The 111690-nt window shown below is 39.8% G+C and overlaps 3 protein-coding genes and 1 long non-coding RNA gene across 7 annotated transcripts; 2 read left to right on the forward strand and 2 right to left on the reverse strand.

Moving 5' to 3' along the window:
* Positions 1–2337: 2337 nt before the first annotated feature.
* Positions 2338–33594, reverse strand: IQCB1 (IQ motif containing B1). Of its 3 annotated transcripts, XM_084802524.1 has the most exons (16): positions 33475–33594; positions 32849–32925; positions 32475–32613; positions 30043–30155; positions 29681–29843; positions 26866–26995; positions 24689–24782; positions 23745–23844; positions 20579–20757; positions 19374–19483; positions 17764–17873; positions 13120–13262; positions 10681–10829; positions 7514–7645; positions 4489–4645; positions 2338–3713 (listed from the first exon to the last, which is right to left on the reverse strand). In XM_084802524.1, the coding sequence occupies exons 4-16, from the start codon at positions 30140–30142 to the stop codon at positions 3484–3486; spliced, it is 1797 nt and encodes a 598-aa protein (XP_084658650.1). In that variant the 5' UTR covers positions 30143–30155; positions 32475–32613; positions 32849–32925; positions 33475–33594; the 3' UTR covers positions 2338–3483. The 3 variants fall into 3 exon arrangements, with proteins under 3 accessions (XP_084658650.1, XP_084658649.1, XP_084658651.1); XM_084802523.1 differs by lacking the exon at positions 32475–32613; XM_084802525.1 differs by lacking the exon at positions 32475–32613 and having other exon boundaries at positions 33470–33581.
* Positions 33595–33702: 108 nt separating this feature from the next.
* EAF2 (ELL associated factor 2) lies at positions 33703–64840 on the forward strand. Its single transcript, XM_084800505.1, has 6 exons — positions 33703–33966; positions 37121–37215; positions 53858–53994; positions 56535–56680; positions 61524–61781; positions 64655–64840. Exons 1-6 carry the CDS (start codon positions 33861–33863, stop codon positions 64699–64701), a joined length of 789 nt encoding a protein of 262 aa, XP_084656631.1. The 5' UTR covers positions 33703–33860; the 3' UTR covers positions 64702–64840.
* On the reverse strand, positions 49130–56582 carry LOC311608172. The gene is made up of 3 exons (XR_014782863.1): positions 56504–56582; positions 53572–53636; positions 49130–49201 (listed from the first exon to the last, which is right to left on the reverse strand). It is a non-coding gene; the product is annotated as an uncharacterized lncRNA (long non-coding RNA).
* A 10006-nt stretch (positions 64841–74846) lies between the features above and the next one.
* Positions 74847–107309, forward strand: SLC15A2 (solute carrier family 15 member 2; the record flags this gene model as incomplete). Of its 2 annotated transcripts, none has more annotated exons than XM_084800495.1 (22): positions 74847–74984; positions 77143–77230; positions 77902–78043; positions 83930–84022; positions 85067–85166; positions 87441–87531; positions 87772–87849; positions 92755–92837; positions 93229–93315; positions 93486–93575; positions 93667–93711; positions 95139–95171; positions 95940–96028; positions 97665–97746; positions 98273–98407; positions 99160–99324; positions 99472–99518; positions 101290–101400; positions 102042–102138; positions 104196–104342; positions 104949–105053; positions 105356–107309. In XM_084800495.1, 22 exons carry the CDS (start codon positions 74847–74849, stop codon positions 105533–105535), a joined length of 2226 nt encoding a protein of 741 aa, XP_084656621.1. In that variant the 3' UTR covers positions 105536–107309. The 2 variants fall into 2 exon arrangements, with proteins under 2 accessions (XP_084656621.1, XP_084656622.1); XM_084800496.1 differs by lacking the exon at positions 74847–74984 and adding an exon at positions 74991–75173.
* Between the last annotated feature and the right edge of the window lie 4381 nt (positions 107310–111690).

The raw sequence follows: 111690 nt of genomic DNA on the forward strand, positions 1-111690 counted from the left end.
CCAGATATGGTGGCATATTACTTTAACCCCAACAAGCCTTTAATCCCAACACTTGGGAGACAGAGGAAGGCAGATCTCTGAGTTTGAGACCAGTTTGGTCTATACATGGCCATTCCATATCAGCCAGACCTGCTGAGTGAGTCAGGCTGTCTCTGTGTCACTCTCAAAAGCAAATAATTAAGGAATTGACACAGAAAATGAGAGTAAAGAGTAATGAGCATCATTTGTGGACTGACAAGAGTAATATGAACCGATAGGCAAAAAGCGTGTTGTCTATATAAAATTGCATTTTATGCAAAGATATTTGGATATTGTGCTGAAGCTACAGATGTTTGCACCACTCAGGCATCTCTTGGGAAAGTGACACTGAGATGGGCGCATGAGATGGTTTCATAGGTAAACCTTTTCCCATATAAACATGATGATCCACGTTTGAACCAGCCCCAGAATCTATGTGAAGGTGAAAGGAAAGAGACAAACTAAAGTTGTCTTCTGACCCCACATGTGCCATGGAAGTCATATATGCAAATCATACTCACACAGTGATAATAACTATTCCAAAAAGAATGATCATTTACCCAATTAAAAGTATAACAAGGCAAAGTTGTGGGTGGGAAAGCTTTATCTTGCAGCACACATGCAATATTAAGATAGAGAAGGAATATTGGGGACGGGAAAGCTTTAGGTTCAAGGTTAGAGATGTACGTGGAGAACAGTGCAGAAGAGTCTGAGTGGAGAAGGGTATGGGACTGGAGATGTTAGGAAAGGGTAAGAGGACAGCTAACAAAAACTAAGGATTATGGGAAGCCTTATAGAAACCCACTACTCTGTAAGCTAGTTGTAAAATGAAACAGCTTTCTAAAATGAAGTTCGAGCCGAGGTCCCTTACATGGGTGGATAATGCTGTTTCCACACCCATGGGTTATTCAATAAGATGCCAGTGCTAGTATGTGATATCTCCCTATGAGTTATTTAGTCAAGAAGGGCCCAGCAACGCAGAAGATAGAAGCTACTCTAATTGCTCTTGGTTGTCCACCAGAGCTAGAGGGTAAAACCATATTGTAGATCATTACAGTTTCATTACAGGACATGGAGAACTGAAATTGGGACTGACCTCAAAACCATTTAGCTTCGTAGTGCTAGAAATATGATTTGACTGCTGGGACAGAAAAGTTATCATTGGTCTTAGCCCACAGTGGATGCTGCATTTTACAGTATTGGCCTGCCACACAGTAATGGAATGAACGTTTCAAAGAGGGGTTGCCAACTCCTTTCTGGTTGGATTTAAGGCATGCTCTAGAAAAGGGAATTCATACCTGGCAAGTCTGTTCAAAAGCCCTTAGTTGGGAAGGCCGTAGACACTAAGAGGAACTTCTTACTGTGGTTCTGCTGAATGGACATATTTTCACATTGCTTCCTAAATATGTGCATACTCACTGATTAGTGATGCTTCTTTTTGCAGTGAACAAAGGTGAGTACAGAAATTTGTAACTAGCCAAAGGCCTAAAAATAAGGGACCGTCAAGAACTCGGCTTTGAAAAGGACATCTGTTTCACTCCCCACACCCATGGCTTAGAGAACATGACAGAAGAGGCAGAAAGAACTTAAAAACTGGAGGATGGGGTAGAGTTCTTTGAAATGCTGTCTTCTGGACATGGCATGGCTGTTACTCTCATGAATTAACCAGTAGCGTTGGTAACTTGCATAAAATTGCACAAGATGAAGCCTGTCCATATTCCAGCATGGGTGGAGAGGGGGCACATGAGACTCTACTCCTAGCTAACTAGCTACTTGCAATTAATGCCTGTTAGGAAAGGGAGTTATTCTTTTTCAATGATGTTTCCACTAGTAAACTGCCCATGATTCAGTAAATAATCCCTCACATATGCACATACAAGCAACCCTAATTAAACTCAGGGTTTTTTGTTTGTTGTTTTTTAAGGCATGAAGGTAGGAAGGGGATGCTGGGAGAGTCTTCTAGAGGGGCTGGGAGATAAGAGTGTTCCTGATCAAAATGTATTGCCTACATGTATAAGCTATCAAATAAAACAATGTAAAAAAAGAAATGGTCTGTCTTCTGATTAACTGTTACCCAATTCTTTCTCCCCTTATTTTCTCAAGGCCCTCCTTCATCCTCAATGTCAAATACATATGTCCCAAAAACTTTCCTACATGCTTTTATCTTCCAAGTAAAATATTTTTATTTTCAACTTAACATTTGTCATGTAAGTTGCATGTAAGTATATCATATATCTACACACACACACACACATATATATATGAAGATGTATACCATATATACCACAAGTATACTCTACACCAATGAATCACTCAGAGTTAGAAAAAGAAGTAGCCAATTGAGGCTATTTCATTGAAAAGTAGTATTTGGGGGCTGGAGAGATGACTCAGCACTTAAGAATACTGGCTCTTGCAGAGGACCTGTTGGGCTCCAAGTACCAATGTCTAGTGACTCACAGCTGCCTGTAACTCAAGCTCTGAAGACTCGCTTCCTCAGAAAAATACAAAGCAAACAGTATTTGAATGCATTTTCCATTTCATTATTTCTAAAAGGCAATACATAGATTCAATGGCCAGGCATGGTGACACTGGCATCTCAGTACTGGAAAGAAAAAGCTGGTAGACCTCTGAGTTGTAGTGAATTCCAGGCCAGCTAGAGCTACACAGTAAGAACCTTTCTTTTAAAAATGCATTATTATTTTTTTTACTACAGTATAAGAGCTATAACCAGCGTTTCCTTCTTTGTATCTTCTCCCATTTTTCAAATAATGAAATGTCCTTTAATTGACCAGTTCTTTTTCTAGATTTTGTCATGGTCAAAAACATAAAGGTAGTTTCTGTGGTGGCTGTGGCAGTGCATGTCTTTAATCCCAGTGCTCTGGAGGCAGAGGCAGGCTTGAACTCTTGAGTTCAAGGCCAGCCTGGTCTATAGAGGGAGTTCCAGGGCAGCCAGAGCTACACACAGAAACCCTGTCTCAAAAAAACCCAATGTTATTACATATATATTATGTACAAGTGCATATATTATTACATATGTATATATGTAATAAATACATATATGTCAATAGTAATAATGAAAATTCTGAAAAACAAATATAAAAATGGAAATAATCCTGACAAGTTTTTCAGAAACACAATATTTATTAAACTGACAACAGTAACAACAAAAAAACAGCCTTTAGTTAGAAAACAAATGAAAGAAGTTTCTTATTTCGTGTCAACAACAGAATTTCACATTGAGTTCTGTCTCACAATAAAGGCCTACAGACCTGTTTGTGGCTAAAGACAGGGTATAGAGAAAGGGAAAAAAATGAGAGTGAGGTAGGCAATGTTCTGCTTTTTGCTTTCAAGTGTTGCATGAAGATCCTCTGGAAAGCCACTGGCATAGCCCTAGTCTTCCAGCATGCCAGGGGCAAAACTAACAATTTCCTAAAATGTAAGATTGTCAGCTTTCATGGGAACTCTCTAGGGGGGTTTGAGTCCTCCAATAAATAAAGTTCCTAATCCTATACTAAGCTCATCCTTCGGAACATCAATCTCATCGCCTGGTTCTTCTCCAAGCTTCTTCCACCAGGGTGCTTGTATGTGCTTCAGAGTGCTGAGATGGGCCTGTTTGGCCTTGGCTGCCACAGGCTTAGATCTACTTAGGAAGTGCTCAGGTTCCTTTCCCTCTGCCTCCTTCAGACTTGGAGCCTCTGCAGCAAACAGAAAACAAATGGGTTAGAGATGGTACATGAGCAAGCAGCAACTTGGAAACAGCAGACCTGGAGTCCAGCACAGGCAGGACAGGACAGGGTTCCGACTCTAAATGTGCTATCACTGCTTAACCACAAAGGTAGATGTCTAGTCAAAAGTTACCATTACTGTTGTAAGTTGTGTATCTTGGTGCACACCTTTAATCCCAGCATTTGGGGGAGAGAGGCAGGTGGATCTCCAAGTTCGAGGCTAGCCTGGTCTACAAATTAAGTTCTAGGACTGCCAGCCTGTCTCAAAAAACCAGTCCTCTCCTCCCCAAAAAAATTGCAGTTGTGGCTGTCAGCAATAACCTCAACTCCTCAGCAACGTACAGGCTTAAAAGAAAAGAATAAAAGACAATGAGCTATGTTTGATAGCTTATAGACAGAAACTCTGGTAAAACCATGTCATTGAAAGTTATGTTTTGCAAGCGCATTTCACTCTAACTACTGTCATCATCTACTTCTAAAATATGAAAAAAATTTAAAAAGGCTTTGGGCAGAATGTGGCTAGAAGGGTACAACATCTTTGAAATTAGTGATTTTGCTGGAGCTGAACTATTTGAATTGATAACAAATACAAACAGAAGCTACATAGTCTGTATCATTGAAAACTGGGATGACAAGATTCCTGAGGAGTGGGATATTTGTGGCATTTCCTTCTAAAGATTTTGGATGCCATATCTCTTGCATGGGGTTACTCCTTTCATGAAGCAAAGATGAAAGCAGAGCATACTCATCAACTGTTCAATGTTGGTGCTGATCTGAGCCATCAAAGCCTCTCTGTGCTGCTCGGCTCTGTCCTCTATGGCCCTTCCCATGAAATAGTGCTGAAGTCGTTCTTGTGCTTGTGCATGGAGCTCTCTGCTGGCCACATCTGACATCTGAGATCCCTGAAAGCACAGGACAGAAAACTTGTCATTAGGACATATTATCAAATATGCTTTACCTAACCACCGTAGTAGAGCAGTAGAACTCTTAGCAACCTCTCATTTTATCAATAGAATCGTAAAACTCTTATCTACCTGCACTCTAGTGCAAGTATTAAGTTAAATATAGGTATAGTCATTCCTATAATCTCAATACAGGAGCAGAGGCAGGACAACTGGGAGTTCAGAGCCAGTCTGGATTATATAGTGACACTTTGTCTCATAGAACCTAAAAGACAAGCAAGCAAGCAAACAAACCCATTAACAGAAACAAAAAAGTAACCATCAAACCAACCAATCAGAATTTAAACAATAATAGTGTCCCGTACCCTAACTTTATATAACTATGTAAGTTGGTAAGTTTCTTTTTAAAATTACTTTTTAGATTTTATTTTGTATGTGTGAGTTTTGCTTGCATGTATGAATGTGCACCTCATGTGTATCTTGTGCTCTCAGAGGCTAGAAAAGGGTATCAGATCCTCTGGAACTGGAGTTACAGACAGTTATGAATCACCACGTTGGTGCTGGGAACTGAACGAGGAACCTCTGCAAGAGCAACAGGTGTTCTAAAGCACGGAGCTCTCTCTCAAGGCCCCAGGTTTCTTTTTGGTATGCTTCTGCACATCACTCCACACATGGTAAGTAATGAGACCCTGAGATTAGGAGACCACAATGAAAATTAAAAATGGTTTAGTAAAGTCACTAAAAGAGAAAAGCCAACTCAAATTTTTTTGTGGCCTCATTTAAAATACCATTTTATTCCTTATCCCATCCCTACTCCAAATGCATCTATACTACAATGTTATAACTGGCTCTGGTTTCACAGAATGCAGGACAAAATTCAGCTAAAAGATCCTATCCTATAAAATACTCATGGAATTTAAGGGAGTAAGATAGTGACTAATTTGGGTAAAAATAAAATTATCTTATATCTGATAAAATTTCTGGCGCCACAGCCCTCTCAAATATTGATATAGTCCTGTTCCTGTTGTTAAGTTACATTTCAGCCATAGATCTTATCAAAGTGTACTAGAATCTGGCCAAAGCAACACTTAAAAAAAATAACAAACTAGGGTATTCATCACAATTACATTTATCCTTCCATATCTATATTTAACGGAAAAATAAAAGTATTAGAAAATATTGTATACATGCTAAATCCATACAAACTTTTCCTAAACACAAACAAAATTTAAACAGTCTTTCCCTTTAGGGAGTGTAAGTAACCTAAGAGGTAGTTTAGAGTATAGTCAAGGATGTGCAAAGATTATATGGAACAACTGCCATTTGGTAAATGGAACTTGAGCACCTGTGAATTTTGGTATAGAGAGGTCCAACAACAGTTCCTAGAGCATCCTATAGGACTACTACAGCTCACAGGTTAGTTTTTTAAAGGAGAGGTCAAAACACTAAAAATAAAGATATAAAACTGTAATAAAAGGCAAAGTGAAATTTACAAAAATAAAGGATTTTTGTTTTTTTGAGACAGGGTTTCTCTGTGTAACAAAGTTCTGGCTATCCTGGACTCACTTGGTACACCAGGCTGACCTTGAACTCACAGAGATTTGCTTTCCTCTGCCTCTTAAGTGCTGGGATGAAAGGCTTATGCTATCAAGCCTGGCTAAAAATAAAGATTTTTTTGTGTGTGTATTGAAGGATATTGTGGAAGGGCAGTCCACAGAACAGAAAACAAACAAACAAACAAACAAAAAACAGTTCCAAATAACTTATCAGATTAGGAATAGTATACAGAGAATTAATTCAGCTCATCAACAAAAAAGCAACCTGATTTGAAAATGGGCAAACGTGTTGACTATGTTTCTGCAAATGGTAAATACATGGGAATGTACTGAAAATAATTGATCATAATACAATGTAACTCTAAAACACAATGAGATACAAGTCATATTTTAAGCTACACTTAAAACAAATAAACATAGGCTGAACACAAAGCTCAGCCAGTAGAGTGTTTGTCTCACATGCAGAAATTCCCTGGCTTAATCTCCAACATGACATAAAACTGAACAGTATAACAATGCATGCCTGTAACCTCAGCACTTGGGAGTTGAAGGCAGGAGGACTAGACATTTAAGGTCATCCTCAATGCTAAGGAATGGTCTCTAGCCCAGCTTGGGCTTCACGAGCCCCTGTCTCATGTCAAAAAGGAAAACTAAGAAACACAGCCCCCTTCAAAACAAAACAAAACAAAGACCAAGCAGAAAATAAAACCTTTGAATACTATTGTTGAAGTAATAAATATGCAGCACAGCTACAATGGAATGTTATCTAAAAATCATTAATTTTGTGGGACAGTGTCTCCAGAATATACACTGTACTCATACAAAGTCAGAAATATGGATGTTTTTGTTGGGAAAAAGATGTTAGCAGCTTCACAATAATAAAATCAAAGGGGCAGGTCATCAAGTTTTACATTTTACTGTCTTGGAAGTTAATTAACAGACTAGTATTTATAAATTCTTATGCATGTGTTGAGCATATGGAAGTAAGAATGAATGTTCATTGATTGACAGTTAATACATATTATTAGAAGAGTCAAGACAACAAGATTTTACTGTACTATTATTTTTAAAAATATATATACAAGTTTTGTTGACATAGCACAAGAAATAACAGATTTTTAAGTCAAGTTACCATTTACCACAAACTATGGTAAACTTTGGATCCTATAACTGTAAGAAGAGTTCAAGTCTACTAATTCTATGGAACTGATATACAAAGTAAATGTGAATATACATATGGGGCACTACTTTGGTGGTAAATACCATGCAATGGATTAATATACTGTGTATTTCAGCACCGAAACCTACATACCGGATGTCTTTTGAGATAGTCATCAACCTGTTGTTTTAGTTCAGCTCTGCGTGCATCAGTGAGTTCTTGGAGTCCGTGCCAAGAGGCAAATTGTTTTTTCTTCTTACGGCACTTTGCTAGGAATTTAAGGACCTGAGTGAGGAAAAGAGAAAACAAATAGCTTTTGATTCTGGTCCCTTAATAGAACTATCTTTTTCTTCCAATCTAAGTCAGTAATCCCATTGTTGCATTAGGTAACTGAGTATGTATGAGGAAGGGAATGAGACTGTGACAAAGTAAAGAAATATAGTGACTTTTAACTATACAGACCCACCCCTACTTCTAATAGAGCTATGTCCCAATAAATCCATTTTAAGTTGAAAAACTAGTAAGTTACAAATATGCTTAATACCTCTACTATCATAATCTGGTTTCTACTAAGCATATATCACTTTCCCAGTGTGCTAGGGTAGGGGTAGCTATATATTCTTCTACTTTAATTATTTTTTTTAAAGAATATACCCAAAGAAGCGGGCATGGTGGCGCATGCCTTTAATCCCAGTGCTCGGGAGGCAGAGGCAGGTGGATCACTGTGAGTTCGAGGCCAACCTGATCCACAAAGGGAGTCCAGGATAGCCAAGGTTACATAGAGAAACCCTGTCTCAAAAAACCAAACCAAACCAACAAACAAACACACACACACACACACACCCAAACCCAAACCCAAACAAAAAACAGAACAGAAAAAGAGAATATACCCAAATGTTATTATTACTATTGTTTTTTGTTTGCGAGGCCTCACATAGGTTAGCCAAGCATGAAGTGAGCACATAATTTTCATTAGAAATCATTTCTCTCAAAGATGTCACTGTTTTAATTCAAGATTTTGGGGTTTTTTTTTGATTTGTTTTTGTTTTTTAGTTCAAGATTTCTTAAGTTCCAATGCTGCTGCTGAGTTCTATGAATTCAATGTATTTCATAGAATTGTGAAATAAGTGTGTTTCTGTTACTGAATTGGATACTTATCAATGCTATAAATCCAGCATTTATAACATTCAGTTTTAGAAAATTTTAAATTTAATTTCTTCTCCTCTGTATTTTCTGTTCTTGACTTCAAATGTTTATACATTTGATTTCCCAGACTGATATTTTCTTTTGTCCTATCTTCTAGTAGATTTTAACTTTTCCACCCAGGCCTACCCCTGCCCTTCTGTTATCCCTTTAAAATATCATGTTGATTTTGTTTCATGTATTCTCTTATCTGAGAAAATGACAGATCAAAATACATCTTGTTTTCTAATTCCTGCAACATCTCTCTGTATATATTTTGTCCACCCCCTTCACCCCACCCATATCAGGACTGAATCTAGATCTCACATATGCTAGTCAGGCACTCTACTGTGAAGTACACACCTAAGCATTACATTCTCTATTTCTATCAAGCAGCTTTCCTCATGCTCAATAAACCTTGCCTTTACCTAATAGGTTGAGCACTAAAAAGGTATTTAGAAATTCTGAGCTGCTATATAGGACTTATCTACCGTGCATTTCAACACGAGGTTAATGAACACTGTTGTTTTGTTCAGACACTTCACTATTAGTAAACTCTGACTTTCCTCATAGACTATTCAGATTTCCTAAAGAAAATGCTTCCCTCAGTCCCGATGTGACTTGATGTGCTGGGGGGGTGGTGGGGCAGGCTCCCCTTTTTCTGAGGAGTAGGGATGGGGGAAGAAGTGGGGGGGCTATGATTGGGATGTAAAGGGAATATAAATTAATAAAAAAGAAGCAAAAAGAAAATGCTTTCACTTTGCTATCTGCAGTTATAAGCCTGAAAGTGGAGAAGAAAAGGGGTTGGGTATATGTTTTGAATATTAAAATGTCACTTAATACTCATTTTTAGTATGGTATTTGACCTCTCAGAACAGAGACTCTTTCCCCTTCAGCCTTCTGTTTGGAGAATCTGTTATCCATCCTTCTCTCTTCCACACTTAGTACCACCCTGGGCTTCAGATGTCCCAATGAGACCATTTGTCTACTCCTCAACTAGAAAAAACCTTCTTAATATTTTTATCTTATCTTTCTTATTTACTTTATTATTTTATTATTCTCAGTCACTGTTTGTGACTTTTTAAAATGCCAATGGTTTGTTGTGCTTGTTCTTTTTATGTCTGCTTAGTAACAGATAAGCATGTAACATTGTGAATTACACAGTATTCTGTAATCACGCCACCACTCTTATTCTAGAGAGCAATCTACTCTTTCTGAGCTACTGCTGCTGAAACATCTAAGAACATTTAAATAGAAAAGGCAGCTAAATTCAAATTTAGTTCTAACATTGCAACACTATGAAGAACTCTTAATTTGCCTATGAGAATAAAAATGTCTACTTATTGAAGTGCTTTTTATGCTCCTTTATTTTGGCGTATGTCTTGCTCTATAACTCAGGAAGGCCTGGGACTTGCTATGTAGTCTAGGTTGATCTTGAATAGAAGATCCTGATCCGCTCTCTTGAGTGTATGGATTATACTCAAGAACACCATTCCACAAGTCAAGCATCACACTGTTCTAATTATAGCTACTCCTTTCCCTGTAACTTGATTTTTAAAAGAACCAAATAAAATAATACATTTTTGCGTAGATAGGACTTTGCAATCTACAGACTTCAGAATCCTATATATCCTCTGATGTATATAATAGAACAAAAAAGCTAGAAGAAATATCCATTCCCATCAAGTCTGTTGAGAGCTGATACCAACATAAAAGGCTTAGTTCCCTATCCTTGAGGAACTTGCAGTCCAAATAATAGAGAAAAATAAACAATAAAAAGAATGCATAATGGCATACAGGATTCTAAGGCAGTACTAAGGACTTAGTGTCTAAATCATCTTGAACAAAGGTAGTAGTTTGTTATTACTAAGAGAGAGAGAGAGAGAGAGAGAGAGAGAGAGAGAGAGAGAGAGAGAGAGAAAGAGAGTGTGTATTTTAAATTTATGCTGCTAGGGACTGAGCCTAGGGTCTTATACATGCTAGAAAAGTACTCAATCAATGAGCTACACTTCTAGCCCTATGTTCTTATTTTATAAAGGAAGAAAAATGAACATGGATTTGTATTTGATAAATAGCAGTCAATTTTGAACAGTCGTTTGCCTTCTTATGTAGAGCTGTGTATACTACAGAAGACTCACTGCTCTTTGAAGTGTGACAGCTGCTTTATACTCAGTGAGGGAAGGCCTCTGTTGGCGAAACTTCTTCCTGTCCCTGTACCCTCTCCAATGTTTCTGGATGGTCAGTGCTGATTTCTCTTCCATTTCCCTATTGTACTTCTCCACTTGACCTAAAGAGATGACAGACATTATTAAAACATACTCACAGCTATGTTTTTTTCAGGTTCCAAAATTAGGTCAATTGTAATAATAATGATTTTACAGTTTAATTTTTTCAGTACTGTTCACTAATCTGCCCAACTCTTTTATTTTATAATAGTTCTAAGACTGTAGAAACTAAAGCTTTCCTAGAGGATGCAGTTTCTTTCCAAAAGGACTCATAATATTTTTGTCCCAGAATAATGAGAAAAGGAATGAAAGGCCAATACCAAAACAGTGTGACAAAAGAATCATGAACTCATATAGAAAATTAATTTGGTATGACCAGGGGAGAAGGACAAATTATATTTATGTGCTTGTTCTTTAATCCACTCTGTTGTTTCCCAACTTCTCTTTGATTGGTTATACAAATGACCTCCCTTTTTTTGTTGTTGTTTTTTTTTGAAGGTGGTCAGCATACATCTCATGGTTCACAGTAGTTAAACGAAAGCCATAGGACATAGTACCAATGGTTAATACAAAGAAGTATCTTGGAGAGTATTAAAAACCTAGTAGGATTGATTCACTGGCTGACCTTATGTAGAGGGATGACAAAGAGAAAGTAAGGATGCTAAATGGGAAAATGAAAGGATTTTTGATGCCATTACCTGAAATGAGGAATCAATATGGAGGAAATATGAGAGCTATGACTTTTGGAAACACCTGTGGAAAGCAAAGAAAAGTAGCCAACAGGCAAACTGGTCACAGCAACAGCCACTCATGTGGCTACTAAGTAGACATAAATAAAGCAAAATTAAACATTCAAGTGCAGAAGCACATTTTGAATACTCAATGGCTACTTCTAGCTGTTGCTATGTATTGGCTGATGCAGACAGAACTTTTCTCTAGTAACATAAAATTGTTTTATTGGGCAGTGCTACTTAGGAACTTAAGGAAGTAGGACAGAGAGAAAGGTATGATGAGAGTGCTACAAATTTTGCTGATAGCTGACATCGTAGTTATGGATGATACATCAGGAAGATAGTAACTGGGAAAGGACAAATTTTGGAAAATATAAAGTAAAAGGAAGGAGGGAACTGATGAAGGTTCTCGAGAGTAAGTAATAAAAAGGGAAGTAAGTGAACGACGAGAACCTGCGAGTGGCTGGGCGTGATCCTCAGGTGCTGAGAGTGCCTGCCTGGCATGCATGAGGTTCTAGGTTCAATCGTCAGCATGGCATAAAATCAGAAGTGGTGGCCTACACTGCAATCTAAGCACTTGAGAGGCAGAAGCAGGAGGAGGACAAGTTCAAGATCATCTTTAGCTACTTATTAAGTCATCCCGGGCTATATGAGATCCTCACAAAAACCAAAATAAAACAAAACTCTAGGGAGATAGGGAAGTTGATAGAGTGCTTACTATGCACGCGTGAGAACCAGAGCTTCGATTACTAGGACTAATGTAAAAATCTGAGCATGATGCCGTGGCTGTGACCCAGTGCTGGGGGAAGACAGAACATGCCTGAGGCAGGCAGGACTGGAGGTTTGCTAGCCAGCGAGGCTAGCCAATCACTGAGTCAGTGAGAGACCCTGTCTCAAAAACTAAGTGGAGAGGGATAGAGAAAGATACCTGACATTAATCTTTGGCCATCAATACATGTGTACCTACTGCATGTGCACACAGATACACTACCATGCCACAGCATGTTCTTATTAATTCAGCTTCATCTGTCACAGTGATGAGAAGATGTCACAGGCTTTATACTAAGGAATGAATGACATTTAGATTACAGACTATGATCCTTTCAAGAATGTCTTCTGTCATTGGCAACTATCTTTAATTATAAATGTTTATGTTTAACATATATATCTGGAAGTAAATAAAAAAATTAAGATTAATATGTATTGATTAGAAAAGCTAACTTTAAAAAAATAATTTATTTCTTTTTATTTTATATGCATTGGTGTTTAGCTTGCATGTGTGTCTGTGTGAGGGTGTCAGATCTTGGAGCTACAGGAAGTTGCGAGCTGCCATGTGGTTGCTGGGAATTGAACCCAGGTCCTCTGGAAGAGCAGACAGTGCTCTTAACCACTGAGCCATCTCTCCAGCCCCAAAAAAGCTAACTTTTAAGTACAGAGCTTTAGTATGATTTCTCTAGGAAAAAAGAGGGAAAGGCAGAAAGTTCTAAATTAAAAAAAAAGAAAAGAAAAGAAAAACAAAAGGGAAAAGAAAAAAGAAAGAAAAAAATTATCAGGTAGCCAGAAAACTTGGTTTAAGATATGCTAACATTCTTACATTTATAAAGTTGATACTATTGCTCACCTGGATGAATTATTTCAAGCATACTCAAGCGTGACTCTCGGGAAAGCCTCATGGCTCTCTGTCTTTCAAGTTGCAATCTTAATCTGAGGTCCTCTTCTTCCTTCTGCCTATTTAGCTCCAACAATGTCTTTGCTCGTTTAGATCTGTGAAAGAAAGAGTATGTTCCTTACAATTTTATAAATCATGGCCAGCAAGAAATGCATGAAATACTTGATCTCATGAGTAATCAAATAGTGACAAAAATGTTTGGAAGGTAATTTCTGGTGTTTGTAGGGCATAATGAAAGACACAGTTCTTATGTATAAATTTCTCTAGAGATATCTGGAGAAATACATCAAAAGTCTGAAGAAATACTTTAAATACATATAAAAGGCTAAAACATGCAGATCTACCAATTCCACTACTAATAACTTTCTTACTAAAGTAATCAAATATACAAAGACTTTCAAGGATTTTCTAACATAGTGTTATAGTGGTAACAAGCTAAAAAGTATCCCATAATAATGGATCGAATAAATAAAACTATTTGAGTCATTTAACTGACAGAATTTCACTAATTTTGAAAATAGAAAACTTGCAAAACTATTTGGTGAAATGTACTGTTAGGTGAAAATAAAATCAATATATAGAATATGCCAGAGAGTGGCAGTGCATGTCTTTAATCCCAGCACTTGGGAGGCAGAGGCAGGTGGATCTCTTGAGTTCAAGGGCAGTCTGATCCACAGAGCAAGTTTCAGGACAGCTAGGACTAAACAGAGAAACCTTGTCTCAAAAAACAAAACAAAAGTATAGAATAATACAAATTATATTAAGAAATGTATTTATTTACATAGAAATATAAATTATTTTAAAATGTTAACATTTCAATAGTGACTTTTCACTGTATGGTATAATTATGTCTAACTTTTAACTTCTTGTTTTTTTTTTATTTCTTTCTTTTTCACTTTAAAGTTTTGGGGGGCCTAGAGGGGTGGTTCCATAGTTAAGAGCACTAGCTGTTCTTCTGGAGTTCCCAGGTTGTATTCTAGAATCCACATAGTGATTCACAACTATCTGTAACTCCAGGCCCAGAAAATAGTATTCTGGTCCCTGAATGCACCAGGAATACATGTGGTACACAGACATACATTCAGAGAAAACAATTATACATTTAAAAAATTAAAAATAAATGTTTATTTTTTACATGTGTTCTGTCTGCATGTCTGTATGTGTAACACATGCAGGCCTGACGTCTATGGCGGCCAGCTGGGGGAACTGGAGTTAGAAATGGTTATGAGCTACGGTATGAGTGCTAAGTATTAAACTCAGGATCTCTACAAGAGTAGCAAATGCTCTTAGCCACTATTTTTTCCTTTTGTTAAATTTAACTTTTTATTACATTTATTCTCTCTCTCTGTGCATGCATTGTATTTGTATATACACAGTAGCCATGGAGCATGTGTGATCAGAGGGTAACCTGTAGGAGTCAGTTTTCTCCCCTAAAAGTCCTCAGGCTGAATGACAGACATCCTCACCTCACTGAGCCATCTAATCTATCCCCAGGTTTAAGTATTTTTCAACTGTTGACTAAATATGCAGTATTTTATAACTGGCTATAATTTTTTCTATATTCTACTGTTATTTATCAAAGTGCTTAACTCATGTAACTCAGTCTTTGTTCTTTTCTATACATCAGTATGTAAAGCATCACAAAAATATATACAGTATATATACTCAAAAATTTTTAGGTACCCATAAAGGAAAACCAGAAAAATATGGAAAGAGAAGCAGCAGGATATACTACTTATTTAGTAGTATCTAAGTAATCTAAGTAATCTAAATTACTTAGATTAATTTGCAAGGCTCCCTCAAGAGTATGTGTCCCTCCCCCCACCAGCAGCAACAACAAAATAAATACTTCAAAAAACAAAAAAGGAGTTTGAACCCAGAGGGGACTACATAGGGAGACCATATCTCAACAAAGCAAAGCAATAGTACCCTCAAGTAAACAGCCTCCAAACCAAATGAGTAAGTTAGGATACCATAGACATATTTACCTATCTACGTTAACTGATGCATTATTCACAATGGCTAAGAAAGAGTGGCACCTAGATGTCTACCAATAGATGAAATGATAAAGAAAATGTGGTACATGTATAGACATACGAAAAACAAATCTATGGCATTTGCATAATGAAGAGAAATGGAAATCGTTAAGTAAAGTAAGCCAGACTCAGACAAATATGCAGAAGCTGTATTAAAAATTTTACAGATCCTTAATGAAACTGGAAAGAAAATTATGAGGGGAGAATGATGCCTGAAGGAGGGGTAAAGAAAGTCTATCTGGGGCAGGGAAGGGAGTCAGCCAGAGGTGGAGGCAAGGAGTGTGGTGAGGACAATGAAGGAGAGAGTGAATTAAAACAAAGTGTAAGAGCATGTATGTGCGAAAATGTCCAAGGAAACTCATTACTCTGCTAACTTAAAAACAAAAATTTTAGTGCTGGAGAGAGGGCTCAGTGGTTAAGAGCACTGTCTGCTCTCCCAAAGGACCTGGGTTCAATTCCCAGCACCCACATGGCAGCTCACAGCTGTCTGTAGTTCCAGTTCCAGAGATTTTGACACCTTCATACCAATGCACATAGAATATAATTAAATTATTAAAAATAATTTTAAATAAGAATATTAATTAGATTCTCTATATACATTTCTAGATAGACAAACTCATAATCCTGAGGTACTTTTTTTTCAATGCAGTGCTTAGATTGTATTCTAACTACGCATTTTAGCACTGAGCTAAATCCTGATCTAGAATTGTAAATGTTAAGGGCAGAAAATGTGTGTGTGTCTGTGTGTGTGTGTCTGTGTGTGTGTGTAATGTGTATTATCTCTTATTATTTTTAAGTGTTATATACTGAAACATTTATTTATTTATTATGTACACAGTGCTCTGCCTGCATGTACACCTGCATGCCAGAAGAGGGCATAAGATCTCATTATAGATGGGTGTGAGCCACCATGTGGTTGCTGAGGATTGAACTCAGGACCTCTGGAAGAGCAGTCAGTGTTCTTAACTGCTTAGCCATCTCTCTAGCCCCCCTAAAACCTTTTAAATTATCTCAAATGTATTATTTCAACCTTGAGGTACATAAACTTTAGTCATTCATTCTTTAATTTTTGCACTGCTGAGGAGTCAACCTAATGTCTGTGCAAGCTAGGCAAACACTCCACCAAGTCCTCTTTTTAGTCTTAGAGACAGGGTCTCTGCTAAGTTGTCCAGTAGTTTTGGTAGTAGCCTTGAACTCACTCTGTAGTCCAGGCTGGGTTTAAATTTATGCTCCTCCTGCCTTAGTTTCCTAAGTAGCTGACATTACTAGCCTGTGATACAAAATTATCTCTATTTTCTAGATTTGAAATTTGAGGTTAAGAGTTTGATAACTTGCCGAAGGTCACTCAGCCAATAAGTTGCTGAAGTCAGATACAAACTCAAGCTTGTTAGTTTCTCTCTCTCCATATATGCATGTACACACGTACACACACACACACACACACACACACACACACACACACACACAATTCTGGATACTTTCATATAATTACATATATAAAACAATACACGCACATATCTCCACCCCATTAAAATATATCTACTTGATGAATGTTTGAAAACTTAATACTTTTCTTTGCTAACACTACTCATGCTCAATAGTATTTATATCCTGACTTTAAATTTCTCTAGAAGAAAATTTTCATAGGATATCCACTAGGTAATGCAGCCACAGTGACTGGGTGACAGTGTAATATTTTGAGCACAGAGGTATTTTTAAATGTTTTTATAACAGAAATGCAGCTGCAGTTATTTAAAGATTGGTTTCAGTTTTTAGTTTATTTCTGTAATATGTCAGTTTCATTTTGGTGAGTTAAATTTGGCTTTAAGTAATGATAAATAAAAATAAAATCACCTCTGAGATGGTTCTACTTTATAATCAATGTTAAATATTTTTTAAATTTATGTTCACCATGGTTCATTCTGTAACCTTTAAGAATGTGGCCAGGTTAGTAGTCATATCAGAACGTGACCTATATCTTCAGTATTTCATCTTTCCGTACAACTGAGGAAAAGATCAATAGTTGTGTCGTAGCTAAAGGACCACATCTACCCATGCCATGTTAAATCTTGGTTGACATCTTGAATCTTTATATATATACAAATATTATAATTACATATGAGCATTTATGAGAACTGTTGGTTTTGATACTTTAATAATATAACTGCCATTGGTTCCCTCTTCAGGATTGGCCCACAAACCTGGACAGGAAGTGGACAGGACTGAGTATTGGATTCCCATCAGATTTGTCTTATTATTCCCTTTGTTCTGAAAGGGAACCTGGCTACTTGAACACTGGTACTCAGTAACACTATGGAGCAGAATAAAGACATAAAACAAAGCACATTAGGAAAGTAAGAAAATACACACACACACACAGAGCAGTACCCCTTCCCCAACTACATTCAACTGTTTTCTGGTAAATTCTCATATCACTGTTTCTTTTCTTCTTCTCCCTTTCCTTTTTTGGGGGGTGGGGTGAGGTGAGGTGGGGAATACAGATTTACATGCAAAGCCAGATCCTCATTTCAATCAACATCGGTTGGTCTGGGTTTTCTACCTGAAACTCCTCTGCAAAGCAATCACAGCAGATGGAAGCTTCTTTAATCTCTTTCTGGTCTGGAAACCTTTCCAATAGGCTTGAATCAAGCAAGCTGCTTTATGTAGTTTCTGAAATTATATACCAGAGATAATGTTGATACAACTCTAGAAAAGATTTTTTGAAGTTTATTTATTAAAATACCAGGCCAGGGAGACAGATGGGTAGCAGGCAACATGAAGTTCATCAGGCCCAGAATGCTCAAGTATTCTGTTCCTCATTTCCCAGATAGGGTATGCTAAACTCGGGTAATATTTAGAACATACTCAAGATAAGTCTAGTCAGCTCCAAATTTGCTCTCTGATCTCACTTCCTTCTCAGGGACTTCACAGTTCTGCCTAATCTTTCATAATCTATTTTGAGTTCATGTCTTTTGTTTCATTGGTTTTGGTTTTTTGAAACTCAATCTTGTTAGGTAGCCCATACTGACCTAAAATTATGATCCTTCTGCTCTAGTCTCTGAAGCACTGGGATTAAAGATGTGCGCCTTCATACCCAGGGAGCTGACTTATTAATGTTTTTATTTAGTACTTTTTTAAGATTTATTTTTATTAGTTTTAATTATGTGTGTATGTGAGTATGTTTTTGTGGATACATGCACACCTGCAGAAGCCAGAGCCTTCAAATTCCCCTGGGACTCCATGGAGGTACAGGTTATTTGTGAGCCATCACAGCTTTGACAACAGAACTCAGGTCCTTTGCAAGAACAGTACACACTCTTAACAGCTGAGATACTGCTCCAGTCTATTTAGAATTAATCACCTTGTTAAGTTTAGGCTATATTAGCTATGTTGACTATTTGTGGACAGTTATGTAAATCCTGTAAGCTTTTAGGATGCTGTTTTGAGTCTGCTCACTACATGTATAATATTGAATATGGTCCATGGAAGCAAAATTCTTTTCCTTTGCTCTCTTTTTTCCAAATTTCTCCCTTTATCCTCCACCTAAACTGGACTTCCTTTTGGTTTAGGATTTTAGGTATATAATAATCTAATTTTCTTTTACTCTAAAAATATCTTTAATTATTTTAGACTCTATTTTCCATATTTATTTTAAGGCCTCACATGAAAAAATGATAAGAGTGTGTCTCTTGGTACAGAAATAAGTTACCTGGAGCCTCCATTTTGAGTACATGTTGAGGAAGTATGACAAAATAAAACTTGTCACATAATTTTTATTAATATAACTTTATAAAAAGAACATTATTTTGCATCAATGAATAAGAAAGCTCACCACAGGTGGCCATATACACAGTTTGCTACAATGAAACTTTTTTTTTTTTAATGAAAATGAAGTTTAAACAGCTTACAGATAAAGAGTTTTTAAAAAGGGGGATTTCATGAGACAGTCTGAAAAAAAATTAGCCTACTCAAATCTATAAATAGATATAAAATGGAGACTGAAATTGTGTTTATGGGTAGACTGAATAAGCCAATGAAAATCTTAGATTTTCTATTGTCTGGGGATAATGTTTCACGTAAAGTGCTAAGAGAATGAACATGAAGCATAGTTAAGGAGAACAGAGGTTCAGTACAGTCACCAAATACCATAAAAGTTATTTTTTATAATACCTGCTCTTCTACTTCCTGATGGATCTTAGGGGTTAAAAGATCAACGAGCTGTCTAAGTTCTTGACTAAATTCTGTCACAGTTTCCTGTTTATTTAGCAGACCTCTAAGTCCTGAAATATAATAATAAAACAGAACAATTATTAATAAAGTAAGATTATGTTATTGAAGTATTAATGAAGCTAAAGTCTAGTTTAGAAATATATAAATATAACAAGATAATTAAGTATATGATTTTTCTTTTTCTCAAATACTTCTATATTGAGGTCTTCACAATCTTCCTCTGTTCTGAGAATTTTTAGGTCCCTCACTTGTGAGATCTGAATGCAAAAATATGTCTAAATAATCTATTCCTAAAAAGGGCAGTAAGCCAAAAAAAGAGAATTTGTTTTCTTTTCAACACAAACACCTTAAACTGAGACATGTTTAAGAAGACAAATTATTATAAGCACTTAAGCACTATTAGTAAGAGAAAACTTTCATTAAACAGTTTTAATTACACTAACATCTATAATGTGGAGGTAAGCCAAGAGGTTTCTGAGCAAATATGGAAGTTCTAAAACACTAATACACAAGTGTTTGGCATTTTAATTCCCAAATAATATAGAAGTCATAATATATCTTACATCAAACTCAAACACGTTGATTAAAAAGTCACAAATCTTGAGAGTAAATGAACTCATTGTTAACTACCATTCTTGTGTGAGAGTATTTACTTAATTGAATACTTACTGATTCTAAGACTATTCTCCATACTTAATTTAACTTCATGTTTATATATTTATAAATTATATGTATGTATATTTATAAATTATACATATATATGCATATTCTTTTGAGTAAAGGCAGTAAAAAGGTAAGGGATTAATTATTAACTGGTAATAATGCACAGTTCTATTTTCTTTTCTAGAGTAAGTTCTAATAAGGTCACAGAAATCTTTGGTCATAATTTTATTATACTATTTGGAATATTCAATATAAAAATTGTTGTCAGAGAGGGAATAGACATTTATCATAATCCACTAACAAAATATGCATGCTATCTGTTGGTTGTATAGTGACATCTATTTTCAAATGGTGTATGTTTTAATAGGTTTGTCTACACAGTTTAGCTAGTAACTTTTCAAAATATAAGAAGTTTATCATTTATAAACTGTAAATACATTTGTCTTTGAGAATACCAAGAAAAGAAAATATGTATGCCCTACCTTTGCAGCAGGCACTTAGTCTCAGTACAACCAAAATTTCCTGATGGGATTCGGCCAGCCCTAGCAAGAGCTTTGTAGCAGTAGTTCTTATGACTGGACTAGGAGTTGATAAAAGCTTGAAAAGAATTTCATCTAAAATAGAATGCAGGGTTTTTCCATCTACTTTGAGTAAATCACCACTAATAGGACAGAATAAAAAAGTATAATTACTAATTCATACACGGTTATCAGAAAAATTTAGAACAAAAGATTTATAACATAAGTGCCTGTGTGTGGCCTGATCCATGAAGATAGCCACTTTTTAAAGCACATAACTTGGTTCTAAGAATTTAGACTATAACATATTAAGCCAACTAATATTTCTGATTTCCCATTGTGGGCAGGGGATCATATTAGGTCCAAGAGAGAATACAAAGTAGATGGAGATCTCCTCTTTCCTCTCAGAGAAACTTGTTATCAAATTGAATTTAAAAAACACTGCAAGATTAAACTAGGGTTTCAGAAGCCTCAAGGTGACAAACCACATGATTGCAATTAAGATTCAACAATTAAATGACATACAAGACCATGTACTTAATTTATAAAGAGCATTTTATTTCCTTTGGCACTTTTTAAAATTATCACTTTGTTTTGTTTGCTCTTTTGTTTGCTCTTCCTTGTTTGTTTTGATGTTCATTTCTGTGTTTTAGTGGGGCTTTGTGTTTCTTCTTTTCCGTTTTTTTGTTTTTTGTTTTTGTTTTTAGGAGAGAGAAAAACAACATAAAGTTTGGTGAGTTAGGAGAGGTGGAGAAGATCTAAGAGGAACTGGGAGAGCAGAAGAAAAACTTGATCAAGGCAGGCAGGTGGTTGTGGTGCACGACTTTAATGCTAGCTCTTGGGAAGAAGCAAGTGAATCTCTGAGTTTGAGGACAACACAGTCTACACACTGAGTTCCAAAACAGCCAGGTTACACAGAGAAACCCTGTCTTGAGAAGGGAAATAAAAAATCAAAATTTATGTTAGGTTTCAAACCTGAGACAAATGGCTAGGTGCCTACTTAACAATATCAAAGCAGATGCTGCCTGTTAGGTTTTCCTTGATCCCTCAGTAGCTACCTGTTACAGGGCTCTCCTGGCTGGCATACCCTGCCCCCTACCCTAAACTCCAGCCCAGAGGGCTGGGCGGCCCTTCTTTATAAAATCCAACTATTTTGTTACCTAGCCTTTTTGTCTACTTTGGGCCTTCTAGCTGCTGCACCTGGTTCCCCTCTCTCCTTCACGGCTGTGGGCCAGGTTCACTCTGAATTATCTCAGATGTCTTTGCCTATGGCTATGCTCTCCCAGCGTTATCTATAATAAACTTTCTCCTCCACCACACCTAGGAGCAGTCACATTCCTTTACTTTCTATTTCTTTTTTTTCATTCAGTACTATATGAAAAAATTAGAAAAACATACTAAAAAACAGAACTTGTCTATATCCTCTAACTTGTTGAGTTTATGAGCATAAAGTAGTTCATATTATTCCTTTGTGACTTTTAAATGACAGTAAATGATGTTATTCCTCTAAATTTTTATATTAGTTGCTAGCAATTCTATCTTCTTTCCTGATCACTTTTGCTGTAGGTTCATTTCACTCACTTTCTTAGATTCTGCTTATTGTCTCACTTCTGTTGTTGTTTTCATGGATTTTATTGATATTGATTACTGCTTTCACACTTACTTTGTTTTTGTTTTTTCGAGACTGGGTTTCTCTGTGTAGCCTTGCCTGTCCTGGACTTGCTCTGTAGACGAGGCTGCCCTCAAATTCACAGCAATCCATCTGCCTCTGCCTCCCAAGTGCTGAGATTACAGGTGTGCGCCACCATGCCTGGCTCACGTTTATTATTTTCTTTGTCTTAGAGTTGTCTTAGAGTTCTTTGTCTTTCTTTCCTAGTTTATTTAAAGCAGAACTGCTGTCATGATTTGAGATTTTTTTTCCCCAATGTAGATATTAGTAATATAAAATTTCTCCTGACTATTGTTTCAATTAAGATGTGCCTCAGAAATTCTCATTTGTTATTTTTACGTCTGTTTACTTAAACATAATTTCTTCCAATTTCTGTCTTGTAAGTTACTTTAGGTATGTATTATTTATTGAATTTTGGAACTTTTCAAGTCTGCTCATTTTTACTCACTGTTCATTATCACTCATTTCTAACCTGATTCCACTTATAGCACAACTTTTTGTTACTTAAATCCTTTTAAATTTATTAAAAGTGTTTAAAGGCTCTGGGTATACCTTTAAAAATGTTCTCTTGTGTTAAAAGAAATGAGCAGCTTTATATATATATATGAGCTGATTGCTACTCTACTGCATTAAAAAGAGAGAGAGAGAGAGAACCCTTTGCAAATCTCTTATGCAGCTTTTTTCTAGTATTACTTTTCCAAGATGCATCTTCACTCAGTTTGGATTAGAAGCAACTTTTTTTTTTTTTTTTCTGAGACAGGGCTTTTTGTGTAGCCTTGGCTGTCCTGGGCTCACTTTGTGGACCAGGCTGGCCTCAAACTCACAGCGATCTACTTGCCTCTGCCTCCCAAGTGCTGGGATTAAAGATGTGTGCCACCACACCCAGCTAGAAGCAACTTTTAATACTTGTGGATAACCTTAACACTGCAAATTAATATACAAAAATATAGTCATGTCTGTCTCAATACTAAACTGTTACTCACTGAAGATAAGATTTATAGCTGAATGGACATTATAAATACTATGAGAAACACAGTAATTATGGCACAAGGTAGCTGATTAAAAAAAAACATACTCAAGTGAAATAATTAATGATTTCAGTAAGTATACTTTGTTATGACCTCAAGAATTACCTATTACTTCTTTTATGCCACTTTTAGCACATACTATGATATTTAGTTTACTGCTTATTAAATACATAAGTAAATATTTTTTACTGTGATTCTAATTATTTATCTTAGGTGTCACAACAGTTCTTTTTCTAAGCTTGAGATTTTTCTAGAGATCTGCGATAACAATTTGATAATGAATTTCTAATCTTTTGTGGTATTTTATAATAACTTTTCCTAAAAGTCAATCATAATAGGACAAATTCATGTACATATTATATGTAGGAGATTTTTTACAAATTTTAATAAAGTTAGTAATGCTTCTGATTAAAAATTGTATAAATTAAGTTACCTGTTGATCTGTAGCATATTCTGTAGCAGAGTTATGATTGTAGTTCCTATTTGAACATTGTCAGTTTGCAATAAGTGTAAGAAATGATCACTCTGCAGTACTAAAAGAACAGAAAGAAAAAGAAATGTTAAAGATTCTATAATAACCTGAGGTTATTCATGAGAGGTTACAAAACAGATGCTACTCTCTTATGACTTCTTCATCTATTATCTGGAATACTTTCACATACAGAAAATTTTCATTGATGTATATTGCAGTGTAAAAGCTAGATTTAAATTAATTTTACAATTTAAAAACAATGCATTCTCTAGCTGGCTCCAACAGTAACATTTGGTGTGTTTAAGTTTACCTTAGTTACTTTTGTTATTGTAGCTCAACTTTTCACATCCAAGGAATGTGCTTTTTAAACTCTATGACTCTTTATATGCATGAATTATTTTGAAAGGAAAAAAGTAGAATTAAAGACTCAAGTGTTACTATCTGGGAAAAAACAGTGGTGTTTTATATAATGTGAAAAATTTCAAGAGTAAGAATTATGCCAATAGTATCATGAAGGATTACGTTTTTAGTCTTATGAAAACATAAAATTAATACAGATTTATAATTTTCAATGTACAACAAAATATCCAATAAAATAACTTGGAAGCTTAGTAAGATTTTTATAATAGGCTATCCTTACCTAAATAACCAGATTATGAGTGTATTTACTCTGTAAATGGGGATTTTTCTAGAAAGTTAAAGCTAAAGTTAAATTATAAAACTAATTATATTTTTAAAATTACTTTCCTAGACTGTTCAAAATTATTAGTCAATAACTCGGATTTCCTAAATAGAAAAGTTAAGGAGAAAGTTACATTTTGGCAAAAGTTCCTTTAATTTGGCACTTATATAGCCAACACTGTACGCTTATTGGTTATATTAAACAGGTTTTTTTTTTGTCTTACCATTTTGTATGAGTTGAATATGACCTCCCAATAGCCAGAAGAGAGAATCAGTCACAATTTGGAAAAATTGTAGTAATTTATCTTTCTCTTCACCCTTAAAATAAACAACAAAGCCAATATACTTCTCTATAGTTTACTTTATATAAGAAAATAAACAAGAAAAGATCTCCCTGATAGTAGTTGGCACACTTTACTTCCAAATTCAATCGCTACATATAAAGTACCTGAAATTCTATACTTTGTTTCTTCATTTGTAAAACCTGTGGTAAATACTCTACTATTTACAGTAAATGTGCCATTAATGCACATTAAATACATAAATAGTGTGTTGTGCTGAATCTATAAATATGAAAAGATAACAGCTTCACCACAGGAAACAAAACAGATTCCATTGACTATGTCTGTCATTTACTGACCATATAACTTCCATGTAAAGTTGTATAAACCTATCCAGATCCTGAATGTTTCTACTGCAGCACAAAACTGATAACAGTAAAACAAACAAAGCATTGACTTAATTAACTCGTCTTCCTATATACGCATCACACATAAAAACATGTCACATTAGACATAATTCCATTTAGTCTAGTGAACTTCCTTTTCTAATTCTATCAAAACACACAATGAAAAGGGAGTCATAATTCTTGTTGCCAATCTCAAAGGAAGATGCTGTATTCTAGATGTCCAAACTTTACTTGAAAGGCCTGTTAGATAATATCAACCATTAATTTATAACTCCTGACACAGGTAACAAAACTTTCCCTTAAGTCATTTCCAAGTTACTGAGTAGTGTTTTTCTCTTCTGATACAGATGGATATAAAAAATTAGCATATACCTTGGGCCAGAACATCTAATATATGTCCTACCATCTAATATATGTACTACCCACATACTATCAAATTCTTAAAATTTGCTTGAGAGCTCCTAAGTAGGCTAATGTCCCTCAAAATTCCAGATATAGACTATATGGCCACTGAGTTGAATCCTCTGCCAACAGTATGTCTTATATTTGAACTTGCATATTGCCCATATTGTTAAATTTCTCATATTTTATTCTTTTTGTTTTTAATATGTATGAATGTTTTTCCATGCATGTATGTATGTGTACTACATCTAAGCACTGCCTAAGGAGGACAGAAAAGGGCATCATATTCTCTGGATCTCAAGTAACAGAAGGTTGTGCACTACCACGCAGGTGCTGGGAATCCAAGCCAGGTCCTCTGGAAAAACAGCCAGTTCTCTTAACCACTAAGAGATCTCTCTACCTCCTTAATTCCACTTTTGTAAGTTTTTACTTAGTGTTTTTGAAATAAAAATATATTAGTCTTCAGTTTTCCATAATAGCTAAGATCTTATTTTTCTTAACCTGACAATTGTTTACGTACAAGGCAATATCTATTCTTCATAAAACTCAAAGGTCTAAAATGGAACTTAATATAAATGTGGTGACTATTAACTTTTTACTGCTTGCTCTGCAGCAGAATGATTTGTAGGGCGATGGCATGAACCTAGGAACCTTGATATTAATTACACTTCTTTTAAATATGTGTCCAACAATGTAACTACTGTATATGAATATTGTTGAACTACCACACAGGGTTCCATAATTTTTGTGACACTTTAAATATTAAAATACATATGTTGATGCCTTAACCCCAATGTTATATTTGTACAAGCATTAAATCATGAAAACAGTGCCCTCTTTTTGTTTTGTTTTTTCAGACAGGGTTTCTCTGTGTAGCCCTGGCTGTCCTGGACTCGCTTTGTAGACCAGCCTGGCCTCCAACTCAGAGATCCACCTGCCTCTGCCTCCCGAGTGCTGGGATTAAAGGCGTGCACCACCATGCCCAGCTCATACAGTATTCTTTAGCTAGCATATACAAATTTTCTTATGTTGTTATTAAGTTCTTGGTTATACTTTTAAGCTAAAGATATTTAAATTCATTTCTTTACTTGCATGTTCAGCCAGATACAGCATATTTGAAAACTTACAGGGGACAATTTAGGAAGGGCTAGCATGGTGAGCACCCTTGTAACCCCAGTACTCAGGAGGCTAAGGGAAAAGGACGGAGACTCTGAGACCTGCAACGCTCTACAGTGAAGCTGGCCTGGGTTATATAGTAAAACTTTGTTTCAGGAAAAAATTTTGGCTATACCACACTAAATAAACACATGCCTTAGCTGCATTGATGAAACATGTTTGCAATCGTCTCCCCAAGACAAGAAAAATTTCGGCAGCTGATGGAAGTAATTCCTTGTAAAACTCCTCTCCATCTTCTCCTGGCTCTAAGCCCACACAGCAATGGCTGAAATAAGAGTACAAGTTTGTGTTAATAATAAGTATCACTTGAATACTCACACTTCCACAGGCCTTGCGCCTTAACGAGAACCTTAAGTGTCAATCATTCTTTTGTTGACAAGCCAATTAAAAACTTGGTGGAAATTTTCAACTTTCAGAGAATTAAACTGTGATATGGATCTTGCTCACATTTAGTTCTGGGGTTCACTTATCCTTAAAACAAATATGATGGCTCTTTAAGAAATAAAAGATATGCCTAGGTAATGGTGAATGCCTTTAATCACAGCATCCTGGAAAGCAGACACAGGAAGATCTCTGTGAGTTCAAGGCTAGCCTAGTTTACAAAGTCAAGTTTATACAGTGAGACCCTGTCTCAAAACAAACAAGCGAACAAACAAACAAAAACAAAAACAAAACAATGAAAAAAAAGGGGTGGGGGAAAGAAAGAACATGAAAGACACTTGGTTTATAATAAAGAAAAATGAGAAAAGTTTTCAGTGACTTGGCTACAATCACCCTAAGTCCAAAGAATATTTTAAGTGTTTATAATTTATGTTAATTTCTATTTTAGAAATCTAATAGCTAAAAAATATCTAGGGTGAGGTTAATCCTCAAGGAACAAAGATAAAACAAACGAACACTCTAGTTTCATAGCAATTCTTTCCAACAGACCATTTTCTTAAGATCCACAAATTATCTGCCTGTCTATTCCTTACATCAGAAGGGAAAACAGTAAGAGCATTATCCTACCTGTAGTAGGAACATTTTATAACACACAGTAAAGAAGAAAAAGCCCTTTATGGAAATATATCTTCTTTAAATTACATTAAAACTAATCTTTAAATACTAATTGAATATATTCAGAAATATCAATAATAAAAGTACTAATATAGGAGTCTTATACCAAAAGAGCCTTCAACCCAAAAGCAGGCAGTAGTATGATAAGTAAGCACCACTGTCTAAGTCTTTACAACAAAATGTGCACACCTTGGAAAACAATGACAATTACAGGTTGGCCATGCTAAAAACCTAATTGGCTAATGCTTGCTATCAAGATTTTACTTTCTCTTTATTTCTATTTGTTTGTTTGTTTGAGACAGGGTTTCTCTTGGCTGTCCTGGACTTGCTTTGTAGACGAGGCTGGCCTTGAATTAACAGAGATCCACCTGCCTCTGCCTCCCTGAGTGCTGGGATTCAGGCATGCACCACCACCACCTGGTTCTTAATTACTCAGCATATCTATGTCACAGGCAGCATTAATAAAAGAAATTATATTCAACCAATACTGTCATGAGCTAGCACATCTGATCGAAACAAAAATAAAAGCACTTATTTACTACGTTCAATCAATATTGAAAAAATATTAAATATTGCAAATTAAAGTATAAGAGTATTAGCCGGGCATGGTGGCGCATGCCTTTAATCCCAGCACTCGGGAGGCAGAGGCGGGCGGATCACTGTGAGTTCGAGGCCAGCCTGGTCGACAAAGTGAGTCCAGGACAGCCAAGGCTACAGAGAGACCCTGTCTCGAAAAACCAAAAAAAAAAAAAAAAAAAAAGAGTATTGCATAAATTAGTTCGCTTTTTCTGTAACTACATACTTTGAACTAGGCCTTTATGTAATAACAAAGAAGAATTCAGCAGTTTAAAAAGTTAGCGTAGTTGGGCGCAGTGGTGTACACCTGTCATCCCAGCACTCCGGGATTCAAAGGCAAGCAGAACTCTGTGAGTTCGAGGCCAGCCTGGTCTACACACCAAGTCCAGGACAGTGAGGCTACACAGAGAAACCCTGTCTCAAAAAAACCAAAACCAAACTAAACCAAACCAAACAAAAATATCAAAAAAGAAACAAAGAAAAAAACCAGGAAAAAAAAGTTAGAATCTAAGCCAGAATAGTGTAGATATGAAAAATATCTCTCCTGTGAGGATAGTTCATTTAAAATCAAATGGGATGGGGCTGGAGAGATGACTCAGTAGTTAAGAGCACTTGATGCTCTTACAAAGTACCCGACCTCAAATTACAGCACCCATGCACTCTTCTGGCCTCTGTGTGTGGGTATTATACTCACGTGCACACATATATATACACACAATTAAAAAATACTAAATTTCTTAAAATCAAAAGAGAGTGGAAAGAAGATTAACTCAGGCACTGAGAACACTTTATTGTTTAGCTCATTTTTTTTTAAATCATTTTGATCTTTCAATTTTTAACATGCCAGTAGAAAAGTAAGTGCTACTTCTAGATTTCATGGGAGGACCTGGGCTCCTAATCCACTGTCTAAATAGCTGTATCACTACAGCCTGAAATGAAGACTCTATACTTGTTCTTTCACAGCACTGTGCTATATGCTCTCACTTCTAGCTCCTGATTCATTGTGTTCGTGTCAAGGATCACTGCTACTCAATCTCCACTGTTAGTTTTTCAAGTACAGAGTTGTAATTTATTCATTTCTTCAAATATTTCTGAGTCAATAAAGAATACATTAGACAATCAGGATGCAAGTGTGAAACAAAGGCATGATCATCTTGGAAAGAAATCTTAATTACAACTGGAGTTCCAAACAATAGCATACAGTGTGAAAGAAAAATACAACCAAAATTACCATAGGAGGCTCCAATTCTTTTAGAATGACAAATAAAAAAAGAATTATTGAAAATTAGAACAAACTATCCTATTTGCTTCTTTTTACCTTAGTATCTGTGTAAGCTGGGAAATTGTATTCCAACCACCCTGGATTCGAGAACAATCTTGACTGAGGACCAATAGACAATACTGAATGAGGTCATAACAGTATATATCTTGTTTGATTTTCTTCAACTCTGAGCCTCCCAAAGGGGTGTTGCTTATTATTTCTAAGGAAAAAGAAAATAAAATATAGCTATTTTTTTGCTCAATACATCTAAGACATACTTTCCTTAAAAATATGGAAAAAAGGAAAATGCTATTCCACAGTGTTAGAACTTCTCTAAACAAATTAGAACACTAGCTCTGTATCATGATAGAACCAGTAGTTACTCAATGTCTTTTCTAACTAGAAAAGTATTTTCTTACCTTTTAACTTCAACAAGATAACAGGAACATTTTGTTCAGGACTTTTCGCTACTTCAGCAGCTAAAGACAAAATCCTTGGGTCTGTACCTGTTGGCTTCATTTTTTTCTACCACCTATGTTTAAACATTAAAAAGAAAAAAAGAAAAGGGTCAAATGTACTAAGAATCAGAAATTGTACTAGCTTTATATTCTCTCTCTACACAATTCTGGATAAAATTCATAGAGGAGAAACAGACTGTACAAGAGTTGATATGGAAGGATTAATAAGGCTATTTCCTCAAAGGTCATCTTACAAAGCTGGCCCTTGGCTAGCATCTAGAATGTGGACTTCAGAAGGACTTTTATTATTCTTTTTTGAACCTGGATCACTATGCCTAAACTGTTATGAGAAGAATGGTTGTGGCAAACATCTCCTTTCCTTTCAGAGTCCAAGAATTATGATATATGCTTTGTCTGACTTTCAATACTTAATGAAATATCTGAGGCCAAGTACTTATAAAGAGTTTATTTGGCTCACAGTTCTGGAAGTTCCAGGGCCTTATGGCAGGGCACTGGCTTAGCTCTGGTGAGAGCTATCTTGGCTTTGTCTTATGAGAGATGGTATCAAGAGCATGACCAGAAGATATCACATAGCACAAGATACCCAAGGAAGACTGAGGAGAAGGTAGGCTGACTATTTTCCCAATGGCTCTCTTAAAGACTATCAAAACTCTTACAAAAACTGTATCAATTCTTTTGAGGGTGGTGACCCCAATGATGTAATTGGTACCCACCGTGCCTCACTTCTTCAAGGTTCTACCAGCTTTTATCATTGCCATAAAGGACCAATCTTTCAACACAAACCAGTAAAAATTCTGATCACTGAGTGTCTAATAAGCTTCCCCAGTAGAAGACATGTCACAGGTGTGGTCACAAGTATTCTGCCCGAAAAATTATGTTGTGTCCTAGAATTCCACTGGAATTCCACTGGAGACTGAAGACTGTGCCTGGTTTCCTCTATGTGCTCTTTCACTTTGATGACTTTGTTTACATATCTTCACTATAAATTATAGCTATAAATAAGACTATATATACATATATATATATATATATATATATTTGAGTCCTGTGAGCCTTTTCTCTAATCATTGAATCTAGAGATGGTTTGGGAAGCCCTAATATACTAGGCCTCAGAAATGTTATGCAATTATAAAATTAAAAATTATTTGTAATGAATCAATTTTAAAATTTAAAAAGTCCATATCTCAATTTTCTTACCAAAACTTTTCTATATTAAGTCCTAATTTATTTGAAGATCAATAGTATCATTTAATATAAAACATTTTTACTTAATAAGGAATAACATAGTATTTATTATGAGCTAAGAACTGTGCTACATGGGTCTTAATACATTATTTTATTGGGACTATGAAGGAGTGCCCATAATCATCTCCAACGTGCAGTTAAGAAAAATAAAACTTAACCTGATGTGGTTGCGCACACCTTTAGTCCTAGCGGTCGAGAAAGGAGAGGCAGATAGATTTCTGTGAATTTAAGGCCAGCCTGATCTACAAAGAGAATTCCAGGACAGCCAGGGCAGTTACACAAAGAAATCCTGTCTCATTAGAAAGAAAGAAAGAAAGAAAGAAAGAAAGAAAGAAAGAAAGAAAGAAAGAAAGAAAGAAAGAAAGAAAGAAGAAAAAAAGAAAGGAAAAAGAAAAAGAAAGCGAAAACGAAAACTTAACTGGTCATAGTTGGCACATGCCTTTTAATCCCAGCACTTGGGAGGCAGAGGCAGGTGGATCATATTGAATTCCAGGACAACTTAACAGTGAGACCCTCTTCTTGAGTAAAATATAAATCATTAACAGACAAGTTCACTAAAGCCATTTTAAAGGAAGCCCAATAAAATTCCTAGCACATCGACGATGCAAAGCTTTCCTATAGAGTGCATGTTAATTACCTTACTCTTTCTAGTGTCTACATGATTCTGTCCATTCTTTGTAAGAGTGCATCAAAACCTATTTAAACATTCCCTTTACGGGAGGTCATTCAGGTTGCAAATTCTTTTATCCATTATGGCAATAAAAACCAATGTCCAAGTACCTATGCGCTCATTTGTCCCACAGTACAAATCCCCTTTGACGTTAGAATAAACGACCTGATCGGTGCTTCTCTAAACCAATACTTTCATCTGTGAACAAAGTAGCCATTTCTAGTACACAGAATTCAAAATTTAGAAGGCAGTCACCAATTATAAGTCTTAAAATATAAAAGTACCTGAGCCCTAAAAAATCCGAGAGCTGTATACGAATGACTCGTTCTACTTGCTTGCATGCATTAACTCATTTAACCATCTCAACAATTCTAAGCGATGAGTATTATTTTTTTACATAGCTATTATCATTATTCCCCCAATTCTATTGATAAATACATGTGTTGGATTTGCTTACACCGAAATCACACTGATAGAATGAAGCTGGAGTACAAGCCAGGAGGATCCTGGCTCCAGAACCTTCGTGCATAAACATCATGTAACATAGTCTTCACGCACCCTTAAAGGGTAGAAGGCGAACATAATCACTCACCCACCTGGAAAAATAAATTAACAAATCTGCTTAAGGTAGAAACGGAAGGTTAGTGGGGGGGGGTAGGGGGTCACACAAACGGCTTGAAAAAAAATCACGCGCTGGAGCAACTCGTCGCATTCTTTTTCTGAATTCTCTTCTAAAACAATGAATGGTTTTCCCCACTTTATAATGATGCTGTGAAGTGTCAAGAGGAAAGGAAAAGGAAAGGACAATTCCTGATCAGTTACTGCTCTTACCCTGTTGCTAGCCTGATCCCTGGGGTATCAAGAGTCCCAGGCCGCGTGCGCGCGCCCTTCACTGCCTCCAGGAACCACTGCGATGGAAACAAATGCCAGAAACCTAAAGCAGTCAGTTACCCCTAACCCTAAACTTCGGCCCGCCCCCCGCCCCCCAGAAAAGCCCCCTCCCCAGGCCTTAACCCGGGCGGGAAAGGCTTGAGGTAGTTAAAGGTTTGGTTTGGTTTGTTTGTTTGTTTGTTGTTTTTTTAAACGCCCCTCAAAGGTAACAGCGTCGCTCCCAGAGGCTTCCAGAAGGGTCACGGCACCTGGGGGGGCGGGCGCGGCTGGGGTTCCAGAACAGGCCCCGGGGCTACTAGGCCTCAGGAAGCCACAGGCCTGGGCCCAGCCGTGGGCCGGGCGCGGAGGAGGCCCACGCTCCGGTCAGCAGGCCCCGCCAGCCCGTCTCCCCCTCCCCCCCAGGTTTAAAAGCCTGGCGTTCCAGCTTCCCCGCCCCCCCACCCCTCCCCCTCCCCAGCCCCACCCATCCCTCACCCTTCCCACTCCCCCACCCCCCCCACCCCCCCACCCCCCCCACCCCCGGCCTTCACCCATGCCCAGTCGCCCTCTCAGGTGTGTTACCTCACCTCTGCCCGGCGTTCGTCCCCCTCAGCGCCCGACCCGCACAGCACACCGAAGCGTGGCGGCCACGGTGTTCGCCTGAGCTGTGTGCGTCGCGACGCGGGAATGGGGCTAAGGGGGCGGGGGGGAGGGGGAGGGGGAGGGGGAGGGGGGGGGAAGAGGGCCAGGGGCGGGGCGGGGCTCCAGGCGAGGGGCGGGGCATATGTCTCCAGACAGCCAATCAGGACTCGGGGCGCTCCAAGGGGCGGCCAGGAGCCCTAGGGACAAGAACCCAGGCTTGCCCCGCAGGGGAGCTCCTGTCCCCGCGGGTCATTCAGTGCAGCTGCTTCTGAAGGCGCCTGCGGCAGCGGCGGAGGCTGAAGGCGAAGTGTCTGCCCCGCAGAGGACGAGGATGAATGGGCCAGCCGGACTCGCGTACCTGGACCGCCGCGAGCGGGTTCTCAAATTAGGCGAAAGTTTCGAGAAGCAGCCACGCTGTGCTTTCCACACCGTGCGCTGTGAGTGCGGGCTGTCCGGGGTACCCCGGGCACCTTCCTGGGATGTGAGGGGATGGTGTGGAGACAGACTCCTCGGGATTCTGTCATTCTGTCCCCGCGGCCCTTCGCTCCCCGGGAGACCCGGTGGGTGGCAGCGCGATGTACTACCGTGCTCCTAGCCTTGTACAAGGCACCTGGCAGGTCCGGCAGGTCGTTGGAGAACCCTGAGAGAATTTAAGAGAGACTGGCAGACAGGAGCGGAAGTTTTGTGGAGAGGATCTGCAGGGGTGGCTGTGGAGACTAGCGTGACAGGTGGATGATGCAGAAGTGGAAAGGTGACAGATGGGGCAAAGGACGGAATGCAGGGCAAAAGTGATGCTTAGTGGCCGCAGGGATGTTTCTTCCCCAGTTTCCCTTGTCCTCGCTCTTGCCCATGAGGGTTCTCCTTTAGTTTGTTCATAGGAAGAGACTGTCAGCTAGCTCAACGGTCTGTTATCTCTTTTGGATCTCGGACTTCATGGTCAGCTAAGTAATTACTGATTATCAAATTTTGAAAAGTGTTGTTTTTTCCACTCCTAATTACTTTAAAATTGTACCTTCCAAAGACTTCTACCCTTTGGTTTTCTTTTTGTTCTCTAGAGTTTATTTTAATAAGTTGTCTTTAATATTGTTGGAAAAGAGGCTATAATGAGCCTTTTCGTTTTAGTAATTGAGTGATATGCCAGTATGAAAAATATAGCTTAATTTTGTATGTGAAACTTCTTTTGCATAATAGGCCTCAGAATTCTAGAGCATAAAGGAAGCATCACTGAGTCGTGACCTCTTTGTGTATGTGCATATGTGTGTGAGTGTGTGTGTATGTGATAAATTGTAAAGTATAAATTGTAGATTTTTTTCACATCCTTTCTCCAGCCCAGCTCTTTTTTTTTTTTTTTTACTGTTTCATTGTTCTACGTTCCTCAATTAATCTGTCCTTTTTCTTACATTCTAAAAACACTCAGTTAAAACTCAATCATCAAAGTTAAAGTTGTAGACAATCTAGTTATAATAACTTAGAGTAAATGTAGGAAGAAGGCTTTAACCTTCTAGTGATACATTTAAAGTTTATTTTAAAAGGTTTTATTAAGCAAAAATAGCATATTTTGGTGGAATAAATGGGCGGTATTTACTAACAGAAGAACTCCAATGGTGTCCTGTTTTATTTTGCCTTGGATTACCATCCAGAGTTTTCTACAATGAAACAGTGAGTGCTGTGCAAGCCCTGTACACTCTTCTCTCTCTCTCTCTCTCTCTCTCTCTCTCTCTCTCTCTCTCTCTCTCTCTCCTCTCTCTCCTCTCTCTCTCTCCCTCCCTCCCTCTCTCTCTCTCCTCTCTCTCTCCCTCCCTCCCTCTCTCTCTCTTTCTCTCTCTCTCTCTCTCTCTCTCTCTCTCTCTCTCCTCTCTCTCTCCCTCCTCTCTCTCTCTCTCTCTCTCTCTCTCTCTCTCTCTCTCTCCTCTCTCTCTCCCTCCTCTCTGTCTCTCTCTCTCTCTCTCTCTCTCTCTCTCTCTCTCTCTCTCGTAAAAACAAGATACTGTTCTTATCTGATCTCTTGATATGCCCTTTTCCCATGGAGCATGTCTTTCTCCTCTTCCTTCTTGGCTGTGCAGTAATATTTTGTCTTTCAAGCTACAAGGTTTAAGATTGCAAAGAAGTTATATAGAGATAGATCTCTTTTGGAAATGTTTACATGTATATGTGTGTGCCTGAGTGTATATACTTACATTATGCAGGTGCCCTCAGAGGCCACAAGACAGTTTCAAGTCTTCTGTAGCAGCAGTTATCAGTGACCTGATGTTGGTATTGAGAATGACCCAAGTTCTCTGCAAGAACAGCAAAGGCTCCTAAGTGCTGAGCTTAACTGCTCAGCCATCTCTCCAGCTCCTCAATTGCATGTTTTTTTTTTAAATAACAGGCATATACATTCTCTTCTTGCAGATACAAATCCAAAATTAAATGAATGAAATACAGCTTTTGAAAAGTGCCTTGCAGGCATTTCAAAGACTTTTATTTATCGTTTCTTTGATTAATTGATTGATAAATTATAGTGTTAGAAATTAGACTCGGAGCCCTTCATATACTAGGCAAGTGCTCTTTCACTGAACTACACCCCTAGATTTACAAAAGTTCTTAAAATGTTAAAAGCGTATTTTCCAAGTCAGGGTCAAATCCAGCCACAAGAATGACAATAAGAATATGCCAAGGGCAATGATAGTATCAAGTGCAGAGTAAGCAAACTTAGAGTCCACACTTAGTCCTGCAGGACGCATTACACATGTTCTCAGCCTTTTTTTTTTTCTTTCCTTATTGATTTAAGTATAATATCAAACAATCTTTTTAGGTTTATTTAAACAAAACCTGCCATTATCCTTGAGAACAGGTTCGCCGGGTGGTAGTGGCACATGCCTTTAATGCCAGCACTTGGGATACAGAGGTGGGTGGATCTCCGTGAGTTCAAAGCCAGCCTGGACTAGAGAAAACAGGCTCATTTCCAGTGGGACCCTCAGTCTTAATAACTCAGTGAGGAACGGAACTATACAATAGAGAACTGGCCATTTATACAGAGCAGATGAACCCGATTTATAACCAACGCTCAAGCCGCTGCTATTTGAAAGAAAGTACTATTTTGTCTCATGTACAGGGTACGTTTTGCCTGTATTTTATACCAATGTTTCACATAAGCCTGGCTGTGAACCCTTGATCTTCACCAAATGTATATACAAGGTGACTCTGAGAGCATTCTCTAAGCTCTCAGGCACAGTCTTCATATGTGAAAATGGTAATATCAGTGTTTTAGACTCTTTTCTTGAGGGGCTGTGGTAGCATTAAAATCCTGGCACAGTATTTAGAACATGGTAAAGAATAACTAATATCCACCATTAGTTTTTATGAGTCATAGTCATAGATTATGACTCAGGGTCTGGTTCCCAGTATCCACATGGCAGCTTACAACTATCTCTACCTCCAAACCAGAGGATCACCCTTAGGCTCCTGCACACAGGTGCACATACACACACGGAAGGAAAACATTCACACACATAAAACAATCCTCCCTTAGTTGTTTCTGTCAGTATCTGTCAGTCACAAATAATACAGTGTTCTATCTTACAAAAAATTGGTATTTGTATCTATTTTTAGATGACTTCAAACCTGCTTCTATTGATACTTCTTGTGAAGGAGATCTTGAGGTTGGCAAAGGTGAACAGGTGACAATAACTCTACCAAATATAGAAGTAAGTAGTTCTATATGTTAAGATGAAGAGACCTATTTTTACAGGATTTCCACTAAATTTCAATTGGAAAGTTTGTACAATTCATATAATGATGGTTGGCTAAAGTGATGAATGAACATAAAAAGCAAAATCAACACATTTCAATCGCTTTTGGCTGAAACAATTTTTAAAATACTTTAATTCATTTAATAGTCTCAATGAATATCAAAACAAATGAGTTGAAAGTGATAGCAGGAGTAATATTCCTATTATGTCAGATTCTATATTCTGAACTAGATATAGTAAAAATGTTTCTTGCCTTATAGTCGTAACTTGTCACTGTAGATGTATATGTAAACAAATAGCTAATTTTTAAGTTAGAACATATATAAGATTCAGTGTACACACTTAAATGGAGCAAAATACTCTGTCCAATGAAATCTTGAAAGGCTTCACAAAACAATCAGCAATTGAGCTGAGGTTTTAAAATACGAGTGATAGATAGGCAGGAAGTACAATTCTCTAGTCACACAGCATTATGTAAAAGGCTCTAATGCTGAAAAGAATGAGTCTATGAAGCAAGTGACTTGTATACAGTAAATTAAAGCATAGTGAAAATAGAGTAAAGGACTAGAAACTGAAACAAGACTGGGGTCAAATTGCAAAGTATATTTTATGTTGAAATTTAAAATTTGTACATCATCCTATTGATACTTGTAATAATTTTAAACAGAGAAGAATATGGGTAGATTTATGGTTTGGTGTGGGAGAGACTCTGGCAGTACATACGTTGAGCATCTTTTATGCAAATCTCTTGGGACAATAAGTAATTTTGGAATATTTGCAAATATATAATCAGATATTTTTGTAGATAGGACCTAAATCTAAAATACAAAATTTGTTTATCTTCTTATACACTTAGTGTAAAAATAATTTCTACAATACTAATTTATAACTTTGCACATGCAATGGTATTGTGGTGTAGACTTTTCCCCTTGAGGGGTCACATGTGAGCTGAAACAATTTGCGTTTTGGGACATTTCAGATTTTGGAATTTTTGAATTAGGAACACCAGCCTAGGGCCTGGGCTGAAGCTGGTAGGTTCTGGATCCCTTACCCCAGCATTTTCCCTGTTTCAAAGATTTTCCAAATGTGTTCAAGTAATGCAGCCAATGCTACTTGCATAAAATACAAGTTTTCTTTGTTCAGTTCTTGAGTTAGAAATTTTGTACTATTTAGGTTTTCTTTTCTTTAGTATAACTTTGCATTATATATAGATATATTTAACTGGACTTTTTGAGAGATCTTGCCTTTAATTTTATAATGGAATAGTGTGGGTTGGCCAGTCCTCATCGTCTTACACAGATCTGTGAGCTGGTTTGTCATGGTTAGAGCCACAGCGAGTTTTACCTTCTAGTCTGCTGCCTTTTTCTTACTTTTATAACTCAGTATCACTTACCGAGAGCTCACAACTCTATCAGACGGAGTCTGCAGCTTCTGAAGCTTTTCTTAGGCTTCTTAAGCATGTATATGGCAGCCCTTACTGAATATTTCTCATTAGTTTCCCTAGGAACTGAAGAAAATGAAAAATCAATTCACTATGAAACTAAGTTAAGATACGTTAGCTTTTGAAATCCTCTATTATGAAACACCAGATTCTGGTGTTTCGATACCATTTGGAAATGTACCCAGCAGTGTCAAGCCTTATTCGCTTTACGGTGCTTATTAAGGAACAACCTGAATGAGCCATTCAATTTTATTTTCATCTTTCTACGCTTTTTAAAAAATGTGTTTTTAGTAGAAAGAATTATACTTTCCATCCTCCCTTTCCTGCCTCCAGCCCCTCCCAGCTGCCTTCTCTCAATCCCCTCTCCTGTCTTCCCCATCCCCAGCCACTCAAAGGAAAAGAAGCCATTTCATTTTAAAAGTGACTGAAAAGCATAAAGATCGGAGTGGGAACTGCTGCCTGCTGTTACAGCCTGCAGAAGTACCAGCCAGTGATAACTGGCTTGCAGCAGAACTCCAGCTGGCTCCTCTTTGCCATACAGAATGCTGGGTTTGCAAATCACCACCCTTCTATCCTCATCCCTTACATTGCTTCTCTCTGGCGATTCCGCTAGGTACTAATAAACACTATTTTGTCCATGCGTATCCTGCTTGGGGAAGACTTGTGATCCTCCACGCTTGATTATGGCCTCAATAGGAAGCCAAAAATTTAAGCTAACGACTGTTGGACTAGGCTAAGTTTTCAAACCTATGGCTTATAAATGTCTGGAACGTAAAACAACAGTGGAATGAAGTAAACACCACCCTCCAGTCTGCTAGAGACACCTCCACAGGCATCGCTACCTAACACAAATATAATTAAAAAATAAAAAAATCTTAAAGCAAGAATAACTTCAGGTTCTGATGGGTTTTTTGATAAGGTAGATTTTTAAATCCCTTTCTGTTTTTTTTTTTGTATTACCAAATAGACTATACAAATAAAAATGAAGACTGTAAGCCAGCTATATACTGTGCATTTATAAGGTTTATAAGCATTTTTGAAAAGAATAAATTATAATGATGGCAAACGTTGGATGCGGCATAGATGGTCTCATACACTGTGCTTAGTGGTTTTTATATATTACCCACTTAATTTTAATCCCTACAACACAGTACAAAGAGTTTGCTCTTGTTTTATGGAGAAGGAAACTAAGGCTTAAAGGGAGTAAATAATTTACAGAAAAGTATAAAGCTAATAGGTGACAGTCAGGACTACTCCTGTGGGGTGTGTGGCTCACCATATGATCCAATAGTACTGGCTCAAGGACTTTAATGTTCACAGTCTGGAAAAAGTAGGTATTACTATTCCAGTTTGAACTAGGAGGAAGGGGCCCAGAGAGGGAGCACTTTCTCTCCTATAAGTAGCTGGCAGGACAGGCCCTCTGAGTTCTAAAACCTATTGCTTGACTCTGTCCATTCATCATTCTGTCCCAGGGAATCATATCTGCTCACTCCCGTTTGCAGTAAAGTGACCTCGCAAGCAGTTGTGATGGCCATTGCTTGCTCCAAAAACGATCTGACACTTTCTATATCTGACCTTGCTGGGGTAGCTCAGGCAGGGGGTGGCGGTGGGGAGCTGTTAGCCTGTTGGGGTCTGCTCTTCTCCTGTGGGACATGCCTCCAGCTCTCAGTGAGTCTCCCTCCAAGTAGAAAGGAGGGGCTGGGAGGACATAGAGGAGTCCGGATGTCTAAGGGGCCCCCTGAGCTCTTTCCTGTCCAGCCAGTTTCAGACAGCTTTATTTAAGGGCAGCGCACATAGTGCCTGTACAAATACAGATATCACTGATGTCAAACAGAGTAACAAACAAATTGCTCCTTCCGATACGGTGTAGAAGATGAAGTTGAACTACAAATAACATTTAAGAAAAGATTTAATAAAGGAAAAGAGAGATGTCCCTGAGTCCAACCTAGTTTTCTCTGTGTATAAAACCAATAATAATTTATAGCCAACTCCTGATGAAAATAAGCATCTGTACACCAAGAGAGAAAACAGAAACCTACCCAACTCCCTTAGAGGAAATGAGATGTTGTTCTCTTAAGGTTTCTTCAGACTGATTTAGGGCAAATAATACCTTTGAAGGCCCTGCCCCCAAAATTGGGGAAAATGGTTAATTAAGCCAGGGATAGCATTGCTGGTCCATTTGAATTTGTCTCTTTCTGGAAGGGGAAGAAGAAACTCCTCAGTGAGCGCTGCTGCCTTCTGTAGTGTGGCGAGCAGGTGTGGGTGAGCTATTCCTGAGACAGGGATAACTTAATCATAGGATGCGACTCAACATTTGGGAAACTGCTGCACAGATAAGTGAATGCGTGAGACTTGGAGTAATGGCTGTATGTCTGATGTGGCAGAGCAGCTGAGGGACCAGACATCACACAGGCTAAGGAGGGTAACCATAGCTACCACCAAAGCAGAGATGCTTGCTTAAGCAACTAGGTGAAGGGGCATATAGAGAGCAGAAGGATGGATAAGTGAGATTTTATTTCTTCTAATCCAGATTCCTTCTTATTCCAAGAAATAGTCCCTCAAATAAGAGATACCAATTTACAATGTTTGCTCTTAAGTCCCCATCTTGATGAAAAGGGAGAGTATTCTGGATCCAAAACAGCAGCTAATTCTACTTAGCCCTGCTTTATTGTTTGTATGTAACCATGGGTATATGCTTCATATAAATACTGATTGTTCAATTATAAGTAATCTTTGCCCAACATATCACAATATTATAAAGTTCTCTCTCTCTCTCTCTCTCTCTCTCTCTCTCTCTCTCTCTCTCTCTCTCTCATATATATATATATAATGTAACCTGTGTTCTACGGGGAAAAAAATTCAATATTATCTCAGATCATTTGAGCATTCTTAAAAATGGGCTTTGCTATCCTCATTCCAAATCTTTGTTCATGACTGTGACACAGGCTGATGGAATAAGACACGGGAGTTAGGATCAGGATTCCAGCGGTAAAACCCTTGCTCTGTTCTGTGTGACTGTGGGCAGAGATATCTTCCCTCACAATGCAGCAGACTAAGCGTCTCAAGGGGCTCTGGTAAAGCATGCATGACACATAAAAAAAAAAATACAAAAAAAAAAGCCTTTGTAAAGATGGAGTCAGATAATGGAGTTGACCCATGGGTCCGTTAGAGAATTGGCGCGTTGTCTTCTGTATCATAGGGAATCACAGCAGTGTATGTAGAGAGGGAATTGAAGTTATTTTCTTGGCTCCTCCCAAAGTTTCCTTCCCCATCTGAATCTACCTAGTTCCTAGTGCTTTAGTCTCCTGTCCGCTGTGCCGCACCTACTAGTTTTTAGAAGTAGAACAAGGAAGCTGTTGACAAGTAGCTACAGATACTCCTCAGAGCTCAGATACTCCTTAGGTTGGCCTGGAGAGACAAACACTTGACTATTTGTTCCTTTTGCATGACAAGTCATCTCTCCATTTCAAAGAAGTTAAGAGTCGTGGCTCTGGAGTCAGACTTTCTGTGTTTTAATCTCCCTCTGACACTCACTAACGGTATACAAATTATCAAGCCTTTTGTGCCTCATTTTTCCTCATGTAAAGATAACAATTGTCTCTTAAGGATGTTATAAAGATGAAATGAGTTAGTGTGAGTAAAGTGCATAGCACAGAGCATAGTCCACAGCTACATAATAATGTTAGGCTTATGGCCATTTTTAAAAACTATTTTTGCTGTTGTTTCCATATTGGCTCGGGGGTGGCTTAGAAGACACTGGGAGCAGCCATGGCTGTGTGGCTTGGAGGGTGAAAGGTGCGTGCTATGTAGCCTGGCAACCTGATTCAAGCCTTGGAACCCGCAAAAAGGAAGGAGAGAAAAGACACAACAAAGTTGTCCTCTGACCACAGATTACCATGGCATATTCTCTCTCTCTCTCTCTCTCTCTCTCTCTCTCTCTCTCTCTCTCTCTCTCTCTCTCTCCCTCTCCCTCTCCCTCTCTCTCCCTCCCTCCCTCCCTCCCTCCCTCCCTCTCTCCCTCTCTCTCTATCTCTCTATCTCTCTCTCTCTGGCTCTCGCGCTCTCTCTCTCTTCTCTCTCCTCTTTCTCTTCTCTCTTCACTCTCACTTCTCTCCTCTCTCTCCTCTTTTTCTTCTCATCTGCCTTCCTTCTCTTCTCTCTCTTCTCTCCTTTCTCTTTCCTCTTTCTCATCTCTCCTCTCTCTTTTCTCTCTCCTCTCTGTCCACCCCCAACACTAATTTTAAAAAAAGACACTCGAGGAGACTCTCAGAGGACAGGTTCTTCCCAGGCAACAGCTGCCACTACCACCGATGATGAAGCTTGTGCTCAGATACTCCTCACTTCCCTCTTTGTTCTTGTCTTTTCTGTGTTTCTTATGTCCATCCCCGCAGTTTTTAAAGCCTCATGTGGTACCTTCTGAGGCACGGCACCTTTCCCAGTGTCAGTTCTCTGTAGTGCAGGCTCTGTATTTCAGCTGTTATAGAAAGTGGAGGCATGGGCTCTTGTCCTCAACTGAGCCTCTGTCAGAGATGGCCTTGGACTGTTCCTGTCCTCAGTCTGTTTTCTGTGGCTAATAATACAACATCACAGCCTAGAAATGTGATGAAGAAAATGTGTTTGTTTTGGCTTACCATCTAGAACTGGGATTACCATATCATAAGGTAAATCTATGTATATTTTTTGTGGAACCTCCAAACTGCTTTCTGTATAGTTATAATCATCACATTTTACAAGCTGTTTCTAGGGCTAATGATGCTAAACATGTCTTCATGTGCTTATTGGCTAATTGTATTTCTTCTTTTGATAAATGGCTATGTGAAGCTATTGCTCATTTTTAATTGATTTATTACTATTGAGTTTTTGGCATTCTTTCTGTAATCTATGTCAATTTCTTATCAGTCATGAGCACTGCAGTTATTTTCTTCTGTTCCACACATTATCTCTCTACTCTATCAATCATTTCAGTTGTTATGCAGAGTGCCTTTAGCTTAAGAAATCCCATTTATCTATTTGGTTTCTGTTTTATGTGCTTTGTCCAAACGTGTCTTAGTAAGTACAATATCCAGAAACATTCTCCCTATGTTTCCTTCAAGGCATTTTATAATTTTAAGTCTTACACTTAAGTCTTCAATCCATTTTGAGTTGATTTCTATAACTGGTGAGAGGTTCGGATCTAGTTTCATTGTTCTGCCCATGTAGATCTAATCTTTTAAATAGTATTTCCTTAAGCTATTTTGTAATGCATATTTTTAGTAACTTTGGTTTAAAAAAAGGGGGAGCTCTAATGTGTAGGCTTATTTATTTTAGTCCTATAATACATATTTTCTATCATACAAGTAGGCTTATTTCTAAACTGTCTTAATCCATTAGTTTTATTTATGCACTACTATGCTGCTTTGACTAGTTCAGCTTTTAGCATTTTAAAAACTCAAATATGTAGTGCCCTGTGTTTTATTCAAAATTATTGACTATTCTGGGATATTTTTGGTTCTCTACAATTTCGGTTGTAGGATGGATATCATTTATGTTTTGAGAGGAATTGCACTAAATCTATAAATCACTTTGGGTAGTATAGCCATTTTAACAATATCAGTTTTTCTAACCTCTGGAAGTGGAGTTATAGATGGTCATGAGTCACCATGTGGGTGCTGGGAACCAAACACAGGTCCTCTGAGAAAGCAACAGTGCTGTCAATCACAGATTAAAGTAATGCTAGTTTTTTTTATCTTGACCCTTTGAGTAGTGTGGGCATTTTAATAATATTAATTTTTAAAATCTATGGGTGCAGGGTATCTCTGCTTTCTGTATACTCTCCAATATCTTTTATCAATGTTTCATACTTTTAGCCAATTACCTATCTGTTTTCTTTTCTTTCTTTCTTTCTTTCTTTCTTTCTTTCTTTCTTTCTTTCTTTCTTTTCAAGACAGAGTTTCTCTGTGTAGCCTTGGTGTCCTGGACTCACTTTGTAGCCCAGGTTGGTCTTGAACTCACAGTGATGCCCCTGCCTCTGTCTCTGCCTCCCAAGTGCTGGGATTAAAGGCGTGTGCCACCACCACCTGGCCATTTCTGGAACTTTGAGTTATTAGTACCCATGGATCCATGACAGTTGGTGCTGCTTGTACTGTGCGAAGTCATCAAGGCACTAAAGCGTTGTTACCTGTTTCACTTCCTAATTTGACATCCTTCAGCTACCTCCAGAAGTTGTCGGCAGGTTTTCCCTCAGCCCGTGTTCAGTCCCACCATTTCGACACTAGGTGGTGCCCAAGTCCAGATTTTCCCAGAAGCAGGCTGTTGGTGAGTTGTTCTGTTTCAATAAGAAAGGGCTGGAGAGATGGCTCAGCAGTTAAGAGCACTGATTGCTCTTCCAGACGTCATGAGTTCAATTCCCAGCAACCACATGGTGGCTCACAACCATCTATAATGAGATCTGATGCCCACTTCTGGCCTGTAGGTGTGCATGCAGGCAGAGCACTGTGTACGTAATAAATAAATAAATAAATCTTAAAAAAAAAAAAAAAAAAGAAAGGGCGAGGTAAGCCCAGATTATACTACATACATCGTGGCGCTCGGTTCAGAGAGAAAGACTTATCTGTTCCAACAAATATGTCCCTCGTCCAGGGTGGGCCTGGTGCTTCACGTAGACTGAGGTCAGATGGAAGATTTTGCCTAACTAGATACTGTGTATAGACTCAGCCTAGATCTCTATGTCATACCTGTAAATACCGATACCACACAGTCAGCTCTTAGCCCATGCTTCACCAGCGCAGTACCATGGCCTAGGCTGCTATGAGCTGCTTACTGCAAGTGGACTTGTAATGCAGAACTACTATAAGTGACCTCAGCTGCTGTTGGCTGAAAGTGAAGTCACGCAGAATGGGCCTGCATGCTTTCCCTTGGAACTGTGGCTATTCACAGATAGGCCTGGAGATGGCACTATTAGTATCTGCCTACTATCAAGTGTCACCAGCACTGCCAAGAAAAAAAAAAATCTTATGCTTGTTGTTATGTCCTACTCCTGCTGAGAAAAGACGTACAGTATGCTTTGCAGCTTGAGGCTGGGGTAGTGTTGGGGAAGGTAGGCTGTGGGCCGCCTACGTTGATGTTATTAAGTTAGATCACATGAGTCACACAGCTACAAGGACTTGTGCAGCCTTAAGGAGTGGTGGTGGAGCTGATGATTATGCAGATCAAAACACAAGTCTATCCCACCAGGACACAAATCTCAATCACACACGAGGTTTGATAGTCTTGTCTATGAGCCTTGTGATAGCAATAATATGTGTGCTGCCTGAGGGTTGAGAAGGTGGGAGAAACAGTCTGTTAGCTATGAAGGCTATTGTTCAGCTGGGTTGCAGTTGTAGGATACTGCACCCTAGGAGGAGATGAATGTACCCCAAGTTCACACCATGCCCACAACCGATTGTTTGAGCCCAGAACTGATGTATTCAAAACCTTCTGAGCCTACAACACAGGTCTAGATGCTAGACATAATCTAGAGTTTCTGTGAGTTCAAGGCCTTCGGTTTTTACTGGGTCTCAATGTGGTGAGTCTGGCACTGTGCTACAAAACAAAGCCTTTGTTTTGTTTTCTATCATTTTTTATTTAAATAATCTATTCAGATTATATCTCAATTGTTGTCTCCCCTCACTTGTATCTTCCTGTCCCCCCTCCCTCCCTCTTTCACTCTATTCCCCTCCCCAGGCGTGTGACAGAAGGGGACCTCTTCCCCCGCCAGATAATCATGGCCTATCAGGTCTCATCTGGATAGCCTGCTTCCATTTCCTCTGGGTGCCACCAGACCTCCCCACCAAGTGGTGAAATAGGGGCCACCAGAGTTGATGTCAGAGGCAGTCCTCACTCTCCACACATCTGTGGTGAGTGCGCTGTCCATTGACTAGACCTGAATATAGGGGGTCTAGGTTTACTGCATGCATTGTCCTTGGTTGGTACAGTATTTTGTGTATGCCCCCCTGGGTCCAGATCTGCCAGCCTTGATGGTCTTCCTGTAGGGTTTCAGGACCCACTGGGTCTTTCTATTTCCCCATTCTCCCTTACCTCTCTCTCGTGGAGTCCCAGTATTAAGTCCCAGCATCTGTCTCAATCCCCTGCTGAGGGAAGACTCTCAGAGGACATCCATGGTGGGCTAGTGTCCAATTATAAGCGAATATATACCATGTGTGTCTTTCTGGGTTTGGGTTAATTTACTCAGGATGATTGTTTCTAGTTCCATCCATTTGCCTGCAAATTTTAAGATTTTCTTGTTTTTAATAGCTGAGTAGTATTCCATAGTATAAAATGTTTATCCATTCTTCGACAGAGGGACATCTAGGTTGTTTCCAGATTCTGGCTATCACGAATAAGGTTGCTATAAACATAGTTGAATAAATGTCCTTGTTGTAGGACAATACAGGCGGTAAACCTTAAGCCCCTACCCAGATCTAGCCAATGGACAGAACACTCTCCACAGTAGAGTGGAGAGTGGGATATTACTTTCTCACATACTCTGGTGCCACACCTTTGACCATGTCCCCTGGACGGGGAGACCTGGTGGCAATCAGAGGAAGGACAGCAGGTTACCAAGAAGAGACTTGATACCCTATGATCATATAGAGGGGGAGGTAATCCCCCTCAGGAACAGTCATAGGGGAGGGGAATAAGGGGAAATTGGGAGGGAGGGAAGAATGGGAGGATACAAGGGATGGGATAACCATTGAGATGTAACAAGAATAAATTAATAAAGGAGGAAAAAAATGTCCTTGTTGTGTGGTAGAGCATCTTTTGGGTATATTCCAAGGAGTGTTATAGCTGGGTCTTGAGGGAGCCCTATTCCCAGTTTTCTGAGATAACACCAGATTGATTTCCAAAGTGGTTGTACAAGTTTGCATTTCCACCAGCAATGGAAGAGTGTTCCCCTTTCTCCACATCCTTGCCACCATGTGCTGTCACTTGAGTTTTTGATCTTAGCCATTCTGATGGGTGTAAGATGGAATCTCAGAGTTGTTTTGATTTGCATTTCCCTGATGAATAAGGAGGTTGAGTATTTCTTTAAGTGTTTCTCAGCCATTCCATATTCCTCTGTTGAGAATTCTCTGTTTAGATCTGAACTCCATTTCTTAATTGGGTTATTTAGTTTGGTGGTGTTTAATTTCTTGAGTTCTTCATGTATTTTGGATATTAGCCCTTTGTCAGATGTAGGGTTGGTGAAGATCTTTTCCCAGTCTATAGGCTGTCACTGATGAAGACTTTGTTTATCTTTTGTTTCTGCACCCCAATGGGTAGAGTTCTGCTTTCTGTCAGCTGACCACGGAAGAGATGTTAGAGAAGCAATCAGCTACCTGACCTAGCACAGTCCCAGCTATTAGCCATGTCGTGGGGATCATGGGGCTTTGCCCAACACTGTGGCTCACTAGGATGGGGCTGATGATGGTTTATAAGTCTGAGGACTGGACTGAATTCTCTCTCCTTCCCAAAGCTGGAGGTATGTTTCTCCCTGTAGGATTGCTTACACTTGGGGTGCAGGTGGTCTGGCAATTCTTCTTTTCTTGCATGCTTCAGTATGCCCTTTTGTTTTGTCTACCTAAAACAGGTAGGGTGACCTCTAACCTTGTTTCTTTAGCTCTTTGGAAGATAGTTTTGTATATAAGTAGCTATTCAGCCGGGCGTGGTGGCGCACATCTTTAATCCTAGCACTCGGGAGGCAGAGGCAGGTGGATCGCTGTGAGTTTGAGACCAGCCTGGTCTACAAAGTGAGTCTAGAATAGCCAAGGCTACACAGAGAAACCCTGTCTTGAGAAAAAAAGTAGCTATTCAGTTTGGTGTGTCTGCAGGGAGAGATGACCAGAAGATCTTATTATCCATCATCTTGATCCTCCTAGGGTTGAGCCCAGGGCCTAGCAGGTGGTAGGACAGGCACTCTATCACTGGGCTGTTTTCCCAGCCTGCCTTATTTATCCTTTTGTGTTTTTTATTAATATTGCTAAGCATCTGTTACTTTAAAAATTTATCATTATTTTATGTTCACTTCCCTTTCCTGTTATTCATAATCAAACCTGTAGTTCTATGCTATCTATGAAAACTGCAGTCCTCCACCTCTTATGAAATGATGTAAGAAGGGTGTTGAGGACATGGTGACGTCCTTGACGGACCCTTCCATCCTCCCATCCACAGCCCTTCTCTGCCACCTGTTGTGGCAATGTAGCATTTCATCGCAAAATTTTAGCTTTTACACTTATATATTTATATAGCCTATTCATATCTATTTAAAAATTAATTATATATAAATGACCAAATTCCTTTGTTCAGTACTTCTGTGGCTTCATTCCCTTATACTGAGGTTTTGATCTGATTTGTTTGTTCATGTGTAAGAGTCTCTGTTAGGCTTTTTCTTCTTCAGAGAAGCTATGCACCCAATTATTTCATATTTTCTCTTGCAGTATGTCTTTTGGCTGACCACTTTAAGTCAATTTCTATGCTGTGCCACAAATGCCTGTGATAATCAGTCTGCAAAGGGAAAGGTTTATTTTAATTTATGGTTTCATTTACTACTTTTAGTCATAGCAAACAAAACAAAAAAACAAACCAAATTTAACTCCTAGCCAGGAAAAAGACCAGAATCCTCAAATCTCCTTCTATACTATTCTCCAGTGACTGAAAACCCTCCGGAAGGCTCCTGTCCTCCCAATAGCACCAAGCTAGGGACCAAACCTTAGATACATAGTCATTCAGGAACATTTCAGATCCAACTGTAGCATTCTACCCCAGCCTCCAAGGCTCACATCTATCTCTCCATGCTAAATATCTTTAGTGCACATCTAAGAGTCCCCAGAGGGTTGAGTGTTCAAAACTCAAAGTCCATAATCTTCCTGATGACACAATACAAATTCAGCTATGAGGTCCCTCAAAAATAAATAGTTACGTGTTTCCATTGGTACAAAGTAAATGAACATTCCTCTTCCAAAAGGAAGAACAGGAAAACATCCAGAAGGAATGAGATTAAAAACTCAAGAGATATTCCTTAAATTCTCAGTTTTTATGCCCTGCAGCCATGGTAGGATGCTGGCTCCCAAGGGCTTAGGCAGCTCCATCCCATGTAGCTCTGATGGTTGCAGCCCACTCATATGGCCACATTTCTGGGCTCTACACACTGATTGCAGTTTCCCTTGGCGGTTGGCTCACATTTCTGGCATTCTTCCTTTCTGGGTCTCCTGGGTAGCTTCAGCTTTACGCTCACACCTCTGCGTTTCATCTTGTCAGGGGCTGCTTGCAGACTTTGCCATGACACTGCCTGTTTCCCCAGACTTGCCTCTGAAATCTCATATGGGAATGATCCTATAACTTTTGTATTCTGTATGCAAACAAAACCTCAATTATACAGAGGAGGCCACAGCTTGCACTGAGGTGCCCATGGCCTCTGAGCTCCTTACCACGGTAAGCTGCCCTAAGTGAGCAAGGTGCCTGGGAAATCTTTGTCTAAAGACTGTGCCCTGGAAAGCCTTTGAAACCAATTTGTGTTCATTACATCTTTGACATCTTAATAGCTGTGATCTCATAAATTTCACAGCCGCCCTCAAGGCGTCTTTCTTTTTCCCCAGGTGCAAAGCATTTGACTTCTTTTTAGTCAATACTGATCTTTTTAGCCACTGCCCTTTATTGGTGACCTTTTCTAGCTAAACTCCAGGTTTTCAAAATTCTTACATACCGTTCCTTTTTGTGTGTGTGTTCTCACTATAAATCTGGTTAAAAGCAGCCAGTAATACCCATGTTGTAATCTAGGTACTTTGCTGCCTTGAAATTTCCTCCACTAATAAGCTCACTTTTAAGTTTAGCCTCCTGAAAATTCTCAGGGAATAGACAAAAAAAATTGAAGGTATATATTTATCATGATGACAAGGACGGCCTCTAGTCCACTTCCTAACACAATCTTATTTCTATCTTAAACCTCATTAACAGCATCTTTACTATCCCATATTTTTGTTGGCATTACTACATTGTCAACTGTAGTCACAGCAATGACCCCAATTCTTGGTATCTGTTTCTTAGGTTACTCAGCTTCCCATTAATGTAAGAAGCCCCTGAGATAATCAGCTCATAAAGAGAGAAGGGATATTTGTTGCCATGGTTTTAGAGGTTTCTGTTCATGATCAAGTTGATCTATTGCACATCATAGTGGGATTGCACTGGCAGGAAAAAAAAAAGTTACTGCATTTTACGTTTCCAGCATTTCCTGATAGCACCTCTCCAGTGGATGACAGGACTTTAACTCATAGGTCTTTGGCAGATATTCAAGATTCAAACTATCTCACGTACAACCAGCTACGCATCATTGTGCTTGAGAGTGTTGGAGAAGAGATGAAGACATATGCAGGGCCCACGTATGTGTTTATAGAATAAGACTCTTGTGTACATAAAGTTTTTTTGTACATAAAGTTTTTAAGTGCATAAAGATTTTAAATCATAGGAACAATATGCTTTGATTTGCCTATCAGCATAATAAGTAACAAAATTGGTAAGAGGGTAGAGAGAGTGATGACAATAACCTAGGCGAAATGTGGATGAAGTTTTCAAGATGGGTAATAGTGAACTGGAGAGGTAGGTTATTTTGAAGCAAGGATAATTCATATACTTACAAGTTACTCGGTACTTTAAGGACATGAGCAGGCATTAAACGTTAAAGGTTAGGAATAGTGAGGCTGGAGAGATGGCTCAGCAATTAGGAGCTGCTAGGTTTAATTCCTAGCACCCCACATGCTACTGTCGGGTGCTGTCTACAACTCCAGTCCCAGGGCATCTGATCCTCTCTTCTAACCTCTGTGGGCACTGGGCACACGTGTGGTGCACAGACATTCATGCAGGCAAAAAATCCATACACATAAAATAAAATGAAATTTGGAAAGAATTTTAAAAATAGAAATGGTATCAGTTTGATGGGGAAGAAAGTTTATAAACTACCTTAAATTATAGAGTCTATGAGAACCTGAGAGCTGTGGCCAGACTTTGTTCATGTTGTTCTTTTTCAACATTCACTGTAGTTTGTAAAGCTTTAGTACTGGGGACAGTTTAAAGAAGGAGCGATTCCGTACGCTTTAAGATCAGAGCACAGTAATACATTGTTCCTTTTAAGAAGAAATAGACATCTCTAAGAGAATAGATTGTACAAATCCATTGTCAACTTGTAGCTTGGCATTCATAGGTTTCTATTTTAGGGTAGTTCACTCACTTGTTTTTAGCCGAGTCTGAAAACCAACTTCCCAGATGAGCAGACCTAGTTTTGTTTGTTAGTTTGTTGTTGGTTTGTTTTTCAGAACCACACTGCTGGCTCTCCAGCTCAGCAGGGCCCTAGATGAGGGTGCCACCCCTCATATTCTGACCCAGATCAGCTAGATTTCCATTCATGTGCTGCTCCTTCTTCATTTCAGGCGATATGTTAGCTTCAGGGAAGGCTAATAAAGTTGCTTCTCCTTTCTTTCTCTTTTGTCATTTCCAGTCCACACCCACTTGCTGTTTGGGGCATTCTCAATCAGCACATTTATCTTGCCCTGCTTTCAGTAGACATCTGATAGATCACTAATAACCATTAACATATTTAATACAATGTGCCCTTAGCTTTCCTTAGGTCACTCTTTTCTAACCGAATTGTTCTATTGTGCTTGATAAAAGTTAGTATAAACTCACTTTAAAACTCGAGTGTACTTATATAAAATTCAAAAACAGGTGAACTATGCTTAGGAATTATATATGTGAAACTAAGAGAATGATAACAGAAGAACGTCTTCATGTTTGGAGGTGGCAGTGACAAAAAATAAGGGAACTTGTGGAACAGTATCAATGGGCTGGGTTTTTTAAGTGTGTGTGTGTGTGTGTGTGTGTGTGTGTGTGTGTGTGTGTGCAGAGGTGCAGTGGTGAGGGCAGAGGTCATCTTCACATTTCATTTCCTAGGAGCCATCCACCTTGCTTTTTGAGGCTCACAGATTAGGTGAGGCTAGCTGGCCAGCAAAATCCAGAGACATGCCTATCTCTTCTTCAGTGCTGAGATTGTGAGGACACAGCACCATATGCTCTCTTTTATGAGGGAGCGAGGGATTGACCTCGGGTCCTCCTGCTGTGTGGCAAGCATTTACCAAGTGAGCTGTCTCTGTCTCTCTAACTTTTTGTTAAGAATGACATCACTGAAAACTTAGAGGTTACCACTTTCTTCTGGTCTATTTTAAAGAAAAGTCCTAAAGTTAAACTCATTTCTTGAATCTCTGTCCATGCATTGCTAAGAAAGAATTTTTAAATTTTTAATTAAGTATATGTTGTCATCACATAAGAGAATAATAAGATTTGGTCGTTGTTGACATTCTTGATCATCTTGAAATGGGAATATGATTCAAGATTTGTTTCCTTGTCTGTAAATGTAATTAGATTGACTTGCAGTTGCCTAATGGAAATAGGACCAATTTTACTGTTTCAGGGTAATTACTTTTCCTTTCTTCAGCAATAGCAGATTTGAGATCTCAACTGTGTGTGTGTGTGTGTGTGTGTGTGTGTGTGTGTGTGTATGTGTGTGTGTGTTTGTACCTAAAGGTTCATACATGCTAGGCAAGTGCTGTAGCACTGAACTAAATCCCCAAGCCTCTTTTTTAGCTGTTTTTTGTTTGTTTGTTTGTTTGTTTTTGTTTTGTTTTGTTTTGTTTTTCCTGAGACAGAGTTTCTCTGTGTTAGCCTTGGCTGTCCTGGACTCACTTTGTAGACCAGGCTGGCCTTGAACTCACATCTATCTGCCTGCCTCTGCCTCCTGAGTGCTGGGATTAAAGGCGTGTGCCACCACTGCCCAGCTCTCTTTTTTAGTTTTTATCTTGAGATTAAAGTGTCCCATTAAGTTACCTTACCTGACTTTGAAGTCATCTGTAATCCAAACAAGCTTGGAACCCTCGTGACTCTGCCTCCTGAACAGCTAGAAATAGAGACCAAGTCTGGCTTGATCTCAGGTTTTTTTTAAAAACCACCTCTATATTTGTACTTTTATTTTTAAGACGCACTTTTTGGTTTCATGGTAGTAAGTTTAAATTGTTTATAAGTGATTGATAAATAACACAGATTGAAAAACAGTACAAGATGAACTCAACTGAATTACTATGACAAATTTCAAGTAACGAGGATAACTTTTTTAAATAGGGTTCAAGTCCACCAGTCACAGTTTTCAAAGGTTCCAAGAGACCTTACTTAAAAGAATGCGTTTTGATCATTAACCATGATACTGGGGAATGTCGCCTAGAGAAACTCAGCAGCAACATCACTGTGAAAAAAACAAGGTAGGTGGTGCACTGAAATAAATCCTTCTATCAACACATACATTTCTAAGGAAAAGGATTAATGGACTAAGTCAAAGTATAGTATAAGATGTGTTATAAAAAATCCTTTAATTGAGGGTTGGAAAAATGGCTCAGCTGTAAAGAGTGTTTGCCATGCCAGCCTGAGGACTGGAGTTCAAATCCCAGTACCAGTGTAACGAGCCAGACACCCTATATGTGCCTGTAACCTCAGCACTGTAGCCGTTTAAAGCAGGAGGATCATGGGCTTGTTGGCCTTCAGCCTTAAGAAATGCAAGCTCTAGGTTCAAGGAGAGACCCTGCCTGGGAAGACTAGGGGGAGAGTGGTAGCGCAGTACACTCAATGCCAACCCAATGCACACGTTATGTGTACATACGCCACACTCACATACATGTGTGTATACATACACAAACAGATACAGGAAATAAGACAAAAAACCTTAATTTCTTTAAGTCTTTTTTCTAAGTTTAAATTTGGTAATGATTCTTAGTGAAATGATCTTACCACACTGCCTTGTGATGTATGAAATGATTTCTGTACATGTAAGTATACCTTTTATACTGTTGTAGAAAATTTCATAGAATTGGACTGAACAGGCCCATTATCTACTGTCTGGAAGAACTTTATCTTTAATAGTAAAAATGTATTCAGCAATTAGAATATGGAAACACTAGAAAAAGGGAAGTTTTCTATATGAATACTAATCTTAAGACTTCTACATTTTATACATTTTAATTATACTAACAGATCACTTAATTTAACAATCAGTAAGAAAATATAGCCACCCTAAATCCATTTGGGGTCTAGCTGGTACACTTTACACTGGATAACATGAGAGCAGTTGGCCTAGACGCTAAACAAACAGTATACATAAAAATTACCGTGAGAATGAAAGGAAAGGGTCATGACTGATAAAAAACAAACTTTAGAAAATTTTGTTTAAAATGTTATTTCTAGTGCTGGAGAGATGGCTCAGCAGGTGAGAGCACTTGTTCCTCTTGCAAAGGACCCGGGTTCAATTCCCAGCACCCACATGGCAGTTCACAACCAGCTGTAACTTCAGCTTCTGGGGATCCAAAGCCCTCATGTGCTGCGCATACATAAACACAGGCAAAATGCACACAAAGCAGAACAAACAAATCTAATAATAAATCTTTCAAAAAGAAAGAAAAAATTTACTCCAATGGAAGTTAAAGTTCGAAGAATTACCTTAAATGTCTGTTTAAAACAAAAGTGCCTATAATGAAAAAAAGCTAGGAAGAGGATTAAGAATGAGCTTTAGAAAAGCACATTATTCTTGTATGAAATGTCTTTCTTTTGGGGGGGTGGCTTTTTGAGACAGGGTCTCTCTGTGTAGCCTTGGCTTGCTTTGTAGACCAGGCTGACCTCAAACTCACAGCGATCCACCTGCCTCTGCCTCTCGAGTGCTGGGATTAAAGGCGTGCGCCACCATGCCTGGCTCGAAATGTCATTCTTTTCTGCAACTAATACACACTAACAAAAAAATGTGCCTTAAAAAGTAGTCGTTCCCAAATCCAACCTCAACTGAGAGATGAAACCTGAGAACCTCTGTTTGTTAACGCCCCTGCTGCCCCAGCTCCCTTAACTGACCACAAAGGACAGGAGACTATATAGAGCAGGTGTGAACTCAGGGACACAGCGGACTCGGTCAGGGCTGGTGAACGAGGCTTGTTCAGACACAGCAGGTATTTGTCTCTGCGCCCACGCAGAAGAATTGGAACACGGGGAATGATGTTGGTGGTGGATTAGAGTTTAGGTCGTGAAGGTAGGTTGGGGTTAATGCCTTGAGTATTAACTAAGAAATTAGGACATTTCCTTGCTGCTGGTGGTTACATATTAAGATCTTTCAAACCAGGCACTGGCATGGTTATAGGGTAGTCTGAGTCATTAGTCTAGAAAAGAAACGGAATAAAAAGAAACAATGTGGAAAATGAGAAAAATGCATAAACCAAGAGTTTTGGGAGTGTAAATGGATGAGAGAAAATGAGTGGCTAACTCTTTGGGAAGGAGGAACTGACAGGATTTGATCGCAGGAACTGGGAAAGGCAGGCCTCAAGCATAATTTTGAAGTATACTCTTCAGTAAAATGAGGGAAAACAGTATGTAGATCTCCTTTGTTAATGTGCCTGTTTTAAAATTCTGAATGAGAAATGTGGAAGTGATTTAGTTTTAATAGAAATGATAATTTTCTACTTATATTTTTCTCTTTATTTTAGTTATTTATAAATGTATTATCTGCTCAGTTAGAACAGTAATTTTTTGTTTGTTTGTTTTGCCATCGTTCCATTGCGTGCCTCATTGGACCTGTGTGTATACCATACATATAGAAGGAACTCAATAAATAATTGTTAAGTGAATTAACATTTTAATTCTTAAATGCCATTTAAGGGGATTTGCGAGGGCTCTAAAGAACAAGTGATAAAGTTTAGTAACTATTAGTAAGTTGAATTTGTGCCATTGGTATCTTACCTGCTTTGATGTTTGATATTCCTAATTGTAGAGTTGAGGGAAGTAGTAAAATTCAGTCCAGACTAGAACAACAACAACAACAAAAGTGGATTCCATCCAGGACTTCCCATCTTGCACCGCATTCTCTGTCAGAAGACAAGATGTCTCCAACATCACTAATGGATGATATTGAAAGAGGTAAAATCTAATTGTATACAATATCAATTTACAGGAGGTAGGCAATTTTAAGTAAAGGTTTTAATTTCCACTAACAGTGGGACTCACCATAATATATGTTATGATTGTATACTTTCTGGGATAATGATGTAACAAATTAGCATATTTATGTAAGTATATCAATGTAAGATAATTTTTTATTATCATTTAGAAGCAAAAAGTGTTTCACATTCAGTTCTTAATAGCATCTTCCCGTGAATTTATTGTTTACAGTCAGTTGTAGACATCTAAGGCACCACCAAGTCAACAGAAGCAGGAGGAAGTTCCTTTCTGTTGCTGGGTCCTTTTGAGCAGGAAGGCATTTCTGGGAAGATGTAGAATGTTCAAAAGGAAGACACTTCAATCTCCACTTTTTCTAGCTACACTTAGGATGTTGATATTACAGTAATTTAAGAGCAACAAGACCCTAGTCGTCGAAGTGAGTCATTTGCTTCTATACTTTGCCATCATAATGTGTATGTAGCTCAAAACTCAATAACTTTTTAGGGCCAGTGAAGTACTTAATCCCTAATAAATTTGCCTATACTCTCTGTACAAGGAGTAAGTAAGCTGCCAACTCCAAACTCTTGTTAAGAGAGATCTCAAATTTTATTTTATCTTATATTATGATTATTTCCAAAATAGATCTGAATCATGGCATCATTCTACACACGTATGAACTTAGAAAATGAAGGGATTAAAGAAAAAATTTAAGCAAATTTGCTAGTTATTCAAATTAAAATGGAATTTAGTGCTGTGCTTGCTGGCTAGCAAAATAAAAGTAAAGATATAAGTTACATATTCTATATTATCTTAATTATAGTGTATATATTAGGCAATTTATTGTGTGAAACAGTTCTAGAAAGCAATAAACTACATTGTGCCCTTAATAGATGTATAAGTAGAAGGTCCTTCATGTAGCACTTCTGTGGCAGACTGTAATTAAAGTTTGATTTGAAGTCATAACTCATAGGGGAAGTTGTGAAGAATCAGTTAACATGAACCAAGAATAGTTTTCTTGCTCTAAATTTGTGTGTCAGAGAACATTATCTACTTGGAGATGCTTATATAGCATGTTCCTTAGACTATATTCTATCAGATGTTTTATTGACCCTACAGTACTACTAACTTCTTTTTTTTTTAAAGAATTAGTTTAAAAATTATGTGTATGCCGCTATGTTCACATGTGTGCAGTGCTCATAGATGCCACAAGGGAGCATCAGATCCCTTGAATCTGGAGTTACAGGTTATTGGGAGCCACCTGCCATGGGTGCTGGGAATTAAACTTGAGTCCTCTCAAAGAGGATGCTCATAACTGCTGGGCCATCTTTCCAGCCCCATTTCTGATTACCCTTTGATTGGTGAGTGATCTTTTCCAATTTATATCTATTAGTTGTATTAGAAATTTTGCACATTGGTTTTTGCATTCACTTCTTTGGGTTGTCTGTAATTTGAGTTTAAGAAATTCGATAGAGCCTAAAATTCTCCTCTTCCACTCAAAGACACAAGCAAAAAGCAATAATGCCACACGAGGGCTTGCAGTCTTAAACTGTTCCTCTGTGTCTGGGTTTTCCCCATCAGGAACTGTGTGGACAGAAGGCATGTGCATGTGACATCACACTGTGACAAATGCTCATTCCCCCTCCATCTCCCAGATGCCTCCCTGCCTCTCAGCCTCGAGGCTGAGTGACACTGCAAGGGGCATCTATCATAACAGGTACCTCATTGGGAAACATTTCTCACCTCCCTCCCCCTTAGTGGGAACACACACACACACATACACACACACACACACACACACACACACACTCAACTCTGGAAGCAACTTTTATTGTATTACACCACACGCTTCCTTTTCCCAGGAACTGTGCCTTCAGTGCTAGTAAATCTCCTTTGTCAGGTTCACCAGTGGGAACTTTACTTGTTGGAGATTTACCAAGAAAAGCAAAACAGACCTACAAAAGGTCTGGAATCAGAGTGTCATTTGAACCACAGTTCACAAAAGCAGGCAAGCATCTGCATGCTAAACCCGTACCATGACTGCCTGCCAGTCTGCAAGATTTAAATCAATTGTCCCTAGAATACACACCAAAATGAAGATATACTAAGAAGTTGCCTATTATACTGCAAATCAGGAACCCCATGACTTGAATGAGAAAAGTCTACATTAACTCCCAGAAAAAATAGATGTTAAAGTCATCTGATGATGATCTTAAAAATAACTTTTACAAAATGATTTAATTATAAATTCTCTTGAAGCAACTGAAAAATAATTAAGGAAATAAATAGAAAATTCAAACAAGGATCAAATGGAAATTATAAAACTGACAAACAAAACAACAGCACAAACCCACTTGTGTAGACCCACTTATTAGAGAGAGAACAGACTGACAGAATCCACTTGATCTAAAACAGAAGTGTACTGAAACAAGTGACCAGAACCCCAAGGATCTGTGACAGAGACACAATATTTGTGGCAACTGAACTCTCAGAGGACAAAGAAAAGGGGACTGAAAATTAATTAGAAGAAACAATGCCTGAAAATGTTCCAAGGCTGATTAAAGACAAGAACCCATGGATTCAAAATGAGCAAATCCCAAATAGGATAAACCAGCAGGGTGTCTACCTATCTCTGTCTCTCTTTTACATGTACATGCACACACCACACACACACACACACACACACACACACACACACGTACACACACACCACTAAACACAATGAAAGAATGCATGTTTTTAAGAGTCCATTGAGTGAGTATTCAACAATGTAAAACATGTTCTATGCTATAAGAAAAACTTTACTTAAAATCATAAAGACTCTATACTCTGACCATAATACAATGACACGAAAAGTCAATAGCAGACAACAATAAACAAATCTCTAAACACTTGGAATTTATATACTGTAAAATGGTTCATGGGTTAAAGAAAAGAATAAAAGGAAATTAGAAATACAAGGAACAGCAAATAATAAATGGCACAGGTAGTCCTAAGTCACTGAATGCAGAAAGTGAACACAGCATGCCAATAAATAAATAAATAAATACATGGGCTGCGGCCAAAGCAATGCCACTGGGGGTGGGTGGAGAATGTCTGCATCTCTAAATGTTTGCATTAGAAGAGGAGAAAGATGACATAATAATTGAAGTTCCAATGCCCAGGATATAAAACAATAAACCTATAGCAAACAATAAGAAACAAATAATAAAAATAAGTGAAATTAACAATGGTAGAGAGTATCAGTGGTACAAAAAGTTTATCAATACATAGACACTATTAATAAACTTCCATTAAGAAACCAAAATGAAGAGCTGGGCATGGTGGCGCACGCCTTTAATCCCAGCACTCAGGAGGCAGAGGCAGGCGGATCTCTGTGAGTCTGAGGCCAGCCTGGTCTACAAAGTGAGTCCAGGACAGCCAAAGCTACACAGAGAAACCCTGTCTCAAAAAACAACAACCAAAAATAAAATAAAATAAAAGAAAAGGAAAGGAAAGGAAAGGAAAGGAAAGAAAAGAAAAAAAAACAAAATGAGAAGCCATGAGTCATTAATTTGGGAATCTAATGAACACTTCTATAATAAGTACAGTAATATATTCACTATGTATCTAGTAGCCATTAAAAGGTTATAGAAGAATATTACAACTATATCAGGGAACATCAGGGAAGAAGGCCAAACTGGAGGAGAGAATGTCTGTGTGTTTTTGTATGTTTTCAGGGCTGACCATTTGGCAATGGACAGCCAATTGGTTTGCCTTTCCTTAGGGAAGGCCATTTTTCTCCATCTCAGCTTTCCTCAGTTGCCTATAGTTCTTTGTGTAGAGTTGAGGCTTCATGGACTGTTCCCTGTACAGTTTGGCGTGCTCATGTGTGCCCTCCCTGTTTAGCTAACATCCGGGCAGTAGACTCTACGACTATAGATCCTGTTGTTATTAGGAGACACAGTCTCACAGCAAACTCCCTCGTCTTTTTGTTCTTAAGTCTTTCTGTCCCCTCGTCCCCAATATTTCCTGAGCCTTACTACAGGGTTGTTTTGTAGATGTATCTACTGGGACTGGGCTCCAGAATTCTGCATTTTGATTGGTTGTGGTTTTTGTTGTGATCTCTATTGCAAAGAGAAGTTTCCTGGATGAGGGGTAAAGACTGCACTTTTCTGGGGGGTGTAAGGACACATGTTTATAGATGGTTGTTATTAAGGATTATGTTGGGTTTTAGTAAATTAGTGGTTGTAGAGTCTCCTCCAACAACCAAGACGTCACTAGCATTGGGGAGTGAATTAAGTTTCCACTACCAGATATAGTCTTTCTCTGGCTGTGTGGGCCTTAAGTCCAATTAGAGAGCTGCTGGTTACCACCAAGGTGTAGGCACCACTACTGCTCTCTTACTGTTATTATGCCAAGCTAGTTGTAGAAGTAACTCATAGGCACGATGCCCGAATGAAGCCATTGATTGCCTCTTTCTGTTGGAAGCGTGCCTGTCACCTTCTGGTACCATGAAAGAAGCTAGTCCTCAGGGAGAAGGAATTCCAGCTAGTTCTAAATAAGGGTTCTCTGGGTTCTGTTTCTGAAGTGCATGCTGTCTTCAGCAATAGGGACCTGCCTTCCACCTCTGGGGTTAACCAAGGGCAGCAGCAAGAGGCTGTATGTTTTGTGAGTTTCTTGCACAGTGTATGCCAGGAATTTAAAAAATAAATGCCTTAGATGCTGCAATATATGTTTTAATTTTATTTATTCCTTACCAATGTCTTATTAAAAGCTAGCACATTTGTATGCTACTGTGTTTCTTCGTGTTATTTATTTGACCTATTTTTTTTTCTATTTTCAGAACTGAAGGCAGAAGCTAGTCTAATGGACCAGATGAGCAGTTGTGATAGTTCATCAGATTCCAAAAGTTCTTCATCTTCAAGTAGTGAGGATAGCTCTAGTGATTCCGAAGATGATGACCAATCGTCTCCTTCGGATCCAGGGAACTGTAGCTCAGAGCGTCCTTGCATGTCTGCTGGGCCACGGTACAGGCCTTCAGATACGGATGCTACTCGGAACAGGTTTCATGACAACAGTGCCCTTGTAATGAGTACTTTACGTAAGTATATACAACCAGAAGTAACTAAAACAGGGCTCGCAGTCGTAGCTGCATTTGGTGTGACTAAAATGTAGCCAAAAAAGAGTCTTACCTTTTGTATTCTATAACCATTATCTATCTTTCTCCTTTGAAAGTTTAAAATCAACTCTATCACTAGAGTTGGGGTTCTCAAGAGTTTATTTATGGGTCCTTTTTCTTGTTTTTCTACCCTCTTTGCTTAGATAACCTCTTCAGGCTTCTGTTACAGTCAGTAGTTACATGTAGATTACGTTCAAATGCACATCTCTGTGCAGACCTCTGAGTCCTGGGCAGATAGGTGTAGCCTCATCTCCTAGTAAAGGCACCTCAAATATACGTTATTCCAAAACCAACCCTTTAGTTTTTGGCTCATTGCATTTTCACCAAGTGGAGAGCAGCATTTGTCTCATTACATAAACCAGAAGCCTGATTGTATTCTAGGGTTGAATCAATATTTCACCAAGCCCTTCTGACTTTTACCTCCTAAATAATTTTTCAAACCCATCTACTTCTTTTCACCTCTACTCCATCGCTGTAGTTTGGCTCATTTCCTGGATTCCCCCAACCGCCACTACCAGGTCTTCCTCCACTTCCTGTTCCCCCTTTCTCTTAACTCCTGTGTCCACTTGATGCTGCCAGTATGTGTCTGTACACCACTGGAGGTCCATCCCCAGAAGCAAGGGCAACCTCCCAGGGGCTGCAGCTCTGGAGATAGCTGAGGTTTTCTTCCCTAGAGACCATTACTGCCAATAGTTCTTAATCTCAGGCTGGGGCTTTGTGAGGCTCCAACCTCACAAAGTCACGTTGATTTCTTGACTGACTTGATGTCATGGAAGTCTTATGTATGCTGTCCAGGCCGTTTTGATCCACTATGTATATTATTAGGCATATTGATCTTTTAGTGACTCAATTATAATTAATCTCCTTTCTTGCTTTAAACTTTTCAAAGTTTGTAATTTCTTTTACAGTAGAGGGTGGAACTTAACATAATTATATTGTTTTATTCATTATTTGTTTACTTATTGTTTGCTTATGCGTAGTGTGCACAAACATTTGGAGGTCAGAGTCAACCTCAGGTGTCTCCCTCTATTATTTTCCACTATACTTTTTTAAAGGACAGTTTCTGTCACTTTATCTGCAAGTCATTGATTTATCTAGACTAGCTAGCCTGTGAACTCCAGGGATCCAGCATTAGGGCCACAGACTATAGACATGTCCAAGGGATCTGTCCCCTTCTTCTGGCCTCCCAGGCCTTGGACAAATGTGGTGCACAGATATGTATGCAGACAGATGTCCAACACACATAAAATAAAATTAAATCATTAAAAAAAGCAGAATCAATTAGTTTTGTGGGGTTTTTTTGTGAAAAGAATTAAAGCATAAACATTAAAAAAATGTTTTGGTAAGGGTATTGGTTTTGAGTTTAAGAGGATGCAGTGTTAAGCAGCATGGATCCCTTCAAGAGAGGTTAGCTTACAAGTGCTTGGAATAGAGGCTGGGGGGTAGCCCAGTCAGTAAAGCGCTCACCATGCAAGTATGAAGACCCGGATTCATGTAAAATGCTGTTGTGGGGCGGGGCAGGAGGAGGCGCATGCCTGAAATCCTGCTGCTGGGGAGGCAGAGACTAGCAGATCCAGCCAGTCTAGTTTAACTGCACATTCCAGTGCCTGAACAACAACAACAACCAAGGCTGTCTTCTGGCTTCCACGTCCAAGCGCACACACGCACGCACGCACATGCACATGAACACAAAGTTGCCTGGTGTGATGCAGGGAAGTGGTGTTTTCTGTTGGAAGCTAGCCAGTGTACAGTGAGGCCAATGGAAAGATTAGTAGCTGTGTGGATGTTCTTCAGTTAGTGAAAGGAAGCTATGGGGGGGGGGGAGAAGGGGGAGGGCAGCCATTTACATTCTTCCTGCTGCTTTAGAAGCAGTCCTTTGTTACCCATTGGCGGGACCTACCATATCTCCAGAAGATAGCAATCTTCAAATGTGGTTGTGAAACCTGCTGCTGGTAAATGGGGCTGTAGACTAGGTTTGGGGAACCATAAAATCCTGTAACAGTATTATAAAGGCAGAAAAAGCGAGAAATTCCTTCTCAAAGTAGGCAAACAATTCTGAAACAAGAAAAAAAAATTGTGGTGCTAAGAAAGATAGATGAAGACATAACTTTTTTTTTGGAAACGAGGTCTCATTATGTGGCTCTGCCTGGCTTGGAACTCACTTCGTAGACCAGGCTGGCCAGGTGTAATAAAACAAAGGAAAACAGAAATAAAACAGAATCCAATGAATTGTAAATAAGAATCAAGTAGGTCAACAGAAGAGTGTTTGCATAGCACACACGAAGGCCCGGAGTTTGAGCTCCAGCACTTAAAAAATTAGCCATTAGTGGGATGGCTTAGTGGGTAAAGACACTTTGCATCAAACTTCCTAACTTGAGTTCAGTCCCTAAAATTCACATGGTAGATAGAAGGAGAGAACTGACACCCACAAACTGTCCTCTGGCTTCCACATGCGTGCATGCACACACGCATGCACACACAAGTAAATAAATGTGTAAAAACAAAAACATAAAATTGGGAAGGACTGGTCATAGAAATGTTTTGAAAAAGTTCGTTAAATATGGGTGAGAAATGAGTAGTGAGATGGTTTTTACTTTCTAGGCAGCATTGATTGGTTTACCAGCTATGTGACTGAATTATATTATAAGCAATCATATTGTCAACTACAAAGTGCTAGACTAGCAATCATTTTTGACATGACATTTGCACATTTATTTTTGACAGGCTAAGTGATTACATCAAATATTAGCAGTTCAAAATTTTAATTACTACGTTTTTGTTCTTTTTTATTTTAGGAAGTGATTTGCAGCTCAGTGAATCAGAAAGTGGCAGCGATGACTGAAACTATATCAAGTTATAAGTAAAACATTTGTAAGATGTGTGATAATCTGTTTTGTATGAAGAATAAATTATCCTATGGCTATGGAAATCATGCAACTTTTGCTGAAAGAATTAAATTTGATTCAGAATTTTCAACTATGTATTGGTATTCTCAATGTCTTATATTTATTTACTCATTACAAAACTGTCATCACATTTGATAGATGAGAAGACAGACTCGGAAATTAGGGAATTGCTGCAGGTATTGTTAGCGAATGACATGCAGACCAAGTGTCCCAGAGTTGGAGTCCAGCGCTCAGTTCTGTACTTTGTTGTCCCAAATTGTAAAATGCTAAGACAACTAATTTCTAGTAAGGGTTTGTGGCTTTTGTTATAATTGTGCCTTTTCTATCTGATGTTCCTTAAACTATGACCAAATATACTCCAATTTTTGCCAAACTTATACTTTAATTTATCTTTTATAACACTATGCTTTCAAGAGAAGACTTTGAGGTTTAGTATTTATATTTATAATACTTCTGAATTTGAAGGAAATATAAATATTTTGTCATAGCTGAAATCTACTGAATAGCAGATTCTTTATTAATTTTTCAAAGCAGTTTTAGGTTCACAGCAAAATTGATAAGGAAGTTGGGGGAGTCCATTTCCTCTCTTGCCCTTCTGCCACCCCATGCCAAAGGGGTATAAACTTGTTATAACTGATGATCCTCCATTGACACATCACCACCACCAAAGTCCATAGTTTATAACAGCATTCATACTTGATGTTGCACATTCCACAGATTAGTCACAAATGTGTACAGTCACAGCGTGTATCCCTCATTACAGTAAGCATAGAATAGTTTCATTGCCTTAAGAGTCTTCTGTGCACTGCCTGTCCTTCAGGCTGGCCGTGAATATGCCTCAGTTCTCCTGTGCCATGCCCCAAGTGCTGAGGTAAGACCGAGTTACTGTCACTCCTGGCTTGACACCATATTACACATACTGTTTCCACGTTTTTAACCTTTTCTTGAGTATCCCATTGCTGGAATCACACAGCATATGGCCTTTTCAGGTCAGACTTCTTCCATGGCTCAGTAGTCCACTTCTTTTCTTATTTATGTTTTTTTTTTTTTTGAGACAGGGTTTCTTTGTGTAATAGCTCTGGCTATCCTGGACTTGCTTTGTAGGCCAGGTCAAATTTGCACTTTCATTTATATAAAACTGAAATTAAATAATTATTCTAATACCTGTTTTGTTATCTCTTATAACACTTTGCTTTCAAGAGAAGAATTTAAGTATTAAGGATTTGGTATTTATATTTATAAGACCTTTGAATATAAAGGAAATACAAATATTTTGTTATCATTGAAACAGAGGCTGGCCTCAAACTCACAGAGATCTGCCTGCCTTTGCCTCCGGAGTACCGGGACTAAAAAAGTGCACTACCATAGCTGGCTGCTTATTTCTTTTTAATGCTGAATATTATTCTATGTCTACAAGTACCATAGTTCATTGATTTGCCTATTGAACAACACCTTGGTTGCTTGAAAGTTTGGCATTATGAAAAAAATTGAACATCATCTATTCCCACTGGTATTACTTTAACTGTAACTTATGGCTAGTGCTAAGTTCTGGCTTTACTTTCTCCTGCTTCCTCTTCTTTCTAGTTTCCCCTCCATTAATTCATCTTCATTTTCTGTTTCACTCATCAATGCATAGTTGAAAACTATCATAATGTTAATCAACTAAAACAAAGTTGTACATTCAATGTAGCTAGTAAAAACACTCCTACCATGTTATTAAAGTAATTCAGAATATAAAGTTTTTACTCAAAGTTGTTATGCTGGAATTTCTTTTATTACTGTTAACTATAAGAAATGAGCACACAGTAGATAAGCTGGGAAGGCTGGCTCTCAGGCTTTATTTTCTCTAATAAAACCAGCTCATCTTGTTTCCTTATTTTATTTTCCTTGTAAATGAAATATTCTTAAGACTGTCTGGGAATGGCATGTTTTGAGACAGTCTCAGTATATAACCTAGGTTGTCCTCCAATTCACTCTGAAGCCCAGGCTGGCTTCAAACTAATGATCCTCCTGCCTCAGCCTTCCACATCATGGATTAGGAGTGCATCGCTACATCTAACTTAAACACCATTTAATTTAATTTATGTTTTATTCTTTAAATATGTTCCATCCCCACTGCGGCTTCCCCTCCCTCCACTCCTTCCATCACCCCCACCTGCCTCTCCCTCAGTTCTACTCACACTCCATTTCCCTTCAAAATAGGGTGAGGTAGGACTACCAGGGATAGTAATCAAACAATGCCATAACAAATAAACCCTTATATCAAGACAGGTCAGGGTGACCCAGTAGGAGGAAAAGGGTCTCAAGCACAGGCAAAAGAGTCAGAAACACCCTTATTCATACTGTTGGGGTTTCCACAAGAGCATCAAGCTACACCACCGTAAAATATGCAGAGGACCTAGCTCAGACACATACAGGGTCTGTGATTATCAGGTCAGATGGTGAGCCCTGTGAGTCCTGTTTAGTTGATTCTGTAGGTCATGCTTTTGTGGTACTTTTGACCCCTCTGGTTCCTAGAATCCCTCCCCTCTTCTGTGGGCTACCCCTGGCTTCACCTAGTGTTAAACACCATTTTAATGGATTCATTTTTATTTTGTATACTCTTCAAGGGGAGGGGAATAAGGTTAGGGGTTCACCCTGTACTCTCACATTATCAAAATCAACTCAAAAGAGCTCCCCAAGCCAAAACCTTGTGATCCAAAAATGTGCAGTGGATTTCTCTCCAACAAGCAAACAATTCCATAGCAGACACCATTGTATGTCTAATCCAATTCTGTTATGATACTACCTGCCTGGGGATCACATCAGACCACACAGTATGAAGATCCCAGTCCCCAATGCTGCTCCCTCTCACTTCAGAGGTCAGTCCCAAGCACTACGTTGTTTTCCTTGTGTTTAAGACCAACTGGCAGTAAATAAAGGTCACTCTAATCCCTCCTCTTGTTCAGTTAACTTGCTTCACTGGTTCACATCTCATAAACATATTGTTATGAAGGGTAATGTGAAGAGATAATAGGCCAAGGTATGGGGAAGAGGTGTGGAGCATCTACACCCTCTCTGAGCACACAAAGTTCAGCAATCTGGATGCTCTCCAAATCACGTCCTTTTGGATTCCATGGAAACTTCATTGTGTAGGCATGACTGCAGTAGACTGGATGAAGAGCCCTAAGGAGCTCTTCAGTAGTTCTTCCCCATGGGCCTAGAACAAGTTCTTCTGGAATTAAGAGGCTCTAATGATCTACTGTTACATAAAGAAGATCAGACTGTCCTTTTATGGCCTGCCCTAAGAACAATAGGATAAGATTAGGATATATTTTTAGTCTCTGTGGTCTGCCTTGTCAGAGTGAAATTCTAGTTTCTCTGGTCTGCCTTGGGGAGAAAAACAAGCAGGTGGGAGGGCAGGAGAAGGAGAGACGGAAGGAGGAAGGAGGAAAGTGGGGGAGAAAGGAAGAGAAACTGCTTTCTAAGGCTTGCTTTGGAGGTTGAGAATATTCTAACATTATTCTGTGACATAAAAGACTTGTTGCAAAGTAAGAATTACGGGAGTGAAGAGCCAAGAGCCATAGTAGTGTATCACAGCAGCGCAGACACTTTAAAGAGTGTCTTGAAAACAGTGTGTGCACTTCAGGTGCCCTACACTCACAGAGCCATCATGAGAGGCTCCTTAACGTCAAATCACAACCTCGGCCCCGTCTGACACTCAGGTAACATCTCCTGCCTCAGTTCTACTTCTTGAATCTCATGCGAGTTGAAGCCTGGATCCTTACAGAGAAGGTGATTCTGGGAAGCAGTTTCTAGTTTAAACTAAGTTGGAAATTGCCAACGCTAAAGCTGGAACCACTCAAGTGTCCATCAACATGAGAAAAACCTTTGACCCCAGGCAACCAATGACTGGCCCAACTTGAGTCCCATGCCATGAGAGAGTGAGCTCACAGCTGACACTATTAATATCCTGCTGTACTTTCAGAGAAGAGGCTAGCATACCTGAGTGGCTTCGTCCAAGAGCTGATGAAAACAGATGCAGAGACCCACAGCCAAATAAGTGGACCTTGGGGAGTCTTATGGAAGAAGAGGAGGAAGGGTAAAAGAGCCAGAAAGGTTAAGGACACCACTAGATAACCTACAAAATCAACTAACCCTCCCCTCTTCTGTGGGCTACCCCTGGCTTCACCTAGTGTTAAACACCATTTTAATGGATTCATTTTTTATTTTGTATACCCTTCAAGGGGAGGGGAATAAGGCTAGGGGTTCACCCTGTACTCTCACACTATCAAAATCAGGCTCACGAAGACTGAACTGCCAATCAGAGCATCCATGGGATGGTCCTAGGCCCCCACACATATGTAACAGATGTACAGCTTGGTCCTTATGTGGGACATCTAACCACGAGACCAAGGGCGGTCTCTGACTCTGTTGCCTGCCTTTGGATCCCTTTCCCTTAACTGGACAGCCTTGTCTAGCCTCAATAGAAGAAGATGTGTCCAGCCTGACTTGATATGCCAAGGAGGGTTGATATCCACGGGACGTTTTCCCCTTCTCTAAGAAGAAAGGGAGGGAGAGGAGGTGAGGTGAGAGGGAGGGACAAGAAGGAGAGGAGGGAGGGGACGTTTCAATCAGATGTAAAGTAAATTAATTAGTTAATGAGGAAAAATGGCTAAATAGAGTGATGTATTTGTATAGTAAATCTGACCAAACAGAAAAGAAGCCTTGTGTTGGGCAACAGCATAGATGAATCTCACCAATGTAGTACTCAATAGCAAGAATAAGACACTGAGAATGCAAACAGTTCTGTTTACATGAAACTCAGTCCAAGCAAATAAAATCCAGGATGATGAAAGAATAGTGATGACTCTGGTAGGCGAGAATTTGCCTAGGAGGCAAAAGGCAAGCAATGGGTATTATTCTTTGAAGGACTTCCAGCAATGAAGTGCTTGAGAGTATTTTTTAAACTTGTCTGTGTGGTAGCTGAGTGAATTTCACGTGTGTAAAAATAAATGGAATTGTGTGTTTATGATTTGTGTGCTTTACTGTCTGTTATATTTAATTGTAAAAGTCCATAAACAAAACCAATAGAAAAGACGTTTGCAAGACAAAAGATGGCAGTGCCAATATCAACAATATTCAAATATATCTTGTAGATTTGCAAAGGTTAAAAATTCAAAGAAAATGGTAGGTAATTCAAAAAATGCAAAATTATTTATTTTGTCTCATCAGCTTCCCTTCTATATATTATCTTACAAATAAATTTACCTCATATTCTCATAGCAGAACTGTATTTGCATCCATGTAATTGATAACTGCTCACAGATTTATTGACTACTTGAGTGACTACTGTTTGTTCCCTTTGGACATTTTTTATTTACTTATTCATCTATAATTGATTTTTGGAGTTGCTTACATAGTATGGGTGCTGGTTCCAGCCAGCATATTTCGACCAGTACCTGGATATGGGGTGTGAGGATAAGGAAATAAAAAAGATATAGGAAAAGATAGAGAAGATATTGCATAAGAGACAAGAAAAAAAAAAAGACAAGTATTCAGGAGGGCTAACAGTAAATACTGTAGCCCAGAGTTTATTTCTCTCAGAGCTTTTATACAGTATTCACCCATGTGAACCAGAAGATTCTTGGAACAGAAACAAAAGCTACCAATTACTTTAGTTATCTATAGGCTTGGACTTGTTTCATCTCAAGGCTAAAGAAGTACATCAAGCTCACATCCACACCTGGAAATAATAAATAACTTTCTTATCTAAGAAGTTAGCCAGCACAAGTATCTTGTCAGGTCCTCAAGGCTGTGTGAGGGTTTGCAAGCCAAGGTCATCGGCTCTCGGGCTTGCTTCTGTTACGCAGTTCAAAGAAACGGCTGCTGACATATGGGCACATCCTTTGGGTACATAGATACACTGTGAACATTTTCTCCCATCAGAATGTATTTTTTCATTCTTAGTGGTATCTTTTAGCAAACAGGGTTATTTCTAATATTAAGTATGTCATCTTTCTCTTCCTTTTAATATTTAAACCCTCCACCTAGGAAGAGTTGATTGGGTTTTTGGTGTAAGGATAAAAATACTGTTCTCCATAAGCATATCCAAATGGTATGTTTATTGAAAGCCCTGATTCCCCCTCCCCTGCTGCAGTATTCCCTTTGTTGAAGACAGAGGATGTGTAGATCTTTCTCTGGATTCTGTTCTGCCCCCATTGACTGTCTTTTCTATCTTTGTCGCACTTATGGTCTAATTACTTCATAACATGTGTTGATTGGGCAGTTCAAATCCACACTTGTCCTTTGAAATTGACTTTGCTGTTCTTGGCCTTTTGGATTTTCGTCTGAATTGTAAGAATCAAATAGTCTTTTTTTTTTTTTTAAACATTCCTAAATCCTACTGGGATCTTGTGCTACAGACACAAGGGACTATTGACATTTGTATAATATGAACCTCCCAAATCATGACTGTGCCATGCCTCCACATATTCAAGTCTTTGTTTTCCTCTTTCTTTCACTAACATTTGATAGCTTCAGGGTTGAGTTCTTCAACATTTTTCATTTCATATTTTTATCTTATTAGGATTGGTTCTGATATTTAAATACAATTTTGTGTCTGGGCTTGTTTTTGTATTTTGGACATTAATAAACACTTGTTTACTTCTAATTTTATATTTGTTTCTTTTCACTGACTACTCATTTAAGATCTCATTTCTACAAGTAACTTAAGACTCTACTCTCTGCTGTCAAATCACTGAGTCCACAAATATGCTTTATTTTTTTTTAATTTTTGAAATTTTTTACTATTTTTTTATTAATTTATTCTTGTTACATCTCAATGGTTATCCCATCCCTTGTATCCTCCCATTCTTCCCTCCCTCCCATTTTCCCCTTATTCCCCTCTCCTATGACTGTTCCTGAAGGGGATTACCTCCGCTTGTATATGTTCATAGGGTATCAAGTCTCTTCTTGGTAACCTGCTGTCCTTCCTCTGAGTGCCACCAGGTCTCCCCCTCCAGGGGACATGGTCAAATATGAGGCACCAGAGTACATGAGAAAGTCATATCCCACTCTCCACTCTATTGTGGAGAATGTTCTGACCATTGGCTAGATTTGGGTAGGGGTTTAAAGTTTACGGCCTGTATTGTCCTTGGCTGGTGCCTTAGTTTGAGCGGGACCCCTGGGAATATGCTTTATTTTTGTCACCGTTGTTTGATTCTGATATTTAGGCTACCAAGAAGAGACTTGATACTCTATGAGCATATACAGGGGGAGGAGGTCCCCCTCAGTCACAGTCATAGGGGAGGGGAGTAAGGGGAAAAATGGGAGAGAGGGATGAATGGGAGGATACAAGGGATGGGATAACAATTGAGATGTAATATGAATAATGAAATATATTATAAAAAAGATTATGATATTCAGATTCATCTATTTCTATTGTCTTTTGTGTATCTGAAGAGTTTATATTCATTCTTATGTCAAAGAAGTTTTCTCTTAGGTGTCTCCTAGGACTTTATCCTTCCATTTGAGGCCAGCCTAACGGAAACCACAGAGTATAGCAAAGACCTTAATATGATTTTCGCTAAATAATTCTTAGCATCAGAGAAGCTGAACTTACCTAATGAAAAGCTCAAACTTAAGCCTTTCCCTATATCTCTGACAGTATTTGATTCTGTGGATAATCGCTGCTATTTTATTGCCACAATCAAGAGACAAATTACAGGGTTGGAGGTATGCCTTAGTTGGTAGAGTGCTGGCTTAGAATTCACAAAGCCCTGACCTGAGCTCTCCAGCACTACGTAAATGGAGAGTGGTGGCTCATTCCTGGAATCCAGGCACTCAGCGTGCTGGAGGCAGAAGCAGGAGGATCAGAGACATTCAAGGCCGCCCTTGGCTAAATAGGGAGGTTGGTAAGACCCTGTCTTACATGAAGACAAATCTCATAGAGATTTGTTTGACAATCATAGTTCATGTTCAGGAGTTTGGTGATCAGAGGACCCCTGAGCACGAGTGAGTTGGTACACTGCATACAGGTGGCATTGCATTTGTTCTTCCAAATAAATGCTGTGTAGAAGCACAAGGCCGGGGAAGGGAAGCCATGGACAGAATATGGTCTAGAAGGCACTAGTGCCTCTGCTAGCTAACTTGACCAGAAACTCCTGCCTATTTTAGATTCAGTATTCAACCAAGGTAGGTCAGGAAAGGCAACATTTCCTAAAAGAATAACTACAGATTAATCATTACTCTTTCAGGAAGAAGTGAAGCTAGTCTTTGGGTAAAGGTTGGCGGGAGAGAAGAAAACAGGTGAAGAGTATGAGAGAAGTCGGGAAAACATTGTCAAAGTCCAAGTTAAAGTTTAGGGAGAAAAGGCTTCGTTTGTTGAAAAGTCACTCAAATGGGTAAGGTGTAAGAATTTTGCAAGAAATAGAGCCATAGACTCATATTCTCTCTCTCTCTCTCTCTCTCTCTCTCTCTCTCTCTCTCTCTCTCTCTCTCAATTTTTAGTGAACATAGAAAATAATGCATTTCTTTATAAAAAAAAAAAGTCACATATGCATTTTACTTTGCTCGCACTTGCCCTCCCTGCATGGTCCTCCATTTTCCTGCCCAGTTGCCCTCAGTCTTCTCTTCTGTATCCTCACACGCACTGCCTCCTTTTGGTATTGCTTGACTTGGCAATTCAGTTCTCACTACATAGCCTTAAGGTTTAGGAGATTTCTTTAAAGCCTTTGGCAATGCTTTCACCTGTGCTTTTGACTTGTAGCTGGATGGGCACCATGTTCTTTTGTGCTTCTCTAACCTCTTTAAATTTACAAAAGTAACACAATACGGGGAGTAAGAAAAGACAACTCAAGGAGACTATGTTCAGAGTGTCTGATGAGCATGTGTGGAACTATCATAATGAAAGCCAACGCTTCTGGATAATTAATATATGCTACTAACTTATCAAATATACACATTAATTCCAGTACAAAGTGTAATGTGTCTATTGTCACCACCTGTATTCTAGGTGCTCTTCTAACAGGGACGAAGCATAGTGGTCTAGAGTCAGAATAAAATGTATCCACTGGAAGTTAGGAAATTGTAATGTTTACAGTAATACCCAGAGACCAACTGGTTAATAATTTTTACGCAAATTAAATTTTATTTCTCAGCAAATGAATGGGTTGATTTTTGGAGAAAGAAGTTGAAGATACAAGGAATGGCTTTAGTGCAGGGCATCACCAACATTTTTTTTCCCTGTCATTTTCTTTAGCCCTACATGTTTTACTTACAGGGTTTTCTAGCTGGATGTCATGATGCTGAAAACCCAAGCTAGTATCATTCTTGTTCTCAAAGTCACTGTGGCGATCGATGGCTTTCCCTCTTCTTGGCTCTCCTGACATTCCTCCCTTTCCATCGCTGTGGCTTTCACACCTGCATGGCCTGCCCCTCACTGTTGAGAGCTATCTCTGCTTTTCCCACCTCTTGCTGCATAGCGAAAATTCCAGATCTGCCACTTTACTGGTCCTGTGATTCTTGGAACAATAATTTCTGTGGAATGAAGATAACAGTAAACTTTGTGATTAAATACATTTTATAGGTTCTATATGCACACATAAAATACACACATAAGTCTTCTACAGTAACATGGCAGATATTATTAACCTGAAGTCAGCCTTCTGTTTTTAAACTGTTTAATCATTAGAGATCAGATCAGATTCAGGACCTTCAAGGCATGCTGCTCTACCTCTGAGCTTCATGCCTAATCAAGATGTTGCATTCTTGAGTACTATCTAGTACCCTCACAAAGATATTTCTCTTAGATAACCCTAATCAATTCTCTAGCACTGTTCCTTTTAACCTCGTGACTTGTGACAGACTGTTCTTACTTCCCCATGCCGTACCTTTTGCCCAATCATTCTTCGGCATTGGAGGGCTGACCCTCTCTGTTCCTATAGCTTGCAGCTCTGCTCTGAGGCAGGCAGCTACTGAAACTGACACCCACAGGGTTAAACCTAGCTGCTGTAGTCATCCCTCCTCCCGTCTCTCCCCCCCCCCCAGTCCCCCTTTTCACTGTGGGCTGGCAGCAGTCCTAACTGCCTACTGAAGCCAAATGCTTGAGGAGAGAGAAAGCAAGGAGCCAGCCATGAATCCTTTCCAGAAAAATGAGTCCAAAGAAACTCTTTTTTCACCTGTCTCTACTGAAGAGGTGCTGTCTAAACCTCCAAGTCTTCCAGAGAAGTCATCTCGGGTGAGTCTCCAAGTTCAGTTCGTGTCTGACAGCAACTACGTCCTTAGTACTCTTTCGAAGTTCCTCCCTGGCTGTTGGAACTTTGTGCTGACCCGTGTTAGAGGAGAAAAACTACTCTCTCGTGGAATTAGAATTTACCTGAAAATTAATTCTAGTTTCTTCTGTTTCGGGAAGGAAATGACAGGATGGGTAAGCCAGATTTTTTTTTCCAGTTGGGCCCCCAGAGTTTTGCTCTATTTCATTGCATATTCCCTTGGGAGAGAGAAAAAAAAAATCACTCTGAATGTCCAGGCAAACTTGGCGAGCGTTCCCGTCTGGAGAACTGTGTGTGATTGTTCTTTCCTTACCAATATGAAATCTCAGCCTTTAGTTGCCCTTGTATGCAGCACCTCCTTCCCCCCCCCCTCCCCGGACACCAACAGAACCTTTAGAATAGACCCACTCTCTGTTACTAAGTGTCCCTACTTTAAAGTGGGAGGCCAGATAAAGGGACAGAAAATATCTTGCATCCTGTACTCATTAAAGCACTTCTGAATTGATCACCCCATCCAATCCTCATATCATCATGAAAATCCTCTCAGTAGAAAGGCTACTGTAATAATAGCCAGTATTTTCTGAGTTCTTACTGTCAACCACGAAGTTAGTATGATTCTTTGTTTGTCTGTTTGGTTGGTTGGTTTGGTTTTTTTTTTTTTTTTTTTTTTTTTTTTTTGAATAACAGAATTGAAACACAGAGACAGGGTAGTGGTGTAGCTTAAGTACGGTTTGGATGTTAATCCAATTAGTGATAGTGTACACAGCTAATGTTAAATAAATTCCATGTTACCTAGTTCTCAAGCTGGGAGCTATAAGATAATAACTTCAATTCATTGCATCTTTCAAGTAAGTTATTATCATGCAGAAACACAGATGGAGACAGATGGTTTATTCATATCTACCTGGGTAAAAGATAGTCTACATTTATTATATGTTATATATTGTATATAATCATATTATATCTTCTTAAGGGTGGTTAAAAAGAAAAGCACATGCCTATGAAGTAAGAGGCACTATAAATTTCATGTTAATGTTTAAATGTCTCAAGAGACAGATTACCTCTGTGCCCGGTCCGTGTTACTGGAGGTAATGTAATGGAAAGAGATTTAAATTAAAACATGCTATTCTTGACTTTAAATCAGGCATGAGATAGCACAGTTACTCTAATGTACAGGCTGCAAGTGTAAACCTTGTTTCTGGAGCGGTGGTTGGGCAACTGAGAGCACTTGCTGTTCTTCCAAAGGACTAGAGTTTGGCCCCTAGCTCCTATGTCAGACAGCTCACAACAACCCCCAACTCCGGCTCCAGGAACCCCACCATCCTTTTCTGGCCTCCGCAGGCACCCCCACACAGGCAGCTTACACGCTCACTTACACAAACACATATGCACATAAATCCAGATAAAATAAAAGAAGAAATAATATGGAAGATTACTAGTGGGAAAGGTGGACACTTAAGTTCACAGGAGTTCAGAATTCCCTTCCCAGAGTTAAGGTGGTCAGTCAGCTTATGCCTGGATCCAGCTGCCTATGAAAAAGAAGCCATCACGTTGTCAAGATTCCCCCGGAATGGTGACCATGGCGGACGGGAAGAGTCAGTCTAGCGGAACTGAGCGGGATACTGAGATCTGGCTCTGACTGGCTGGGTATCAGGCGCTCCAAAGGCCATCTTCTCATTTTATCCTTAGCGATGATGATGATGATCGTCCTCTTGCCGAGAGCCATAGATTTTTATTGAGATGCCGTGGGGAGATGATGCAAGTCCTGCTCAGGCAATGTTAGGTGAGGGACAAGGCAAGATTCGGACTGTCCGCTGCCACGTCAATAATACAGGCGTGATTGGTATGACGGTATACGTGTTATGAAGAGACCATTGCCTCATGGTAACAAACAATGGCGGTTTGAGGATGAGTTTAGCCACGCATGGCGTGGTTCCACCTGCAGCCTGAGCTCTCTGGGAGCCTGAGGCAGGGAGATCATAAAGTGGGAGTCAGCCTGGGTGGTGTGAGGAGACCCCTCTTCACAAACATATATTTGAAGGTATCATTTTCAGTTGTGCAGTAACCATGTAGTTTGAGTGGGAAAGAGGCTCATTCCTCAACCTTTGCCTTTTTGTTAATTAGAAAATCTGCGGCTCCAGATACCCACTCAGCATCGCCTTCATCGTGGTGAACGAATTCTGTGAGCGCTTCTCCTATTATGGCATGAAAGGTAATTCTTTGTCCCAGAGTCTTCGCTGCCCATGTTTATAGCAGCCCGGTCGCTTTACATGCACTTTGTCCCTTCTTTCTGCCTTGGTATAAACTGATCCATTCCTCTGGCCATGGTCATAAATGCCTATTTAATTTTTACATTAAATATTTAATTTATATGATTTATAGTCTATAAATATTTTGTGTTAATTTATTTATATACTTAATTTAATTATATTTAAGTGTTTTATTAAATAAAAATTTTATTGACTAGCTCATGCTGGTTAAGATTTTTTTTTTTTTAAAAGGTCCTCAGAACCAATCAATGCACAACCACTAAGAACAATATAGCTCCGTCCCATTGAGCTACGTTATTGCTGGGAAGGAAGGGAGAAAGGGGGAATTGGAAGGACCATGCTAACTTCTCACGGTCTAAACAATGCCATGGATGCACAAAGGTTGAAGAGATGAGCATTGTATTTGTGTATTCAGCACGCCTCATTTACTTCCATAATTCCCATGGGCCCTGCTTTCACTGCCTGGCAGTCATCACTCAGCTATCTCAGTAAGAGGAGTGCCGAAGGCCAGGATCACCTGTGGAGCCCAGACATCAAATATATTCCTCTGACAGTCGTTTAATTGCATCGACCTTATTTTGTCTCCCGCTTGCTTTCTTCTGTTTCATCTCAGCTGTGCTGACCCTGTATTTCCTGTATTTCCTGCACTGGAGTGAAGACACTTCCACATCTGTATACCATGCCTTCAGCAGCCTCTGCTATTTCACGCCCATCTTGGGGGCAGCCATCGCTGACTCGTGGCTGGGAAAATTCAAGTAAGAGCAATGGCAGATCACAGGCTGTCCAGAAAGTTACCTACAACCCCTAATCTTTTGTCTTCTAGCAAAAAATAAAAAATAAAATTACTCATGGCTATGACAAATATGTAACTCTCCAAGACTGATGACACAGAAAATCTACTGCGCATGCTCACCCCCACAATGTTTTCACATCCTTTTAGTCAAAAGTTCCCTCTTGAAATCCAACTATAGGCTTCTACTCTGTAGCTTAAGACCAAATTTTACTTTATCTTAGTGAGGGTAAAGATCGTTACCCACTGGCATATTTTTATTATTTTTTATTTAAAATTTTTATTAATTAATTCATATTACATCTCAATAGTTATCCCATCCCTTGTATCCTCCCATTCCTCCCTCCCTCCCATTTTCCCCTTACTCCCCTCCCCTATGACTGTGACTGAAGGGACTTCCTCCCCCTTTATACCTCACTGGCAGATTTATATTTGTAAAGCTTTGCTTTGGTTATTTGGTACTCTTTCTACATCGTCTCCGGACTCTGTCACCCCACTTCCTTCCGTGTCTTATTGCTCTTTCTTTTCGGAGATTTAAAAAATCATCTTTGTTTACCTTCTTTGCCTTCCTGTGGTTTCCTTCTTTAGAATCTAATAAAGATTTACACAAGTTAAAATAATAATCAATTTGGTTCAGTTCTCCTGTTCCAAAATATTGAAGCATCAGACATGGTATGGTGTTATAAATTGGCTTCTACAACTTTGCCCTCCTGAGCTAAAGATAAGCCTTTGATAACCGTTGTTTAGAAATACTCTGTGGATTTGCTCTCCATGGATGGGTCTGAATTAACATGTCTCAAAATATACTTTTAAAAAACTTGACCATATATGATATAATGAATTATGTGGGAAAATAATGCTTTTATGGTAAAATTAGTTTAGAAAAAAAACTCTATGTTGTTTTGGAAACATTACAAAATGTTTCCTTACTGTGTAACTTCTTTTAGTCTCCAATAAGTTAACATGTATTGTGGAAGTTAAGTTTGTATTGTTTACTGTAGCAGTTTGACCAGGTGGTATTGTATTTGTTGACCTAGTGTTTAAAAGAATTTGTCTTTGTTTCACATCTGCTGCTATGACAAATACCCTAACAAAAAAGTGACATAGGGAAGAAGAGGTTCATTTGGCTTCCAATTCTGAGTTATTGTCATTTATCATCTTGGCCAAGGCAAGGCAAGAAACCTAGTGGCCAGTCACTCCACTCCTCCAGCCAGGAGCAGGGAGAGAGAGTTACCTCAACCACACTTGTTTCCTCTCAGCTAGCTTTCCCACTAATATGTTCAGGACCCTTGCCTAAGGATGGACACTACATAGAGTGGGTTGGGTCTTTCTGCATCAGTTAAGAGTCAAGACCCCATTCTCACCCCTAGACAAGGCTAAAGGTCAACTAGATATAGATAACCCATCATTAAGATGCTTTTCCCAGGAGATTCTAGGTTTGTCTAGTTTTGACAGTTAAAACTAAGCAGCACAAGATTCTGTTAACACTGATTTATACCTTAATTTGGTATAGTATGCACGCATACCTATATTCATAATATGTGAATATATAAATACAGTCTCTTCAGAGAGGCAAGGTAGGTAAGTGGCTATATTTGTTAGTTATGTAGTAGTAATCATTGAATTCATTCAGATATGGATCAGAATTACACAAAGAATGAAAAATACAATTTATGGTCTAGTCATTCCATTATAGAATAAAAGCTGACACTGCAGTTGTATTTTTAAAACAACTTCCTTTGAGTTTGAAGAAGTGCAATTTCAGGATTTGGTGAACAACAGCTTCCTAAATATTTTGGAGGAAATTTAATACTCTCTACTTATACTTTTTTAAATTACTTTTTAAAATTAATTATAATTTATTCACATCACATCCTGATTGTTATCTGCCCGCACTTATCTTCCCATTCCCACCCTTCCTCGCCCTTCTGCCCTGTTCCCTTCCCCTAGACATCTCATGGGGAGGCCTTGGTACCCCACTGTCTGGCCACAGCCTATTAGGTCTCATCAGGATAGCCTGCACTCCCTTCCTCTGTGTGCCAGCCCACAAGGCCATCTTGTCTAGGGACAGTGATCAAATCTTGGGCACCAGAGTGCCTGTCAGAGGTTCATCAGAAGTCCCACTCCCTGCTTCCCCACGTGGAGAATCAGCTGTCCTTCAGCTACATCTGAACAGGGGGTATTCGTTCTCTGTATACATTGTCCTTGGTTGGTGCATCAGTTTGCGCAGGATCCCCTGTGTCGAGATCTGCAGGCCTTGATGGTCTCCCAATGGACTGCCTGCTCCCTTCTGGACCTTCCATCCCCCCTTCCCCACTCTTCCCTAGCACTCTCAGCACTCCGCCCAGAGTCCAGCTTCAAGTCCCAGTATCTGCCAATTTGCCGCTGCGTGGGGTCTCTCAGAGGAGATTTATTTTGGGCTAATATCCACTTACAAGTGAGTATATACATGTGTGTCTTTCTGGGTCTGGGTTACCTCACTCAGGATGATTGTTTCTAGTTCTATCCATTTCCTTGCAAATTTCAAGATTTCTTTGTTTTTAATAGCTGACTAGTTATTACATTGTATCACAGTTTCTTTATCCATTCTTCCGTTGAGGGACATCTAGGTTGTTTCCAGATTCTAGGTATTACGAATAATGCTGCTAAGAACATAGCTGAGCAAACGTCCTTGTTGTATGGTGGTCTGCTTGTACTCTCAGCTCAATTTTACTTGATTTTTTAAAAACATTTTTATTGAAGTGTAATTTACATAAATTTCACAAACCCAAAAGTCTTGCATGTTCAATCTGAATTTTTACAGAGCTGTCACCACTACCTAAACTATTCTCTCTAGCTTTCAAATTCTTCTTCAGTGCTAAGGTCTTTCCCGGTACTGGAACAGGTACAAGTCTCTAGTATCTTCAAATAAGCAAGCAAAAATCTTGATTTCTTTTTTTTTTCTCCAACAACCACTCCCACGATTTTTAAGAAAGCGTCTATATGTTAGCCATTTTTCTTTCTCTTTATCATCATTTCTTATGACAGAGTAATATAATTCAGTGTAAAAGAATAGAATTTAATTCAATCTGATCCAAATTTAAATGTTTGTTGAACATCCCTTATTTGTCCAAATAATCATGAGCATAAAGAGATTATACACACACACACACACACACACACACACACACACACACACACACACACACAGTGTTAGAGTTCAAATAGCTTTAATTAAATAAAACTGAGGTCATTTCAATAGGAGATGGTATAAATCATTTTTTTCACCTACTGAAATTTCTCAGGATACTGATAATGACCTCTATGACAAATTACAGTATCCATTTTTAGATTCTCACTTACTCTGAACTTACTACCTTTAGTACTTCAGCCTGTTTATCATCCCCGAATCCTTGAAATTTCCTTGCCTTCTCCAACACTGTATTCCCTCATTATCTTACTTTTACATTTCTGGGTTGTTTCTGGTTGTGAGCCTCGCCTTTAATGGCTGAGCCATCTCTCCAGCCCTTCTGGGTTGTTTCTAATCTACCCCCACGTTTGTTTTTTATTTGCTTAGCTCCTTCCTAAATGTCAGATTTCTTCCAAGTGATGACTCTCAGTTTTTCCTTTCTCCAGACTGACCGGCCCTTAGCAAGTCTGGAGGTATGTAGCTCAGCTACATGCAGATCACTACTCAAAGTCCTGGGACCTTGAGTTCAGATCCCAGTACACACTTATAATGGCATATTTCTATTCAACCTGGCCGTCCTTTTTCCCAGCTTCCTTAGGTCCCCACATTGAATCAATGAGTTTCTAGGTGTTCAGTAGCTCACACGCACCCCTTCAATACTTATTCCAACTGCTCCCTGTTGCCACCACTTTATTTCTGTAATCATTGTCTCTAAACTGGAAGATGGAATGAGACACCTAAAATGTTTTCACTGCTGTCTTTTTCTATAGCTGAGCCTATGCACTATTGTCTAAAACATAATTGAGCCTGAAAATAGGTGTGGACGGTAATGAAGATGATTTTATTTGCTTTGGGCCTTGATTTTTTTTTTAAAACAACATATTTTAGGGAATGACTTGATATCTCCTTCAGAAAGAGAGTGATTAAAAATTGGATAATTTTTTCCCTTGTGGACATATGGATGTGTTTGTGGACCTGTATGTGAGAGCCCTCATACACATACAGATGATGGCGTCAATCTGGTGCTTAACTTCGTATTCCTGCCACCATACTTTATCCCTGATTTTAAAAGTGTGTGTGTGTGTGTGTGTGTGTGTGTGTGTGTGTGTGTGTGTGCATGTATGTGGGTACTTTACCTGAATGTACATCTGCACATCCAAAGACAGCTGTGAGCTGCCATGCGGGTGCTGGGAATTGAACTCAGGACCTTTGGAAGAACAGTGAGTGTTCATAACCACTGAGCCATCTCTCCAGCCCTTTTTCCTGATTTTAAAAAATCTCCTCTTTCATTTTTTAAAAGCTGAAGTGACAGCCTTGCCTCAGTGGAGGAAAAAACTTCTTTATATGTTCAAACTTGTCTCCTTCCCTTATCTCTGTCTCAGACTCTCTGTTTCTGTTTAATGTTTTTGCTAACTCTCCCCACCGTGTATGTGTGTGTGTGTGTGTGTGTGTGTGTGTGTGTGTGTGTGTGTGTGTGTGTGTATACTTCCCCCCCATGCTATCTTGAAAGTAGAAGACTCACAGCATTAGGAAGATTGTTTAAACACTAAAGAAATACTACTAAAAGATGTTTTCTGCTTACTGTTCCAGAACCCAAGCTATATAAGAGGAAATGGGTACCCAGAATCCCCAACTCTTATCTAAAGAAATATTAAAGATTTAGTTTTATTATTTTTATGTGTAAGTGTCTGTGTGTGTATGCGAGTGCCTGAAGAGGCATGGAATGGGTCTCAGATACTTTGGAGCAGGAATTACAGGCATAAAACATTTTAAAGTGATAAAAAAGCAACTATATAATGAAGGTGTGTTACGGCATTAACATTCCATTTATATATAGATGATATACATTCCACTTATGGTAATCCCCATAAGGCGTATGCGGTATTGTACCATGCCAGTGTGTAGATGTCTACAAATGTTCTTACTGGGATTCCTTAGTTGGCTATTTATTTGCTATTCAAGTCCACAAGGGAAAAACCTCATTTTTTACCAATTGCATGACTTTTTAAAAACTCACCCAACAGCTCCAGTCCTTTGAACTTTTCCTATTTTGGGTAAAGTATCTATGTGGAAACTGTCATGGAGTTTATAGTTAGCCCAAGTGCCCAAATTACCAAGATTGAACCTAAAACTCCTTTGCCTGTCAGCACATCTCAGTGCATTGGTATCTACTCAGCCTTCATCTTTCGCTCACCTCGCTCCCTAGAGCTGAGAGACATTGCTTGAGGAACAGCAGGTGGCGTCATCCTGTTCTACTGACCTCACTAATTGAAAACAGCACTGTGCTTGCTACAAACCCACCTAGTTCCTGACAGGCCTGTATGTTAGGGCTGCTCTGAGGATGCGGAGCAGAGCAGAGTGTAGATTTGGGAAGAAGACTGGAAAGAAACGCCTGTGACCTCTGAGGAAATTGCTGCAGGCTGAGGAACCACACGCCTTTGCCCTCCTCCTTTCACTGCATTCATCATTGTTTCCACCTGTCTCCCAGTTCGTTCTTTCCTCCTCCGCTCCAGGCTCCTTCTCCTCTTCCCCCTCCCCCTCCCCCTCCCCCTCCCCCTCCCCCTCCCCCTCCTCCTCCTGCTCCTCCTCCTCGGTTTACTGAGAACAGTGGGAACCCTGGCTATTACTCAAGTCTGAATAATACAGACTTGCATTAACTGACTGATTTCACTGTCTTCACAGGACAATCATCTATCTCTCCCTGGTGTACGTTCTTGGCCATGTATTCAAGTCTTTGGGTGCCATCCCAATCCTGGGAGGAAAAACGCTACATACGTGAGTAAAATCGTGAAATCAGCTGAGCCGCTTTCCTTACATTAGGCAGGTATATGTCCCAGGCAGTCACTGCAGGTGCATTTCTAGTTTATACCAGAGGTTCTCCTTTCTTTCTTTCTTTGTTTCTTTTTTGGTCTCCTTTATTTCTTAATGTATAATTTTATTGCCAGACTTATTAAAATAAAAAACTTTATGAGCTATTGAACCCTTACCCTACATTATCAGGTCTCTTTTTTTTTATTATTAAGTAAACATTGAAAACAAGTGGGATGCCTAATTAGTATCCTTTTCATAAAAAGTCATTTGCATGAAAATAAGAAAAACCTTTATTCCCTTCTGTTTTCCTTCACTAACTCATCTATGTCTGTACACTGTCATAAACTTTAAAAGTATTTATTGATATTACAAAAGTCATATTTAGAGCTTGGGGTATTTATGTGTAGCTCTACATGTTCTCACTTTACTGTCTCTCTTTGCTTCACATGTTGATGGTCATACAACAGAGCATTTGATAGATGTTAATATATAATCAGTTTAACACACACACATACATACACTGAGTCACATTTGTTATTTGACCTGAAAATCAATAAACATAAATACCTTATTACTGTTTCATAAAACTTATTGCTGCTGTCCCTATGTATTATAAACTTCAATCGTTTACTTTGTAGTTAGAGAGGGTATGCAAGACTAGAGTCCATAAGAGCTTTTGGTTGAATTGCTAAGATAATATTAAAACCTAGTGTGCTAGCTTCCAAGTCCCTGCAGTGTCTTTTTCCATTTCATGCACACAAAGGACAAATGGAGCTACCAGGCCGAGTTTCCCAGGCAACACAGTCTCTAGCAGAGGTTTGAATATGAAGATGATAAGTTCTCATGACTAGTTCCTGGACTGGAGGCAAGTAGAAAGAACCCATGAGGTAGATGTGCAAAAAAGATGTTGTCTTTTTTTTTTTTCCTCCTCCTATGTGTCCTTATAGCGCATCTCTGCAGCCGGTTTGGTATCAACATGGTTATAGCATCCTTACCTCTCCATTTCAGAATCTTATCACTGCTTGGCCTGAGTCTAATAGCTCTGGGGACAGGAGGTATCAAACCGTGTGTGGCAGCTTTTGGCGGAGACCAGTTTGAAGAAAAACATGTAAGAAGAGTCTTGCTGTGTCTGTAATCCAAGAGTGTGTAGCCAGCATGAAAATGGGGAGCCTGTCAAGTGGCCATTTGCCAGATTGAAGTAATTCACTGATCAGATCCTGTCCGGGGAGTTGGGTTCTTCCCTGGCCGCTGGTCATCAGCAGAGAGAAAACTAACGCTCCTTTAAAGGAAAGTGCCCAAGGTGGGAGGTAACCATGCCATGTGATGGATAAATGAGGACACAGAGACTGGATAAGATAAGCAGCAAGGGAGCTTAGATGTGGCTCAGTTGGTAGAGTACGTGAGCAGCACCCGCAAAACCCTGGGCCCGTTCCCCAGCAGAGTCTGAGCTGAGTATGGTGGCCCATATACCTGTAACCCCAGCATTCAGAAGGGGAGGCAGAGGGTCAGAAGTTCAAGGTCATCCTCAGCTACATGTCTGTTTCCAAGCCAGCCCAGGATACAGCAAGATGCTGACTCAAGAACAAAATACAAATGAACAAACAAAACCCAAGGAGAAAATTATCTGTAGCTGTTCATAAATATTGGGGCATGACCATGTTTAAATCTGAGCCCAAGAAGTGAAAGCTATAGGAAGCCAGGTGCTTGCTTCATGAAAGGAAAAAAAACTTTACAGAGGATTGGAAAGTGGCCGAACTTTCACTTGAGGTCCCTGAGAGTTAATGTGGGAGTGCTTTAGGAATGAGAAGCATAGTGCGGAGGTGACTTTGTGAAGGGGAGAATTATCAGTTGGAACGAAGCAGAACTCCATTTTATAGACAGATTTGCCCGGATGGTCTCTTCCTAACACTTTCCATTGTTGATAGAAGCTGTGGGGGATATAAGACCAAAGTGGAAATGAGCCTATTCGGGGAAGCTATGGCAAATGCACAAGGGAACAATCTAGTTTTGAACTAACAAACACTTGTAAATTCTTCACTTTTCACACTGTGTATGTGTATGTATGTATGCATGCATGCATGTATGTAGTCTTCTTCATGAATCTATTCTTTCTCCCATAGCTGTTTATTCTGGCTGTTTTCTCTCTTCCTCTCCCCTCCCAAATCTTTACGCATCCTCCACCTTCCCTCCTCAGTTTTCTCTCTTACACAAGGTCTGTTATCTCCATCTTTATTTTTTTTCTCTCTTTGTGTCTTATCTTCCTATGCTTTTCTTGCCTTGCAGACCACTTGGTCCATCTGGAACACTTTGTTCTGGGATCTATGAGTTCTAATTACTTGCTGACATTGGAGAAATAACAAACCTTTTGCAGATGACCTTCTGTGTACAATAAACCACACAAGTTAGATGGGCAAGAATATGTAGACGGGAACAAGAAGAGGGAGCAAAGCACGTCACAAAAATGCAGCATGGGGCAGGGCTGATTGTTCTAGAGAGCCAGGAAGAGCTAAAGCCAGAAAGAAGTACATACACTCTGGGTACTGAGTCACCCATGAGAAGCTTTATTTGAAAGTTGTATTTAGTAGCTGGCCCACAGACATATTTCAATTAATAGAGAAAACTCACCCCCAAGCTTCTGCAAACCACTTCTCAGCCAACTGATGTCCTTTCACACTCTCAGGAACATCTTCCTGAGACTCTTGCTCTATTTTTCTCCTAGAACAATGAAAGCTTACTACACTGTTGTACCTACCATACACTTCACAAAATATATTCACTAACTCAAGGAGTCACTTGATTAATTAATACAGTCAATAAACATTTATTGAGTATCCAATGTATTTTAGCATTTGTTCTAGATACTAGGCATTACAGAATAAACTTTCTGCCCTGAAGGAACTCACAACACACTGAATAAAATAGATATTTAATACAAGCAAAGTAATAGTATAATAAATATCTATAGGACATAAGAACGGTATTGAGAACAAAAGTGAGATTGATCACTTTTGCCCAGGTCCTTGTTTGTTTGTTTGTTTTTGTGTTTCCAGACAGGGTTTCTCTGTGTAGCCTTGGCTGTCCTGGACTCGCTTTGTAGACCAGGCTGGCCTCGAACTCACAGAGATTCGCCTGCCTCTGTCACTCTAGTGCTGGCATTAAAGGCGTGCGCCACCACTGCCTGGCTTTTGCCCAGGTCTTGAAGGGTTTATGATGGAGTTTAGAAGGTGAGCAAAAGCTTGTCTCGGGTCAGCCAACTACTGTATTCAAGAGCTAATGAGATAGTCACATATCATGGAAGTGCTATCTGAACCTGTTGCTTTTTATGTCTTCCTGCGAATTTAAACATGGAGTATCTATGTTTCTCTGATCTGTCTCATTCCAGGCAGATGCTCGGACTAGATACTTCTCAGTCTTCTACCTCTCCATCAATGCAGGAAGCTTGATTTCTACGTTCATCACACCCATGCTGAGAGGTTAGGACTCTTTCAATGGGCCGTTCACAGCTTCAGGTGGTCCAGCTTCTCTTTCTTTATGGCCTTGTAAATATATGAGAGGGCATTTTAGCTTCCATTGGTCTGGCTTAAAATAAGGGTAATGGGTAGATGATGGGAAGAAAAGAGGATAGCTATGTCTACACCAAGAGCTTGACCCTACAGAGTAAAATATCACAGATCTATGACTCATAATTGCTCTTCCCTTCCTGTTTTCTTCAGGAGATGTGAAGTGTTTTGGGGAAGACTGCTATGCACTTGCTTTTGGAATTCCCGGGTTGCTCATGGTACTAGCTCTTGGTGAGTGTTAGTGGGAAATGGAAACTAACAGCTGTTGATCCCTGACACGTGGAAGGCATCATGTAGGCACGCTATATAAACCATTTCATTTAGCCTTTACACTAAGCCCTATTAGACAAGTATTATTGTAGTGATTTCTCTTGATTTTTCCATGTATCAGTATATGTTAGTTGCCACGTGTGTGCTTAGAGGCCAGAAGAGGGCATCAGATCCTCTGGTACTGGAGCTACAGACAATTGTAAGCAACCATGTGGGTAGTAGGAATCTACCCCAGGTGCGCTGAAGGAGCAACAAGTACTCTTAACTTCTGAGCCACCTCTCCAGTCCCACAGACCTTTTTTTAAAAAAGTGCCCGAGTCACACAGTTAATACATTTCAAAGGAGCTTTTAAAAACCCAATCTTTGGAGTACATGTAGGACTGTCAGTTAGAAGTTTGAGCACCTACAAAAATTTAATATATCAGGTGATTTTCCTTCTGCCTGCCTCTGCTTCCTGAGTGCTGGTATTAAAGGGGAGCCCCACCATGGCCTGGCATTCTTAAGTGATTCTTGTGTGCAGTCAGGATCGAAACTCATTGCTTATTGCTGAAATATGCAAAGAAGGAAAGAAGAGAATTCAGCCTCTGTCTCAAACTAGCTTATGTCATCTGAGACTACTCATTTTTCTGCTAAGCACATACTACCTTTGATTGCTTGGGCATTTTAAAGCAGCTTCCAGGTTTAGCTTTTTTTTTTTTTTTTTTATCTGTTCTGCAAAGCTCCCAAGGAATTTTCCCTTGAACAAAGAGAATTAAAGAGGAGTTGGATAAGTAGTTAGGATGTAATGCAACTTAGAGCAAGTGGCATTCTTTTGTGCATTGAGAACCTTGTCCTGGAAAAGATGGGGGATATATGGGCCTGTTAGTTTAGACAAGTCCCCTAAGGGGAGGCTTGGGTGTAATTGTTTCTAGTCATTGACCTGGAAACCTGTTCGCACTCTGAGCCTTTGGGTGACACCCCTCTGGCCTGTATCCAGTCCAAACACATAAAGAGCTCAACAGAGGAAAAGGATCCAGGGACTCAATGTTTGGTTTATTTTCTCCAGAGAGTCTGAAAGGAATACAGTGCCAATTCCAAAAATTGGGAGAGCCATGATCAAATACTCTCTGCTTCCTTCTTCCTCCAATGCCAAATGTCTTCACAAGCACTTTCTTGTTTTTTCCATTTTATTAGCATCATGGAAGCTTCTCTGTATCACTGCCCAGTGATAATATTTAGACATTAAAGCAATTGTGGAGCTCAAAAAGACTCTGGAACTAAAACGTTTTCTGTTAAAATAGGCGACAGTTGTCATTGTTAGTCAGCTGGTGGATTTCATAGTGATAATATTTTCTGTGACAGGTTTTGTGCTAGGTATTGGAACCATATTGGTGATTTAAACAGTTATATTGTTCATCTTCTCAAGAAATTTATATAAGCACAGGAAGAGTAATCCAGACAAATAAATTGGGATTTACCATATAGTACAGTCAACGTCACAATGAGGAAGGTATAGAGAAAGCTATTGTGCTCTTAGAAGGGCTTTTCTGATGGATGCTCTGGAGGTTGTAAGGGTTTGCCTACAGAGAAGACTTCTGGAATAAGACAAGACCTCAAGGATGTATAGCAGTTCATCAAAGAAGGGACCATAAGGAAAAAAGATATGGTTGGTGTCTTTAAAGGAGAGATATCATAGCTGTTCAAAGGCTATATTATATTCAGGTTATCTGGAGGGAGGGAGGGAAGGAGAGAGGGAGAGAGAGAGGAAGAGCGGGGGGGGGGGGGAACTGCCAGAAACAAAATAAATGTAGGCCACAAAAGAATTAAAACTTCATTGTGAAGACAGTAAAGAATCAGCAAAAGGGTTTTGAGTAGAGAAATGATTGTTGGATTTTTAGTTTTTGGAGTGTTTTGTTTTTCAGTGGTTTGCATGATGAAGAAGTTGGGTTGAAGGTGAGGCAAGGCTACTATTGAACTTGGTTACTCTATTATACTCCTTTACATTTTGCACTTGAGGTGAGCGTCTTAGCTCACCTAGTCTTGGTCTCTGTTGAATCAGCAAGCCTCGGTATGATTGGATCTGTGAAATGAGGGAAGAAATAAGACACTGTTGGATACAGGGTTCTGACTTAGCCACAAGCTAGGCCACAGCATCGTTAACTGATATAGTGAGCATGAACAGGCTAGGGCAGTGTCCGTGGATTTGGTCGGGACAAGTGGCATTGTAGGCACTCTCAACACATCTAAGGGCATCACCAAATAGTTACTTGGAAATACTGTTTTAGGGCCCAGAGAAAAACAATGGGGTTTTAGATACAGATCTGAGTTTGTAAGGTGTAGCAAGCAATTAATCCTTGAAAATAGAAAACTATGAGGAAATAAGAGTGAGGTCGAAAAGAAGACCTGGACTCAAATTCTAGAGGCGCAACAGCATTTAAAGGACAGGCAACAAAGAAAAGTCTTTAAATAAAGCTTAGAGACTCCAAATGTAGTGACACGTTTGTCATCTTAGCCCCCTGGAGGAAGAGGCAGGAGGGCTGAGTTAGACTCTGGCCTAGGCTACATGGTGAGTTCCAGAGTGGGCTCTAAAGAGACACCCTGCCTCAAAGATGAAAGGAGGGAGAAAGAAAGAAAGAAAAAGTGGAGAGAGAGGGAGGGAAGGAAGGAGGGCTAGCTCCTCGCCAATTACTTGACAAATAAAAAGGCAACTAAGAAATCAAGATGTAGGTTATACATTGAATGAGATGAAGAATAGGAATGGTATAGACTAGGATTTGGGAGTGGGGAGAAGAAATTATGGATAGGGGTTGGAGTAGGGGGTACTTAAGGAAGAGTAGTGAAACGTAGGGTAAGGGGACGTGGTCAAATATGGGGCACCAGAGTTCGTGTGAAACTGAGTCCCCACTCTCCACTCAACTGTGGAGAATGTCCTGCCCATTGGCAAGATCTGGGTCAGGGTTCAGTGTTTACTGCACATGTAGTCCTTGGCTGGTGCCATAGTTTGAGCAGGACCCCTGGGCCTAGAACTTCCCATCATAATGTTCTTATAAGTTTCTAGGACCCTCTAGATCCTTCTATTTCCCCATTCTCCCATGATTCTCTCACCTAAAGTCCCAATAGGATGTTCTCCTCTCTGTCCCACTTTCCTGATAAGTGAAGACTTTCATGGGACATGCCCCTTGGGCTAGTGTCCAGATATAAGTGAGTAAGTCTTTCTGCTTCTGGGTTAACTCACTCATTATGATCATTTCTAGTTCAATCCATTTGTCCACAAAATTTGGGAATTCCTTGTTTTTAATAGCTGAATAGTATTCCATAGTGTGTGTACCACAGTTTCTTTATCTAATCTTCTACTGAGGGACACTTAGACTGTTTTCATGTTCTGGCTATTACGAAGAAGGCCGCTATGAACATGGCTAAGCATATGTCCCTGTTGTGTGCTGGCGCTTCTTCTGGGTATATTCCAAGGGGGGGGGGCTGGTGGCACTCAGAGGAAGGATAGCAGCCTATCAAGAAGAGACATGATACCCTATGAGCATATACAGGGAGAGGAAGTCCCCCTCAGTCACAGTCATAGGGGATGGGAGTAGGGGGAAAGCTGGAGAGAGGGAGGAATGGGAGGATACAAGGGATGGGATAACTATTGAGATGTAATATGAATGAATTAATTAAAAAGTGAAAAAAAAAGAAACAGGGTAAGAAATCATAGGCTAAGTGAGCTTTTTAAAGGGGAGGGGCCATATATTTTCCACCTACTGTCCTACTTGAAGCAACTAGTCACGGTACAGCCACGGTCAAGAGCAGGGGACAATGGGCTAGTAGACGCCTGCAAGTGCTCAGGTACATTTAGTCTATGACCTGGGCCAGGAAATGTTGCAGTTTATGTAGGGTGGGTCTTTCCACATCAATTAACCCGATTAAGCTAATCCTTTATAGACATTCTCGGAGGATCCTGCACAGGTGACTCTAGGTTTTGTCAGGTTGACAACACTATCCATCACAAACGCTGAGAGCACAGGTTTTTGTTTTGTTTAAATTCAGAGGCCTCATGTCAAAATGCTATTTATGGCAATTTCTACCTGCAGAATCTTATACATGGTACTTCATTTCTCTAGTATTTACTTATGTTTAAAATGGAAATAGTAGTATATATATACATATATATATACATACAAATTACTTGAGATTATATAAAATAATTGATAATTTATTCATAAGGATAACCCTTCAACAGATGATAGGATGATGATGAATTTAGGAAGGTTTTTCCTGGTAAGAGTCTTGGTTTTTTAGGAAGACCATGGACAAAAAAAAAAAAATTAATTTGACATTAGACTAAAGAAGGAGCTGCCAGCCGGGCTTGGTGGCACACGCCTTTAATCACAGCACTCGGGAGGCAGAGGCAGGCAGGTCGCTGTGAATTCGAAGCCAACCTGATCTACAAAGTGAGCCCAGGACGGCCAAGGCCACACAGAGAACGCCTGTCTGGGGGGGGGGGGCAGCGGCGGAAGGAACTGTCTAGAAAATGAGAATCAAATTGATGGACATTTCAGTGTCTGAGGTAGAAATTGCTCTAGGTAGAGTAAGGGAGGCGGAGTGGTCATGTGAAAGAGAGGACAGCTGAGCGAACCATTCAAGAAAGAAAAATTAGTCAAAGTTGCTGTCATATCAGATATGGAGATGGACCAAAATAAAGGGGGGGGGGGAAGGACCAAAGATGACTGATATCCCTCGAAGGTCTCAGTGACTATCTCTCCACAAGTGACCACTCTCTTCTCTTGGTGACTGTGAAGTCAGGGAGTGAAAGTCAGTTCCCTGCGGGGTTTCATGAGAACACTGACTTTTCTAAATGAGAGACTGAGGCCGTTGTCTGTGTATTGGCTGCAGTTGTGTTTGCAATGGGAAGCAAGATGTACCGGAAACCTCCTCCCGAAGGGAACATAGTGGCTCAAGTTATCAAATGCATATGGGTAAGTTCACGAATTGCCTGCCTCCTTGCCTTTATAAGTAAAAAAAAAAAAAAAAAAAGACAGACTCTGTACTGAAAGTGCAGTTCTCCACACACAGGTGTGTGTTTTTCTCAGCCATCTTCCTTCTACATGGCTACCTTTTGGCAAACTGAGTTCGATTGATTCCCTCCTTGCCTCCACTTGACAGTTAAGTTCTAAGAAGTAGTTACTTTTTCAATAGGCAAAATGCTATTGGGAAATAAGGAAAGATAAAAAATTAAACCTTAGATATTAGAATTCAGTATTTGATAAAATTCTAAGTATGTGCTTGAGAGATGAGATAACGAATTAGGAAAATCGGGGCAGGGGTGCTTTCTTTTTTGTCTATCTCTGATTCTGGTCCCCGCCCTAGTTTGCTGTCTGCAACCGCTTCAGGAACCGTTCTGAGGACGTTCCGCAGCGACAGCACTGGCTAGACTGGGCAGCCGAAAAATACCCCGTAAGTAAAGACTTCAGGAAGACTTCGCAATTCTACAAAACCTTTCCAATTCCTTTCCTTCTGGCGCATTTGACCTCTTCTTTCACTGTTTTTGACCATTTCTACTTTAAGCAAGAAAGGCACGTTTGGAGCTTGAGGCAATTCTGCCTGCTCTTTCTCCCTCCCCGCAGAAGCACCTCGTTACAGATGTGAAGGCACTGACCAGGGTACTGTTCCTCTATATCCCATTGCCCATGTTCTGGGCTCTTCTGGACCAACAGGTACTAGTGTTTTCTGAAGGATATGCCTTCCCTCATCCTCTTTTGAACGGTAGGATCAAGTATGTCTGACCACATGATCTGTCTCCTCTAGGGCTCGCGGTGGACCCTGCAAGCCATCAAAATGAATGGAAATTTGGTGAGTTGAAAACACTCCCAAAGAGGTCTGTTAAGTTCTTCACCATACATAATTTATTTGTAATTCGTTTAGTTTGTACATGCCTAATTTTAATTTGTTTCTACATATATCATTAGATTATTTGTGATTAAAAAAAAAATAACTGACTTGAGATCATTAGAGATATACATTGAGCCCCAAAACACTGAATAGGTAAAGATAACCAAAGTCAGGCTAGCAATATAAACCATTGTCTTGTCTTTAGAATTCATGAGGGGAAGGGTGGGAAATGGCCAGATGTTCCCCCCTCCCCACCCCACTCCCCATCCTGCCACACATCCCCACCCTGCCACACACACAAACACACACACACACACACACACACACACACACACACACACACACACACACACACGCCCTGCCACACCCCACCCCGCCCTATCACAAACCCACCCCAGAGATGGGCTGAAAGGACAGCAGATGAAGCAAGTCAAGCTTGGTTGGTGATTTTCATGCACTTAAGCCTGTCTTAGGACATACCAAGAAAAAGCCCGAGTGGTGCTTCTACACGACTTGTCCTGTGCCTCAGGCAGGATCAAGCCGGGGACCCATGGGACCTGTGGGAAAATTAATAAAATGTCTGATTTGTGACTTTGGGAAGAGGAGAAAGTTGTAACATTGTTTTCTCTTTTCCCAGCGCTCCATCTTCAGTCCACTCCACCCTTTGGTCCAGTCTCTATTCTTGATTGTCCCATCTCTAAATTGTCATATTGATCATTCTGAAGGCGACAGGGAGGGGTGACGCCAGGAGCCTCCAAAATATAGTTTTACCTCTCCCTTCCTCTAGCTGTCCAGGAGTTACCATTAGCAGTTTGCTTGTTGATTCCCTGGAAAGCAAATTTGAAACATAGTGTCCACATCAGGGACAACTTCACACGGCCCACAACACCTCTTCTTTTGATATTACCACTTCTATGTCAATGCAACTCTGTCGCTCTCAAGCAAAATGTAGTTCTTCTTGAATAGGAAAATATCCTATTTGCTCTAAAAGACAATACTCCTGAGCATTACCACAAGTGAACAGTATTCTTACCAACTAGTGAGTGGATTGCGCTCAAGCTAGTGCATATGTACAAAACAAATTAATTTCATATTTAAATTTCAGCCTTACTGCCTCTCCCCCAGTCTCTGTTATGCACACCCACAGTGATTGCAAACCCCAAGCATTTTGGAGAATGGACACTTAACCCATACACAGGAAGCAATCTTCTCCCTGGGGTCCACCTGTCTTTAGCAAATAGCCAGAATTCACTCCAAGTGTCTTCTCTGCCCAAAGATCGTGAACCAGAAGTTTGATGAATTGTTTTTATATGCTTCTTCTCTACTGCCAAGATGGGCTGTCCTTGTCTTCTGCTACTATCTAACTGTAGCTAATTATAATGTTTCAGGGATTTTTTGTGCTTCAGCCGGATCAGATGCAGGTAGGAGACTTCCCTGGAGACATAGACATGTGCTCCGTTTCCTCGTCTGTACCTCTACCTGCAGCATTCGGGTTAACAGCCACCATCTGATGCTCCTCTCTGTGCTGAGGAGGTTCAAATAGAGAGATGAAAACAGTTCCTTTGAGCCATACTCTACTTTCTCACATCCTTAGTTAAAGATGTAGTTCTGCCCAACTCCAGAGAGACTGAGTGTGAGCCCACAGGTAACGTGTGAACACTGGATTTTCTCTTTATGTCAAGATAGCATAATCAGGATATTGTCAAGGAAAGTACAAATCCAAGGCTAGGTCTGTAGCTCAGTGGTGTGGCACTTGTCTGACATGCAAGATGTCCTAGGTTTGATCCCCAGAACTACCAAGACAAACAAAAAGAAAGTATAAGCTTTTGTTACGTGAGCACCAAAGTCAGACTCTCTGCCCACAGATGGTGATTTTCAGGATAATTGTTTTAGCCCCTTATTTTTCCCTCTAGGCTGTGAAACTGAAGACAAGAGACAATGGGAGAGAATGATTTTTAATTTGACTGACAGACAAAACAGGCTCAGAAAACCTGTCCCCTTGGTATATTTGTAGGTTAAAATGTTTTACAAGGGTAGTGAGTCTCAGGCATAAAGAGATTGAGAAATGTAAACTCTTTGACCTACTAAGGTGAAAGTGAGTAGATATGAGAGGGTGGCATGCAAACAGGTAAGAGTGTGATCAGGACAGAGGGACGCTTGTGCTGATCCTTGTTACCATGGTGTTGTAGGTACTGAATCCCTTCCTGGTTCTTATCTTCATCCCGTTGTTTGACCTTGTCATTTATCGGCTGATCTCCAAGTGTGGAATCCACTTCTCGTAAGTGCTCACTAGCACATGGGTCATGCATATAGACTCATACGGACTCAATGTTTGCTCAGCTTTGTGAGGATTCAAAGCTGGGACGCTTCTACTTAATGGTTATTTATTTTGATTTATCATATGTTATTTTCTATTTTTCCATGTTTAACAAACTCTTACTAATGTGGAAAAGTGGACACTAGGTCTAACTGGTGACAGTCAATGCCAAGGTTACAGACTTGAATGTATGGTGTAGGGGTGAGTCTAGGAAGGTATGTGGTACGGGATTTCTAAAACTGGGCTGCTTTGCCCTTGAATGCTGCTTCTCCAAAGAAGTCCACTTATTTACTTATTTTGTGTGTGTTGGGGGAGGGAGTAATGCATGTGCCACAACAAATGTGTGGCAGTCAGAGGAAAACCTGTGGGAACTGGTTCTCTCCCTCTGCCATGTGGGTTCTGGGGATTGAACTCAGGCTACCAGCCTTCACAGCATTACACCCTGAGCCAGCCTCCTGGACCAAGTCCTAAGATTTTGATGACAACTAATTCTTTTAAGTCTGTTGTTTCCATGAAACTAAGAAAGGACTTTGTAGGACTGGGTACAGTGTCATTTTTAGTTAGTATGCCCTGGAGCCTGCCCCATGCTGAGTAGAAAGTATCACTTGTAAAGTTTGATGAGGGACAGTTCAAGCTTCCACCCATCTCTGATTTCACAGCAATCTAGCTGTGACAGTAAAGTGACAAGCCCTTTACCACACACAAACACCCTTGTCAGTTATTTATGGCGTAGGAACTAGGGAGTCTAGGACCAAGGCCCATAAAAATGTAAATCAGGCACAGATCTTTTTTTTTCCCCCCAGGATGTTCACTGGTTAGTAAGGGAGCTAGAACATAGACAAAGAAAACCATTACATGGTAAATACCTTAGGAAACACCCATGGTAAAGACCCTAGAAGGGAAGGTGGAAATGCCAAAGAAGATAGAGGAGAGAGTCCTTCTTCATGCTCAGACCAACAAAGACTTCTAAAGCCAGGCGTGGCGGCGCACACCTTTAATCCCAGCACTCAGGAGGCAGAGGCTGGCAGATGGCTGTGAATTTGAGGCCAGCCTGGTCTACAAAGTAAGTCCAGGACAGCCAAGGCTACACAGAGAAACCCTGCCTCAAAAAACAAAAAAAAAGAAGAAGAAGAAGAAGAAGAAGAAGAAGAAGAAGAAGAAGAAGAAGAGAAAGAAGAAGAAGAAGAAGAAGAAGAAGAAGAGAAAGAAGAAGAAGAAGAAGATGAAGAAGAAGAAGAAGAAGAAGAAGAAGAAGAAGAAGAAGAAGAAGAAGAAGAAGAAGAAGAAGCTGAAGAACAACAGTAGTTGATATCTATTAAATAACAAACCTGGTTATATTGCTGTTACCTTTAATAATCGGATGTAGTGGCTAAAGTCATTATAGTCATAAGTAAAGGCGAGAAAAGTGATGTATTACAGAGAAGAGTTGTCAAATGTGACTTGAGTAAAACGCTGTTTGAAGGAGAGTTCTAGAAAATACTTTCAAAAGTAATTGGAATTAACTAAGAAAATCTTTAAAGAAAGGCCAAGGAGTCTGGACTTTGTACCTCTGGATAAGGGGGGGGGGTTAATAACGATCTCTTCTTTCCCTCCACAGATCACTTAGGAAGATGGCTGTTGGTATGATCCTAGCATGCCTGGCATTTGCAGTTGCAGCACTTGTAGAGATAAAAGTAAACGTGAGTTCAATAAATGTTAAGCTTCCAATCTGCTCCATTCACTTTTCCTACGTGCTCAGTTGTGATTCCTTGGGACTCACTGCAGTATCCGTTTCACAGGACAGACACTGGTACATATCTAAGTGAATACAGCAACAGTGCCTACGAGGCCCACTTTCCCCCTGAGTGATTCAGAGTTTGTTTTCAGGAAATTCCACAACACAAATACCCACAACACAAAGACACCTAGGGAGCAAAGGTTTCTATGGTGCCTTTGTAGCTACACAAGTAATTCTTCTGGCTGTCAAACAGCCCCTCTTGGTTAATGAGCTATAAGACCAGGACTGAAGGAATATGTGTTTGGTACCTACCATTGGTGCTTGCTTCATATAAATGGGGGATTCCTCACTTTAAAAACAAAACAAAACAAAACAAAACAAAAGTTGACTTCTCAGGTTTCTAAGCCACATGTTCTTCAGAGGGATAAACTTGTGTCGTCTTGGCTAGCAGGGAGAAGGTATCTCTTCTTGTTCTATCTGTCTTTCAGGGAATGACCCATCCCCAGCCAGCTTCCCAAGAGATTTTCCTACGGGTCTTGAACGTGGCAGATGGTGAAATAAAGATGACAGTGCTAGGAAGTAGAAAGAAGATTCTCTTGGTGGACTCCATCAGCTCTTTTCAGGTGAGGTGTAGGCCCAGACGAATAGGAAAAGTGTGTGTGCTATAAGCAGCCTTGTTTAATGGCATTAACCATTCTGTTATATTTCTTATGTCCTTAAATAATCTCTGATCACATTATATTAGTGATTGCATAAGATTCTACCTCATAAGCACAGTCTATTTAAACATTTTCTTACAGACAATCAAAGTTGCTTTTGCTGTTGTTGTTGCTTTTGTGGCAATACTGGGGATTGAACCCAGGGTATCAGGCATATGGTGTGCGTGCTCTACCACTTAGCTACAGTTCTATTACTGCAAGTTTTTTTTCTTAATCTTTATTTATTTTTATGTGTGAGGATGTTTTGCCTGCATGTATACATACATGTATACACATACCAGGTATGTGCCTGGTGCCGGCAGAGTCCAGAAGAGGACATCAGATCACCCAGAAGTGCAGTTACGAATGTTTGCGAGCCACCATGTGGGTGCTGAGAATCGAACCAAAGTCCTCTGGAAAATCCACCAGTGTTCTTAACCACTAAGCCAGTCTCCTCAACCCTGCTGCATTTATTATTATGCATAATGCTATAATGACCATTCCTGTCCATCCTTGTGTATGCCTCCGTGTCTTGAGCTAGCATACTAGAAATGAAATAGCTACTTTAGAGAGAGAAAAAGAAATGGTGTCTGATGAGGTCACACATCCCAAAGCTATGGACCTGTAATGTCTGCCCTGGCATAGAAAGTGAACATCACAGGCTCTTCATCCTACAGAACACAACGCGCTACTCCAAACTGCACCTGGAGACAAGAAGCGAAGACTTGCATTTTCATCTCAATTATTACAACTTGTCTATCCATAATGAGCACTCTGTGGAGGAGAAGAGCTGCTACCAGCTGGTTGTTCATGAGGACGGGGGCAGCATCTCCAGTATGCTGGTAAGTTAGGGAACTGCTCAAGGTCCGTTTTGAAGGAAGATGACTGGCTCGTCAGAAGCCACCGAGGATCTGCCAGAAAACGGAAACGTTCTGCTGACGGGTTTCCATTTGTCAGCTCCTGCTGATTTTTGCTTTTCTCTATTGCAGGTGAAGGATACAGGAATCAAACCAGCCGATGGGATGACAGCGCTCAGGTTTGAGTGTTGGGGACATCAGATGAAGGGGCCTCGTGTTTCACTTGTTCTGAGCAAGGGTTTTTTCCTTCTTAGAAAGTCAAGGGCACTGGTGTCTGTGGCATTTTCTAGGACAGGGAAAGGCAAATGTGGCAGCAAGCTCCCTCCTGTAGGACTGGCAGATAGCCCTGAATCAGTAGATAGCCTCTGTTCTCTACCTAATGCTACCCAAGGGTTTCTACATAATGTTACCCATTTATCTTACTCTCGGGAAATAACTGCAAATGTCTGTGTTTGTCAGATAAACACTTAAAAGTGAGCCAATATTCCTACCTTCATTATTGGTAGTTAGATCCCTCTCCTATAAAATAGAGGATTCTATTATACATTGACAGATATATCAAAAGAGTTGGGGGGTTTTGTTTGTTTTTGTTTGTGAGGGGGTTTCAAAACAAGATTTCTCTGTGTAGCCTTGGCTGTCCTAGAACTCACTCTGTAGACCAGGCTGGCCTCGAACTTGGAGATCAGCCAGCCTCTCCGTCCCAAGTGCTAGGGTTAAAGGTGTGTGCCACCACTGCCCTGCTAAGAGTTGGTTTTTAATCCTCTTGTCAGATGGCACGGGAAAGATAGACAGGTAGCCACCTGCTCACTGTGGCTGGAATTGGATGTGAAAAAAAGAAATTATGGCAGAGCAGGTAGTCATTGTTAAGGTAGATAAGAACCTGTGAAGAAAAGTCTCCATTCACTGAAAAGTGAAACACATGCAACAACTTGCCCTGAAGTGCTTCAGAAGAGACAAGCCACCCAAAGTCAGTGACACACCAATGGGCAGCAGGGATAGATCGTCCGGCATAAATAAGGAAGGACCAACTTTTACATCACTAGAAGGAACTGCCTTGTTTATCTCTAGAGCAAGGCCAAGATTAAAATTATTAAAAACAGAAATGAACCAAAAGCCCCATTCTGAGGGGAGGCTTGTAGTCATAATACTAGAAAAAGGATTCTGGAAGGGCCCAAGGTTTCTGACGACTGAAATATAGTGACTTCTCTTGGCTGGGCCTCTAAGCTTTGCATGAGTCAAACTACATTTCTTTGATAAGAAGATAACCGGTGTAATATAAAGTGTTATATCTTTATATGTAATTATGTTTATATTGCTTCTCTTAAATCACCTAAGGGTGAGTTATTATTCCACCCTTGGGATGGAAAAAAATGCCTGGGGAAGCATCAAGGTTGGTGAAGGGCTGCACAAGTGTGAAGACCCAAAGTCAAGGCAGAGAACCCATGTGAAAGACTGAGTTTGGTGGCATGAACTTTGAACCCCAGCTCTCCATGACAGATACAGTCTCAGACAGCAAGCTGGATGGCCGTCCTGAGAAATAACATACATGGTTGACTTCAGGCCTCCACTCAAACATGTGCACGCACATGTACACCTGCATACACAACCATATAACATGTAGAGACACACATGCACAGTAAAGAATGAAAGAAGTTAGGCATTTCTTGAGTTGATTAGAAAAGAAAGTGAGATTGCCACGTGTGACTGTAGCCATCTACCTGGCCATCTAGTGAGTATATGTCAGTCATATTCTAGAAAAATAAAGCTTGTTTTTCCTAGAGTAAGTTAAGGCTAGCGATAACCTCTTCCATTCAAGTTTATTTGTTTGTTTATTTGTTTCTATCCCAGACACTATTTTAGACACCTAGAATATAGTTATGAGCAATACAGTATTGGGTGTCCTTGTTTGGATATGTTTGTCTGATTTATAAATAATTTGTCTACCTTCAGGTTTATTAACACTTTGCATAAAGACATCAACATCTCCTTGGATACAGATGCTCCCCTCAGTGTGGGCAAAGACTACGGAGTATCTGCATACCGAACCGTGCCAAGAGGAAAGTAAGAGGCATGCCCGTCTGGACATTTTATTTTTATCTTTGTATTTAGATGACAGACCCGGGCATATCTGTGCTGATTTGTGATCTAGGAAGATCTCTGCTTCTTTCTAATTCTAGCCTCTTTATCTCAGGCTCTTCTCATTCCTACACCAGTCAGCTGAGATTAGGAGAGTGGTGATGAGCACATTATGTAGTTAATACAGCCTGCCCCTGTGAGGGCCACAAAGTTCATTATTGATTTTGGCTCCTGCTCTTTGGTGCCTCATTACACAGAATTCCCCTCTCAGGTTTCTATTCTGCTAAGTCATAAGATCTACATGAGGAAAGTTCATGGGCTTGAAATGTATAGAAGTTGATGTGTACAGTCTTTCTTCAGGGTTAGATTTTTTATGTACTTAGAAAGTAATAAGAAGTGTACCTCCAAGGCAGAAACACACCATGAAAGCAACTCAGCCCTGGAAGTGTCTCCCTTCAAAGACAAGTGCCTTCATTACTTTCCTCATTAGAACGGAGATCTCTCTCTCTCTCTCTCTCTCTCTCTCTCTCTCTCTCTCTCTCTCTCTCTCTCTCTCTCTCTCCTGGAGATAGAGGAGTATTCCTAAGTGGTGTGGTTTACTCTAGCCAAATCTCATCTTGTTGCAGGTATCCTGCAGTGCACTGTGAGACAGAAGACAAAGGCTTTTCTCTCGATTTAGGTCAGCTAGAATTTGGCACATCGTATTTGTTTGTGATCACTAATGTAAGTAGCTGACAGCCCCCTCCCTTCCCTCTGTGTGCCTGTCTGCTGCCTTTCTCTCTGTCTATGTCTCCACAAGCATGTGCACACACACACACACACACACACACACACACACACACACACACACGCACGCACACACGCACACACACATATATGCACATACATTTTCATCTATGGTTGGATGTCTCCATTGCTTGTAAGTCTATTGAAGAAACATCATGGTGAAAGGACATGATGGAGAAAAGGTGCCAGGAATGCCATGGTGACCAGGAAGCAGAGAGGACAGTAAAGAAAGGGGTCAGGAAGAAGATATACCCTGCAAGGAGATGCCCTCATGGATTTGCTTTCTCCACACCTATGGAAGGCCTCCCTTACCAGTTTCTATCACACCTAATTCAGAATTTAAATCCATCAGTCAGTCAATTTATTGATTAGGTCAAAGCCCCTCATGATCTAATTACTTCCTCTAAGTACCACCTCTCAATATTATTTTTATTCAATATTTTTACATAAGGACCTTTTGTTAAAGGATCATATTCTACTCTTTCATACACAAGAGACATATAATTCAAATGACCTCCAGCCTTCTCAATATGATTTATTGAAGAGACTGTACACTAAATTGTCATGCTCCTCTTGTTGAAAATCAGTTGACCATAAACTGATGTCTCTTGTGTATATAGAACTGCGATGACAAACTAACATTAGCTAAGGGGCTTGCAAAACAGAAGTTGAGTGTTTTGTGTATATATAGGCTGACTCATTCTGAGAGTTGAAGAAGAACCTTTTCCATGCCTCTCCCATATAATAATCCATATATATGAATGATCGACATTCATCTCAACACAATTTGCTGAAAATACTGTACACTAAACTGTCGTGATGCTTCTGTTGAAAATCAATTGACCATAAAATGATGTCTAGATGTCTAAAATTCTAGTCATTTGTTGTTTCTTGAGGTATAATATAATCATCTCATTGCTTACCTTTATCTTCATAGAGCACTTTGTATGCATTTCTGTCTGTATTCCCCTAAAGTCCACCTTAGTGACCCATTTCACTTGACTAATTACATCTATAAGCATCCTGTTTCCAAATAAACTCCCATTCTCAAATACTGAGTATTATAACTTTAACACTTGAGTTTTCAGAGACACAACTTGGAAAAGTTATATTTCTTGTATTAAGTCAAATATTTGCTCGCTCTGTCTCTCTAGATGTTTCTGAATCCCAGTGTCTATTAGGCATCTAAAATAGAAGTCATAGATCAAAGGTTGTGGAACCCAGTTCCTTCCATGGTCCTATCTTGCTTGGGTTATGTGTCGTTGACATAAGTAATAAAATAACCAGTGGCTGGTATTTAGAATTCTATAGATCTTACCTAAGCATTTGTATTATTTACATTGTGATAATGTCAGAAGATCTTATCACAGATATCACCATGTCATGTGACTGGCTCTGCCCTTTGATGGTTCAACTCAGCAAAGTCCTTATTGTTTCTACTCAGTATGTTTCATTTAGTTAACTACCTGCCTTAGAGCATCTGAGATCTGCCTTTTCAGAGGCTCTTGCCATAGTCTGTTCTTATGCTGAGACTACACACATGCACGTGAACACGCAATTACACGCACACATACCACATATGCATGCGCAATACACACACACACATACACAGAGGGGGGTAGAAAGGGAGGGAGGGAGAAAAGGAGGAAGGGATTCCTAGATATTATGTGCATTCTCAACTAAAGAAAACCAAGATTCTTTAATTCACTATTTTGAACCGAATGTCCTTTTGACTTAGGGCCAAAGACATTTGGACATTAAAGACTTTTCAGTCTCAAGGACTTTTACTGTAACTGACTGAAATCAGGGAAATGAATGTGGTGTTACCAAGAGAGAATTCAAAACACTGGGATTGTATAGAGATGTTCAATCTCTTGGAGGCATCAGAGACGTCAAACTAAAAGAGAGGGCCTGACGCGGGTCCTAGAATGCTAGAGGTTGGTGTAATTTGCTCAAGACTACTGAGAAGTCCTCTTCCTGTTTCTCCCACTAAGATTACCAATCAGGGTGTTCAGGCTTGGAAGATAGAAGACACCCCAGACAAGAAGCTATCCATTTTGTGGCAGCTACCACAGTACATCCTGGTTACAGCAGCAGAGGTCATGTTCTCTGTCACAGGGCTTGAGTTCTCTTATTCTCAGGTAAGATTTTGCAAGCAGAAATGGTGACACCACTTAGAAGACAACGCGCTTTAATTCTTGTGCTCCCTTGAATGGGCGTGTCATCCTAAGACCTCCCCATCCTCGGTTCATGAGTTCCTTGCATATGACCCTAAAGAGTCATCTTGATTTCCAAGATCATGACAATGCCACATAAGAGTCTATGTTTTTGGGGGGTCTGGGGGCGGGGCAGGGAAGATGAAGACCAAGGGCTATGGAGTTAGGTTCCTATGTTTAAATCCTGGCTGCATGGCCAGCTGTGTAACATAAACAAGTCAATTATCTCTTCAATTCCGTTTTCTTTTCTTTTCCTTATGCTCTTCTTACACTTTCAGAGTTACCATAGTAACTCCAGCTTATCTCTTAAAGGTGGTGGTAACAATTATACGATACAATAAATTGAAATGTTCGATAAATATATCCCCCTTCCTCTTACTGTTATTACAATCTCATGAATCAGTGCACTAGCTGAACTTAGTGGGGAAGGTGGGCAGTGGAAGGTGTTTATGGGCACTGTCTCATGGCTGGGCTCATGGAGCAGGACGGTAGAATGGGGAATTTGAATGCTTACAACTATGTCCTTTCCAGGCACCATCCAGCATGAAATCTGTGCTCCAGGCAGCCTGGCTGTTGACAGTTGCCGTTGGAAATGTCATTGTGCTTGTTGTGGCGCAGTTCAGTGGCCTGGTCCAGGTATGGATCTGATCATGTCTACACAGTTTCCCCTTCTCCCTTTCCCCAGCTCCTGGCCTGCAGATCCCCCATCAGGGATAGGAGGCCTACATGACAGACTTTGCCAGGGAATAGACATACATATGTGGCAACAATGACCTCCACGGTCCTGTGGGAGGAGAGGCCAGTGGGCCTAGCGGTCTGCCAAGAAGAGTGCCTCAAGGGGTGGTTCCTCAGCTATCTCCCCATCCCTCCCATGCCTAGATCCCCCCTTTTTAAAGTTTTCTCCATAATCTTCTCTTCCTGTTTCTTTGTCCCTGCAGTGGGCCGAATTCGTTTTGTTTTCCTGCCTCCTGCTGGTGGTCTGCCTGATCTTCTCCATCATGAGCTACTACTATGTGCCTCTAGGGTCAGACAGTCTTCATGAGCCAGCAAAGAAGCAGCAAATTCCTCACGCTCAGGCCAATATGATCAACCTGGAGACCAGGAATACAAGGCTCTGATGACTCTTTCACTGGACTGATAGCCGATTCCTGCCTCTGGTTTCAGTCTTCACTTATCTTTAAGCTTAATTCCCCCCCCCCCCCAGCTCTGATCAGGTTAGAAGAAGGATATCCTCCATTTTTTTCTACCACAATAGAGGCAATTCTAGAACTATGTTTTAGGGCATATCTTTTTTTGTTTTGTTTTGTTTTCAAGACAGAGTTTCTCTGTGTAGCCTTGGCTGTCCTGGACTCTCTTTGTAGACCAGGCTGACCTTGAACTCACAGATATCTGCCTGCCTCTGCCTCCCGAGTGCTGGGATGAAAGGCGTGCACCACAACCACCCAGCAGGGCATATCTTTAAACAAGGGTCCAAGACTCTGTGTCCTCCAGGCTATCAATAAACTCAGTCAACATTAGGCAAAAGCTCTCAAACTGGCCCAAGATCTCCAAATGCCCATGAAAATACAAATGTGTAAAAGAGATAAATCTCTGAAGGTATACGGAGTTTGGGAGATTCCTTTACTGGGTATTTAGAACTGATAACTCTACTTGTTGATGTGTTGGTTTAGGGACAAAAAATGCAGAATAATAGAGAAATGGCATTTCAAGTTTCTTTATCAGTAGCTCTTCATAAATAGTGCTATTTGTGAAGATGGAAAAAAAATTGGTATGTAAGGTATGGTCTAATCCAGAGGCTAGCCTGTCACTAGCAAGTTTAATATGTTTCCGACAGCAGACTACCGAATGACATTCTACCAAGAAATGGAAGATACATCTTTCTGGTTACCCTAGCATTTTGCATCCTTATCCAAACACCCCTTTCTCAGTACTGACAGACCCTGAAAGCCACCACTAAAGACAGTAAGCACAGTCCTGGGGACTCGGGAGCACATATAAACTGTTCCCTCTCCTTCACTGCACATTCCTCTGAAGAGCTCTGCTGGTCTGCCCTGGGCTGCACTCACTCGTCTGTGAACATCTATCTGTCCGAGATGCTAACTATAGCTGCAGCCTGGCCCTTCCAGTGTTGCTGCAACAGCTCTATCTTAATTCTGCACCTTATTTTGCTTATTACAGCAAGTCTTCAATAACAAAATGTTTTTTTTCCAATCCAACTTCCTTTAATTTTTTTTAATGCTTAGCTTCTTTGTTTTGTATTTTCCTTTTCCACAATTTCTGTTTACATCTCTCCCTTTTGTCTTAGAAATTTCCTGTTTATTGAAAAGGGATAATACTCATGCCCCTGGGATTAAAGCTCTAAATTGTGCTAGTCAACAAATGGGCAAGGGCCTGCAGGGAGCAACCTAGCAAAACCTGCGGGGGTGGGTGGAGCACGCGCAGTTTGTATGTGTGAACAAGAGCTGAGAGGCATTATCTCACATGTAGTGTGGATCGGGGGACAAGCTTGGGACTATCAGGACTGTGCCGTGTGTCGCTAGGAGAAAAAAAAAATATGAAAGACCTCATTCCCATCCCTTTTGCTACGTTGCTCCCATCTGCAGCCATGTTGGATCGCACGTTGCTAATAACGCACTATATTCTTAAGAGAACTCGCTCCAGTGCCTCAAGCTTTAAATACTTTAGTTTTAATGACTAAGATTGCAGAAGTATAAAAGAGGTTGCAACGGCACCCGGTTTCCCCAGCTATCTTGATGTGAACCTGTCCGGACTCCTTCAGAAGAGTCATTTTTAAGTCATTTTTAAGAAGCTTTAACTCAAACCATTTTATGAATTTTGTTTTAAGAGTTGTTAACACTGATCTGTGAATAAACGCTTTTATGTACAAGTGAATTTGGGAAGTGGGATATATTATTATTCTCTTTTAAAATATTATGTCTGTGTGAGAAAGTCTCTGAGATATGCCTGAATTATCTTAACATGCGGCAGTTTCTTCAGAACCCTGCTTTCAGAAGAAGCCTTGTGCTGGCTAATGGCTGCACGCACAGAGCTTCCTGCAGTCGCGCTGCAGACATAGGTCAGGGGTAGAACATTGCTGAGCGGGTACAGGGTCCTGGGTGCGATCTCCAGGACCGCAGTCAAACAGACAAACCAGAGCCCGTCTGACCACACTGCTTCTGTCCTGCATCACCAACGAGGGTAAGCGCAGCTTTCTCTTTGGGGTCTTTGAGGTGTTTGGGAGATTGCTCCTTCAGAACGGACTCCGCTAAGTGAAACATTCTCGGTTCTTGTACCAGTTCCTTACAAGGCACAACTCTGTCTTTTCACCATGACGGCTTCTTTCTTCTTAAAAAAAAAAAAAAAAAAAAAGGCTTTATCTTAAATATAGCAATTAAGATTAAGCTATGTGTTGTCTAGAACCAAATACAACATCGCAGAAGTTGTTTGACTGGCAAGGTTAGCACCATCCTCTAAACAAAACATTTTTTATTAAACCAGGTAAGGCAATAGTTGATGTTTTTCAAAACTATCATCACTGTGTGAGATTACTACAAAGTTTTTTTAAAAGGATGGTGTAATTCATTTTTTGAGTTCTACTATGTGCCATTCATTGAATTAGCTGAGGGAGAAACAAAAAATTAACAATTCACTATATCTGTGCTCAAAGTTGCCTTTCGTATCCTGAGTGATAACTGCTAAGGTCTTGGTGAATACATCCTCAGGCAAGCAATGGTGTAATGGGATAGAGAAACAAACACACTGTAAGAGTAGACTACAAGAGACAGAAGACCCATTTAGAGCAATCTAGGGACCGAACCTTGCAGGGCCTTGAAGGCCATGGGGGCTGGGGAGATGGCCCAGTGCGCCAAGTGTTTGTGTACAAGCATGAGGACCCGGCTTTGAGTTCCCAGTGCCTACATAAAAGCTGGCCCTGGCAGTGACACCAGTATTAGAGGTGAGACGGGCATACTCCAGCAGCTCACTCACTGGCCAGCCATGTAGCCAAAACAGAGAGCTCCGGGTTCAGTGAGAGACTCTGTCTCAAAACTAAAGAATGATAGAGAAAGACACCAATACTTTCTATATGTGTGAGCCCACGTGCATACCGTTCTTTATTGGTTTATTATCATTTGAATGTGTGTGTGTGTGTGTGTGTGTGTGTGTGTACAGTGTATGCTTGCTGGTGTGTGTGTGTGTGTGTGTGTGTGTGTGTGTGTGTGTGTGTATGCAGTGTGTGCTTGCTGGTGTGTGTGTGTGTGTACAGTGTGTGCTTGCTGGTATGTGTGTGTGTGTGTGTGTGTGTGTGTATGCAGTGTGTGCTTGCTGGTGTGTGTGTGTGTACAGTGTGTGCTTGCTGGTATGTGTGTGTGTGTGTGTGTGTGTGTATGCAGTGTGTGCTTGCTGGTGTGTGTGTGTGTGTGTGTATGCAGTGTGTGCTTGCTGGTGTGTGTGTGTGTACAGTGTGTGCTTGCTGGTATGTGTGTGTGTGTGTGTGTGTGTGTGTGTGCTTGCTGGTATGTGTGTGTGTGTGTGTGTGTGTGTATGCAGTGTGTGCTTGCTGGTATGTGTGTGTGTGTATGTGTGTGTGTGTGTACAGTGTGTGCTTGCTGGTATGTGTGTGTGTGTGTGTGTGTGTGTGTGTGTGTGTGTGTATGCAGTGTGTGCTTGCTGGTGTGTGTGTGTGTGTGTGTGTGTGTGTGTGTGTATGCAGTGTGTGCTTGCTGGTGTGTGTGTGTGTGTACAGTGTGTGCTTGCTGGTATGTGTGTGTGTGTGTGTGTGCTTGCTGGTATGTGTGTGTGTGTGTGTGTGTGTGTGTGTGTGTGTATGCAGTGTGTGCTTGCTGGTATGTGTGTGTGTGTATGTGTGTGTGTGTGTACAGTGTGTGCTTACTGTTGTGTGTGTGTATGTGCGTGTGTGTGTGTGTGTGTGTGCACCCATGCACAGAGGCCAGAAGAGGGTGCTGGATGTCCTTTCCATCACTCTCCACATTACTCCCTTGAGTCAGGGTCTCTCACTAAACCTGGAGCCTGGCTGTTGGTCAGTGAGCTCCAGCAAGGCTCTTAACTCTCTCCCCACCCCACAGCACCAGGGCTACAGGCATATATATACACATGTCTATGGCTAGCTTCTTACCTGGGTTCTAGGGATTTGAACTCAGATCCTCATGCTCGCACATCAAACCCACTTTACCACTGAGACATCCCCCAAGGCCCCAATTTCCTTCCAAATAAAGTATAATACAACATCAAAGCCTTCAAAGCAGAACACTTGACATTTGCAACTCAAAATCAACTCAGCGGGTCACTAGTAGTTACAAAACTCTCTTTTAAATTATTTATAAACAAATAAACAATAGCCAAAAAAAATGCATGTAAGCATAGAACATCAGGCCAGACTGGACCAGCAAATTACTGGATCTCAAGTGTTGGTCCCTGACTGCTTCATACTGGCTTCCTTCTGTTGACAGTGACTCTGATGCTTTGTACAAACTCAGCAGGAAAAAAATATAACAAAAGGAAGTGGAGAGTCCTGGTTATGCTCAACTCTCTACTTTTAACTTCTTCTCACATCCTCCAGCTTCATCCACTCAGCTGCAAAAACTACTTAGCATTTCCCCAAAACATTATGCAATGCTTCTTGCTACACATCTCATTGGGTTTTGTTTTGTTTCGTTTTGTTTATAATTCCTTCCTTTCACTACACCACTCTTGCCTGAACTTCCTCAAAGGAGACTCTTCATCTTCTTCCTGAAGTAATCCAGCCACTACTCACACCACTTGGAGCATGTGCCACCATCTTTTGCTTTTATACATGTCATGTGTGTAAACTATATGTTGTGTGAGTTTTTGCTTCTCCAGTTGGGCAATAAACTTGTTGAAGACAGTGAAGAGAAGTTGTCACACTCAGTTTGGTAAGTTGACCAACAAAGGAGTCACAAACAGGAGAATTTCTCTTCATTATAAAAAACAAAGTGTGCCCAGCAGAAGTTGTAAAGGTTTTCGGCCTTAGTAGCAACACCTGCCTTTCTATGCTTGTAAGAACTGACCTGTGCTGAAGGCTCACCAAGAGCCCAAGGCTAGAGCTGGGGAATGAAGACTGCAGCTTCCTGTTCAGTTAGCAGGTCAGTAACCTGGACCCGAGGCTTCCAGCAGCACAGTATCTGAATGTTCTAGAATATTCCAACCATCTTTCATACTCCAGAGACAGCTCAAGTATCATCTGTCCTCTTCAGACTACATTGTACTGAGTCTGTGTCACATGACATTCTTAGGTGACATCAGGACTCTCAGCACTCCTCATAGTTCAGATGCTGCAGAGAACAGCGCTGTTACTGACTTAGGTAAGGGCTGTCGGTCTGCAGAAATGTTCTTATTGCTCTTGAAAACCCACACTGAACCAATCACATAAACTCACAGAGGCCACGAGTCACCGGCAGTCAACCCAGGCAGCCATTTGTTTCGTGAAACCCAAAGTAAAAGTAGCATCATGAGACTAAAGCTCTTGACTTACGTTTTTTTGGTCTATATCTGTTTCCAGCTATTTGTAATTACTGTTTAATTCTGTATCTCTGCAAAGTGTGTCCCAAGATACTATGGGCACTGTGACAAATTCAAAGTACCAGGCACATTTTCAGTTTTCAAAGGCAGCAAAATTGCTTGGGTGTTACATAAATATCTCAAGAGAGTTCACGGTCTCAACATTAAGTAAGGTTATAGTCCTGTCAGTGATTTGTCATTACAGAACTGGTGCTTTGTTGCTTTCTGATTAAAAAAAAAAAAAAAAGCATGGACCAAACAGAAATAAATAATTATGCAGAATAGGAAATGAAGATGATGCTGTCTGACCTGATGCCCTGATTCTAGAGTTATAAAATTTGCCCCACACTCAATGAATGCACATACCCCACAGGAACTGAATGTTGTTACTTAAGAACGAAATGAAAATATTATTTTGTTTCAGATTATGTGTATTTTCCCCACATGGCTATCAAGCTGTTAGCACATACTTACTCAACTGTTTGGACTTAGAAAACGGAGAATAGTTTAGTAATCCCTTTGGACTAGAGCATAAAAATAGGGACTGATATAGCAGAAGACACAAACAAAATTGGGAAAGCTTAGAGTAGTCTCATAAGTTTAGACAGATGTTCTAGAATGTTCAATACTGTAGACATTTGCTTTGGGGTAGTTCAATGTATTAAAAAGATGGAGGAGTAGGGAGCAACATGGAGAGAAGGAGGAGGTGAGAGGAAGGAGGAGGGAGGAAGTGGGA

Source organism: Acomys minous (genome assembly GCF_964271855.1).
Source record: "Acomys minous genome assembly, chromosome: 11".
NCBI lineage: Eukaryota > Metazoa > Chordata > Mammalia > Rodentia > Muridae > Acomys > Acomys minous.

Excerpts from the sequence above, each read along its gene's own strand:
- IQCB1 (XM_084802523.1), bottom strand. The coding sequence starts at position 30,142 with ATGAAGCCAACAGGTACAGACCCAAGGATTTTGTCTTTAGCTGCTGAA. Across the intron at positions 19,484-20,578 it reads ACTAAGTGCCTGCTGCAAAG|GACTTAGAGGTCTGCTAAAT; the intron begins GTAGGGCATACA and ends ATTATATTTCAG. Across the intron at positions 10,830-13,119 it reads GCTTGAAATAATTCATCCAG|GTCAAGTGGAGAAGTACAAT; the intron begins GTGAGCAATAGT and ends TCATCTCTTTAG.
- EAF2 (XM_084800505.1), top strand. The coding sequence starts at position 33,861 with ATGAATGGGCCAGCCGGACTCGCGTACCTGGACCGCCGCGAGCGGGTT. Across the intron at positions 56,681-61,523 it reads AATGGATGATATTGAAAGAG|AACTGAAGGCAGAAGCTAGT; the intron begins GTAAAATCTAAT and ends TTCTATTTTCAG. Across the intron at positions 61,782-64,654 it reads CCTTGTAATGAGTACTTTAC|GAAGTGATTTGCAGCTCAGT; the intron begins GTAAGTATATAC and ends TTTTTATTTTAG.